Source organism: Hippopotamus amphibius, chromosome 12 (assembly GCF_030028045.1).
Source record: "Hippopotamus amphibius kiboko isolate mHipAmp2 chromosome 12, mHipAmp2.hap2, whole genome shotgun sequence".
Lineage (NCBI taxonomy): Eukaryota > Metazoa > Chordata > Mammalia > Artiodactyla > Hippopotamidae > Hippopotamus > Hippopotamus amphibius.
Window position 1 is genome coordinate 70,293,375 of NC_080197.1, and position 121,896 is coordinate 70,415,270.

At 42.4% G+C, this 121,896-nt stretch overlaps 2 protein-coding genes across 2 annotated transcripts in view; one reads left to right on the plus strand and one right to left on the minus strand.

Annotated features, from left to right (window-relative positions):
• The window catches only part of CREBL2 (cAMP responsive element binding protein like 2), a 24,456-nt gene extending 15,204 nt beyond the window's left edge, over positions 1 to 9,252 (minus strand). Inside the window, exon 1 of the mRNA XM_057703160.1 lies at positions 8,959 to 9,252. Coding sequence (XP_057559143.1) covers positions 8,959 to 8,973 — 15 coding nt within the window. The 5' untranslated portion in view covers positions 8,974 to 9,252. The remainder of the gene's footprint in view (positions 1 to 8,958) is intronic.
• A 32,648-nt stretch (positions 9,253 to 41,900) lies between these two features.
• DUSP16 (dual specificity phosphatase 16) lies at positions 41,901 to 121,494 on the plus strand. Its single transcript, XM_057701747.1, has 8 exons — positions 41,901 to 42,613; positions 49,425 to 49,539; positions 79,185 to 79,774; positions 80,733 to 80,871; positions 96,955 to 97,118; positions 111,605 to 111,764; positions 116,839 to 116,962; positions 120,179 to 121,494. Exons 3-8 carry the CDS (start codon positions 79,547 to 79,549, stop codon positions 121,344 to 121,346), a joined length of 1,983 nt encoding a protein of 660 aa, XP_057557730.1. The 5' UTR covers positions 41,901 to 42,613; positions 49,425 to 49,539; positions 79,185 to 79,546; the 3' UTR covers positions 121,347 to 121,494.
• Positions 121,495 to 121,896: the final 402 nt, after the last annotated feature.

Consider the following 121,896-nt stretch of genomic DNA (forward strand, 5'->3'; position numbering starts at 1 on the left):
TAGAAGTTGTAAAACAAAAAATATATATGTAAAGAAAGAAAACCAAACCTTCCTTATAAAGGATATAAAATCTGAAAAACCAATCAATAACATTATTCCACCACCCTTTTGGCACTTATTTACATCCTAATGCTCCAATTCTTAAGGCAACTCATAAAAGTTTCAAGTTGTTAAGTGTAAGAGAATTACTGCATTTACATGAAGTGGTAGCACCAGCCCCTGCTAAGAAGGAAAACAGCAGGAAAGCTTGTTTCACTTTTCTTTTGAAAACAAAGTGAAATGTGATCTGCCTTCGATTAAAGAAAAATAAGATAGATATGAAGGCGGCCAGCCGCTGCTCTTTACCACTTTAAAGCAGCTATACTTTCATTTGGTGTTAAGGTTCCCATAACTTCCTTCACAGCTGTTGGTTAGGCTTTTTCTCTTTTCTCATTTACCAGATCTTCAGAAAGAGAGAAAGTCTAATCACATCTTCCTGCTGCTAACCCTTCTGCCAGCTTTTTTCCTCAACAGAGGATAAACAAGATAAAGCAGGCATTTCTGACTGAGCATTAACTCCTGCCTCTCCTCTCCCAAGCCCTGATCCTCCTCCCCACCCCTCAGCTATTACTGTTTGAAGCTAAATATAATGCTACATTTATTTTAGCAATGCCCGAAGCTGTTACAAGCTGACTCAGTATGAGTGGTCTACAGACATATCTCATTTTATTCCGCTTCACTTTATTGCACTTCTTACAAATTGAAGGTTTATGGCAACCCTGTGTTGCCAGATGATGGTTAGCATTTCTTAGCAATAAAGTTATTTTTTAATTAGAGTATGTACTTTTTTTCTAGACATAATGCTATTGTATACTTAATAGCTTACAGTATAGAGTAGACATAACTTTTATATGCATTGGGAAACCAAAAAATTCGTGTGACTTGCTTTATTGCAATATTTGCTTTACTCCAGTAGTCTGGAGAGGAACCCACAATACCTCTGAGGTCTGCCTGTATACTCAACTGTCTTTGCTTTTTTCCCACCCACTCTTCCTCAACTGATACATTCTGGTTTCTGCCACATCACTCTGTTGAAATTTCTCTTGCTAAGCTCATAAACAATCTCCTGTTTTTGAAGTTCAATGGATACATTTTTTTTTTCACTACTTACTTTAGATTGAATAACAATCCTTTTTTTTCTGGTTCTCCTATATCACTAACCTCTTCTTTACAGTTTATTTTGCTGAGTCCTATTCCTTGACCTCTTCTGAACATTTTAGAGTTTTCCATTCTCTCTTTAACTCTCTCCTCTGTGCACCTTCATCCTTCAAGGATTTTGTGCTGATCAACCACAACCTACATTGTAATGGTCTCTAGCATGGTCTTCAGCTCAGGCCTTTCTTCTGAGCAATCTAACCAAGCTGGTGAGCTGGTGAGGAGTCACAGAGGACTAGCATTTATTTAAAACCCATTATGTACTAAGTTTTCTCACACTAACTCAATAAGGTTTTATTAACATCCAATTTATAGGTAAAGAAATACAGTTCTGAGGAGATTAAATAATCTGTCTGACATAAATCACAGCAATATTTTCTTAGATCAGTCTCCCAAGGCAATATAAATAAAAGCAAAAATAAACAAACAGCACCCAATGAAACTTTAAAGCTTTTGCACAGCAAAGGAAACCATCAAAAAACCCAAAAGACAACCTACAGAATGGGAGAAAATATTTGCAAACAATGCGAAGGACAAGGGGTTAATATCCAAAATATACAAACAGCTCATGTAACTCAATATTGAAAAAAACCTAATCAAAAATGGGCAGAAGACCTAAACAGACATTTCTCCAAAGAAGACATACATATGGCCAATAGGCACATGAAAAGATGTTCAACATCGCTAATTATTAGAGAAATGCAATCAAAATCACGAGGTATCACCTCACACCTGTCAGAATGGCTAACATCAAAAAGTCTACAAGTAATAAATACTGGAAGGGACTTCCCTGGTGGTCCAGTGGTTAAGAATCCGCCTTCCAATGCAGGGGATGCAGGTTTGATCCCTGCTTGGGGAACTAAGATCCCACATGCAGCGGGGCAACTAAGCCTGAGGCCCTCAACTTCTGAGCACCTGAACCACAACTAGAGAGAAGCCCACCCACCGCAAGGAAGAGCCCACATGCATCGGCGAAAGATACCAAGTGCCACAACTAAGCCTGATGCAGCAAAAAATGAAATAAATAAGAGGGTGTGGAGAAAAAGGAACCCTCCTACACTGTTGGTGGGAGTGTAAACTGATATAGTTACTATGGAAGACAATATGGTGGTGCCTTAAAAAACAAAAACAATATGATGGTTCCTTAAAAAACAAAAATAGAGCTACCATATAATCTGGCAATCCCACTCCGGGATATATATCCAGAAAAGAGGAAAACTCTAATTCAAAAAGATACATGTACCCCAGGGTTCACAGCAGCCCTATGTCAAGTCCATAGCTAAGGTATGGAAATAACCCAAGTGCCTATCAACAGACTATTGGCTAAAGAAGATGCTGCTGTATATATATAAATACACACACACACACACACACACACACACACACAGGAATATTACTCAGCTGTAAAAAAGAATGAACTATTGCCATTTGCAGCAACATGGATGGAGCTAAAGAATATTATACTTAGTGAAGTAAGTCAGAGAAAGACAAATATTATATGATATCACAATGTGGAATCTAAAAAATAATACAAATGAACCTATAAATTTAGACTATGGGATTAACAGATACACACTACTATATATAAAACAGATAAGCAACAAGGACTTACTGTGTAGCACAGGGAACCATATTCAATATCTTGTAATAAACTATAATGGAAAATACTCTGAAAAATGTACATATATACATAAATACACACATATATAAAACTGAATCACTTTGCTGTATACCTGAAATTAATATAATATTGTAAATTAACTATACTTCAATAAAAAATAATAATCTGTCCAAAATCATAATACCTTGAAAGTGGTGGAAATGAGATTTGAACTCTGGTTATACGCCAAAATCCATGTTCTTTCCTAACTGGAGTATCTGCCTCTAGTCTTGTCCCACTTCCTACATCTTTACCCTAATCCAGCCTCCATATAGCCATGAACATTTTTTCTTCAAAAACACAAATATCATCACCTTTGCTTTAAAATCCCTTAATAGCTCCCCAACATTTGTGGTGCCTTGATTTTTAAACAAAATTCAAATTCCCTGGCCCCATTCCCCAAAATTCTGATTCAGTCTTCTTTATTCCACACTTTGAAAAATACTGGCTCAAATTTCTTAGCTTAACTTGCCAAGCAAATCATGATCTGGCCCCTGGTTATCTTTCCATCCTTATCTCTGCCCATGCCTCTATTTGTGCCTTTTGTTCTAGTTCAGGGGTCAGCAAAGTCCAGCCCAGCTGGCAAACCAGAGCCAATCTGTTGCCCGTTTGGGGAAATAAAGTTTTACCTGAACACAGCCACATCCATTCATTACGTTCTGCCTACAGTGGCTTTCATGGTACACCGGCAGAGCTGAGTAATTGCAACAGAGATCCCATGGCCCACAAATATTTACTATCTGGCCCTTTAAAGACAATTCCCCAATTCCTGCTCCAGCTTGTACCAAAATACTTATTTTCCAGTGCAATATGCTTTAGTATAAGATATTCCCTCTTTCCCATTTTCTGAGGGACTCCTATTCTTCCTTACAAATTCATTCCTGCTGTGTGAACCCATGTCTGACATACCCAGTTAGGCATCCATTCTTAGTGCTCCCAAAGCACTTTGCCTCTACTGCCCTCATTTCTTACCTCACCATCCTGTAATGATTTTTCTAATGTCTATCTAGCTCGCTGAAACATAAGCTCCTGAGAAGAACTGTAAACTCTAACTCATCTTTGTATCTCTCCTGTCTAGCACAATGCCTCATACATATTAGGTGTCCAACAGATGTTTGATGATGAATGAATAAATGAACAAACTTTTATGAAAACCTTAAAGAGCAAAACATTCTGAATAAGGTCATTTAAACTTCGATTTCAACTGATATCTGTAGAGGTATCCTAGTTAAAATGTACATGAACCTAGACAGAAAAAGAAGGCACATTTAAAACATTAATATCTACTGTCTAGTTTGGTAAATGAGCTGGCTCTTCTGTCTTGGTCTCCTGGAAAGCATGGATGGAGCAGGAGCACAGAAATGGCAGAAAGTCTGAGCTTTGTGGTACTGCCCAAGAAAGGTAGTTCCAACTGTAGCAAAGGATGGCTAAGTGGCCAACAGGGAGGGACTGCAGGGGCCAAAGGAGAGCTCTGGGAATGTCAAAGAGAATGCCAAGGTAAAATTTTTGTGAGAACCAGCACTACTCAGAACCACTGAATGGAACAAAAGACCTAAGAGGTAAGGACAGTATAAGAAATCTCATTTTCTAATAATCGTGTGGAGTGCAGGTGGAAAGGAAGTATGGAGAAAGGCAGCCTGTGTTAGCATACTGTGGCTAGTGGCTGACCCACTCTCTCACCAGTCCCACTACTGGAACTTGGTGCCCTAAACTGTCAGGCTGGGCAACACAGAATGGTGGTCTTTTACCAGCTTAGTTTGTGGCAGGGGCACAGCTGGTCTAGGCTATTTCAAGTTATTCATTCATTTAATAAACATGAAAGTCAAATATAAAATAAGAAATAAGAGGGGCATTCCCTGGTGGCGCAGTGGTTAAGAAACCACCTGCCAATGCAGAGGACATGGGTTCCATCTCTGATCCGGAAAGATCCCACATGCCGAGGAGCAGCTAAGCCCGTGTGCCACAACTACTGAGCCTGTGCTCTAGAGCCCGCAAGCCACAACTACTGAGCCCACGTGCCATGCTCCTAGAGCCCATGCTCCACAAGAGAAGCCACTGCAATGAGAAGCCCAGGCACCGCAACGAAGAGTAGTCCTCGCTTGACACAACTAGAGAAAGCCTGTGTGCAGCAACAAAGTCCCAATGCAGCCAATAAATAAATGGAATATTACTCAGCCATGAAAAGGAATGAAATTGAACTATATGTAATGAGGTGGATAGACCTAGAGACTGTCATACACAGCGAAGTAAGCCAGAAAGAGAAAAACAAATACTGTATGCTAACTCATATATGTGGAATCTGAAGAAATGGTACTGATGAACCCAGTGACAGGGCAAGAGTAGAGATACAGATGTAGAGAATGGACTGGAGGACACGGGGCTGGGGTGGGGGGCAAAGAGGAAGCTGGGACGAAGTGAGAGAGTAGCACAGACATATTTACACTACCAACTGTAAAATAGATAGCCAGTGGGAAGTTGCTGTATAACAAAAGGAGATCAACTTGATGATGGGTGGTGCCTTAGAGTGCCAGGACAGGGAGGGGGGAGGGAGTCGCAGGAGGGAAGGGAAATGGTGATATGTGTATAAATACAGCTGATTCACTTTGGTGTACCTCAAAAACTGGTACAAGAGTGTAAAGCAAATATATTCCAATAAAGAGCTAAAAAAAAAAAGGTTGCTAACTGCAAAAAATAAATAAAAAATAAACAAATGAATAAGTAAATAAATAAATAAATAAAAAGAAAGAAATAAGAACCCTCTATGATAGTGTCTGAAAATAAAACATTTTGATTTTCTTTGTAATTGAATGCAGCAGGTTAGGGAGAAGAGGCTTTCATAAAAACAAGCACTTTTTTCTAGTAGTGGACACGCAGGTGGGCTCAGATAACCTTTCTCACACAATCTGACAGTTAAGGGCACAGTTTGAGGTCATTTCACACCCTATCCTATTGTCCCTGTCCCATTTGGGAGTATAGGCAGGAGCAGAGGGTAGCATGGAGAAAACACAGCTGCAAACGTCACGCAACAGCGCATACTTAAGAATTACTAAAATGAGCATCTCAGGTGCCTACTGTACTGCGCTAAAGACCAAGGAAGTCAGTAACAGGTAATATAATATGGATAACATTTTTTTTTGGGGGGTACACCAGGTTCAATCATCTGTTTTTATACACATATCCCCGTATTCCCTCCCTTCCTTGACTCCCCCCCGAGTCCCCCCCACCCTGCCTGCCCCAGTCCTCTAAGGCATCTTCCAATGGATAACATTTTTTAAGCGCATATCACGTGTTAGACTCTGTACTTGATGCTTTATATGTGTTGTCTCTAATCCTCAACAAAGCCTGGGAAAAAGGTATTGACCATTTAACAGATAAAATGGAAGCTCAAAAAGGCTAAATAACTTAGCCAAGATTTTTTTCTTTCCCAACTAGCCTAAGTAGAGATCTACTCAATCAGAATTTGAGATCTGCTACTTAGCACTTCCCCAAGCCCCGACTTTCAGATCCAGTGTGTCTCTTGCTTTATTTTTTCCCATTTGCTGTAGTCCGTATACTCTGGCTGGTTGGCTCAATAGAACACACTGATTAATAAATCCCAGGTACATCTAGGACAATCTCCTTAATGCCACTCTGTTGCAATTCAATTCAATTACTATTAACCAGTACTCTATGATGTAACGTACCAGGCACATTGCTAGACACCTGGGAGGCAAAGCTGCACCCCCATTCCAATCTGTCCTGCCCTGACTCCAGGAAACTAGATGACAGAAGGCAGAGAGCTCTTGGTAAACTCATTCATCACCACTGATGAAAACAACTCAGAATACAGAATCTTTATAAAAAGGAAGGTCATCACATCATCATGTTTCCTGACCTGCTCATTCAAATACTGCCTCTCTGTAATTGCTGCTCCTGCCCACTTTGTCCTCTTCCTGTTGCCTGGCCCCTGCTGTCAGCCAGTTTGTCATCTTTTATGCTCTCACTGGCACAATCACCATACTTCCAAGCCCCAAACCCCCCAATCCTCTGCTTCCCTTATACAGGAGAAAATGGAACCTGAGACTCCATCACCCATACATAATGTGAGGGAAAAGTGCGTTTTGTGTGTGAGTGAGTATGTATATACTAGGAGGAGAATACAATTCTGCAGGACTGTAACAACTAGAACACAGGGAAAGGCAGGAGTGGGAGCCTTTTAAAAAGGCTGTTTCATACCTCCTGGCTGCTGAAAGAGCAGTCCAGTCTTGCTGTACATGGCATTTAAATACTACTCATCCACAGCTACGACGTAATCAAAGTGAAAGTAGTGTATTCACAGAGGCACTATCCACCCAGAGACATATGAAGTGGATTTTCTTTTCCATAATCATTCAAGATTGAAGAAACTGCTGGTTTCTAAATACTGTCACAAAAACAAGGAGTTCATAAAGAATGAGAACTGAATTGCTTACCTGTGAACCTTCTAAGAAGTCAGTTATGAATAGTCTACCCCCCCAAATTTAACTTCACTCTTTAGGCAAAACCATAACATTTTCTACCTTCCACTATAGCTTGCTTGTTTTTAGAAATAAATTCTATAGGTAGGTAAAATAACTCAAAATCATATGTATTTTTCTTGAATTTATTTGAGATTACTGAAGACTTTGAGAAGTTATTAAACGTTTCAAAGGTCTGAAAAAGAAACAACTGAAAATTATGGAGAATATACCGTGCAAGTCTCAAACCAAGGACACTGGGGAATATGTTGCTTTAGCATCCTTTCCTAACCATATCTAGGAAACATAATGGATACTGCATTTGGATTTCATTTCAACATTAACACTGAAAGATCAAGCCAGCAAAAGTTGTTATGGAAAATTATCTTCTGATTTTTCTGGAAAACTTTCAGAACTCCGCCTTTCTGCTTGGGAAATACCACTTCCTATTAGGAGGGGTTTGCTACTTCACAAATAAACTGTCCCTCTAGGTGACTCCCAATTCCAGAGTGCTGCCTTGGGCTTTCCCTGCTATCACTTTTCTCAGAGCCTCCTGCAGGAACAGGAAGAGGGGGATAAGACAGAATAACACAAGCAGCACAGAGAAGATGGAAATTTTTTCAGTCCCTATGAGGATGGGTCAAACAAAAACTTGATAGCAGCAGAATGTTACTGGTTAGGTGGAGGCGGAAAGGGTACCCAAATGAAGGGAAAAGCTATCACAAGCAGCATACCCGAGATTGCGGGAATTAAGACCTCTGGAAAGCATAGAGAATGAGTGTCTACCTTGAAACTAGAGTCTGATTCCTTTAAAAAAAAAAAAAAAGAAAAGGTCCAACTTCCTAAACACTAAAATATCGATAAGCTAATGATCAATAAACTATCACTATCTTCATGACGTATAACTGGACAACATTAACGTGAACAAAGGTTACAGACAAGCTATATGAATTAACCAATAATGAATACTGTCAGTCATGTTATCATCATAGGGATAAGTGATCTGAATGGGGAAAGGGGGATGGGGCTGGAATATTAAGGTGGAATAACAAGAAGGAATTCACTGCTTTTCTTGGGAAGGCTTTCTAGAGGTTAGATTCCAGATTCTGGACTAACAGCAACAGGAGCTTAGCAGAGTGTTCCAACCAACCACAGGAAAATAGCTCAGAGGGGGAGTGAACCGATTACATGAATGGGGCATTCAGTAAGGGAGCCTGAGAGAAGAAAAGCGGACCATCAAGGGGAACAGGGCCGGTTCACGGTGTCCTAGTTAAGATCTCCAAAGTGGAGAAAGGCTGCGAGGGGGCAAGGGAAGACGAAAAGAAAAAGCACAGTAATATCTTATCTCGAGAGGACTAGGGTTTGCACTACCTGGAAAAGCTGACCAACAGGCTTGCCCTGGGTGTGATTTTCCAGAGGAGTGGGCCCTTGCTAGAAAAACAGCCCGCTGTTCCCTGAATTCCTGTCTGGGTAGCTGGGGTCATAGCTGGAGGCGCAGGGATGTCTGAGGCATTCCTAGGTGTCTCCTAGGTGTTGGGTGGACTACGGAGCTGAGGCTCAGCGGCGGGTCGGGCACTTAGCGACAAGCAGGCGGCGGCAGCAGCCGCGTGTGCAAACCCCGGGACTTACCTTACTGTCATCCATCTCGGCAGACAGGCCGGCCCGGCCGGGCGCTCCCTCCCCCGGCCCTCCCCCGGCTCAGCCGGCCTGGCCCGGCCCGGCCCCGCCCCGGGGGAAGAAGGGGATATGGTTCTGACTGCCTCCTCCTCTCGCCTAACAGTTCGCTTCCCTGATGCCACAGTCACGGGGACGAGGGACCAGTTCAGGAATGGCAGAGCGGACCCTGGAGGCGACCCAGAACGCCTCCCTTCGCCGCCGCCGCCGCCTCCTCCTCCCCCTCCATGACAGGCTCAGGCTGTGTTTACAGACGCCCTGGAGAGCAGCCCGGACCGGAGAGTGGGCGGGAGCGCAGCGCGCGGATTGGCCGCTTCGGCTGCCATAGCACCGCGGCATTCTGGGGATTGTAGTTTTTCTTACCACCGGCTCTACGCGGCGGACTGGAAAGGAAACTACAATGTCCATAGAGCCTCAGCTAGGCGTCAGTTTTCCAGCCAGCTAGCGCTGCGGGGGAGGAGCCGAAACTACGTTTCCCACGAAGCTCACCCCGGGATGTTTGGGTACCTGAGTTCCAGCGGCCTGGGCGTGGGGATGGGACTGATGGGGTCCCGCAGGGCCAGCCCTAAAGGAGGGGCTCTGGGAGCAGGCCCTCTTCACGAACACCGAGGAAACCCTGAAAGTTATGTATTTTTAATATTCAAACCTCCCCCCCCCCCAAAACAAAACAAAACCAAACCAAAAAATAAAAAAACCCTGAGAATGTAAAATGGTGCAGCTGCTTGGGGAAACCATTTGACAGTTCCTCTCAATATTAGACATAGACTTTCCATATGGCCAACAATTCCACCGGAAATGACACCGTGTGTCCCCACGGAAACTTGTGCAGCAACATTCTGTCCTAAAAGCGTTGTTCATAGTAGTCAAAAAGAGGAATCAACTCAAATGTTCAACAGTGGATGAATGGGTAGGCCAACTGTGGTATTTATATACAAAGGAGTATTATTCCTCGATGAAAAGGAATGAGGTACTGATACATGCTGCGATGTGGATAAACGTGGATAAGCCTTGAAAACACACGGAGTGAAAGAAGCCAGACACAGAAGGCCATATATCGGTGGATTCCGTTTATAATGAAATATCTAGAATAGGTACATTTAAAGAAACAATTATTTGGTGAGTGGTTGCCAGCGGCTAGGGCTAGGGAACAGCAGGGAGGGAGGCAGGGAGGGAGGGGGGCCAGGAATGGGGAGTTATTGTTAATGGGTACTGGGTTTCTTTCGAGGTGATGAAACTTCTAAAATTGATTTAGTGACGGCTGCACAACTCTGAATATACTAAAACCCACTGAATTGTATAGTTTAAATGAGTGAATATTGTAGTATGTGAGTTACACCTCAATAATATATAACGAGGAATGTCTTGGCATTCTCCTGATTTAGTAAAGTTAGTGACCTTGTTGTTTTGGCCTCTTAGGCCATTGAGAATTTGACAAAGATTCTTTGTCAAATGTTAAATTAATGTCTTCATTAATGTTATTCTGGAGAGCCCTTTGACTCACTCCTTTTCAGACTCCCACAGTGCTTTGCTAAACCCTTACAAAGTTCAATTGAGGTAGAGTTCCCAGATTTAGCAATAAATATACAGGACACTCATATTTGAATTTCAGATAAACAAGTACTTTTTTGGTATAAGTATGTCCCATACAATATATGAGACACTTTTGCTAAAAAAAAAAAGTATTTATTGTTTATCTGAAAGTCAGATTTAACTATGTGTCTTCTATTGTATCTGACAACTCCAAATTGAGGAAGGGTAATAATAGAAAAGCAGAAGTGTTTCTGTCTGATCTATCGAACGCTTCAGCGGAACTAAAGCAGGTCAGTTCCTCAAAAGTAAATGCCACCTAGCCAGGTCATGATGTGGGGTTGCGCCTGTTGGCCCAGCCAGGATGGGGGTGAGAGTGGGTACCTATAACCTCCAAACTGCATTCCAGGCAGTGTCAGAGACATCCAGCCACAGCCTCTCTGATGCTGCAGGTTCTCCTCCTCTTCCCCCACCTAATACCCCTTTTGTTTGAGCTGCTTTCACCTCCTTCTAGTCTCCTCTTCCATGCCCAGTAAGGCCTCAATCCCCTTCCCCAGCTAAGTCCTTGCCACTGCTAAGCCCTCTTCCTCCCCGGGTAGAACTGCCTTTCCCCGGGGGTTAGTCCTCTCTCACTCTCCCTGCATCCCTACTGACAAAAGTATGCCTGGCCTTCTGTAACCAGATCCAACTGCCAGCCCCTCAGGAAGGAGAACTAAGGCCTTTTGTACCAGGTAATGGAAATTTAAACACATACTGGGGAAGTAGTGTGGACACCAGCTTCAGGAGGGTGGTTTTCTCTAGGGAGGGAGAGAGAGGAATGGGATGGAGAGGATCTTGTGGGACGAGGGAGGAGGTGAGCCATAGATTTAACTTTTAAAGAGATGGAGCAAACATGTGAAATCTTGTGGTGGAGAGTATGGTATATTGTTTTCTTTGTATTTGTGTACAGTTGAAATATTACACAGTTAAAATAGGACTTTAAATTTTTAAAAAACTATAAACACGCTCACTTTAGAAAGTATGGAAATACTTTAAATTATTTACTGAAAATTTAATGTATAAAAACAAACCTTAATCACATCATAAAATAAGATTTGGTAAAGGGAAGAAAATCTTATGAAGAAGTATTGTGTAGTCACATATTAAGTATTTGCTGAGAAGTACCCAAAATTGGTAACAAAGAGTCAAGGAAGAACAAAAGAAAGTATTTGTTTCTGTGAGTATAAATCCTTAAGGAGTCTATGATCCAGGAAGGAGAAATTCACACATACAGGAGACTAGGAACAATCACTGAAGGATACAGACCAAGTTTAATATCTATGTGCCAAGTGGTTCAGAGTGGGTAAGGAAACCCAAGCATCAGACTGATTCATGGGAAAGGAAAGTGAACATAATTTTTTTTTTTTTAAGGGAGTGGGAGGAATCTTAGATGAAGAATGTAATCTCAGGGTCCTGGGCATATCTTGTATCCATGGTTTTCAATCTTTTCTTCCTGTATTGCCTTCTCAAAGGGAACCTCTGAAGCATGCAACTCCTTTTAAAAATGCATATAATTTTCTCCTCCCTCCCCCCCCCCCACACTTCCCTCCCCAACACACACAAACACATTTCATGTACTCTCACACCCCACACAGAGGCACTGTTGGCCTGTGAGGCATCGTGTCTCTGCTGTTGCTTTGGAGTTTCTTGTAGTGAATTCCTAAGCAGCGTGGCACACACCCACTCCCACTCGATCTGCATGCCTTCCATGCCCGCCTCTCTCTTTTTCTCCTGCTCCCCTTACTGCTTGGCTAAAAGAGCACAGGTGTCTAAACACAGCCAAGATGATCATGTTACTCCCTGGGCCACATGGGTCTGCTTGGCACATAACCCCTGGGGAACATCAGAGAGAAAGGAAGCTCATTAAAATAGCTTGTTAGGCTCCAGCTGGCTTTCCATTAAGTTTGACACACAAGAGTCTAAGAATTGAAAAATTATCGAGCCCTTTCCAAACGTTCACTGGAAATGAAAATTGGTTGATTCAATTCTGCCATGCAAATGTGTGCTAGATTCATCTCCATCTAGAAATAGCAGTTTTGAAAAACAAAACCTGCCAAGAAAGAAACAAAGGTGGCCATGAAGTCGACCATGGGAACTTCTGACCCACCTTAACACACACCATACATTTGGGGAAGACCGTATCCCAGTGTCACTCCAGAAGTGACCCATCATTATTTCTCTGTCCCTGGTCTGTCTTTTCAAAGATTTGATCATCTGTGGCTGAGTGATAAAGGTTTTTAAAATGCAGCGTGGTTGTACAGTGAATTTGTGGATAGCCCTGATTATGACACTGAGACCGAGACCAGGAAAGAAAAGGAGGAAAACTATTCAAAGAAAAAAACAAACCACTGATTGAAGAGAGGTAGGGGGTGGCATGAGATTAAGAGAGAAGGGTAAGGGAACACAAATTAACCTTATTTAGAAACCGCAAACAAGGGGAACATTACAATATTCTACATTCAGGAATGCCATGGCTACGTTGATATGTAAATCTGGCACTAAAACAACAGAGTATTATTGCTGCTGATATGGTAATCTTCAGAGGTACAGAGAAAAAGTGGGTGGGTCATGTGAAATTCATGAAATGCTTGAGGTGAACTCACTGTTGAAGTATTAGTCCTGTTTTGCTTTGCGTGTGGTTTTTTTCCAACATAGTTTACAGATAAGTATTCCTCTGTCCTTTTTGTTTCCGAAAAGTTTAGCTTATTGTCATGAGGCTATAAAATATTCCATCTCAAAAGTTTGGTTCTGTTCTAAAGGCATTTTGCAAAATGCCCCCCTCCGCCCCCCTTGCCTACACGGACAAATATGCCTACATTTGCATACAGCACAGTACCTATTTACTCTCTGCATTGGCTAGAAAGTTCAGAAGCAAGAGCCTAAAGGAACATTTTCAGAATGAGCTCATAATTCAGCCTCCAGCTTGTCAACAGGAGCAAAAGAAATAATGCCACAAAGGACTGAAACAGTCTGTTGATGAGGAAGGAAAAAAAGATCCGATCAGCAAAAAAATAAGGAAGAGAAAATGAAACTCAAGGAACCAAAAACTTCCACATTCAAACTTTCCCTAACCTCTTCCCCTTCACCAATGTACTGAAAGCGTCACCTCCAGCTCAGCAACAGCTTTCCTCAATAACGTCCCAAATACCATTTCTACTGAAAATACTAAGGCTTATATACCTCACGCAGTAGGAAAGAATGAAGTATGCCCATGTTTGAGGGAAAAAATGGGAAATTTACTTATTTGGCCAATAAGCAACTGTTTAAAACTAAACTACCCTTTATAAGAGATAGCTTGCTAAGCATCACTATTAGTCATTTACACTTTATTATGAATGTGCTTTTTTTCTTTCCTTGTGTTTGCTACCTGAAATTAGGTTTGAGAGAAAAGAGGAGTACGCATATGGTTTTGAAGGATAGGTGTTCTAAGAAGGGGAGAGATCTGGGTAGATCTGCTTGCTGTGCTGGAGCTTTGAGCATTTAAATAGCAGCCAGGTAGACACTGGATGCCTGTGAAAGTGAGGGCAGGGGAGATAGACAGATGAAGAACCAACAAGTGACCAGGTACCTTCTTTCACAATTTTCCTGAGGGTTTAGCCGATACACACACGTAAGACATGCACATTGTATTCTACTAACTCAGATCTGAAGAAGCTTAAAGTTACCATGGCACTTGTGATGGAGTATGTAAAATAACTCAGCCTGCATTTTTGCTTAGAAACCTTTTTTTTTTATTTTAAGCAGCTTCCTTTCATCAGATTTCACTTTTAATATTGTTGTTTCCAATGTAAGTTTTGGTAAACCCAGAGTTGTTTGCTGAATGGAAATCTGACAGGGCTTCTCTTCCAGATCTTACATTTTTAAGGAACAGAAGACTGGAATCCTGGCTTATGCAGGAGGAAGCGTGGTTTTGGTACTTGTGACTTCAGGAGAGCATTAGGGGACCTATTTCTTATTTTATGAATAGCCTCAACTCCTCCAAATTTTGCTTCAGTCTTCTCCATTTGTTTTTGTTTTTTGTTTGTTGGTTTTGGTTTGTTTTTGGTTTTGGGTTTTGGGTTTTTTTGGCCGCGCCATGTGGCTTGCAGGATTTTAGTTCCCCGACCAGGGGTTGAACCCTGGGCCACAGCAGTGAAAGCACCAAGTCCTAAGCACTGGACCGCCAGGGAAGTCCCAATCTTCTCCATTTCTAAGAAAAAAAACGCAACTTAAAATTTACTACTGGGACCCTATTCGACTTACTTATGTGTATTCAAAAAGCCGCAAACAATATTTATGAGAATTGAAGTGTTAGAATTCCCTGCCTCTAGGTGCTGTCTATTGCTAGATGTAAATACCTTTGACTCTTTCTTTCTGGTGTTACATTTAATATTATGGATATTCTGATTTTTCTATTTGGTGTCACATAGCTTCATTTATTTTTTGACTCATTTACATATTTAAGAATTTCTTGAAGCATATTTTTCATTCCTTTAAAGGCTTCCTCATCTACATAAGAAGCCTTCCATTCCAGGATATATCCTTAAACCTTTTTGCCTATGCATAGAATTGCCTCCAAAAACATTTAAGCCTGAATATGGTTAATGTCAGTCTTCTTTGGTCAATACAATGTTACTTGGATGGAATAGCACCTCATATTTTGTGAGATAAAGTGTAATATTAGTAGTAATAATACCATTTAGTTTCCAAAAACATTTGCGTGAAATGTGTCTCATAGGAATTAAAGGATTGCCACATGGAATCCGACAGATTGTGCTAATGGGTTTCTGTCACCAGTTGCAGTCCTTCGGTAGAACAGTGTGGTTGTCTTAAAAGTGAGATGGTGTCCTTCTGCTGAGTAGCCATTTCTGTCTCTGTCATTCAAAAACATGTCCAAGGCATTAAAGATTTTTTTTTTCTGCTTGCTATGTGAAATAGTTCTTTAAAAATATGTGTTGAAGTATATCTCAAATAAGTTTCAAAGGACATCTCTTTATCCTTGTAAACAAGCCATGGTGATTCTGCCCTCACTGTTTCTGGACTTTAGAGAGTCACACTATGCTATTTCTCAGCCGTCACATACACAAATGAAGCGTACTGTTAAAAACTCTTTCCCCATTCCTGAGCCCTGTCAAGTTTTGCAATGGCCTTTTCTGAGCAGTTTCCATCACCTCTCTTTCCAGGGACAGTCACAGAACTGCCTCAGTACCATCTCCCATGCATGTGGATGTGTGTGGAGCAACCACAGTTCTGCTTGTCTGTGTTTTAATCTGAGTTTAAGAATGGTTCTCTTTTCAGTTCTGTTCTGAACTTTTTGCTGCCCAACATCTTCTGGGGCCTTCTGCTAGAACTTTCGGGGGACGTAGTAACCTCAGCGATCTGTAGGAAATTTGTATAAGCATATACATATTTTCCACGCTCCTTGTGCCTTTCATTTTTTCCAAGTCAGATCTCTAGACAGTCACTCTGTCTCCCCGACAAGATAGAACGTACTATCAGAACTGAGAGTTTACACGACTAGCTGATTTTGTTACAGGACTCATTTCAGAGTGCGGTGTAGGCGTGAGAGAGTCTTCGAGAGTTTGGTGCTGCAGCCTCTCCTGACATTTCGGCTGCTCTCACAATTGTGAAATTCAAGACACGGGTAGCAACCCCCTCCTTCCACTTTTTACCAGGAGTAAGTACATACAGTGTCATTTCGAATTTTACAGATTTACTTTACATTTCAGCTCTGGCCTCTAGGTGTTTTTGTAAATGAGGAAAGAAAGTCATTTTGTCGGAGGTGACGCTGCCTCCCTCGGACAAGCCTCTCGCGTTGTACTGCGGCCAGTTCAGGATGGCCTTGCAGTGGCTGACGCACACGCCGCTAGGGGTTGTGCAAGAAATGTCACTCTTTTGCCACAGTGTCTGGCACCTCCGACATCAGCGTGGACTCCCCGACCCTCTCCTCTGTGCCTCACCCTTTCCCTTTTTCACTCAGTTCCTGCCTTGTGCTCTGTTGTTCTTGTTGTTTTGTGTTTTCAGACAGCGAGTCTTGGCAGGGGGTTATTCTTTCCCTAAACCTGTAGGATTTTCTCCAGTTTGTTTGTCTTGGAAGACTTTAGGCCTTCTGCCATGTTTCCCTTTGATATCCTCCTTTCCCACTCAGCACAGAATGTGTCTGTTGATCAGCTCTGTTCTGGCTACTGCAGGTAAGATTCAAGTACAGGCCAGCTCCCTTCCTGCCCATTCACAGCTTCCAGACAGGATCACACCTCCCTTTCATGCAGTAACCCCTAGCCTCCCAGCCCTCCCCCACATCCACTGCAGGGTCCTGGAGGTAAGAGGGGAGTGGTCCTGGCTGCACTTGCCCAGTTTCCTGCCCTACAGTAGTGTTTCCTCCCCACTTCCCATCCCTTCTCTTGTTCATGCTTCTTTTCTCCCTTGTTTCTACTTCTAAATCAAGATCCACTTCTCTCCTTGCCACTGAAACAGCGCTTGACACCCTCTCCAGCTCTGCCCTCCTTCAGGTTTGGGAAGAGCTACCTGTGCGGTTTCTCCAGGTACTGGCAGGGCAGCTCAGGCTCCAGCCAACCAAAGTGCGAAGGTACCCGCACTGCTGTTCTCTTGTTTCCACAGGTGCTATTGCCAAGCCTAGAAGAGGCAGTTTGTTGTTGGGGTGGCGGGGGGCGGCGGGGGGGAGGCTGGTGATGGAATTCCTCAAGGGGGCTGCCTCCCCAGACTTCCCTCTTTAATGTTTCCAGCAAACAGGTGGTCACTCCACTGGTAGTAAATTCCTGGGTATTTTTACCCAACACCCCATAAACAAAATGGCAATGTTATTGGACATGTCATACAACCAGGCATATTGAGTAATGTTCCCATTAATCAATTTGCCAAAGAAAGCAGGTTGCTATATACACTTGTTTGGAGAGAGGCTAGCTATGGGAAGGAAGAAAAACTCAGGCATCTGCTTACAAGTACCCTGTCAAGATTTAACTGATACATATTTGGGGACTTGGTGCGTTGTTAAGTGAATCTTTCCCTATGCAAGACTGCACTGGCAGTACAGTTGGTACTGAAGTAATTGTTATGAGAACCTCACTACAGTGCCTTGAGGAGGGCCTGTTTTACTGGGACTGAGGTAGCGAGGAGATGGAACCCAAGAGAGGTGAAAGTTTTACCAGATTTGTCACAATATTAAGAAATACTGTACTACAAAGAAATCCTTCGGCTGTAGGGTTACTGATTCACTTTTTGATCCATCCATTCTTTTATAAAACACACTGAGCAGCTCCTTCTCACCAGGCACTGTGCTGTACGCTAGACACACCAAGATTCACAAGGCAGGGTCTCTGCTCTCAAGGAGCTCACACACTGATGGGGGATTCACGGGCATAGCTCTCTAAGCAGGTGCAGGATAGTGTGTTAAGCAGGATAATAAGGGTACACATAAAATATAGAAGGGATCTGGGGGACGTCTTCCCTGGAGGACTGATTTCTGAGTCAGGTCTCAAGGGATGAGTACAAGTTTTGCAAACAGGCAAGAAAGGAAATATTTTCAAAGGCAGCCTGGCTGGTGCGAGATTACAGTGGGGAAGCGCAAATAATTTGGTTTGAGTGTAACACAGGCATCTCAGGAGGTGGGAAGAGCAGTGTCGCGAGCTAGGGCCTGGACGTCCCTGGCGGTCCAGTGGTTAAGACTCCGTGCTTCCAATATAGGAAGTTCAGGTTCTATCTTTAGTCAGGGAACGAAGATCCCACATGTCGCGTGGCGCGGCCAAAGAAAGTTAAAAATAAATTAAAGTGAAAAATCTTAAAAAAAAGAGGTAGGGCCAAAGACGTACAGGAGCTAGATGATGAAGCACGTTGAAAGTCAAGTTTAGGAGTGGGGACTTAATTTGAAGGTTCTTGGGAGCCACTGAGAGTTAAGCAGGAGAGTGACAATTAAATCTGGGGGAATTTGGCTCTTTCACGTGTAGTTGGCAGCTCCTCAATACCTCTTATTTTATTTTGTAATGTTTTGTTGTATTATGTCATGCTTATAATATATGTATGCTATAAAATGGTATGGTATTTGGTATATGGGATTTAAGATTGTAGTCTAAGGGCCTGACATATATTAAGCTCTGATGACTGGATGAAGACTCTGACATAGACTCTCACCCTTGGTCAGATGTGGGTGGTAGCAGCAGAACCACAGTCCACACCGCTGGGCTCCCTTTCCCTCCAGGCTCTTTCTGTCACACGCAAGCAACAAGTGACACAGGAACTGTTGGGATGTCTCCATCGGGGTGCATTGCAGCTTCATGACAATGCCCAATACACTTTCCAGAAATTATCTTAGTCCCCCCGTCACCCAGAATTTTCATTCAACCTATTGTAACATCTCTGGGACAGGACAGTGTTTCAAAATGTTAGTGAGACAGGCAGCTCACTCTGGAGAAGTGTGTAAGTCTTTGTTGAACTGTTTTTTCCCTTTTGCAAGGTGACAGACTAAAAATTCTCAGCACCCTTCATTTTCCCCACACCATGCCTATGACAAGCATCACCAAGAAGAGATAGATGGGCACATGGAGGGAATGCTAGACAGAGAGACTGAATTTAGAATCTTCCATTTATTCAATAGAGTTGAAAATATATTATTTAAGAGAGGTGAAAAAATAAAACTCAGTGTTGTCTACAGAAACTTTCCTTAAACAGATGGAATTTCTCTATTCATTTGTAAAAGTAAAAAAAAAAAAAAGAAAAGTAGCCTTTTATTTCAAAAGTAATATGTGCCCAGGGTAAAACATTCCAACAGCAAAGAAGGTTATAAAGTAAAAAGTAAAACCTCTGGATTCACTCTCCAAAGTTAACCACTGTGTAGCCTTCCAGAAATGCTGGACGCACTACAAGGACTATGGGTATCTCCTTCCCATTTTTGCACAGATGGTATTAAATTACAGACCTCATTGTGCTTTTTTTTTTTTTTTTTTTTTGACTGCAGCATGCGGGCTCTTATTTCTCCAACCAGGGATGGAACCCGCACCCCCTGCAGTGGAAGCACGGAGTCTTAACCACTGGACCACCAGGGAAGTCCCTGTTGTGCATTTTTTCAATTAATGATATGTACTATTGATATTATTCCATATCATTGTATATGTAACACTCTCCTTGTTTTTCTTTCCTTTTTTTCAAAATCTACTTTTTGTTTTACTTTTTATTTTTATTAGATAAACAATGCAAAAATATTTACACAATTTTGATTATGCATCTTTCTGTTCTTGTGTGACTTTATCTAGAGGACAGGTTCCTAGAAGAACCTCTAGATTAAGTATATATGCCCTTGAATTTTGGCAGACTTTGCCAAGCTTTCCTCCAAAAGAGTTACAAAACACATATTTCTGCCAGTACTGTATGTTTCCCCACTTGCCAGACAACATGGTTTGTTATCAAACTTTTAAAGCTTTGCCAATTTGTTATGTTAAAAATGGTATCTTGTTGATATTTCAATTTGCCCTTATTGAATTAGCAGTGAGATTGGGTATTCTTTGTATATGTGGTGGGGCTTTTATAGTTTTATTTTCTGAACTACCAGTTCATACTCTTTGTTCATTCTTTTATATGTGGATGGTCTTTTTCTTATAGATTTCCAAAAACTCCATATATATTAGAGGAATTAGCACTGATATCATATATGTTAACCATTTTTTGCTCAGATTGTTGTTTGTCTTTGACTTTTTTTTTTTTTTAGGTAAGAAGTGGATTTATTTAGAGAGAAACACACTCCACAGACAGAGTGTGGGCCATTTCAGAAGGTGAGAAAGGCCTAACTTGTTGATTGGTACGTTTTATTCAGAAAATTCCATTTTTCAGTAGTCATATGTAGTAATATTTTCTTTATGACTTTTGGATTTTATGTCATACTTAGGAAGAGCTTTCTCCATGACAAGATGATACAAAAATTCATTGTTTTATTCTAGTACTTTTATAATTTCATTTTTATATTTAAGTCTTTTGTCCACCTTGGATTTACTTTTGATGTGCAGAGAAAAATAGAGCTCTGCTTTTATTTTTTTTCTAAAAGATTAACCATTTATCCCAACACTGATTACTGAATATTTTTCCTACTGATTTGGAATGCTCCTTTTTATCATAAACTTATTTTGTTTGCACTTGGGACCATATGTGGACTGTCTACCTTTTTCCATTGACCTGCCTATTTCAGCACTATACTATTAATCAGTGTGGCTTTAGAATGCATTTAAAAAATCCAATGGCTTTAAGGCAGTGAAAATTCTCTATGTGATATTATAATGATGGATATATGTCATTATACATTTGTCCAAACTCATATAACGTGTAACACCAAGAGTGAACTCTCAGGTAAAGTATGGATGTTGAGTGATTATGAAGTGTCAATGTAGGTTCATCCTTGGTTTACAAAAAAAAAAAAAAAGGAACCGTTCCATTGAGCAATGTTGATAATGGGGGAGGCTGTGCATGTGTGGGGGCAGGGATATAGAGGAAATCTCTGTACCTCCCTTTCAAGTTATAAACCTAAAGCTGCGCTAGAAAAAGTCTTTTAAAAAATAAAAGAATTAATTTTTTTGGGGGTACACCAGGTTCAATCATCTGTTTTTTTTTGTTTTTTATTTATTTATTTATTTTTGGGGGGTACACCAGGTTCAATCATCTGTTTTTATACACATATCCCCGTATTCCCTCCCTTCCTTGACTCCCCCCGCCTCGAGTCCCCCCCACCCTCCCCGCCCCAGTCCTCTAAGGCATCTTCCATCCTCGAGTTGGACTCCCTTTGTTATACAACAACTTCCCACTGACTATTTTACAGTTGGTAGTATATATATGTCTGTGCTACTCTCTCGCTTCGTCTCAGTTTCCCCTTCACCCCCCGCCCCCTCCCATACCTCAAGTTCTCCAGTCCATTCTCTGTATCTGCATCCTTGTTCTTGTCACTGAGTTCATCAGTACCATTTTTAGATTCCGTATATGTGAGTTAGCATACAAAATTTGTCCTTCTCTTTCTGACTTACTTCACTCTGTATGACAGATTGTAGTTCTATCCACCTCATTACATATAGCTCCATCTCATCCCTTTTTATGCCTTAGAGGACTAGGGCGGGGAGGGTGGGGGGGGGACTCGAGGTGGGGGAGTCAAGGAAGGGAGGGAATACGGGGATATGTGTATAAAAACAGATGATTGAACCTGGTGTACCCCCCCAAAAAAAAACAAAAAAAACAAAAAAAACAACAAAAATAAATAAATAAATAAATAAATAAATAAAAGAATTTTAAAACTTACAGCACTGATTTCCCTTCATCACTCTATTCTCATTCTTTTTAAAAAAATTTTATTGAAGTATGGTTGATTTACAATGTTGTGTTAATTTCTTCTGTACGGCAAAGTGACTCAGTTATACACACACACACACATATATATACAGATATATATTCTTTTTCATGTTCTTTTCCATTACAGTTTGTCACAGGACATTGAATATAGTTCCCTGTGCTATACAGTAGGACCTTGTTGTTTACCCATCCTATATATGATAATTTGTCTCTGCTAATCCCAAATTCCCAATTCTTCCCTCCCCTCCCCACCTCCCCCTTGGCAAACACAAGTCTGTTTTCTATATCTGTGAGTCTGTTTTTGTTTCATAGATATGTTGATTTGTATCATATTTTCTTTAAGTTTTTTTTTTGATGTGGACCATTTTTAAGTCTTTTTTAATTAATTAATTAATTTTATTTTTTATTTATTGGCTGCATTGGGTCTTCATTGCTGCGTGCAGGGTTTCTGTAGTTGCTGAGAGCAGGGGCTACTCTTCATTGCAGTGCGCAGGCTTCTTATTGTGGTGGCTTCTCTTGTTGTGGAGCACGGGCTTTAGTAGTTGTGGCATGTGGGCACAGCAGTTGTGGTGCACAGGCTTAGTTGCTCTGCAGCATGTGGGATCTTCCCGGACCAGGGATTGAACCTGTGTCCCCTGCATTAGCAGGTGGATTCTCAACCACTGCACCACCAGGGAAGCCCCACTTTAAAGTCTTTATTGAACTTGTTACAACATTGCTTCTGTTCTGTGTTTTTTGGTTCTTTGGCCGTGAGGCATGTGGGATCCCAGGTCCATGACCAGGGTTAGAATCCACACCCCTTGCATTGCAAGGTGAAGTCCCAACCACTGGATCGCCAAGGAAGTCCCTGTATCGTATTTTAGATTCCAAACATAAGTGATATCATATGGTATTTGTCTTTCTCTTTCTGACTTATTTCGCTTAGTATGATAATCTCTAGATCCATCCATGTTGCTGCAAATGGCATTATTTAATTCTTTTTGATGGCTGAGTAATATTCCATTGTGTATATATACTACATCTTCTTCATCCATTCATCTGTTGATGGACATTTAGGTTGTTTCCATGTCTTGGCTATTGTAAATAGTGCTGGTATGAACACAGGGGTGCATGTATCTTTTTGAATTATAGTTTTGTCCAGATATATGCCTAGGAGTGGGATTGCTGGATCATATGGCAGCTCTAGTTTTAGTTTATTGAGCAACCTCCATACTGTTTTCCATAGTGGCTGCACCAGTTTACATTCCCACCACAGGGTAAGAGGGTTCCCTATTCTCCGCACCCTCTCCAGCATTTGTTGTTTTAAGACTTCTTAATGATGTTCATTCTGACTGGTGTGAGGTGGCACCTCATTATAGTTTTGATTTGCATTTCTCTAATAATTAGCAATGTTGAGAATCTTTTCATGCACTTTTTTGGCCATCTGTATGTCTTCTTTGGAGAAATGTCTGTCTAGGTCTTCTGCCCATTTTTCAATTGGACTGTTTTCTGTTGTTAAGTTCTATGAGCTGTTTGTGTATTTTGGAAATTAAGCCCTACTGGTTGTATCATTTGCAGATATTTTCTCCCATTCTGTAGGTTGTCATTTCATTTTGTTTGTGGTCTGCTTTGCTGTGCAAATGCTTGTAAGTTTGATTAGGTCCCATTTGTTTATTTTTGTTTTTATTTCTATTGCCTTGGGAGATTGACCTAAGAAAACATTGGTACAATTTATGTCAGAGAACATATTGCCTCTATTCTCATTCTTATATTTCCAGTTGATCTATACTCAAATAACAATAAAAAATGTAATCGTATGCTCTGTTTGTATATAGTAACAACGGCTGGTAAGATGATTTAATGACTCAATAGCCATTATAATTTTTATTGCTGTTTCCATTTCCAACATTGCAGTGTGAACAACATAGATTCATATCTATTTTTCTGATTTGTTCATATGTAGTATAATTCCCTCTTGTGTTTCCGCAAAATAAACTTTTGGTGGAGGACTATTTGACAATGTCAGTGTTTACTCACTCACTATACTAAACACTTTACAATGCACAGAAACAGGGAGTGCTTTTTGAAAGCCGAAAACACTAGGCCTAGAATGTGGGTAAAGAAAGCTCATGTTCATCTTCCCTCTCCTCCCACAATCCCAATAAGTGCAGGGTCCCGGAATCAGCCTTTACTATCTTTTCCTCCATTCCAGGTATCTCCCATCTATGTATTTAGAGATGTAGCTTTTCAGTCTTGGAAAAAGAGAGATTTGCCAAAAGCATTAAGGAAACATTTGGAATCTTAGTAACTGTAGGCACAGTGAGTGAATTCTAATCCATATGTGGTTTATCAGAGGGTACATCTTCCCTCTATCTATGCCTCCTCCTCCTTGAAGGCCACAGGTATTCTGAAGGTCTCTTGAAATCTCTGTGAGTCAAAGGTAGAGGGTTTAAAAAGGAAAAGTCAGAAAGTTTGGAAATTACAGCCAGAAGGAAATGACCAATGGCCCGTTAGCAAGCTCTGTCCTTCCCCATCATCATTTTCGTCCCACCCTCTCCCCGACAAGATCTGAAAGTTCAAAGCTGGACATCACCTCTCCAGGACCTGCTAAGAGATTTTCTCAGTTAGGCTTCCAACTTCTAACTCTCCATCTTGAAGCTGCAGGTGTACTATGTTAACAGAAAACCTGGGGAAACAAGAACTGATAAATTCCCTCATGAAACAATAAGAAGGGGCTTTGACTGGTTTATGTGACCACAAAACAGCCCAGAGCCGGTTACCTTGGGAAGACATGGGCTCTTCTTTTGATGACCTTCTACCTGGAGGCCTTAGATAGACTTCCTGCATTTTGGGCTAGCAATTAGACTAAATGATCTTTGAGTTGGGCTGTGTATGAGTCATAGAAACCTTCCCCAAGGAGGTGGCAGCTGAGCCAAATTTAAAATGAGATTCAAAGAGGCACAAAAGGGAGAGGAGAAGAAGAGAAAACAGCATTCCAGGTACAGGGAAGAGTATAACAAAGGCATGGAGATGTGATGATATAGCATAGCAGGAGATACAAATAACTTAGTACAGCATTTTCACAGTATTAAATGCCAGGTTAGGAGTGGCAGGGGTGATGTTGGGGAAGTAGGGAGTAGCCAGGTCCTGGGGGTCCTGGTGTACCATGATCAGAAGCTTGAGTTTTACCTTACAAATGTTTCAAGGGCTTTTAAGCAGATGAGTGACATATGGTAACTGGGATAGCTCCATATATAGATATCATAGTGATGACTTTACCAAAAAAGAATACAAGGCAATTTTGATATTAGCCTAATTAGTGAAAGCTGGTGAGATTCTTGCCATTTATATGCTACGGGGTCATCATACGTATTCTAAGGTTGACAAAAAGTTGTCTCCACCTAGCTTCTTAAACTGGATTATGACGTAGTTGGACTTATGCGTTGGAAAGATCATCCTGCTAGTGTTGCAGGAAGTCATTTTAAGGGTATTGAGACAGGAAGGAGGGAAATAAGTTAAAGTACTATTGGAATTGTCTAGGTGAACAATGACAGAGGCTTGAACTAGGGCTGTAGGTAGAGACAGCTATTGAAGACAAAATCAGCAGATTTGCTAAAAGAGTTGGTCTCATATAATTTGGCAGCAATGAAAACGTACCTCTCAGAAAGGGTCACAATTGACTGATAACCCCAGCTTCTCTGCTCTGAAAACCATCCCTGCTTCTTACTGAGGTCATGCTTCGGAAAGGCTGCTTCATGACTGAATGTGGCAGGGCGGTGGGGGGGGAGGGGAGGGGGGGTGTCAGGTTGCAGATACTAAGAAAGGCCCTTTCCTGGGAAATGTGGGACTTCTCTGATGGGCAGCTTTAGCTCCAGGATGTTCCATCAGCTTTGCTGGACTTTCTTAGAACTGCAGCCTAAGATTCTTCCACTCCACCATCCTTCTCCCCTTCCTTCCTCCCCTCCCCTCCCCTCCCTTCCTTCTTTCTTCCCTCCCTTCCTCCCTCCTTTCCTTTCTTCCTTCCATGATTCATAAGGCAGACCTGCATCTGACCCAGAGTCTGATGGCTCTCCCAGAGAACCTGAACTAAGTGGGTAAGCTTTTGGGCTCTGGACTCACAATAACCTGGGTGCGAATGTGACCCCACCATTCCTAGATATGTGAGTTCAAGCAAGTCATTTAATCTCTTGAAACTGTCAGTCTTCTCGTGTAAAATCATGATACTTGTTGTGAGGATTAAATTGGTCAGGCTTATATAAAGTACTTAGCATAGTATCTAACACATAAAAAGTGCCTGATAAACATATCATCCTTATTATTAGATATGGGAGATGAAGGAGGGAAAGAAATCAGAGGCGATTCTTAGGTTTCTATTTACAATATATAAAGTAATCACAAATATTTCACTCAAGTTAATTCATACAGCAGATAGCCTTTTGAGTACAAAAGAGATGAGGAAAGCCTTCCTTTCTTTCCTTCTCACTCCTACATTTCCTGACTCCTCCAGCTTTCACAGCTAATGGAGGATAAACTATAAGATGATACATCAAAACAGACATAAAAAAGACTCCTTGACTCTGGGGTTTAGACGGTGGCCTTTCACCATATTACTTCAGGCTCACCAGCTTCCAGCAGGAGACAAGCTCTGAGAGTATTCTTCTGCCCTGTGGAGGAAAGGCCCAAGCTAGCACTCCTTCTTGTAACGAGGGAGAAAAGTTATCTACTTTCCCTGAGGATCTGAAAAACTGGGTGGAAGTATTCCAAATTAAATGCTTTTTGTAGAGTTTTATTTAGAACAATTTAGCTATTAAACATGAATTAGCAAATTGTGTCCTAACACGTGATCTTCCCTCTTCCCAAACACACTTGCAGAGCTTAAGGCAGAACTAAAATCCAAATCACAGACTGGAATGTGGAGGTAAAACTAGCAAAATGGAATGGAAAGGGAAAATGTAAACGCCTGAACAAAATTTTAGGAAATTTGTGCTATAAACCTGGGATGAGGAAAATCTAGCTGAACAGTGCTTTATATGAAAAATACCATGGGTTTTAGGTAAACTGCCAGCTCTCTGGAGCCGACAGTGCAATTTTTGGCTTGTAGAGAAACAGGTGTGATCTCAGGCTGCACAGTAGAAGTACATTATCCTAGGAATAGGAAATTTCAGTGTCCTCGTCTGCACATTTAGGGCTCGGATGAGATGATTTCTGAGTCCCATACAGCTCTATGATTTTATGTGTCTGTGACTCTATGACTCTAAAGTTCTAAACTTGAATTCCTACATTTTCAGGAAATGACCGCAGAAAAGATATATAGGCTTGACCAAAGCAGATAATTCATTTCTCTGCTTAACTCTATAGCCCCAATGCTCTCCAGTGGGGGAAAATCTTTTTGTGTGCTGATGTGCCCCACAGAGACCTCCTGAAACACACGTGACAGTGGACCAAAATTGCGTACATCTGTTTCGCACCAGGTCAGGCTTTGCACAGAACTGTTTCTCTTGAGGTGGCAAGCTTGAGCAACCAGTTTTTCCTGAAGCTTGCCTGATAAATATGTTTATGATGAGCTGTACTGTCATTCTTCTATCTTGCCATAGCCTTGGCGGGCCCCTCCCAAGCTGACTGGCTGCTTATCGACGTTGGTAATCAAGGATTTTGGACGCAGAGATCGAGGTCAACGTGGGAACATGACAGAAAGGACTAGAGAGCCCTAGGACACAGGCTCCCTTCGTAGGCTCTGCGCTGCCTTTGGGCTGAGGGAGGGCATGGACCCCAGCATAACGGGCAGCCTGTGATGGTTTTGTGGGCAACCAGTGAGCTTGCCCCCTCCATCACTGTGGTTACTGTTCTCTTCTGGACCCCCTCTTCTGGCATTTTCCAGCATTTTAAACATCTTTTGAGACAAGGGCAGCAAAAGAGAACAATCATGGGGAAACCAAAGCTTTAATAAAAATAGAATTCCAAATATTTCAGCTGGGATCTCTCTGTCTAGCTAAAAGAGATTTAGAGAGTGGAACAAAAAACCTGCATCTCCTTCTCGTTCAGCAGTTACCCAGGTGTATGCCCTCGGGCGAGCCACTCAACAGTCCTTGGCCCTTGTTTCCTCACTTGTGAAATGGGGAGGAACCCCACCTGGCTACTTTCAAGAGTGGAGGAAACCTCTTAGACAGCCCTAGTTCATGGAGGACCCCCTGACTGAGGACCAGGTCACGTACTGAGAAGAGAAGGGGTTGTGTATAGGCTTGGAGGTGAACTTCATGAAGCCTCTTAGAAGGACCCTAGAACGGAAGTGTCTGAAGGGCAATAAGCAAGAACTGAAACCCCAGGACTGCTGGCTTCCTGCCTCAGGTAAGTCCCTCCCAGGTATTGGCTGAGTTGCTCCCAGCCTCACTTTCTTCATTCTGTCCGGCAGAAGGGGCCACAGAGAGTGGGGATATGGCCAATAGATCATATTCTGGAAAAAGAGAGAGGTAGCAGAAAGTCCAGAAGAGGAGTATCCCCTGCAAAGGGACCACAGTTGACCACCCTATTCTCTTCCCAGATCGGAAGGGGCCCAGGAGCTAGGTAGCTGCGGCATCCCTGGCTGCCTGAGTACTTTCCTCCCCTCAGCAGCACAGCCACTAACTTGGGCCAGGAAATCAAAACCTTGAGCAAAAAGGGTAAGTCCAGGAAGTGCTAAAATAGATGGGCTTTTGGAGATTTTTGTGGAATCCTTAGACATTTATATTTTCAAGGGAGAGACCTTCCTTTCTTATTCTCGTACAATATACAAAACTAAAATTTACCGTTGGAACCAGTTTTAAATGTATAATTCAGTGGAGAGACCTTTTTTGATGACTCCGGTTCTCTCTCTATGCTGAGGCAGTTTGTGTACTCTCTGCTACCAAAGTTCCTGATTGGCCTGCAGGATCAGACTGCAGGGTCCCACCCGTTAAGGTGGGTCTGGCTCCTGCAATAGGGAAACATCCTAAATACCACATACGCAACAGGAAATTATTCAATGGTCATTTCTCCTTGATATGGGTGAGATCTCATTTGCTACTATGACCCTATAATTTTTATCTCTATCTTGGCCCTAAGAACTTGCCCAGACCCATGGCTTGCCCTTGGGCCTGTTTTCTTTTGTTATGCTACATTTTTGTTCTCTGCAGACTCCTGGCTTATTCTGACTATGAAAAACCTATTCTGCCTGGGATCTGACTTGTCTGCCCCTTCAGGGGTCCTGCATAGCTTCTGCATCAGATGTGATGCTCAGCTGCTGGTTGCTACCTGAGCTCCAATCCCACGTCCCTGACAGCCTGCTGGGCATTTCCTCTGGAATGTGCCACTCATTGTTCTGCCAAGCAGGTTGTGACATGTCCAAAAGCAACCTTCATTTTTTGCCACAAACCAGCTGTTCCTGTAACCTCTCAGCCCATGTCAATAGGCTAAGTCATTTAGACAAGAAGCAAAGTCTTCTTTGATCTAATCTTTCATTGCCCTCAGCCATTCAGTCGCCAAGAACAATCAGATTTTTTTCAAATATTGCTCATTGTTTCTATTCTTCCCTTCCTCCCCTCCCCCCCCCCATGCCCATCTCTAGGTCATTACCACCTCTAATACCATCTACCCCTCATGTCCACTCTTTCCTGATTCAGTTCCCTGTGCCAGGTGGATGCCAGGCTGTTAAACTTCTCTTAGTCTGATCCCATTCTAGACAATCCCTCTGCCAGGCAGATATTGTAATGGAAAGTTTAATGGATTTGGGATTAGTGGACCTGCTTTCAAAATCCCAGCTCTGTGCTCAGCAGAACCACCTAGAGGAACTCACTGAGTTCCTGGAGCCTTGGATCCCCTTTGCAAAATGGGGGTAGCAGTGCTGGTGTCATAGGGAGTTTTATGAGGAATTAATGAGGTAGTGTGTGTAGAGGCAGGTTAGCGCTGTGCCTGAAACCACATTTGAGCTAATTGCCTTGGTTCAAGTCCTGGCTTTTTCACTCGGTAACTGTGTGATCTGGAGCAAGTTCCTCCACCTCTCTTGGCCTCATCTTTTTCATCTGTAAGATGGAGATACAACCAGTGCATACCTCATAGGTCTGTAGTGACGATTCAATGAGATAATGCATGCAAAGTGCTTAACACAGTGCCTGGCACTATGTGAGCTCCAATGGGTATAAGCTGTTATTGTGTGCAAGAGACCTAGCACAGTGCTTGACACCTGGTCAGCACTTCACAAGTGTCTGCTAGGTTTGTTGATGAATTCGTCTTATCCATATGATCTTGTTTCCCACTAATTCTTGCTATGCACATTCTTCTGCCACTCTTCCTCCAGGCAGGCTGACTACCTTGGCTTTTCATGAATATATTTCCCACTTTTCTTGCCTTTTGTTATGGCATGTCTCTTTTCTAGATTGTCATAATTTCTTTTCCCTGCCTATCCAAAGTCTTCCCATTCTTTAAGGTCCATCCTAAACCCTGCCTCCATGAAATTTTCCCTCATCACTTTGGTACGTATTAATTTCTCACTTTTCTGAGCCAGTTAACTTCAATTTAGCATCTGGTGCACGTAGATGCTGTTTCCTGTGTATGTGTTTTATGTCTTCAACTAGTTGGGGAAATATTCCTCAGTCTAGCATTGTTTCAAAATACACAGTAAATGTGGCGCATATTTAAACTACTAGACGACCTTTTCTATTCAGACTATCTCTTGGGATAGTATACGTTTCCAGATTGTATTAAGGGTGGAATCTGGAGAAAGGGACACATCCTTAGTTGTCTGAGGGTGAGGAAGGGTCCGGAATTCTGGAACAGCTTTTCAGACCCCGCATCAACAGAGTGGCACATGAGGGTGGGCGGATGAGTGGGGTGGGGGTCGGGGCTCCTACCTGGTGGGCCAAGGGCCTGTGGCCTCTGGGCCAAAGCATTGGAGAAATGCTTAAGCCCAGGTGAGGCAGACCATGGCTGACACAGACAAGAAAGTGTCCGCATTCAAATCTGATTCTTGCTGTGACAGGTTTTGCCTTTAACCAGTTTCTCAAGCCTCTTACGTCTTTGCACAACATTTGCCCTATTGAGAAACTGGTTTTGCATGAAACCTCCCATGGCTTGAAGCAAATATCCATGATGGTGATGGTGTTTGCATACCGTTGGGGTTTTACCCCTCCCCTATGTGCCAATAAGGATGAAGTGGCATTCAGATGACATGATACGAAGGACATCACTGAGGCCTCCAAAACCGAGAATCTTTGAACTATGTGAAAGGTTCATACCAGGATTTCACAATGACAGAGAAGGCCAGGAAGACTAGTCTAGGAGGCAAGGTTAAGAACATCGTCTTTACCCCAGTTCTCACGAAGCCTTCTCTGAGTACTGCAGCCACCTTGATCTCTCCGTCTCTGGATCTGGTAGTCTGCACTGCTAGACCGCACCCTTCAGTCCTGGTTGTATATTGACGTCTAGAAGTTGCTTTGGGTGTTAGTTGTGAGTTGCTTGAGAATACAAACTATCTCTTGTACTTCTTCGCTGGTTAGTGTGGAGCCTCTCAATACAGTTTAACTCAGTGTTGGGCACGATAAGGTTCTCAACAATAAGTGTTGATGAATTTGTGTTTGGAAATGCAAATTCATGAAACATGGCTCCACAGAGGAGAGTCAGAAGGCCTGTTTCTTGTCAAAGTGGTGGCGTTGGAGCCTCATCATCGCTGGTGCAGTTGTCAGCGGCAGTGGCGGCAGCAGCCTCTTCTCCCAGGTCAGGGAGTCACGACAGGACCGGCAGGACATGTTTCCAGTGCTTTCCCACTTAGGACAGAAGGATGTTCCACCCAGTGCCTGAGACCCCTTCCCAATTCCCCTTCACCCTCCCAACCATGAAGGCCACACACTGAGAGCATCAGAGATTGGCGGACTCAATACCTTTGTTTTGTAGATGAGGAAACTTGGGGCTCAGAGGAGAGCAGTTGAGGGTGGTGGAAAGAGGATGTATAAGCTTTGGAGTCACGTAGAATTGGACTTGAATCCCAGTGCTGTCCCTTTTTGGCTGTGTGATTGTGGGAGAGTCTCTTCACATCTTGGAGCCTCAATTTTCTCATCTTTAAAATGGGGATAACAGTGCCTACTAATGTGTGTAAATACAGTGCTTGGCAGTAGACATGCTCAATACTTGTGGGCTCTCTCTCCTTTCCTTCTCTTGAATGTCCTGCCCCAAATCATCAAATAATTTAGTGCTGGCCTCTCCTGTTATTGAAACTAAATATTCTTTCAGTTACATACTAAGGCTAGCCTCTTACTATAAAACTAAGATCAACCATTAAAATTTTTAAAAATTACTTTCACTGGCGATTAGCACCAATTTATTTTGAGCTCATTTATGTACCTCAGAGATAAAATAACTTAAAAGATAGAAATACTAAATTTCAGAGTGAAATTCAAAGGTATTGGGGTTTTATCCATTTCCGAGTACAGTGTTTGAACTCCTGGCACTCCTAAAATAGTACTGATGGCCTTTTACCCCTTTAAACACAAAATTCCAGTCTCTGATATATGTACATGCTTTGCTTTGCAACCTGATATTTTTCACCTGTCTTTCTTAAGACATACTCTGCTGTCCATTAATTATCAATTGGAACTACAATGAAAACACTGCTGTTGAAATTCTTTCAAAGAAATAAAAATGTATTGGTAATGATCATGGGGGACTTGTGGAGTGGCTTAGTCTCAGAAATTAAATGGATATTTGTATAGTTTATAAAAATTAAGGGTTGATGATAAACCTTTCTTAACACGCTGGAGAATATTCACAGGGATCATTATTTCTTTGAAAATGTTTAGTTAGAATATTTATTGTGTTTGGCTGCGAATATATCCTTCAGTATGGAGCAGAATCGGGATTAGACCAGAAGGAAAATCTTAGCGTGAAACACCTAATTGTGACCATTACAGTCTCCAATTGTTGTTGACAGGTCATCATTTGGTGAATCAGTTAGGTCCTGCAAAGCAGAGGGACAAAGCAGGGACAAACTTCCCTGAAATTTCCTTGGCAGAAGGTGTGGTAGGCAGAATAATTGTCCCTCAACATCCTTGTCCTAATGCTCAGAACCCGTGAATGTTAGGCTATGCGGCAAGGGAGGATTACCGTAGCTAATTAGCAGATTCAGCAAAGGCGGGGGTGGGGGGGTGGGGGGAGTGGGGTGTGTGCGGAGTGGGGGGGGGTGTCATTCTGGGTCATCCAGGTGGGCCCAGTGTAATCACGAGGCTCTTAATAAGGGAAGGTGGGGCAGAGAAGAACCAGGGGGAGGGTTGGTGATGTGAGCAGAACTCAACCCACTGTTGGTGGTTTTGAAGATAGAAGGGACCACCAGCCAAGGAATGCAGGCACCTCCAGAAGCTGGAACAGGCAAGGAAATGTATTTTCCTCTAGAGCCTCCAGAGGAGAACACAGCCCTGCTGACACCTGACTTTAGCCCAGTGACATCGATTTTAGAATTGCAGAACTATAAGATAATAAATTTGTGTTGTTTTCAGACATTGTGGTAACGTTGACAGCAGCAGTAGAAAACTAGCACCGTCTCTCCAAACAAAGGCTGACAGACCATCTTGCCCTAAAGATGCTGCCTGGCATTCTGGGATTTCACACAATCACAGGCAACAAAGTTCCCAAAGGGACTGAGACATAGGGAGAGACTGAAGACCAAGGTCAAGGGGGCAAAGGGCTCAGCAATTAGTAGAGATTGCTTCTCATGTTTGGCACCATAAGGGATGGAGAAGAAATATAAATACAACTCATACCCTTCAGGAGAGACAGGATTAAGAACCATACTTGGTATTTATGTCACATCTTATAATTTATAAAGCATTTCACTTAATATTTCCATTTAATCATCCCATCAATTCTGCAAGTTGGAAATTTTTATTATTCCATTTTGTAAACAAGAAAGCTGAAGTTTAAAGAGTTAATTTTTCTTTCTTTTTTTCCTCAGCCGCACCACATGGCTTGTGGGATCTTATTTCCCCCACCAGGGATCGAACCGGTGCCCCTGGCAGTGAAAGCTCAGAGTCCTAACCACTGGACCGCCAGGGAATTCCCTAGAGTTAATTTTTCTAAAATCAGATAACAGTAAGTAGAGTAGAGATACACAGATGGGGTTCCAAAATCTAGGTGCGTCACTACTTTGATATCTGTCTTGCCTGGAGAGCCATTCAACCAGGAAGTCAATACTTGCAGAGATTGCTCATCAGTTGAGGTAATTTCTCTAGTAAATGGAGGTTGTGGGGAGAGGTGCAGATAATACTTTGCAGTGGGTATCCTCTCTCCATATGTCTGCTTCTTATGAATGTGGAGTATTCCTAGAGTGTACCTGTGTCAAAAACATCACTGGCCAGTAGTGGCTGCTTGCTGAATATTTTAAATTCATTGTCTGCCATAAACCTAAATTTCACGTCTAAATTATAGCTCAACCCCACCTCCCCCACCTCAATTCGACCTCCACCCTGACTTTCCTATTTTTTTAAGAATTTCATCATTAACCTAGTCATCTAGATTCAACAGCTATAAAAACAATAACAGCTAACCCGTACTGGGAATACATTCCAGTTATTGTGCTAAGCGTTTTAGATGTCACCCATTGAATCCTCCCAACAACCCTATGAGGAAGATACAATTATTAACCCTATTTTATAGACAAGGAAATTGAAGCTTATGTAAGTTGCCGACAATGACACCTCAGCATCATCTATAATTACTCATCTCCTCCGCCCTCCAGAGCTCATGAATCACCAAGTCCTCTCCATCCTCCCTAGGCTATTTCTTGCACTTGTTGCTTTCTTTCCATGTCCATTGCCACTGTCCCAGCCTTGGCTCTTTTTGACTTATGCCTGAGTTGTTGCTATAGCCCAATATGGTCTCTCTTGTTTTATGATTCCCCTTCCTCAGATCTTTCTAATATGCTTTGGCCAGACTAAGCCACCTAAAATCCCACTTTTATCCCATCCATTTCTGAGTTCAAACCTTTAGAGAAGATGCATCCAAATATCCCCAAAGGTTATCCTTGGACAGTGTGATGGTGGCGGTATTTTTTTGAAAAATTAAATAACTTCATTGTATTAAAATGAAAAGAAAAAACGGTTACAACTATAGAGTGAAATTATAGGGCAAGATACATGATAAAGATAAGCAAACATTGTACCCTATAAATGTGCAGGTCAAACTTCATTTGTTCCAGCATTGGGGAGCTCTCATTGGTTGTCCGACAATTCCAAATATGCAATTCTATTTTTCAGAGGCAAATCTTTGCATTTAAAATGTTATGTAAATCTGCTTAGTGTTTCCGTATATTTATAAACTTTATTACTAGTGGTAAGACAATAAATATACATGGTAAAAGAAAAACTGAATCAAAATAACCAAAGGATATAGCAATAAAAAACTTTTCTCTCTCTCCCAAGGGTAACCATTGAATAAGGTGATTTGAATTTTTTTCTTTACACTTTATGTTTCTGTAATTCACAGACATTCAGCAATGGACATGTATTGCTTTATAATAGAAAGTAAGGCCAATAAAGCATAATTTTAAAAAGGGAACCAAATTATCGATCATTCCCTGCTACTTATAATAGAAAAGCTAATTTTTTTGGCTGAGGCCCTGTGTAATCTGGCCCCCAAATGCTTTCCAGGCTTATTATATACCGTTGACTACAAATGTTCTGCTTCAGTTAAACTATTTTAAACATCTTTTCCCTGCTGTGTCTCCAACTGTGTGTTTTCTCTTCCTGAAATGAGCTTCCCCTTCTCTTTTAATATCCCAATTCAATCTATTATTCACCATCTAGGTCTGTTCTACATACAGCCCTTCCTAAAAAGGAAGGAATCAGTATGTAGTGAGTATTTACCGTGTGGAATTATACACTATACCTGATGCTTTCCTTGGTATTCATTTGAAACCCACAACAGCTCTGGAGGGTTGGTGTTAATAACTTTCATGTTATAGATGGGGAAACTAAGTTTCACTCAAGTCACAAAGCCAATATGTGGCAGAGCTGGAATCTGGGGCTGGCTGCTCTGCCCCTGCTCAGACAGCTCTCATTTTTTCCAACTTCTGTAGCTTTTTTCCAACTTCATTATTTATCTAAGTTTGACCCATAATCACAGAAGTGTATTCTAAGAGAGTGGCATTGCTCATAGTACTATTTTGAAAGACTTATATTTTGTATTTTTCTTATCTTTTCCGTGAAACTTCCTGTAAGAAAACTTGGGTTGTTCTAACTTGTGATTTCCTAGTTCTGTGTCTCTGAGCCAACTCCCTAAACTTTCTCAGCCTCAGTTTCCTCCACTGTAAAATAGAAAAGATAATACCTAACTCTTCCGGTTGTTAGGAGAGTTAAAAACCCAGTATATACCTTATACAAAAGAGCTGGCTGTTTCTGTATTGGATTTAACTTGATGATATTAGTTTATTTTCAAATTCCACTTAATTTCTAGTTTCTTTATAGAAGTGGTTTGAGATAGTCTTAAAACTCAGTGATCAATACATTAAAACACTGACTTTACACAAATATTAAAAAGTGCTTTTAAATCAAAATAGTATTTTGCTGTTTGGTCAGAATATCCTATCTTGCTATTTAACCAATGTTGGACAAGAGGTTCAGTTACTAGTTTAAGACTGCTCCTAAAGGTAATGTTTACATTTATAACATGAATCATTATTGAAAATTGTTGTTTTTAGTCCAGAAAGCCACTGAGCACACTGAGAACTACACTTATTCGGAAAATGGAGAAATCATTTAGAAATCACTGGTCTTCAAAAACAGACACCTTTTTTTCATATTCTTTATATCAGAGAAAAAAAGGACATCACTGTATCCATTCCAATTATTTTCCTTTAGAGTCAGATGGAAAGAAGCGAAATTCACAAATATTTTTTTAGCCTTTATTTACTTTCCCCCCATTACCAGCATCATTAATAACTTTTCAGTCTTTTGAAAGGTGAATACATCTGTTAGAAATGAGAATTCTTTTAATCTTAATATTTTATTTCACAGTTATTAAAAGATTTGTCAGAGCAACCTTGACAAAGCCCCCAAATGTGTGTTCTACATAATACTGAAAATGAAGTTTGGCCTATAGATAGCTGAAGTCCACCTGCAACTCTCCTGAGATTGCGACTGAGAAATTCTCATTTCTCAGGGTGCTTCCCGAATACCTGTTTGTTATGAATTGTTTGATTAAAATAAAACAACCAAATAATCTGCTTATTAGGTCATTAGGATCTTTGTAGGGTTGAAATGTCCTACATTTGCCTGAAACTGGACAGGATCCCTTTTTTCTCCTCTTAACAGGCAAGCTCCTTGAAAGAATAGTTTCTATCCCACTGTTTCCACTTTTTTCCTTCCTTCTCATTCCCTGGTGAACTCACTGCAATCTTGTAAGATTGTCTTTGGTGAAACCAGCCTCTTCATGGTCACTTAAATGCTAAACCAAAGGAAGACTTCTTAGACCTTATCTTCTCTGAGTATTAACTCACTGGAAACACTCTTTCCCTGCTTTCTTCTTAGCATTCTGTAACAGCCACGTCCACCGCTTTTCTTTCTACTTCTCTGTTTCTCCACACTTTTGACTCAATCCTGGGATTACCTGTTTTAAAAATCTTTGCCAAATTGATAAATGAAAAATCATCTGGTTTTTGTTACTTATTGTGTCTGTTTACATATTTGCCACACAAAGATAAGATACACACTGGTAACAGGGTTGTTGTTATTTATTCTTTCTTGGTTGTACGTCTTAATTTGACATTGAGGTTTTTCATCTCTTTCAGAGCTGGGATTTATGTTTTTCATTTTTTTATTTTTTAACTTTTTTTTTAAGAACTTTTATTGAGATACAACTGACATATAATAACGGGATTGTATGTTTTTGAACCCCTCACCTCCCTCCTTCCTTCCATTTCCTTATGAATGAGCATGTATTTGTTTAATTGAATGAAATTGAACACTTAATTCCCATTAGACTTTCAAGCACCATATGTGGCCCAGGTTCTTTGTAAACCTTCCAGTGAAGACCACAGAGCACTGTACTGAAAGATGAGGGCCCTGTTTCTAATGCCAGTTTAGTCCCTAACTAGCTGTACATTCTTGGGCAAGCCACTTAACCGGTCTGGACCTTCGCTTTTTTATATATAAAGTGAGTGGGATGGTATCAGGTAATGTGTTAGGTATCTTCTAATTCTCACATCACATAGGTAAAAATTTCTTCCATGAACTTCCTTCAGAGGCAAACTCTTAGAATATTCCCTCCTACTCTGCCAGAAGACTGCTCTCCTCTAACACAGTGTCACTTCTTTGAGGCAGAACTTGCTTCCTTCCAGAGCTGTGATTCGTTTGTATGGGGCCACAAGCCCTAGGACAACAGCAGCAACTCCCATCCAAAAAACACAGCCAAGACTTGAAGGCAAAGTAGGTCTTATTCATTTTGTGTGTGTCTTGATAAAATGCTTTGAAAATCTGTTGAAAGTTAGGGACCCACTCACAGAGAAACACACATAAACATATATGTACAAAATTTTAGGGGGCTCCTAGACCCTCTGAAGCCCCTCCATGTCCTCCCTAGGAATCCATGAACCCTAAGCTAAGAATATTTGACTTGGGAACGTGAAGGGATTCCCTGGAGATTTACAAAATTATCAAAAATGCTTATTTCCCATTGGAAAAGGGAGCTGCTAAAATAAATATTTATAGAATATTATTAAAACTCTCTTTTCAAAACTAAACCATTATGCTTACTTATAAATATCATCTTCATAAATCAGCTCATGTGCTAACCTGCTTACCTCTTGCAGAGCAGAATGCAAATCTCTTACCCTGCATTATAAAGTCCTGAATGGTCTGGCTCCTGCTTGCCCTTGCTTTATACTTTTGAGCTCTGCTGGCCTCCCTTTTGCCCTAGGAACATACCAGCTCCCTACAAGGCACTCTGTTTCTGCTGAACAGTCTCAGAGTGACCTGCTGCCTCTGCCCTGACCACATCCCTGGGTTGCCATCCTTCAGGCTTCAGTCCAAGCGCTCCCTCCTCAGGCATGCCACCCCCAACCATCTTCACCCCACCCTCAATCACACGCTATCACAACACCCAGTTTTTCTCCAGTAGAACTGGTCAAATGCAGCCCTGGCTGTTTTTGTCTTCTCTCCCCACTAGAATGTTAGTTCCGTGAGGGAAGGGGCCTTGCCTCTCTTATTTATAACCATATTTTCAGAGCCAAAGACAGATCAAAACCTTAAGGGGGTCTAAAGATTTGGTGCTCCTCTTCCATCTTTAATTCTAGCTAAAAAATTTGGTGTGCCTCCCTCATATTAAACTCTAGCTAGAAATAATACTAAACTGTACACTTACATGTGCTGAAACAAAAGTCGCTTCTTCCTAGAGGATCTGACTGTAAGACCTTGGAGCCCCTGCTTTGCTGGTGCCCTAAGTACATGAGCCCTTTGTCTGCTTGTGGGGAATCTAGCACTCACTCAATCCTTTAAACATGCTGGAAGCAGTTTTACATTAAGCTGGCCGGTGCCTACTAAAAAAACCTTGCTGGGATTTTGATAGGAATTGTGTTAAATCTAGAAATCAATTTGGGAAGGACTCACATATTTACTGTGTTGGGTCTTCCAAGCTATGACTCTAGTAAGTCACTCCCATTATTTAGGTCTTCTTTAATTTCTTTCATCAACATTTTATAATTTTCAGCATACGGATCCTGTACATGGTTTGTTAGATTTAAACCTAAACAGTCTATATTCTGTGGAGCAATTACAAATGGTATTGTTTTACATTTGTTTCTACCTGTTTGTTGTTGGCATATACAGAAACTCTTTTAATAGAACAAGGAGGAATGTACTCTTTAATGAAATAAACTTGTTCAATGTTTATTTGCTGGACTAGTAAAAAGCTATTTATCCTAACATACATGTACCTCTGTAACGTGCCTCTAAATCCCAAATTTAGCTTAATTCTTAACTGCTACACACTGATCTCTACTACTATTAGAAGGGTCTACTCATCCCTCACCTGAATACCCCTTATGCATTCCATCTGCTGAACCCTCTTACCCCAAACTAAGGGATAGTTGGAGAGGATCTGCATCTCTAGTCTGCTTAATTAGAGGAGCTGGGATTTGGGGGAAGGAAGGAAAAGAGAGAGAATCCTTGTCCTAGAGGTGGAGAGCATGGATCTTGCCTCGGTAAAAAGCCTTCTTCTTTACATGCTGCAGTTCCAGGCGCCTTATTCTGACACATCTTGAAATCTCTCTCAACTTTCTTCATTTCTACACTTGATCTTAGCCAAAAGGCCGAGAAGCGATTCAACTTTCTTCATTTCTACAACAATTAAACTGGAGTGCCTTCCATGTATGTGGTTCTATGATAGCTATTATGGGAGTCTCCCAGTGCATATCATCTAACTAGGGAACAAGACATAGATTAAAACTAATTAAAAACTAATGATTGAGTGGTATACAATATTGGTTAAAAGAGTCCAGCCGGGAAAAGGAGTGATGTTGGCTGGGGTTGTCAATGAAGGCTTCTTCTGAAGAGTTTTGACCTCATCCTCGATGTATAGGTAAGATTTAAACAGCAGGTCTATGGGCAGTCGGTTTCTAGAAGTTTTCTTTAAGAGCGTAAGTAGTAATCCCATTGGAGTTGCAGTAACATCCCCCGGCCACCAGAGGGCAGGGCGCCGCGGGAGAGATTGCTTCCTCTCTGCGAAAGTCTTAGAGAGGTCAAAGGCAGAGGCACAAAGTCGGCTCTGCGTCTATGGCCTTCAGGCTTCTTTTACTACCTCCAGTGCTCAGCGCTCTCCCCTCTCCAGATGGGCTCCTTTTCCTCTTGTAAAAGATGGGCCGGAAGTTCCTAGAGGCTTACCCTAATACGAACCTTAAATGATTATAATAACGAATGCGCTTTAGCTGCAGGATTTAAAGGCAGAAAAGGAGTATGGCAATGTTTTATCTTTCTGACCCACCCCAAACCTGCTTCTCAGTTCTTTTACCAATCAAAACCAAAAACAAAATAACAACAGAAAGCCCCAGGCAGTGTCCAAGCGGACATTCCCCCACAAAGATGCCCTTAGGGACCATGTCCCCAATCCAGTACATTGTAAATGGCATATTTTAGGAGCTAGACTCTTCCTGCACACAAATTCTGGCTCATGGAGCGATGCACTCGCAGTGTGCTTTTCCGTCATTAATCACATCTTTGTTATGTGATATCCACGTGAGTACTTCTCAGTAGAAGCCGCTTCACGCTCAGATGCTCAAAGAACACTAGAATAAAGCTCCAATTGTCCTGTTCAGTGACTCCAAGTCCCAGTTTGTCACCACCTCAGGTCTCCAGTTTCCCAAAGTGTGTGATGTAGTTTCAAAACAGAGCTATTTTAATTAATGCAAATAAAAAATGCACGAAGCGTGTTAAGTTAAATCAACAGGGTCTTGCACGTCTCAAGAGGCGGTGACCCTCCTCTGGTCTGTGCTGCCCGATGTAGCACAGACTTTAAAAGCGCATTTTAGGCTGCCCGGGCTCATTACATGTACAAACGTAAACAGAAATAAGTACCTATGAGCACAGTAAAATAACGAACGTTAGGAGCATTCAGGTGGGGGCTTTCAATGACAAACCGGCAGAGAGCCGAGAGCTTGACCACCTGAGTGTGATTTCTCTTAAAGTACCTGTAACTTCTCTTTCCTAAGAGACGGCAGTACCCTGTATTCTGGATTCGTCACTTTTTAAAGAGCGATTGTAATTCTCTCAGATCATTGTTGGCGTTTCTTCGCGCCGGGGAGACGGCTGGAAACCGCCCGAGGAGGAGGAAAAGCTTCTGCGCCTCGCTGCGGCGGGGGATGGGGACCCTGTAATACCTGTTGGGGCGCAGCGCAGCCCCGGCCCAGGGGCCGGAGGTCGGGGGCCCCGGGGGCGGCGGGCGCGGAAGGAGGAGGCCGCGGGGCCGCCTCCCCGGGCCGCCCGGCTCCTCCCAGCGGCGCCCGCGGAACCTGTCCCGGAGCCGCCGGGCCCCGGAACGGAACGTGACCCGACCCCTCCCCGAGCGGCCGCGACCGGGCGCCGAGCCGCGCTCCGGGCTCCGGCGGGCGCACGGCCCCGCCCGGCGCCCACCGCCCTGCCCTCGCCTGTCTCCTCCTTTCCCCGGGGCTCCGCTGAGTTCATTCACTGGGATTGGTTTCAAGTGACGCCATCTCTTTATTTTTAAACCAATGACCTCACCCGCGCTTGAAGTTTCCTGACCAGCGACTCTTTCTCTTTCCCCCCACCCCCCCGCCCCACCCCCCCGCCTTTCCCCCTCTTTCTGGGTCTCCCTGTTTGGGGGTCTCCGATCAGTTCTCAAACGACTATCGCCCCCTCTCCCAACGCCCCCTGCGTGCCCCCCGCTGCCCCCCACCTCCACCTCCCCAGGTTCCTCGCCCCTTTCAACAGTGTTTTTTCAAGGCTGATCGGGGGTTGGGGGGGGAGAGAAAGAGTGAAGAAAAGTTGCAAACGTCTCCTCGCTTCCTAAGCCTCCCGCCCCCACCCGCCCCTCCGAGCAGGAGAAGATAATATAGTGAAAAGAAGAGGAGGAGGAGAGCGCGACGGGACGGACGCGAGCGGGAGCGCAGCCGCCCTCCCGGCTCCACCGCGGCGCCTCGCAGGTCCGGGAGGCGAGGGGGCCCCGCGGGGAGACGTCGTGACAACGTTCGTTTCTCCCCCCCACCCCCCCCCCCGACCCCGAGGCAGCCGGGAGGCCGGCGGCCCCGAAAGTAAGTGGCCGCGCGGACGGCGGGGCGGGAGGGCGCGGGGCCCGGCTCCCGCCGCGCCGGCAGCATGGACGCTGGTCCGCGCGCCCCGCCGGCGCGGCGCTCCCGGCGGCCAGGCGCGGGGTCGGGGGCGGAGTGGGGGCGACCGCGGCCGCGAGCGGCGCGCGCGTGGGAAGGCGGGGGCGGGAGGGGGGCCGGCCCGCGCGGGGCGGGGGCGGCGGCGCGGGGGCTCGGGCCCGGGGGCCGGGTCGCGCCGCCAGGAGCCGCCGCCGGACGCGGTCCCTTCGCGGGCGAAGCTGCTCACTTCCAGGCGCGACTGTTACACAACACGCCTGCCAAGTGGGGCCCCGGCCTGACGGTTCCCATTATCCCCAGCTCGCCTGTGGTGTAAGCAGCGGGGCCACCTGGGTGGTGACGGGGCCGCCTTCCTCCACCGGCTCGCTTTTCCTCTTGGGACCCCCGAGGCCGGGGTGTTGGGGGGCCCGGTGCGCCAGCGACTTCTTTATTTACACCAGCCGTAAAACGTGAGAAAGGAAACAGCCCAGGGAGGCAACCGAAGGTCTGTGTATCGCGTGTAGTTTCACGGAATGAAACACCGGGGAGGAAACTGTTTGTGCAAAACTGAAGTTTTCAGGTGCTGCCGGGTTTATTTCCTTAAAACTACCACAGCAACAACCCGGTAATAAACTTGAGAACAGACAAGTAGACCTGAAAATGAATGGACCCTGCAGAATCCTACGGAAGTTTAACAAACGTCAGCTGCAAAGATCCTAAGTCCAGTCCTGGGTGCCTCAAATCGTTTGGAGAAAGCACACCTCCAAGCAGCCTGTGATGGATAAAGTGGAGAGGAAAAACCTGTTACATAATCTCATTTGCCGTGGGGTTTGCAGTGCCGTCCCCTTGAATCAAGGGGAAGTGAGTTAAGATGCAGGGGTTTTAAAACTCTGAAGTTTTTATTTACCCAGTGCTCTGGCTGCCACTTCTGTTATAAAAGATTATAAGTAAATACTCTGTTCTTACAAGGGAACCAAACCTATCAGACCTGTTTAGAAAATGACCAGGTATGTTTCTTTCCTTTCTTTCTGGAGTGTGTGTGTGTGTGTGTGTGTGTGTGTGTGTGTGTGTGTGTGAAATTTACCATCCATGAAAGACCTTATGACTAGTATTTGGGGAACTTAGACTGTCAGAAAAATGCCTCTTCAAGCCACTCATCTCATGAGTGCACAAAGGTGACAACTGTTTTCTCAAAGGATTTATACTATTCCAAACTCCATCAAGAAAAGAGATTTTTGGAGTTAAGGTAAATTTTTAAATGAGGGAAAGTAGTCTTACCTATTGAATTAGTCACTTGCGAATTACTTACTTTTCCTTGAGAATCATGTATGTTGGTGGACACACAGCTTTGGGAGGCTGTAGTTAATTGAGACTTGTGGAATTTTGTGTTTGGTGAAGGCGGCAGCAGCCTGGAGAAGGGAAATTGAAAAACTGAGAATTTGGGGCTTTGTATAGGGATTTTAGTCAAAATGTGACTAGGCACTGTGAAAGGTTTTTGTTTTTTAAGTAGAGTTCTGGAATTTAACTGAGTTTGGTGGCTGTGTGAAAGCTTGTTAAATGTTAAAACTTTTTTTAACATTTAACATCTTATGTAAAAATTTGGCCTAAAAGACACCAGCCCAAAAGTTGGCTTTTAGGTAAAATAATTTGTACTTCTCAACGTTATACATGGAGGGGGAAGTAAAAATGAGTTTATTCTTAATTCTTGTGGTAATATGGTGAATAACATGAAAAAAAGTAGGTTCAAGCTCTGTAAACGTGCATTTGAATGTAAAATAATTGAATACCTGTAAAGTGAAAACAGTCATGTAAAATTGAGGATTAGGGATCTCTTTGGCCAAAAGTTTAATGGCAGTAACTGAAAAGGGGGCAAAAGAGAAGATCCTGTTAACCCAGTTCTTTTCCTTTTGCTTAAACAGTAGAAACTCATTTGTGGAAGTGAGGCTGGGATCAAGTGTGAGATTGGTGCACAGTTTAGGCTGGGGTCAGGAGAAGTGCCAGGGTTGATGTGTGAGTTTGTTTTGATGCCCTTTTCTATAAATGCCTTTATTGGGAATTTAATTCTATAGAGTTTCTGGTCTATGGGATTATATATTGACAAACCTGACTTACATAGCTGTTCAAAATTAATGTTTTTCTATTTTTCAGCCAATCACAATAGCCCACTAAATATAATTTATTAGAATCACCAGTGTAATTTATCCTAGAAACCCAACTTTTCCTGGAGTATCTAAAAAAAAAAAGGCAGAGTTTTCTATCCAGTGTTATTTGGACTGAAAATTTCACTAGTCGTTTATTGTTTTTTAAATGTTTTGCCTTCTCAAGCAAATGGTACTTTAAAGAAGTAAACTAATGTAAGGTAAGCTGATTTGGATCAGAAGCCCAAGAACAGGGAGGAAATAAATCAGGGGAAACAGAAACCAGATTTTATGACAGTTTTCAACAGATTGGAAAAACTAGTTAGACAGGCTTCATAGGAAAAACCACAGTTGATGTTTGATTCGCTTTTTTTTTAATCAACTGCATCAAAATTTAAAACCGAGATAGATATCCACCATCATAAAATGTTACTAACGGTGTCTTAAGCAAAAAAAAAATTAAGAAAGTAAATCTTGCCCAAAGCCACATATGATATATTCCACAGCCAGATGTCAGATTTTTTCAGATTTTCTTGTGTTGTGGATAATCTGATATTTTTGTACATTTCATTTAGCCCAGATGACCAAGGGTTGTTAGCTTTGTGATGGGATGGGATTCATAAAGTTTGGCCAGGTTTAAAGAGGCCAGTCTCTTACACAGACTGACTGAGAAGTTTGAAATCTAATCAAATAAATGACTTGAGGAAACAGGAGTGGCTCCAAAAGGAGGATGGAAGGCAGATTACCAAGGACAGGTACAAAGAAATAATAAAAGCTCGCCAGGGCTATGATCAGGAAAGAAGGAAATGGAATACATCTTGACGTGAAAGGAAAAAGGCATAAAAAGAAAAAATACCCTCCAATACCTCAGCAACAGGAAGACAGTAATGGAACTTCACCTCCTTCTTGATTGGGATTAGATACCTACCTCATTGTAGGTATCACCAGAAAGTCACAAGATTTTTTTTATTATGAGCAGTTATAATTATGTATATGAGAACATAAAGCTTGAAATTGCCAAAGATAAATTTAAAATAGAAAGGGGGACCCACTGCAATTTCAATTGAGTTATTGGAAAGGGAGGGATAGGTTATAAAAAGTTGAAACTATTAACTAAGTTGATTTCAGGATTAACTTCAGGGACGAATCAGTCATGGAGAGCATTTATTAGAGGTGTACTGTTAACAGGTCCTGAGGTGGATACCAAAAGTTAGGGGCACGGGTCCATGCCCTGAATGAGGATTATGAGAATTGGAAGGGTGCTATACACGTATGCAAAGATGAACAATTATCAGACACCTGGGAAGTGCCACATTCATGGTATGAAGGAGAAAGAGACTGGAGGATTGTAGAGGTAAACTTCATAGACAATAGTAGAATTCGGACCCTGGCCTCAAAGGATGGTTAACATGTGTGTAGAGGAAAGGAAGTGGGGGAGGTGAAAGGGAGAGGCCATTCAGCCATCCCTTCATTCAGCAGGTTTGTTTGGAGCCTGTGCTGTGTGCTAGACTCTGTTCTCCGAACCCGCATAGAGTAGAAAATAAGATAAGGATTTTGCCCTTATGGAATTTACATTCTAGTGGGAGTAGACAGAAGGGCGATAAACAAGTAAACACTCCATGGAAAATCTGATGTCATAGAGTGATGTCTTGTGAAGATAGCAGGGATCAGGGTCAAGGAAATGGCAGAGTGGTAGTTACAGCCCCACTGACTCTGTGAATAATCTGTTCTGCCTGTGATGTTCCTGGTGAATAATGTTAATGATTTAACTTTTTAATATTTATTTGCAGTCCAGACCAATTTGAATAGACCTTAACTGACCTCATCTTTAGCCAGTTTTTGGAAAGAAACCTACGTAATATTTTGTAGATTGAAGCATGCAAGCTCTGAGTTTTTAACTCCTTGTTAACAATTTGTATGCAATTCTTCTGCTGTCGTTTGCTAAGAACCTCATGTTTTTCCAGAGGTCAGTGTCATGCTTTACAGTTTACTTAGCATTGTGATGTATCGGGCTGTATTCTTAGGTAAGATTCTCCACTAGGATTGATGATCACAACAGGGCTATAAAGTGAAGCTAAACTCCAAGGACAGTCTGTTTTGATGGCACCTTGTATGAGAGCACACAGAACAAAAGATGTAAAGAAACTACAAGTAAGCGCTTCAGCTTAGTTTCCAGAAAATGGGGTCAAGGTGCCACCCACCCCTGGCCTCATCCACATGGTGCAGGAATCTGATGGTAAATTTGGGCTGTGGTGTGCTCCGTGTGCTTAATCAGTCTCCTTACACATTGATAGGGGAGTTAGTGGTCTCACTGGAAATATTATCTTAAACTTAGGACTTCTGTTGTTTTTCTACAAATAGTAGACCTGATACAAAAGTGTCAGTTCTGAAATGGGGAAGTCTGGACTCTGTGGCTGTATGACTGCCAGGTTTCAGTGTTGTTGACAAGATGTCCTTTATAGGGTCACGTAAAAATTTCTTAGTGACTTTCATGTTTTTGGATACATTTATGAAGTACTTCTCAAGCATTCTTAAAGAAATGTGTTCTCTCCTTCTACACTTTTTCTGTAGTTTTAAACTTAAAAAAAAAGTTATAGGTGGAACTGAGGTAAAGGATTCCAAAAAGGATTTGTATTAAGTGTGTGTGCCTATAGAGCCACATGTCTTGAAAATTTTTCTGTATGCACCTAACCAGTTTTCATCTACAGTACATTCTGACACACTTGGAATAAGCCTATGGAAAAGAATACAACTTTCATAGGAGGTGGGAGATTCTTTAGCATTTCCTCAGTTTCCTCTAAACGAGATACTTCGTTTGGAAAAGAATTAATTGTAGTGATAAAAACTAGGGGTCTGTGACGTGTGATAAAAACTAATGTGATGCATACTCTTCAGAAATATTTGGGAAGGACAGTAGAAATCAAATTCGTTTTAATGTTTGGGTGAGGGGGTGGGCCAAACTGCAGCTTACAGAAAAATATAAATTGTGATGGTATATGGTAAGGTAATTAATATTAAATATCTCCATTCTTCCCCGTAAAATTATTGGGGAAAGTCATGTGTAGAGAAGTATATGCTGCTTAAATTACACAAAAATTACACAAAAAAATACAACTTGTATCCTAGGATAGTGCCTAGTAGAGTTGACTTTTGAGAAATGCTGAATAAATTGAGTTCTCACAAATAGTTACATTTGATGGTGGTTGCATTCTGTCTCTAGCTTAGAGCACTGATTTTTGAGCTTTGAGTTGAAGCCTACAGGGAGTTGCCTTCCAGCCTTGGACACCAGGCTTATTTGAGCTGTACCCTCACTCTAGGACCTGGACCCTGACTTCACCTCCAGCCTGCTTGACCCTGGGGCTGACCTGACCTCATCTTTTCTGAAATGGCAGGTGGTGATTTCCTACAATTCCTTCCCATCCTGAGCAGCTGAGCTGTGTCCTCTTCTGGTCACTTCTCAGGATACTGAAGTGTCCCCAGTCTAGCCTGTCTTGTAGTGGGTTTCTCTTGTTATTTTTGTTTGTTGTTTTGTTGGAAGAGAAGCACATTTCTCAGGAAAATAGTTCTTGACTTTGTTTTGTAGGCTGTATACTGGCTTGTAAAGCATGGTATTATTTTTTCTTCCCTCTTAGCTTTAGCTGAAAATTTTGTATTCACTAGTAAATTAACTGGTAAGAGTGATATTTTGATGCTACAAAACAACTAAAAACTAAACAAAGACTTTTTTGGGGACAATCAGGAAATTAGGATATGGAGTGTGTATTAGATGATGTTTAAGAATTATAACTATAAAATTTTTATCTGTATTAATGGTATTGTGGTTATGTTAAAAAATTTCATCTGGTAAAGATACATATGGAAGTATTTATAGGCAAAATGAAATGATGCCTATTTTTTAAAAATTTATTTATTTATTTATTGGCTGTGTTGGGTCTTCGTTGCTGCACGCGGGCTTTCTCTAGTTGTGGAGAGCAGGGGCTACTCTTCATTGTGGTGCTCGGGCTTCTCATTGTGGGGCTTCTCTTGTGGAGCATGGCTCTAGACGTGTGGGCTTTAGTAGTTGTTGCACCTGGGCTCAGTAGTTGTGGCACACGGGCTTAGTTGCTCCAAGGCACGTGGGATCTTCCTGGAGCAGGAATCGAACCTGTGTTCCCTGCATTGGCAGCCTAGTTCCTAACCAGTGCGCCACCAGGGAAGCCCGATGCCTATTTTTTGTTTTTAAAAGCTTCAGGAGAGGCACAAACAAACCACAAATGGGAAATGAAACACTATTGGCAAATTTTTGGATAATTGTTGAGGTACACATTGGGGTTTGTGTACGTTTGTGTGTATTTGGAAATATCCATAGTAGTTATTTAAAATACACACGTTACTAATTATAACTGTAGAGGATGAAAATTAATACAGTAAAATTATGTGGTGGGACATTTGAGCTAATTGACCAATCAAGAAATCTCCCCTTTACATTTTCTGTAAGTTCTGAGTTTAGTAAAAAAATTTTAAAAGTAGGGATAATTTTGTAGAAATATGATCACAAGATTAAAATTCTTGATTTTGAGATTTAATAATATACCTGTAGTTAATACATTGTTTTCACATTTTTTCTTTTATCCTCTGAACAGGACATGAATTACCTATTTCACAGATGAGGAAACTAAGACCTTAGACTATCCAAATTCCGAAGCAAGTAAGAAGTGGCAGTGAAGCTGGATCTGAGACCTTCTGACTCATTCTCAGGTGCCCATTCTCTTACCTACACATACTTATACGTGCTCTTTTTTGTGGTGTTAAAAAAACCAGAGGTTTTCTAACATTTTGGTGTCAGAACACTTTTATATTCTTAAAAATTACTGATGCCTCAAAGATTTTTTGTTTGTGTGGGCTATATCTGTCAATGTTTAGCATATTAGAAATTAGAACTGAGAAATGTTTAAAATACTTACTCAATTAAACGTGGCAAACTCATTAAAGGTTATCATAAATTACATATTTTAATGAAAAAGGTATTCCAAAACGAAAAATGTAGTGAGGCGTGAGATGGTTTTACATCTTGCCATTCTCTCTAATGCACTGCTAAATAGAAGACAGCTGGATTTTCATAACTGCTTTTATATTCAGTCTGTTGTCGTATGTTGCTTTGTTGGAAGTATATGAAGAAAACCCCAGCTATACACAGATACGGAGTAGAAAAAGAATGGGCTATTTTAGTGTCTTTTTCAAAAATTTGTGAATATTCTTTGATATATCAAAACTCAGCAAGTAGTAGAGTTAGTTAAGGGTTAGTTGCAGTGTTGAATCTGAAACTTTATCAATGAATTTTTTGTACTCTCTAATGTAAAAATCTATTGGTTCATCTTGCACTTTGGGTGGATCTTTGACCTGTTGTGATTTTATAACATCATACAGTGGTAATTTGAAAAATAACGGTTGACTGAGTTCTGCACAGCTTTCAAATGTTGACACATTCGATTACACAGTATTTAGCAAGTCGCATTCATTAATACGACCATTGGTCTCATCCAAAAAGTCTTTAAGAAGTGGGAAGAAGTCAAGATTTTGGTATCCAGTTCAAGTTTTCCAAAATTCTGGTTTTTTCTTGAAAGCTCAAATTTTATCATCAGCAACAGATATTGTCAGTTTTTTCCTTAGAGTGTCAGGCTCACTTTATTTACTTTAGAGAAAATGCCAGCCAAGTACTTAAGTCTGAATAACTGTATATAACAGTAAGTTTTCTGCCAGTCATTCTTTGGGGAAAGTGTATATTTTAGCTCACAACTCATTGCATAAATACTTTTCCTCAAGACAGCCGTTGCATTAGGTATGTAAAAATGCTTTTTCTATATAGTAGGTATGATGAAATGCTCCTATTTCATCACATAGATTATTAAAAAGACCAAGTTCTCAAGCGTGAGATTTAATAAAATTAATAACTTTTACTGTTTTAGCAAGGATGTCGTTAGGTGAAACTGGCTTTTTAAAAGTGATTGGTAGTGGAGAATAGTACTTTAGTACAGTTTTGTACTTTAGTACAGTTTTGTACCCCTGCCCTGATTCATGCTAAAGTGCCAGCAGTTTTGCCCTCCATTGCTTTTGTACCATTAGAGGAGATAACATGGTTGTTTCAGGATAAATCACGAGATTCAAAAAGTTATTTAATACTTTGAGTAATTCAGCAGGACTTGTATTTGTTGCCAAGCATTCACATAAAAGAAGCCTTTTGATGATTAGTTGGCGTGGATACTGGAATAATAAAAACAAAACAGTAAGTCCACCCATGTCTGCAGATTTGTCCACTTATAAAGCAAAAGTACAGTCCTTAAGGAGAGGCATTAACTTGTAGTTATTAACATTTAATTTGAGCTACTGCATCATTGGTAAGTGCCATGGCTGTAATTTCTTTTACTGACTCTTCATCCAGCAGACATTCAGCAGTGTCAGCTGGGCAAAGCATTCTTAGTTTCTCAGCTGTCTTGTGCACTGATCCAACCCATGCATTCTGATAACTTACCTTTATGATACTTTTTCATTTCTAATTTGAAAATAATCTTTTGCTTCTGAAGAGCTCATCATGTCCATGTTTAAAACTTCAATTTCTTTTTCTTTAAACCATCAGTGAATTCATTGGATGGTAATGAGGTAGTGGAGATTATAGCCGATATAACCGAAGATTGCTCTTGCTAGGAACAAAGAAATACTGAGAACACACTGAAAATTTCTGAAAACATGTCTATTTATACCTTAAACTTGCTACCTTAGGACATTCTAAACACAAGAACGTACAAGCATAGGTTTCATTAGCTGTCAGAGTGATACGTTATCATCACTTACCACATGTTCTCTGGATTTGCTGTTGTGAAAAGGGCAGGTAACATCTTTGTATTACTAAAAAGAGTTTTGTTATTGTGGATCCCCTGGAAAGGTCTCGGGGACCTCCCACTGGGGATCTCTGGATCACACTTTGAAAATGCTGATGTAAACTGGTGCCCTGTCCTAACATAATTTTAGAAGAGCCTAATTTAGATATCTGTATCAATAAAGCATTGTTTCTATCTTAGCTGACTAATTTGTGAGGAAGAAGGAAACATGCTAGTGTGTGGGATGGGCCAGGTGGTCCAGAGACCATAATGGCAGAAGGTGGTGTAACCTCAGAGGGTGGTGGGTAAAGATTAGGCAGAAGGGAGGAGTCAGTAAAAGCGCTTCATGGTTTAACAGAAGATGAGCATTTGTTCTCTCTGTGTTTTTTTTTTTTAAGCTAAAAAAGCACTGAGTCTACGTATGTGTGTATATATATACATATATGTATTCATACTCATTTATATCTGTGCTCAAAATCAGGGTACTCAGCCATTTATTCCTTGCTTGACAGCAGAGGAGAGATGGTAACACACCTGAGGGGAGAACAGATGTTCACAGCCGTTGTCCGTCTCTTCCAACCAGATGGGCTGTGGGTGGAATAGACATTAGTGATCAGGGGATCCACTGTAGCCAGAACTGGGCTGTGGGCAGAGATGGAGGTGACAGATGCGGGGCAGAGGGGCCTGGGGACGTACGCAGGTGGGTGTAGCTGGAGTCATGGAGATGAACATACATTTGAAAGATTTCCATCATGCTACAGTTAAAATAACTATTGAAATAACTTTACTGGGTAGTCTGACTTCTAATGTCTTCCCAGTATTCAAATTCTATTATTATAACCCGTACAGGAGAAAACAGCAATGCCATGAATTTGATGTAGTGCTGGTAAGTCTCGAAGCTTCGGTTACAAGCATCAGTATGTGAAAATATTGACTGGGCCCGGTTTGGGGTTGCAAATTCAAGAACGAAATTTTAATATTTAATTTCTTACTAATAGGCAGTTATGATTAAAGGAGACATAAGAGTTTTGTTCAGCTAGATATCATTCATCAGTTTGTTATTTATGTGGTACTCATTTCCAGAAAGGATTTGAGATGGCAGAAGAAAGGAGCAAAGTCAGTAATTAAGAACAAACATGATTCTAAGTCATGTTTTTTTCCCTTATGTTTTGTCTACTGATGATGGTTATTTTAACAGGGTCATGTAATTGAGGTATTGTAACTAAAAAGTAATTAAACTGGTCTCTATTAACTATTCAGGAGAAACATAATCTTGTCACTTTTTAGTTGCATGTGTATGAGCAGAATATACATTTGTAATGGGAGTGATTGGGCAGGAAAATCATAGCAGGGCACAGAAATTTTTTTTTTAAATTCAGTACTGCTTTCAGCTGTAATTAGCAGAAAGCCACGAGCAGAGGCTTAAACTAGAAGTTATTATTATGCAGCTCAGAGAAGTTCAGAGGTCGGTGGTCTCAGGTGGTTCAGCTGCTCATCAGCATCCTCAGGGCCCTATGTTCTCTGCCCTCTTTTGCGTGTTCACTTACTGCCACCAGGTCACAAAATGGCTGCCTCAGCACTAGGCATCACATCCCTTTTCAAGGCAAGAAGGGGGAAGTAGACAGAGCAAGCAGTCCCTACTCCTGTGTTTGCCTGACAGAGAACAAAATCTTTCCCAGAAGCTTCCATCCAGTTTTCTCTGAAGTCTCTTTTGCTTGAACTGTTTCACAGGACATCCCCCCTTCATAGGAGATACTGGGCAAATGAGTGTCTGTCCAAGGGGAATGGGTGCCAGGGTTGGTGTAACACACATCACGTATCATTTCTTAGGCTTAGGCACATTGCTTGCTGCCCAGGAAAAACTGGGACTCTGTTAGGTAGTTAGAAGGGAGGACAGACATATCTCTTGGGTGGCTGGCTGTGTGTCTGTCACAAATATACAGAAAGGAAAGCACAGAGTATTCAGTAGCTTGCTACAGCAACTTTCCTTTAGTCCGGAGACTGTTTTACATGTTTCCTTCTTTCTTACATGTTCCCTTTTCTTTCTTATTTTAGTGGAAGGTTACACAGGCCTGAATCCCTAATAGTGGTAGAGCCAATTCAGAGACAATTAGGTCTCAACTTCAACTGTGAAATAAGAATATTGTATTAGATAATCTCTGAGATACCTTCTGGTTCAAAAATTCTTATCTCTTCTTTTGTTCCTGTCTTTTGATCATTTCACATTTATATCTTTTTTATCAAAAAAATGGACAGGGGAATTCCCTGGTGGACTGGTGGTTAGGACTCCGCACGTCCACTGCTGGGGGCCCAGGTTTGATCCCTGGTTGGGGAACTAAGATCCCACAAGCCGCACAGTGCAGCCAAAAAAAAAAAAAAAAAATAGTGGACAGGATTAGAGAGAGGATGTAAAAGTGTATGGTGTTTTACAGTCATCTTGATAGCTGGGCAGTGTCTCTAATAAAGATCTTGATGGTATAGAAGGTTAAAGCCAAATTAGGTTTTGGCTTTTTGGCAGTTAGAGTAATATGATATTATTTATACCCCAAATTTCCATTGAAAGTGGAAAACTAATTGTATTTTTATTTTGATAGGGGATCATGTATATGTATGTGTATAGTCTGTAATCAAAATGGTCTTAGTACCGTGTTCTAAGAAAACACTGTCTGACCCAGCAGAAGAAGCATTTTAAGCACTGTTAGTTAAAACCTGGTAGAACACCCCCTGTTGCTTGTGGGGCATTTGTTCTTATTTGTTAATAGTGTTTGCACTGCATATTTGCCTTAGATAAAATGAGAGGACAACTAAAGGAAAGTGATTCCCTTCATGCACTGAAGCAACTAAACTTGACTCGGATGAGGCAGAGCCTTTGATGTTTCAAATGTCTTGACATGGGATTCCATTGTGTTTCAGAGAGAGTGATCATCTACCTCTTCCTATAGAATCTCATCAAGATTATATGAATTTGGATATACAGTGAGTTGAAAATCATATTCCCAACTCTAAAAAATTACAAAGCAATTACACTGCTCATGAAAGAGGCTGTTGAAATGTTAACCTAAAAAGTATTAACCTTCTATCCAACAAAAATCTTATAGAAGGATCCAATGCAGTTTATTGTGTTTTGTCATATTGGAAGATCCTGAGATAAACATTATTAACTATGGCATTTAAAGGGGCCAAAAGGCATCTGCAGTTTGGAGTGTATTTTTAAGAATAAAATTGGAGTATGTATATGTATTTAACAGCTGCTTTAAACAGCTTAGGGGCAGCGTCTAATTTCACTACTGTAGAATATCCAAATATCAGAAACTTTTCCTTGAAACCCTTTTAGTTATGTAATTAAATCAGTTGTTTTCATTTTTCATTATGTGAATGACTAAGAGTCTTGTTAATGTAAATATTCAGGAAGCTTGATTTTATAGCATCTTGGTTTTATAACCAACAACAAAAATCATGTACAATGCAAAACCCTTTTTTCTCTTGAATACAGTCCCAACTGAAAGACAAACTCAGGCAGTTTTTGGTAAAGGAGTGACCTGTGTGACAAGCTCTTAGATGCTGCCATTATAGAATGTAATTAACATGAGGTTAATTTAAGGCAATACAGTATTTGGTGGGGGGAGGATTTCCAAGTACCAAGTGTTAGGCAGTATGGTATCCACTTGCCAGGAAAAAGTAGTTTTATCTAAGTTCTTAATAGAATTTATTGTGAACTCAGTGGAGATTTGTTACTATGCAAATGACCTTAGTTCATTTATTAAAATAAGCACTTTGAGTCTGGTAGGCTTTTTTTCTGGACAAAAGATCCGTTCTTTTTGGCAGTGGTCGCTGGCACATCACTGTCATCAGCATGAAGTATTACTGAGTGACTTCTAAGAGCGAGGTATTAGAAGGCATGCGAAGAAGTATAGCCTGCGACCTTGTTCAGCAAGGAGTTTATACTTGTTGCTGGCATCTCCTGATTATCTACTCTTATGCAACACTCGTTATTCTTTGCCCTAGGGGTTCTTCAGCCGGGGGTCCAGCACGTCAGTCTCCACTCTCCTGTGAGGGGTAAAGTCACAGTTAGAAGTGGAGGTCAGTCCACCTGAGGTCCTCTCCTGGCACTGCCCCTTCTCACCTGGCACCACGGAGCAGCCCTGCTCCCTGCAGGAGCCGTGTGCTCGCTGGCTGCTGCCATCGGCTAGTTTAGGGGGAGGAAGACATTGTCCTCAAGCAGTTCTTGGCCCTTAGAGTATGAAGGTTGGGAGGGGCACAGCGAGAAAAAGGAGATCTATTGCATTTTCTTTTTCTTTTATTGTGGTTAAAAAATTTATCATCTTAACCATTTTTAAGTGTACAGTTCAGTGGTGTTGCATATATTCACATTGTTGTGAAACAGATCTTTAGAACTTCTTACATCTGCAAATCTGAATCGCTATACCTGTTAAACAAGAAATCCCCTTGTCTTCCTCCCCCAGCCTCTGGTAACCACCATTCTACACTGTTTCTATGAATTTGACTATTTTAGATATACCTCATACAAGTGGAATCACATGACGTTTATCTTTTTGTGACTTGTTTCACTTAACATAATGTCCTCAAGGTTCATCCATGTTGTAACATGTGGCAGGATTTCCTTCCTTTTTAAAGCCGAATAGTATTATTATTGTGTGTTTAATCACATTTTGTTTATTCACCTGTTCATATTTAGGTTGCTTTTGGCTATTGTGAATAATGGGTGTGTAAATATCTCCTGGAGACCCTGCTTTTAATCTATTGGATAAATACCCAGAAGTGGAATACCTGGGTCATATGGTAGTTCGATTTTTATGTTTTTGAGGACCGGCCATGGTGTTTTATATAGCTGTGATGCCATTTCACAATCCCACCAATCGTGCATAGAGCTTCTAATTTCTCCATAGCCTTGCCAACACTTTTTTTTTTTTTAAATAATGGCCATTCTAAAGGTGCGAGGTGATCGTGGTTTTGATTTGCATGTCTCTGATGATTAGTAACGACAGGCATCTTTTCACCTACTTACTGGCCATGTGTGTATCAACTTTGGGGAAATGTCTATTTAAGTCCTTTGCCTGTTTTTTGACTGGTTATTTAATTTTTTTGTTGTTGACTTGTAAGATGCCATTTTCTCTTTAAAATATGAATTAGCAGAGTGGAACTGCTCACAGATCAAGTGAGATACAGGGCAGGATACAGAAGTGCAGTGAGCGGAGCCGAATAACTGCAGAGTAGCCTCCCCCATCTCCAGCCACTGTCACTGCAGCTTGTTTGGTTGGGAGCTTTTACTCCCAAAGAGGATTTGAGGCCTCAGATTCATCCTCCTCTTCCTCTCCCTCCTTCTCCTTGTTACCTATAAAACCAGGGGCGTGGACAAAACGATAACTGAGGTATCTTCTAGCTCTAAAATTCTGAGTTTTGAGAGTGTTGCCTTTTACTAACTGACCTCTAGCATCTAAATTTCCTTGGAACTTCAGTGAATGTGACTCGTAGACTAAGAGGTCTCTGTTGATGGCTAGTAAGAAGTGCTCCATCAAAGTCCCATTGGAGCTTTGGTTTGCTAACTTTTTTTTTTTAACAGATTTATTTATTTATTTATTGGCTGCGTTGGGTCTTCATTGCTGCATATGAGCTTTTTTTAGTTGCAGCAAGCGGGGGCTACTCTTCATTGTGGTGCAGGGCTCCTCATTGCAGTGACTTCTCTTGTTGCAGAGCATGGGCTCTAGGCTTGCGGGCTTCAGTAGTTGTGGCGCAGGGGCTTCGTTGCTCTGAGGCATGTGGGATCTTCCCGGACCAGGGCTCGAACCCGTGTTCCCTGCATTGGCAGGCGGATTCTTAACCCCTGTGCCACCTAGGAAGTCCCTGGTGCACTGACTTTTAATCTGACTCATGTGGCTCTTCATAGTCTGGTGTCACCTCCAGATCCTGGGCCTGCAGGTCAGTTCTGTAACTGCGCCTCACACAAGTCCTCCAGTGGGCACGTGGCAGAGTGCTTGGACTTGGACTTTGCGCTGGAGGTATACGGCGGTGGTTGTTTTTTAAACCTGTTCACAGTCATGAGGAAATAGAAGCCAAAGTTCATTGGACAGTGTATTTGTTGTTGTTTTGAACACAGAGAGCAAACAGAACTAGTCTAGATTCAGTGACTTCTCATTTCAGTAAATCTAGCTATATTTTTGTGGTAAATGCTAGGTTTAAAGAAATATTACCCAACTGCTTTGTTTATTCCCTGTCCGTGGCTTTCATAGTGATATTTTGGTAAATAATTTAAAAAAAAGAAGGAATGTGATTGTGGTGGTTGATGTTGAAGGTTACCGTAGACTCTAATATGATATGCTGAGAATTGCTTTTACATTTTAAGCACTTGATATTTTTAATTTTTTACATCTTATAGATGCTGTGTGACCGATAACCAGTCTTTAGGGAGCTCATCTTAGTTATATGGAGTTATGTTATCACCGTATAGCGCTGTGGCTTAAACTACTCTAATGCCAGCAGAATTCTATGAGGTAATAAGGTAAACAAGCAGAATCCAGTAAACCCCATGGGAGTAGGTGAGGCGTATACATGATGACTCAGAAAGAGCAAGTTGTTGGTAGTGCTTGCAGTAGAAACCAAGATATCTAGTCCAGCAATGTCTCTGTCCTTGGCCATCTGTGGCATCTCCATTGCCTTCTGGCCTGTTGTCAGGTCTTGATGGAATATTGCCAGTCCCTTCTTTTGCCAAAATACTAAATATAGCCAGGTGTGTGAGCAGGGGGGTTAACACAGGGACTGAGGCAACTTGAGAGAGCTCCATTGTGAGAAGCTGTGAAAATGTTCAGAACCACCCGATGTCATTCTTAATCTGGATTACATAGCGCACTCAAGGATTAAAAATGCACTTGGTAACATGACGATTTCATAGCAGAAGGTTATCTAGGCTCTGTGGGGCTCCTCATCACCGTCCCTATGATCATGGGTGAATCATTTAATCATGAAAAAAACGTAACCATCAGAACACAGGTAAAGGGAAAAGACCAAACCAGCTTGTGGGTATTAATTAGTGGACCAGAATTCATCCACGTATCATTATCAGAAGGGTGTGAGGTGTCTCCTCCAGACGGTCGCATGTTGTGAATTTTATAATCTATAAAACTGTCACATTTTCATTATTCATCCCTTTATGTTGCATGGGAAATGTAACTTATATGTACTTTGGTTTCTGGTTTCTGAAAGTATATAATGCTACTGTTATCACAACATCAATATCATTTGTAATGGAAATTCTTTTTCCTTTTGGATGATTCAGAATCCAAATATTAAACATCAGGGTGGTACCTATGGCTCTAGGAGTGTGATTTGGTCACCATGTCTCTGATCTGCTTTGTATCTGCGGGGAAAGATTTGCTAGGAAATGTGACTGAAGGGATCATACAGTTTTGGCTAGATGGTAGGACTTTAGAATATCATTAGACTTCGTTTATCTCTCATTAGAGTAACAAGGTTAGATCATTAAGTAAGCTTTTCTAATTAAATAGGGAATATATGTATAAAAATGTTTTGATAGTGTTAAAAAATCAGTTAATATAATTCACCACATTAACTGTAAAAGGTAGAAAAATCATGTGACTGTCTCAGTAGTCCAGACAAACTATTTGTTAAAATCTAGTATCTCTTCATGATAAAAAGCCTTAGCAAACAAAAATAGGGACTTCTTAAACATGAACCAAGTTCTGGTGAGGATGCAGAGCAATTGAACTTTCATATGTTGCTGGTGGGAGTGCAAAATGGTACAACTATTTTTTTGGCGCACGGGCTTAGTTGCTCCGCGGCATGTGGGATCTTCCTGGAGCAGGGACTGAACTCATGTCCTCTGCATTGGCAGGTGGATTCCCAACCACTGCGCCACCTAGGAAGCCCCAAAATGGTACAACTATTGCAGAACACAGTTCAGCAGTTTCTTATAAAGATAAACGTACACCTACCGTATGACTCATCAGTCCTGCTCCTAGGTATTTACTTGAGAAAAATGAAATATGTTCACATAAAAACCTGTACTTGAATGTTTATGCAGTTTTGTGAATAATCACCCCAAACTAGAAAGAACCCAAATATCCTACAACCTGTGAATGAATACACAAATGGTGGTACATCCTACAAACTATTGAGAAATGCAACAACAGATGTGAATCTTACAGGCAGTACGTTGAGTAAAAGAAGCCATTGTCAAATGGTGATGCAGTATATGATTCACTTTAAGTCATATTCTAGAAAGGCAAAGCCGTAGGTATGGAGAACGGGTCAGTGGTTGCCAGGGTTTAGGGTGGGGAGAAGGTGCTGATACAAAGGAGTGTAATGAGGAAGTTTTCTGGGGTGATAGAAAGTGTCCTGTCTTGGTTGTGGTGATGGTTACATTATACATGTGGTCAAAACTCAGAACTATACACCAAAAAACATGAATTTTACCTTTTATGAATTAAAAGTAATATTTTTTGAAAAGTAAGTTTAGATACCAGGTCAATATATGAAATCTATATTTCTGTATAACAGTAATAACCAGAAAATGAAATTTTAAGAAAGATGACATGTATAATAGCATCAAAAAATATCAGATACCTAGGACTAAATCTAATGAAAGATATATATATAAAATCTTTATACAAGCTGAGTCTAATATTTATATGCAAACACAAATGGCAAGAATAGTCAAGGTAATAATGTTGAAGAAAAACAAATTGCAGACTTTACGCTGTTGGATATGCAGTGTAGAATAATCAAATAGATCAGTGGAATAGAACAGAAAGCAGAAACAGACCCACAATTAATATATAAAAGTATGTGTGTATTTAGAAGTAACACATATATGTTATATATATATATATATATATATATATATATATACACACACTTAATTTATGATTAAGATGCCATTATACAGCAATGCGGAAAGAAAAATCTTTTCAATAAATGACCCTGGATCAATTGCTTATCCATATTGAAAAAAACTAATTTTGATCCCTGTCCCGCATCATACACACAAAAAAATTCCAGGTCAATTGTAGATCTAAATACAGGAAGTTAAAACAAGCTTCTAGAGGCACTCAACATAGTTATCACAGAATGCTGAATAAAACTGTGCGTTATCCCTACCAGAATAGCTAAAATTTAAAAACAAATACAGCAACAAAAAACATGACAATATCAAGTGACAGCAAGGATGTAGAACAATCAGACCTCTCAAATGCTGATGGTGAAATCGTACAGTAGCACAATGACTGAAGAATTGGTAGTACACACTCATCGTGCCTGTGACCCATCAGATCCAGTCCTACTTGTATACCCAACAGAAACATGTGCTTTGTTCACCAAAAGATACATGCAAGAATGTCCATAGCGTAATTTGTAATAACTCCAAACTGGAAACAACCCGAATGGTCCAGCAGTAGAAGCATGGGGAAATATAATATGTTGTTGTATATTCAATGACATACTGTAGAACAGCGAACAGGAAAAACTATTGCTGTTGACAACAACATGGGCTCAAATGTAATGTTTAGTAAAAGAGTTCAGACACAGAGGGTTAAAAACAAGCAAAGGGTTAAGGAGTCAGGATAGTGGTTACCTTTAGGTTAGTTGATGGAATGGTATATGAGGCCGACTTCGGGTGTCTTCTAGTACTTGATCAGCATGGTAGTTACATGAGTATCTTAACTTTGTAAAAGTTCTTTGTACGTTCATGATTTGTATGCTTTTTGGAATATATGTTATATTTGAATAAAAAAAGTTCATTCAAAGAAGTATTTTGAGTTAAATAGGAGTGAATGGCAGCCAAGATTGTATTTGTTTTCATTAGTAAAGTTCATATTGTCAGTGTTGTAAGAGAGAAAATTATTTGTATCTACAGATACAAATAACTAGCTCCATAAATAAATAGAGAGAACAGGCTTAAATTCTTTCCTGACTAAATCAAGACATTCCTAGGCTTCTTGAGTTTTTATTTATTATTTTTGTTGCTACGGATAAACCCATTCTTCCTGTATCCCTGTTTTTTTTTTTTTAATTCATGAAAGCATATATTGTTGGAAGCTGTTCTATATCAGTACATATAGATAGACATCTTTCTTTTTAGAGCCATATGGAATATAATATATTTAGCCCATTTATCATTCATTGACATTGAGATTGTTTCTAACTTTTTATAATTACAAACATTTCAGTGAACAATATTTCACATAAAATGTACTTGAGCAAGTATATTTACATAGGATAATTTATTGAAAGTAGAAGTTTTGGATCTTACAGTATGTATAAATTATTTTAAACATTCTGTTTGGAAATAATTTTACATTTGCAGAAAACAAAAGATCAGCATATACTTTTAAAAAAATTTTTATTTGTTTTTGAATTTATTTTTGACTGCATTGGGTCTTCATTGTGGTGCACGGGCTTCTCAGCATGGTGGCTTCTCTTGTTGCGCTGGAGCACAGGCTCCAGGCGCGTGAGCTTCAGTAGTTGCAGCATGTGGGCTCAATAGTTGTGGTGCATGGCTTGGTTGCTCTGTGGCATGTGGGATATTCCTGGACCAGGGATCGAACCCATGTCCCCTGCATTGGCAGGCAGATTCTTAACCACTGCGCCACCAGGGAAGTCCCTGCTATTAATAGTTTGCTCTCTTTGCTTTATCACTTGCTCTTTCTCTTCACATATATACATGAATTATTTTTCCATTTGAGAATAACTTGCATAAATCATGGCCCTCCATCCACAAGCACAGAGGAGAGAAGGACATTCTCCTCTCCTCAGTCGAGCTGTCAATCCCAGTAAACGTAGCGTGGATTTAATACCTCTGTTCAGTCCACCATTTGTATTCCCATCTTGTCAGTCAGTCCAACAAGATTCTTCATAGCCTTGTTTCTAGTACAGAATCCAGTTGAGAATCAGATACTGCCTTTACTTGTCGTGTATCTTTTTAGTTTCCTTTTATTTGGTATAGTTCCTTGGCCTTTGTCTTTTTAAAAAAATAACTTTATTGAGATATAATTCACATACCATAAAATTTATGCTTTTAAAGAAATTGAGATATAACTCACAACTATCAAGTTTTTTTAAAGTATACAAATCAGTGGTTTCAGTATATCAACAGAGCTGTGCAGCCATCACCACTGTCTAATTCTAGAACATTTTTATCATCCCCCACACAATACCTTTACACATTATCAGTCACTCCCCATCTCCCTCCTCCCCCGTTTTGTATCTGGCCTCTTTCACTTAGCTTAATGTTTTCAAAGTTTATCCATGTTGTAGCAGGTATCAAATCCATTCCTTTTAATGGCTGAGTAGTATTCCATTGTATGGATTTGGACCATATTTTGCATATCCATTCATCAGTTGAGGCACTTTGGGGCCATTATAAATAATGCTGCTGTGAACATTCTTGTATAGGTTTGTGTGTACATATTTTCAGGACTCTCATATCTAAATTCTGATCTAGGCTTCATATCGCACTATAGCACTCTGCAGAACTTTCTTGGCCATTGCTTCCTCTAGGGTTTGTAATGGATCATGAGTACATTTTCCAGGTGCAGAACCCATGGACATGGAGGGCTGACTGTATTTGTTGTACTACATCATTTTATTTAAGGGACTTGAGCCTCCTAGGATTTTGGTGTCCACAGGGGCTCCTGGACCCAATCCCTGTGGCTACCAAGGGATGACTGTAGTCAGAGACACAGTTGTTAGGGAGATGTGGCCCAGGCAGTTTTGTCATTCTCCAGTGGTCTGTAGACTGAAAAGCCTGGGGACTATGGGTCTAGACAGCTAACTTCTCCCATCTACAACTATTTAGATTGCCTGGTTCTTGAGAGCTTATGCCTTTTGCCTCCCTCTCTGGGTCTTCTAATAAAATGGACCGACTTCAATAAGAGTTCTTCTGTTTTATTCTTCCTGCTTACATTTTCCAGGAGATGCAGCTGGGCAGAAGTAAAGTCAGTGTAATCTTGTCAGATAACTGTCAGAGTTGTAAACCAGGTACCTCCTTTTTGTTCTTCTCTTCTTTGTGTTTGTATTTGTATTGGGGAAGGGGACCATACTTACTGGGGGTCTGAAGGAAGATGAACCGCCTTCCCCCTTCCCTCTTCCCCTCTGCTAGGTCAGTGCCACAGTGAGAACCAGCAGCCTGTCTGCCTCCTGAAGATGAGTCTGTGTTAAGTGTTTCCTGGCAGGAAGCAGCCAGCCTTCAGGTACCGGCTGAAAAGACTTTGCCTCCAGAATTCGTAGAAGGGTTTGATGGCTAGTGATGTCCCCACTCCCTCCAGACTTCCCTTGGCCGGAGGATGTTCGTGAAAACAGATTGTATAGCATCCTCGGAGCTTGGGTAGGAGAGCATCCACAGTAAACACGTGCTGGTGAGATTCATCACCGCCTCCTCGCTGACCTCCAGACGTCACCCCTGGAAATCCTCCCATCTCCTGCTCTTGGAGCACTCCTGTCCCACTGAGCCTGGCAGATCCCTGTGTACAAATTTTATTTCTGTGGTATTGTCTTAAATTGTGTCCTCCCAAGGTGCCTGAGCACAGAGGCTTGCCCAGACTGGATATTCAAAAACTGTGGTTCAGTGAATGAGCCAGGGGGAGATGCACTGTTCGAAAGAGACAGCTTGTGAACACTTCCTAGTCTAGTTTCTTCTCTTGTACGTTAATAAGGTCTATTCTGAATAAAAACTCCTGACTCTGGTTGAATGACACCCTTTTTTTTTTTTTTTTAAGAAATTGCTGGCACAACCTTGAGAAGGGTAGGGATATCCTTTATTTAATATACTATACATTGTTTGGCATATAATATAGATTGTTTGGCTGGAGGCCCAAATCTTGGTTTCCATCATCAGCTTATTAAATGAAGTTTTACAGGATTGGACTAGAGAGAAGAATTACAAAAGATTGTCTGCCCTTGTGGTGATTTGCCCTTAGTAATGGGAAATTCCTGGGTGGAGATATTTAACTTGCATTCGTTTGTACACAGGTGAACACTGAGTTCTACCTTGTCTCCTCCCAGCCTTTAGAAACCTTTTCTTCATACATCTACATCTAAAAAACAGTGAAAAAGATTGGAAACTGGGTTGCTGTAACCATAAGCAGTGGGGTTCTATGCCCCAGCACATCCCTGTGGCCTTTTGTTTGGTGTCATAAGTGAACTGTGCTCCTTTATTATTATTGGAATTAAAGAAACCGTGACACCGAGAACTTGATCTGTTCCCTGATAGTATATCCAGAATGCCAGGCTTCCAGCAGATGTTATAAAACACATACCTCAAGAAATAGGTCAGATGAATCACAGCACTGTGCGCGTCACCAGATTTCTCCTTTGCTGCCTTTTGAACTCTGTCTTCCAAGTGGCTGCCTTTTGTGACCCTTGGAAGGAGGTGAAGAATCCACCTTTATCTGTTTGTGTAAAAAATACTGATGCCTGGGTCCCTTTCCCCAGAGATTCTGATGTATTGGTCTGAGGTACTTCAGGATATTTAAGAGTTCCCCAGGTGACTTCATGTGCAGCCAAGGTTCAGAACTACTGTATGAGCCAAAACACTCCCTGTGTTACGTTATTAGCTTTTTAGTGAATGTTCCAATTTGCAAAGTACAGTTCTTCCACATACTTGCTGTGTTCTCACAGTGACTCAGTGAAGCAGACAAGCTTCTGCTCCCAGGGTTCCTCGTCTTCGTGCGTGTTTGAGGGCCTGCTGCCTCCTCGTTTTGTTTTCTGCTTCATACGCGGCTATTTGCACCTGCATGGCGAGCTGGTCTTTGGGTGCGGCCACTTCTCTTCACAGCCACACACATCAGTTGTTTAAAAGGGTGTGTTATTTTTCATCTTTTGAAATCTGTTGCTTGTCTACGGCCATACCACCCTGAATGCACCCGATCTCGTCTGAAATCTGTTGCTTTCTGTGCCTTTCAGGAACCTATTAAAGTCTGCAGAATGTTTGGTAAGCTCTGTAGGGTTGTGGGAAGCCCTATTCCACAGAAGCTCTAGTTTCTGTCCAACACTGATGAATTGTGTAACTTTGGGCACATACTTCGCATTTGGTAAAATGGATATTATTAACCTACCGGAAGGCATGCACTAGACTAAATGGAAGTCCTGCTCAGCTGTGAGAGTGGAATGGTCTCTGGCTGACTGCCCGTTCCTCCATTACGGGCTTGCCGTTACGTTCAGTTCACATACAGCTTTCACACCTTTATGTCCTCCAGGTGAGAGTGACTGAACATCAGTAGGTCTTGACAACTCATTGAATGTGAACATTGAGAGCCCCAAATGTGTCTTGAGGACAGTGTTTTTCAAACTTAAAAATATACTTAAAAATGATCCTAAGAACCTTCTGGAGCCTTTGTCAAAAATGCAAATTCACATTCTCCACTCCAAACCTTGAGACTCAGTCTTCGGGGGGGGCGGGGGGGCTGGGTGATTATTTTTGTCATTTTTTTTTTTTATCAAGTTCCTGAGTAATTCTTATGATTAAACAAAAACAGGAAGTTGCTTTCTAGGAAATTGAATATAGTAGGTGCTCAATAAATGAACACATGTCTGTTTCACTAACCCATTTAATTTTTCTTCCGGTAGTTTTACAGGTTAGTTAAGGTGCACAATCCTAGAATTCAGAAGAACAAACACTATTTTCGGGAGAAAAAACTAAACATTGACTGCACTGTACTTAGTGCTTTGTGATGCTTACATGTGTTGATAACAGATGTGACAGGTATCTTTTAAACCTATTTGGGAATCTAGGCAGTGGGATAAAACAGTAGAGCTGTATGAACATTATTCTTACGATCTATGCCATGGACTACATTTTAGATGAGATGATGAAATTGGATATTTTGATTAAGTCACTGAATTACTTAATAGACAATCCTGTGTTCTGCTTTATACTAAGTTCACGTGTGGCAAGTTTACGCAATTTGTAATCATTTTGTGTTTACTTTTAATTTTGGACATATGGTCTTTGATACTGAAGGTTACATTTGGAAAAGGACCATATATACTTATGTTGCTTTGTCTGGAACACATTTGAGTGCCATGTGCCTTGGAGCCTGGTTGTCGTTGGGATATGTAATTGCATTTTAGAAATCTCTTTAATTTTTCCAGACTACTAAGTCACTGTTGGGTAGATCCCATGATTTTATATTAAAACTTTTACAGAATAATTTCTACTTAGCTAATGCAGGGAATAGGCCTAGTACTGCGACTTCCAAATCTTCTTTCCTTGTCTGAACAGAATGACATGAGTTATGACTGATTAAAAGTATATATATGTATTTATATATATGTATATATATACACTTTAGTTTTCTGTTGCAAAAGTTTTACATACACAGACACATATATATAATGGAAAATTGGGAAATTACTGAAAAATAAATAGGAGAAAGTCACCCATAATGCCAACATCAGACTTTACCTCTGTTTACATTCTGTTTTACTCAGATTTTGACCTTTTACTATGCCTAATTCTTTTGGTTTATCAATAGGCTCTGACTAATGAAACTTGAACTTGTACATTTTGCCCATTCTGCTTGATATTGGTTCATCTGAAGCAGGGACAGAATGGGTATTGAGATATTTTGAGATGATGTTCTCACGGCGGAATAATTTAATAATGAAGTTTAAACAGCCCTTTTCATGGGCACTTTCAGTCAGGAAGTCCCTACTTAATAAAGGTGTGTTTTGTACCCGGCAGTGCTGCCTCCAGTTTAGATTCCCCAGCCTCTTGGATCTTTCCTCTCCTGTCAGATTTTATAGTCACCCTCCTGGGCAGAGCCCATCCTCCGATAACTAGAACTGTAAGGGTTATAACTGGTTAGTCTCCTTGCTCCTGTTTTCTCCTTTCAATCCATAGAAAGCTCCCAGAGAGACATTCCTCTGTGATGTTCCCCTGTTCTGTTCCTGAAGCTTGTGGTGGCTTAGACGGCTTTAGGCGGCTGTAGACGTCCAGGCGCGTCACCAGTGGCCACTTGTACTCCACCAGCTTATTTGTTACTCGCTGCTGCAGCCTGTGCTCTGGCCGGGAAAAGCCGCACACAGCCCATCCCTCTGCCTTTGCTCCCACGTTCCCTTCACCTGCTATTTTCTTCCCTTCTCTCTCTGGCAGTTCACGTTCCTTTTTTCCTTCAAAATCCTAGGAAGCTTTCCTCTTTGACCAGCTGTACATCTGCCAGCACATTCTTTTTGTGTTTGTCCAAATGTCATTTTTCGACTATTTACTCAACTAGTCCACATCAGGGACCTGCCATCTCTTCTGTTTTTCCCAGAGGGTCCCACATTGGTTTAGACATCTAGGTTAATCTGAGTTAAACCAATACGGACTTTGGTATTTTTCAGAGTGGGAAATGGAGACTTTGGTAGGGAGTTGTTCCCTGCTGCATGCAGCGTGCTCGAACCCCACTGACGTCACACCGGAATTAATGGAGAGAATTAAGTGTAGTACTGTCCAAAGATGACGGAACAGCCTCTTAAAAAAAAATAGCAAATAGAAATGCCATCCTCCCAAACTTTCATCATAGAGCAAGTGTTTTGTGGGAAATTTCTTTTTTTTTTTTCTTCTTTTTTTTGGGCTTATGGGTATTTATTGTATTCTGTGGGTTATAATTCATTACTATTTATTTTACTATTCAAATTGTGTGGGAAATCTCTTTTTTTTTTCCTTTAAAAATTAGCCAATAGAGTTACTGGGAGCTGAGATGATAGTCCTGTCATTGTTCAGTTTTCCTCTCTGCCTTTCCATTTTTCTCTTGGAAGGTCCTCTGGACAGGGTTTGTGCTCACGTGAGGCTGGTGGTGGAGGAAGAAGGCAGGGCGGGCGGGGACGCTGCTGACACAGGTGCCGGGCAGACTGCAGATGAAGAGAGCTCTGTCCATAGGTGCAGAGCTTGCTTCCTGCTTCAGATCCGAGCACTCGATTATGAAAAAACTCAGATCTTGTTAGTCTCTAAATAATCCAGTGGGAAAACTCTGAACGTTTGTATTGTCTTCCTCTGAGGTTTAGATAAGGGTTTAACTTTTAGTATCTAGATCATCAGGGCATTTGAGGGATGGTGAAAATGTAAGATCCCGAAGTAATCATCTCTGCTCAGTACGACCACATATGAAATACTGCACTGGAAACATTTTACCTCTCTCCTCCAAAATAAAACTTTTCATTTCACGGTAATAAATAATCAGAAGATTTTCCAAGTTGACCAAACACGTGAATCCACGGATGACTGTCTCAAGGCATGCTGGAGCAGTTATGATTATTCACTGTAATAGCGACACGTGCAGGACCTTGGCAGTTCCCCCCGAAAAAGAAAATGGATTAATGATAGGGGGTAAACCTTAGGAAGGAAAAGGCTCGGTTTTAATCACGAGGAGAGAAATTGGGTGAATATGAAGAGGAAAGGAAGAGAGGCGGAAACATCAAAGCCTCTGAGAACAAATAAGGGCACAGAAGTTGCCATTAGGTGATGTGTTTTAGACCCAAATTATAGGGAAAAGATAGACGGTGGGAAGGACAAAGCAGAAAAAGTAACTACGGGGTGAGGACAGGGCACGGTCTGACTCCCATCTCGGGAGCATCTTGCCCTGTCCTAAGGTCTCTTCCCATCTTAGGCGCTGTGATTCTTCGGCGCAGGTCCTGGCCCTGTCGCCTGCTCTGCCCTGCGGTGCAGCTCGCTGATACCAGTGACTCCCCGGGCCTCGGAAGGGGGAAGCGTGAAGACAGATGCAGTGACTTAAATTAGCCCGGGAGCCTGGAGGGAGGAGCAGTGCTGCCGCCGCCGCCCCGTCCTCGGCCCCCTCCTCGGGCCTCTCTCCCTTTCTTTCTTCCTTACCTGGTGGTGTAACAGTCCCAGAGGGGAATCCTGCCGATTCTGGGGCTGGCAGAGAAGCAGGAGTCATTGTCTCAGAGCAAACCTTGGAAATCCCCCACCACAAAGGAAATTCTCTGCTCTCCATGCTGTTCGCGGAGCCGTTGTCCAGGGGTTACCCGTTTTAACTTGTGTGCTGTAGGACGTAAACTAACTCCTCGACGTGACCGCGTAATGATCGCATCAGCCCTGCTACGCTGTCCTTGTCAGGGCACCTTGCTAAGACCTGAGATGTGCCGACAGCGATCTCATCATGTTCTTAGTGAAATAATCCTCAGATGTTACTTGATCACAGGTGAGGAAACAACAGGCTGGAGGATGTGACTCTTGCTATGATGTTTTTGCATCTTCACAGAGGAGCTGAAATTAGGAACAAGGTCTCCTGTGTCCTGGTCCACAGTTTGTTTATTTGTTTAAACAATACACCATAAAACCTCACTTGTTTCTGAGTTCCTAGGGTTAGTTTTGGCCTCAAGGAAGAAAGAAGCTGAGCCGGCCTAGGATGGAGGTGGTTGGCACAGAGGCGTAGACAGGGCCTGTGGTGGAGGATTTTGTGATTGTCAAGCTTCGTAGCTCCTGCTTTCACTGTCGGTGGAGCTGAGCGGGAGGCCGGCAGCTACCCCTGGCCTGGCTGGTGTCCCATTTTTGAGGCCCCCGGGGTTATTTTTAGCCTCAGGGCCTTGGAAGCAGGTGTGGTCCAGGCTTGAAGGCCACGCCTGGAATCTGTTCAAGTCTTGTGCGCATCTATTTAGGAGCTGAGGACAGTGACGGGGCCGCTTAGAGACTTGGTTAAAAGAATTTATGCTTTTCCAGTGAGAGGAGTAAAAGTCCCACTGTTTCATTTGCGATGCTTTAGGTCGGTTTGTTTTAGAAACTTTATAAGTTGAAGTACGTTTTAAGTGTTAGGGAATATATTAATTTTAAAAAGAAAATTAGCTATGAGTCCTTTGTATACAGAAAAAAACCTTCTGTACTAAAGGAGTTACACCTCCGCTGACCTCTTTTAAAAATCCAGGTTTATAGTCACAAGTGTGTGATTTAAAATTTAATTTTCCTCACCCCCCCAAACATTATTGTTATTAGAATAATCCTTTGTAAGTCCTTTTGTGAAGTAGAGATTCAGCTTTTTACCTTGAGAGTAAACATCAGTTTCCCTATGTTGTGTTTATCTTCTTGCTTGGCCCAAACCCGCACTTTTCTTGACAGCACTGTTGAGCAGGACTAGAGCCACCAGGACCCAGGTCTGCATGGATGTCATGCCCTTGTTCTAATTTTGGTTTTGCACTCTCCAAGATTATGGGAAAGAAAAGAATATAATAAATATTACCTTTACTTTACCCAAGCAAAGCTATTACGACATTTTTGAATATATATGTTTGTGTGTTTGTATGTATGTGGGTGTTTGAGGTTCTGTTTTACCTCCTGTTCTGTACTTAGATTTTATTCTCTTTACGTATCATGTTCATCTTTCATTGTTGGTTGTTTACTTTGGTGGTAATATCTTTAGTAGTTTAATTCTTTGTCAGGAAAATACACCTTATCTTTTATGTAGCGGAATTTTGCTGTTTGGGGATAGGGTGGTATAAATGTGGTGCATGGATAAAGATGGTAAGTTTGTATTAGTATTACCTACCCCCGAATACAGTAATCTGACTTACAAAGGCCTTGTGGTAAGGATTCGATACACCCTGACAAGGAGAGCTCTTTGAAAGCAGTTTTCTTTATTTTAATGTAAGGTCCCTTTAAATGATTTCCTTGCTATATAGCTTTATTAAAGCATGCATCTTGTTTAACATATCTTTGATGTTTTACTACATTCCATGCTATAAAGCCAAGATTCTCCTATTAGGTACTACACATTTGTGAAGTTGGAAGAATTGTATTAAATTAGCATTAATAGTCATCTTTCTTTTTTTTTAAATTTATTATTTTGGCTGCATTGGGTCTTTGTTGTGGTGCATGGGCTTCTCATTGTGGTGGCTTCTCATGTGGGCTCTAGGCAAGTGGGCTTCAGTAGTTGTGGCACAAGGGCTCGGTAGTTGCGGCTCACGGGCTTAGTTGCTCCGAAGCATGTGGGATCTTCCTGGCCCAGGGATTGAACCTGTGTCCCCTGCAGGGGCAGGTGGATTCTTAACCACTGAGCCACCAGGGAAGTCCCAATAGTAATCTTTCTTGTTACAGTGTTTCATTTCCTTGCCAAATGATGTGCTAATACAGGAACGGAAGCTCCTTCCTTTGTAGCTTTAAGGAAGAAACTATACTAAATTGTCTTGTGTGTGTGTATGTATATTTTATGCTTAAGTTGAAGGTGCAAGTACCTAAAAATGGTTCAATTCCGAAAGATATAAGCATAGTTCTGAAGGGAGACTGAACACCTGCCACATCTTTTCCTCAAATTTGCCCAGTTCAGCACTACCTTGGTCAACACATTCGTTGACCTGAAGCTCTGACATAGAGAACTAGTCTCCCAGGCGTCCACATAGCCATCACCCATCTCCCTTTACTTTAACCATGGTCTTTACTCAACCATCAGAACAAGGCCTTCTCTGACTACTCTGTTTAAAACTTTAACCCTCCACCCCCACCCTCCTTCCCTGCTTAGTTTTTCCTCCGTAGCACTGGTCACCGTCTCATACAGCATATTCTGTTGTTGCTGTTGCTGTTTATTATGCGTCTGTCATCATTAAATTAGACTCTCCAGGAGGACAACATTTTTGCCTCATTCACTTTTTTTAAAAATAAATTTATTTATTTATTTATTTTTGGATGCATTGGGTCTTTTGCTGTGTGTGGGCTTTCTCTAGTTGCAGCGAGTTGGGGCTACTCTTCTTTGCAGTGCACTGGCTTCTTATTGCAGTGGCTTCTCTTATTGCAGAGCACGGGCTCTAGGCACACAGGCTTCAGTAGTTGCAACACGCAGGCTCAGTAGTTGTGGCTTACAGGCTCAGTAGTCGTGGCGCACAGGCTTAGTTGCTCCGCAGCACATGGGATCTTCCCAGACCAGGAATTGAACCCGTGTCCCTTGCATTGGCAGGCGAATTCTTAACCACCGCACCACCAGGGAAGTCCACCTCATTCATTTTTGCAGCATTTTCACAGGCATGCTTGGCACTTACTAGGTACCCAATAACCATTTGTTAGTTGACTAAATGAGTTGCAATAGGCCTGACAGGTACTGAGGGAAACCAGGATGTACTAATTATTCCCCTTCTAACATTCTGAGCCTCTCCTCTCCTGCCTCCAGCCTACATTTATTGCAAATATCCTTCCAAAACATGTACTCCTCAGCTCTCAGATTAAACCAGCCTCTCGTCACGTCTTCTCTTGCCGATCACTCCATCCAGGGATGCTTCATTTCCACTCCCTCAAGACCACCTCTTCCAAGGGGTAGAGTCCTTCGTTGTCAGGCAGGGCGCCAGGAGGAAGCGTTCAATGCAGAGGGTAAGTGAGGGAGCCCTGGGGCAGGAGTGTGTCCGGGATAGATAGCTGGTGTGGCGGTGGGAGAGGAGGGTGGGGAGAAGAGGAGGGGAGCTGGTGGAGCAGGTGACCATAAGCAGCAGGCTCCCACTGAGCCAGTTCTAAGAGTGCAGTGCTCTTCCTCACCAGAAACTTGGGGAAGGCTTCAGGACTCACCTGGGCCGGTCTGTGTCTGAAGCAGAGGCCTCGTGTTTAGTCTTTGAAGGATGGCGACTCTTCTAGCCTTTGTCTGTGGATACTCGAGATGTGTGTAAACAGCCCGAGCCTCTGATGAAAGCGGGTTCTTCCAACAGTGCTGTGAGCTGCTGAGAGGTGGCTGGATTTTCCAGTGCTGACAGTTGTTGTCGCCATGCCTATTCTTGTCTAGACAGTGATTCAAGCAACCTCTGACCCGTTATTGCCACCACTAGTCAGGTTGCGTCCTCTGCTTTGGGGTAAGAAAATATGGTCAAGGCAGGAGTAGGTGACTGAAAAATACATTAAGCTCATATTGCCTTCTTGGCTTTGGTGAGGATGGTTTTGGGGGTTTTGTTTCTCTGTTGAATATATTTTACCAAATACCAGACCTCAGAATTTCTCTCAGGGTTAACCCACAGCACATGAGGCAGAGTAGCTTTAATCAATGCAGAATTAAAATGGTTCGAGTCCAAGATGCTCTTGCTTCCAGATATTGTGGCCTGCTTTTTTCCCTTTTGATTTGGTCAGTTTTTCTCTTTATTAAAAGTCTATGTGTAAGGCTCTGCTGAAAGCCTGTTTGGTGTATCTTGTTGCCTATTTCTTCAGTTTTATTGGAGGGAAAAAAATTTAAGACCAGCTTGTAGTTTAATAACAGTGAACTTCTCACCTGATTATATATATCCTTTCCATAAATTCTCTGAGATTCTGAACTTGAGCTCAAGCCCAACCAAACAAGGCTTGATGGCTCTCCTCACTGAACAGAGGAGGCACAGCCTTGGGGGGTCCTTTCTGCTCTCCTGAGAATTCCTTTGTAAAAGGAAGGTTTTAAAATGGAAATGTGCCTCTCTGGGGGCAGCCCCTGCCTCCTCCTGGGTCCCCCTCTTCAGACAAGCAGGGGGTTCATGGAGCCCCGTCTGTCGCTCACCTGCCTGGTCCCTCACCCACCTGCCTTGGGCCCTGATGTGGGTGTTAGGGTAGCAGTGCTGGCGACAGAGGGAAAAATCACATGTGAGAAAGAGTCTCGCCTCTTCCCTGGTAGGGTAGACTCAGTGCAGTGTGACCGGCCTAGGAGCCAGAATTGTGTCTGGGAAGTTCAAAAGAATAACACCTCATCTGAGAGCAGGAGGAAGATGCTTTAACAGAGTCATTTAAAAATTACCTCAATCTGAGACTTCCCTGGTGGCACGGTGGTTGAGAATCCACCTGCCAATGCAGGGGACACAGGTTCGAGCCCTGGTCTGGGAAGATGCCATGTGCTGTGGAGCAACTAAGCCTGTGCGCCACAACTACTGAGCCTGCTCTCCAGAGCCCACGAGCCACAACTCCTGAGCCCGTGCGTCACAACTGCTGAAGCCCATGCATCTAGAGCCCGTGTTTCACAAGAGAAGCCCATGCAACACAAGGAAGCGTAGCCCCTGCTCACCGCAACTAGAGTAAGCCTGTGTGCATCAACGAAGACCCAACACAGCCAAAAACCAAAACAAAACAAAAAATGACCTCAATCTTTAAAAAATTTTCTGGTTGGACGCCGGGTTTAAAGGCTGCAAGTAAAGTAACCGCTACAATCAAAACAAAACACTTTTCCTCTCAGCTGATTACTGTAATGGCAAATACTGGTTTTTATCCACTTGAGCTTTATATCATTCTTTTAATTAAATTGGTCAACAAAATAGTCTTAGACTTACAGTTCTCTGACATAACTAATTCAGTGGTATTCTTTACTCCAGATTCTTGCAAAGTTGCATGTAGAGTGAATTTCAATAAATAAAACTCCACTGATTTCCATAATAAAGTCATAGATTCATTTCCGTAGGTGGCCAAATGGAATCTAAAACTTAAGTTACCCCCCAATTTTTTAAAATTGTATATTAATGGGGGAAGGTTCCTGCACAACTTATGTTAATGTTAAATGTTATAAAATAGAAAATGTAAATAGTTTGCTGAAATGTGCAATATACCACAACTGGCCCTTCTTTAGGGGATCTGCCCACGTTGTTCCCTGGTCTGTGTATTTTGTTACACTAATGTATTGCCTCCACCTTTCTCCATCTCTTCATAAATAAAGTCTTTTAAGTCCTTTATTTCTGAAACTGGGATACTTTGTAAATATTTGTTTTGTGGCCCTAGTTAAGGTTACTAGTCTTTGGGTATGATAAATACTGGTTTATTGACCTTTTTTTTATATTAAATAGAAAACTCTTGTATGTATATAGAAAGATTATTTCATTGTCTTCTGAAGGGCGGCCGCCTCCCAGATTTCCTCAGTGGTGACTGGGACGCCCCATCAATCTCCTCTTGAGAAGAAAGTCTTTGCTGCCCCAGCCCCATCTCCTGGGTACCACTGTGGTCCAGGGCCCCTCAGCACGATCCCCAAACAGCTGGGAGGGTGGTCCAGCTGGGCAGCCTTGAACAGCTTCCTTGGGGTCTGCAGGGACGGGGCGGCAGCAGAGTGATGCGGCTGAAGGCCTTGACCTTCAGTGGCCCCGTGGCCTCCATACGGGGAGCTCGTGGTGCCACCCTCTCTTCGGGTGGGAACAGCCCACGTCGTCCTCTAAGAGAGAATTTCATGCGTCCATGAATGTGTGTGTCATATTTTAAATTTCTTTTGAGTCAAAGTGGCTGCAGAGGATCCTCTCCCATTAGGATGCCGTGAAGCAGCTTGCTGACCCTTAGAGCACACGGTTGTGATTTACTTCTCAGCCTTTCGGTCCTCAGGTAAACTGCTGATTAGGTGTAATGCTAGAGGACAGGGGGAGTTGTCTTTTCAAGTTAAGTATTTCTGCATGTTTTATTTAGATTTCCAAACGTGCATGTATGGAAGACCCATGGATATATAGGTTGTATCACATTCTAATTAAATGTGGAAAAATTCAAATTGGCAGTCTTAACAGCTTTATTGAAATATAACGGACAAAAATTGGATGGATAAAGTATATGTATTCTTAGTGTGTATACAGTTTTCTGTTTTTTATTTTTTTGAGGCATGTGAATATACTGCCTATTAAAAATAGGAAGAAATTACTTAAAACTTTAAAAATCGATTAAATAAATAGATACATAGCAAAGCTGGCCTGTCCTGGGCTTTGCTGTATGTACTAGGGGCCCCCATGTTCCATCTAAAAATTTTTATTCCTTTTGATTTGAAGAGATTTGGGGTAAGATGAGCTTGTTGGTGTTGCCAACAGTCAAATATTCTCTTGTCATCTTTTAAATCCTACTTGATGCAAAAGATTTTGAGAACAAAACTGTCACAGACGTGTCCCTGATCTAAGCGTATTGACATTCTTCAGAAAGAACAGTGAATGCAGAGAAATTTCTAAATTAGAGTTGCAGCCTGGGATGAGGACTTCCCCAGGATTCTGTCGCTGCAAGTGAACGAGGTTTAAGGCTGTTGTTACCCCACCTTCCACACCCCCTCGGCAGCCTCGGCCTCGCTCACAGTCACCTGGGACCACAGAATGTCAGACAGTGGGTGTTAAGGTGCCGTCGGAGGGCTCCAGCTGGCCGCAGGACAACGTGAAAGGTGTTACTTTATCCTCAGTTCACCTTCACTCTTTTGTCTCAGTCACATCTTCGTGTCAGGGTCACTTTGACCAGACCCCTTCTTGGTCGGGGAAAGGGTCTTTGTCTGTCTGGAACGACTGACTCTGGTTCTCTGGGGAGGAATGACCATTTTCTTCCCCATGGGCCTGTTGGCTGCAGCCTGCCTTCGGTTTCAGCGATTTGGGCTTTTGAGAGTCAGCTGGAGGGAAGCAGAGATGAGAAGTTTCTAACTCAGCTTCTGCATGTTTGCCGTCCTCTCCCTGCCTTTGTCCCTGGATCTGCTAACCCAGATAACTGCTTTGTCCGGTCTGGCTTGTACCATTGAGAGGAGCCAATCGGGCCCGGAGACTCGGGCCATTGTTGGCGTCCACTTGCTCCCGTTCTCGGGTTTCCACTTTCTGTGCCGCCTGGGCTCCCGCGTGGACAAGTCGCGTCCCTCTGTCTCAGTGCAACTTCATTGTGGGGTTCTTAGGAAAACAGGGTAACCCGGGAGCAGGAGACCTGGTGAGGGAGGGAGTCAGGCCATCTGAGCCCAGGACCTTGCGTGGCTGTGAACTGTGTCACCGGGCAGTCAGGACGGATTGAGAAATACCCTGGATAGGTGCTTTGCAAACGTGCATTAATTGATTGAGTAGGACAGATTCTCTCCTGTGGTTTCTTCAGTCGAGGGTAGAGATGGCTTTTGTGCTTGGTTGCCATTAAGCTGTACTAAAAATAATACATTCATATAATGAAGGTAAGAAATGGACAAACAATGTGTTAAATGGAGCTGATTTGTAAGGTGTGAGCGTGGATGGGATGGTTCCTCAGGTGCCTTCTGACCCCGTGTGTGTCTGGCTCTGTGAGAAAGGGGCACAGCCTGCCTGAAGCTGGACCGCAGGAGGATGGAACTGCTCGGTCTCTGTCTGCTGAGGGGGGCCTTTTAGATTCCAGATGCAAGGCAGCTCTGTTCACCACTGGCATCTTTACAGCATTTTTCCTCCTTTCTCTATGTGATGACTAGTTGCTTTCTGACTTCATTTAGATAGCTGAGATAATTTCGTCCTCAAAACAAGCTTTGTGAGGAGACAAGGCCAATGTTATATCTACATTTTGTAGATGAGAAAAGTGGTTCAGAGAGGTTAATGTGATTTGTCTGAAGTTACGTAACAAGTAAAGGGCAAGGCCACTTCTCTCCCCGTCCTGCCCCCTCCTACTTCTCCATGCTTCAGTTTCTAATTTGTAAGTCTGAGATTAGGAAGCAGGACCCAGTGATGTTTGAGGGTTCTACCATCCTGATCTGAAATCAGTTAATCAAATATGATTTATTCAGTATTTTAAGTCATTTTTGGAACAAAGAGGATTTTACTTACTTGTAACAGCATAAACTGAATTTCTTATGTGCAAAGCACCGTGGAGCTAAGAAATATAATACAAAATGTCTGTCATCAAGTAGTCTGTTCTCTAGAAGTTGAATGCCAACAGTGGACAGCTAATTTTAGGTAGCAAAGCGTATCTTATAAGCAGAGATGGACCGGGGAGATAGGAGCATGAGGATATTGAAGGTCAGGGTGAGGGCTAAGCTATGGGTGCAAAACTCCAGCTAGTGTTAACTAGGAAGTGGTTGGTCTTAGGAGTCTGGCAAGAGTAAGGAAGCATCAGGTCCAGTATGAAGGGCTCTGTATGCCTGGGTTGCTGACCCAGAGTCCAGAGTTAAGGTGTGAGATTTTCTGAGGCTGGGAGTCAGTGAGTCTCTTAAAAATGAGAGACAAGAAAAAGAAAACTGGGGTGGAGGACCAGCCAGGGTCTTAGCTGTGAGTCTGCCTGGGGTGGAGTGCCTACATCACAGGCCCCCCAGCAACTAGCTCAGCACTTGGCGTGACGAGCATATGTCATTCTTGTCCCTCCTCTTCCTTACAAGGCAGCTGAAATTTACAGAACCTCCCATTTTCCTGCCTCTTCTTCCTGAGGGTAGTTTAAAGGAATGCTCACAGCACACACACCCCGTTTATCAAGGTAATTCCCAAGCCATCAGAAAAGATTTTTGTCCTGATAACGTGGGATTGCTAACCTGATTTTAGGCTGTTGTTCTTTGTGCTATTTTCAAGAAATAAGCAAATAAAATGGAGGAAACCCATCTGGAATAAAAATACTTGAAGTGGCTTTTTATAGCTCTTTTAATTTCTTACTGTAAGTCAGTTAGTTCTAGGCCCCCAGGTGATTATAATTCAGGACTATGTCTTGTTTTGTCGTCTTTGAGTTTTTATATTTTGCAGTGAAACTGACTTATCCTTAGTACGTTTTCTGAAGCCATACCTACTTGTCCTTTTTGTTTGTTTGTTCAAATGAAACAGTGCATCAAGTATGGAATTAGATTAATGGAGTAAATATTATGAATCATACACCCCCTCTAATCCGATGCGCTTTCTTTTTTTGACCCCGTGTTTTGTTTTCCGTCTGTCATTCTCTCCGTGTAGGCTTTCAGCCCCGTGTAAAGCTGTTGGAGCGAGGGAACAGAGGTAAAGAATGATGTGATGCGCTGGCTGCCCCAAAGCATCTTTTGTTGGAGTGGTTATTCCAGTCATCGCTTTATGAATCAAATGTGAGGGGCTGCTTTGTGGCAGGAGGCCTTTGCAAGTGCACATCAACGGGAAAGAGAAAGAGACATTCACTTGGAGGGCTCTTGCTGAAAATGGGTTTAACTCTCCTCTTGCCAGTCGCCACCAGCCTGACCTCATACATTTCAGTACAATGCAGTGGCTGAGCCTTTGAGCACACCACCATTACATCATCGTGGCAAATTAAAGGAGGAGGTGGGAAAAGAGGACTTATTGTTGTCATGGCCCATGAGATGATTGGAACTCAAATTGTTACTGAGAGGTTGGTGGCTCTGCTGGAAAGTGGAACGGAAAAAGTGCTGCTAATTGATAGCCGGCCATTTGTGGAATACAATACGTCCCACATTTTGGAAGCCATTAATATCAACTGCTCCAAGCTTATGAAGCGAAGGTTGCAACAGGACAAAGTGTTAATTACAGAGCTCATCCAGCACTCAGCCAAACATAAGGTACATGCTTGCTTTTTTTCCTTTTTAAAATAAATGGACAGGCTGAATGGGGAATCATTTTAAACGAAGCCTCGTTTTTAAGGAGAGAAAGTAATTTGAGGAAGTCTTGGTTGCTTTTTTTAAACTTATGACACCTCAAAATAATTCACTAATTGTAGACACAGTCACATCTAAGACTTTCTAAACTATACAGAAAGGTTAACTTGCAATTTGATCAAGTGCTATGTTTTCCTATTAATGCTAAAAATTGTTTTATTAATTTAACACAAAAAGTTATGTTGAATACAATATATTATTAATACTCAATTATTAGTAATTATGTAATAATATATGATATTGTGTATTATTAAAAATTAATACATTGTTTTATGTTGTTTACAAATGTATTGAAAGGACATCATTCTTTTCAAGTGCCTTGGGAAGAAAATAGAAACTAATTATATTACAAGTGCGTTTTATTTGTGGGAAGGTAAGGTCCTGGTCAGAATTTAAGGATCTTCAAGGAGAGTTTTTCTTAGGATACCATAATGTCAGCTTTGTGGTAGGTAAGGCGATTTCTTTTGTTTAGGAATAAAAATGAGTTCATGCTTTAATTTTACTAAAAACTGATTAGTTGCTGTGTTGAAACCATTTTTAGATGTTTCTTTAGTTCAGGGATCGTTCTGTTTATTTTGCGTATTATTGTGTTGTACATGCTTTTTACCCTTTTATTAAGGGTTTAGAACTGAGGAGTTTTGAGCACATTTACACAGAAATAGCTTCAAGTTGGCCTTATAAAAGTTGATTTTTACAAGCATGTAAACCATTTGTATGCTTGGTTTATGCAGTAAATCGACCCCATCTCATTTTTATTCAGATTATTAATGAAAACAGGAAGCAGCTATTTGCTTCAGCAGCAGAGGTTTATGGGATTATTTTCCTCGCCTTCCATCCTCACAGCATCACATTTGCATTTTAGGTCGACATTGATTGCAGTCAGAAGGTTGTAGTTTACGATCAAAGCTCCCAAGATGTGGCTTCTTTGGCTTCAGACTGTTTTCTCACTGTACTCCTGGGTAAACTGGAGAAGAGCTTCAGCTCTGTTCACCTGCTTGCAGGTAAGGTTTGTGGTAGAACTGAGTGGACCCAGAATCTCCTTGAGCCCGTGAGGAAGCAGGATTCCACAATGAGCTCAAAGTACACTAGGGTGGACGCAGCTTTGAGGTCATTGTGTAAAACGACTTATATTTATAGCTTTTAATTGACATAACTATTCCACTTAACTTGAATACTGTTCTTCTTCCCCGTTGGTCAGTATGTTTTTGATTTAGCTCAAATGCCTCTTCATTTGGTATTTATTAGCCAGAAGTGCCACATAGATCTGTGTGCCTATATAGATCTACAAACACCGAATGCTCTACATCTCAGCTTCTGCTCTCAGTTCCCATAGCCAAGGCGAGAACCCCACCAGTATTAAACATTTTTGGTTAAAGCGGACTCCAGCAATAAGATCACTCATCCTGGACATTATGTACAATGAGGTAGAAAGAGAATGAGTGCGGAATATTTCTTCTAATAATTAGGGGGAATAGTTTAAAACTTACTTATGTATTTTTGTTTGTTTTGTTTTTGCAACTTAAAGTCTCAACTTGGGAAGGCTAAGCAACCAGATGACTTTATAAAGCACATGGAAAGGACTATTTTATATCTGCCCTGAAGGAGGGTGGCGTGGGAGTTCCATCTCATCAGATTCCAAAGCAGGCTGTTCATCCTTTGCTTCCCCTATTTGGCAGACGGTACTAAAGCCCTTTCACTCACACTGGCTCCCAGAGCGGGGAATACAGGTTGACAGTGTGCAGTAACCTTTACCACAAAGCTGCTGTGTCCAGCAGATTCTGCCACAGTGATCAGCAAGATCGCTTTTAAAAATCTGCTCCAGGACTTCCTAGGTGGCGCAGTGGTAAAGAATCCGCCTGCCAATGCAGGGGACATGGGTTCGAGCCCTGCCCTGGGAAGATTCCACATGCCATGGAGCAGCTAAGCCCGTGCGCCACAACTATTGAGCCTGTGCTTTAGAGCCCGTGAGCCACAACTCCTGAGCCCATGTGCTGCAACTATTGAAGCCCACGTGCCTAGGGCCCGTGCTCCACAACAAGAGAAGCCACTACAATGAGGAGCCTGTGCACCACAATGAAGAGTAGCCCCCGCTCTCAGCAACTAGAGAAAGCCTGTGTGCAGCAACGAAGACCCAGCACAGCCAATAAATTAAATAAATAAATAAATTTATAAAAATCTGCTCCAAGAAAAACAAAATATTGATACATTGTCACTTTCACACCTTTCATCTTTTGTTGCAAGTTTTGGCAATTGATTGTTAGAGGTATGGACATTTCAGTTGTAAGAGAAGAGGATGAATCAGTTGTTGGTGTGTTATCACTTTTAAACTCGCTGAAGGTTTAAATAAGATTTCAGTGTCTCCATTTCTCTCTCATCAGCTTTTGTTCCTATTCTCAAAGAGCAAGCATAGTCACCTGTCACTTTCAGATCGTCTGTTGCCACACGTTTCATCTGTGCTGTGATTCTGTCCTTAAGTGAAGCCAGCTTGTCTCAGAACATAGCTCTCACAGCTCTATAACGGAGAATTACAACATTAGGTTCTGTCTCTTGTTGTTGTGGGATCTTCCCGGACCAGGGATCGAACCCGTGTCCCCTGCATTAGCAGGCGGATTCTTAACCACTGTGCCAGCAGGGAAGCCCTAGGGTTTTTCTTGAAGAGAGTACACCCAGATGTGCTTCCCCAGAGAGGGATTATTCCACCTTGCTCTTGTTTGAGAAACTTTTCCCTGAGGGGGCTCAGACCTGACATCTTGGCCAGGCAGACGCTCCTAGAGGAATGAGCTCATGTCGAGTTTTAGTTACTCAAGTAACTTTCTCCTTCCCAAGGAGCTCCCCCCCCCCCCCCCCCCCCCCCCCCGTTACATGGAAGGTTCTTACCAGCCACGTGCAGCTTTGGGAGCTGCACTCGCTGGGCAGTAAGGAAGGAAAAGGACTGATTCTGATCATCTAGATCAGCTCTAGGAACATGTGAGGTGGTGCTGGGTCAGAACCCCCCGCACCCCCCCCCCGCCCACCCCCACTTTGCACAAGAAATGTGTCCTAGTCCTGAACGAAAGCCCATCGAGGCAGCTCCCAGAACCACATACGTGTACTGACAGCTCCATGTCATCATCCATACCCCACAGTCCTGTATTTCTTCTAGTTTAGGAGGTGGCCTCAGGGACTGAATGGCCTTGGTTGGGAGTTTCTGAGCAGCCAGATTTCTTAGGACACCTCAGAGAGGGTTCTGGATGATTAAAAGCCTCCCCAGCCATCCGAAAGCTTCTGACCAGTTGGAACCTCCCTTGGTTAGTGAGTCTGTTCCTCACAGTAGACAGGAAAGTGGAGTTAGTGGGAGAGAGTGCTTGGGAAGGCATGGCCATCAGTTCTGGGCAGTGCTTTTTTTTGTTTTGGTTTGGTTTGGTTTGGCCAAGGTCCAGCTGCTCAGAGGACATCCTAGGGGTGTGGGGTAGAAGGACATATGGACACATGTTTCTTAAATATTTTGCTTGGGGGAAAATAACTGACCTTGGAAAAGCACGCTAGCATCCCACAGGTGCTGCGGGAAATGACAGGGTCACTGAAAACGATTTTCTCTACAAAATGTCCCAGCAGTTAGAGACACTTGTCAGCCCCGTGGCAATGTGATAATAGAAAGACAGAGTGGTTTCTTGGGGTAATCTCTTCATTACTTTAGAGCTTTCAGCCACTCCAGGAAGAAAGTATCAGATGTGTGAGATGGTGTTTTTATGGTCATTATGTATGGAGTGAAGAGTTGTGGCCCGAATTCCATTCACCTTCTCAGGGCCATGTTACCCAGAGAGCAGTGACTCTGGAAAAGGCGAACAGTAGGATCTCCCCGAGGAACTGATAGAAGCATCTTTTTTTTTTTTTTTTAATTAATTTATTATTTTTTGGGGGGTACACCAAGTTCAATCATCTGTTTTTATACATATATCCCCGTTGATAGAAGCATCTTAATGAGCCGTTTCCCTCAAGCAGAAGGAGACCCAGACTCACCTATGGGACCTAATCACACGGACATGAACAATGAAGGCTCCCTGAAGGGCGGGGTTGGGTTCAGGGAAGCTGCACTGGAGCGCAGTGGGCTTCATTCTTCCATGTGGAATAGCAGGTCCTGCTCTGGGACAGGCTAGGCTGGTAAACTCTAGCTTCACCAGGGAAAGGGGTCCTAAGGCCAGAGTCCCAAGCCTTCTAATCCTGAAACTTAGAACCTGGTTCTGCAGTGAACTCTGCCTGTATTGGCCACATCTGTGGGCCTGCTCAACTAGGGACCTTGACCCCTGCCTGATCAACTTTCCCTCTTTTTAAGCCCAGCCAGTATTCTAAACCAAGTGATTAATATTTGATAGCCATTTGCCACATGCAGGTCTTTGATTATTGTCTTAAAATCTTATTTAAACCTATGTTGTCACATATCTGTTTCATTTGTTGCTTAACTCCCCAACTGGATTCTCTTTTTCAAGTTGAGGACTATGTCTTTTTCATCTTTGTGTTCCCCACAAGGCCTAGCACTTCTTCAGTTTTCAATAAATATCTGATACATAAATTAGTTTACATGTAGGTTTATACCATTTGTATTTTATATGATTTATTTTATTAGTTTAGAATAAGTGAGTGTATTAAAGAGTGATGAAACTAATCTGAAAGTGTAGCAATACCTTGAAGATATGTTGAAATCAATGATTTGCAAGTGGTCTTCATTCAGGTAGAGCAAAAACATAGCTGTTATGGGAAAAGTATCTAATACGAAAATGTTTCCATCTATTTAAGTAGATGTCAGCATGATTTTAAGATCTAATAAAAACACTAGTACCATTAAACAATGTTTAAATACTGAACTTTGATAAGAAGCTAACAGCTCTTGAAACTTAGTGTCACTCACAGAAAGTGACAAGGCCTTGAATCCGTATGAATTGAGAACAATTGAAATAATTTTTTTTTTTTAAAGTAAACTGATTATTCTGTTTAGCCATTAGTAAGTCTCCCAATAACCAAGCTAGATTAAACCATAGCATTGTTACACCCCCAAAGGATTAAAGGGTTTTACTATAAGTTGTAGCCTCATCTTAGCAAAAAATAATGAACTTGGATCCCTTTGGAAAGTTCTCCGTCATCATTGATGGATATAAACAGTTGCCAACGTTGACTTATTGATCAACTTTTTTGGTCTTGTCAACCTTCAGAAAACGGATTCTCTCTAAAAAATAATCTTGTTTCTTGGCCTTTAATAATTCATTATATTACTTTATTTTACTTGCCTTTGTCTATTATATTTCTAAGGGTGCCAGATTGAAAATAAATATATTAGAAAAAAAGAAAAACCACCTTTTTTATGCTGACATAGAGAAAAGAGAATAAGTGGGTTAATTGAGTAGAAATAAAGATCAACTCACAGATGAGAATGCTCTTCTATCATTCCCTTCTCTTTGCTCGCTTGTAACTCTGGGTAAAAAGCAAAAGGGACCTACAGCCGTTTGTTAATGCTGAAGCACTCATTTCTATCCTGTGATGAGGCACAGGGTGGCCCTGCAGCAAAAAACCCTAATTGAATCACAGACCTCAGCCCTTTCATTTACAAATGAGGAAAATAACAGAGCCCTTGCGTGACTCTCCAGCTCTCACTCTCCTCACTGTGCGCCCAGGCCCCAGTCTGCAGTAATTCCTGAGTCTTCTGGAATTCCCTCAGGAGGCTGGACTGAGAATCCGGGGTGCCCACTTCAGATCAGGCCTGTGCTTTTTGTGGTAGCTCTCTCTCAGCCTCTTTGTGGACTTCAGAGTCTTATTCTTACTTCACATTTTATGGAAGAAGCAATGTATATAAAAATATATATATATATAATTTTTATTAAATTTTTTTCAGTCGCAGAGAATCATCAAATAAAAGCCGACTCTGTTCTGAGCTGAAATACGACTCTGGGTAATGATAGAAGATACTCACCGTGGGGTGGGTGCAGTGCTGAGGCCTCTTACAAACATTCTGTCTCTGAACACAGCTAAGGTCTTAATGTCTGCTGGGGCTGAAGGCCAAATACGTATTTCTTTGTTTTCAGTTAGAGTTGCTAGCGTAGTGAGAGCTAGGAGTGAATAAAAATGGACTTGACTCTACACATTTTCAGTTTAACAGGGATCTAGATGCAGTCAGCAGTTGTGTGTAATAAACGTGCAGCTTTGGTGTCGGGGAACCAGCTCCCGTCCTCCTGGTGGCAGTCGGGCAGAACCCCATCCTCCCACTTACAGATTTGCTGTGCATGCTCTTGTCATCAGCCGTTCTTTTACCCTGTGTGGCGTGTATTCTGTCGCTGTGTCTAGAGAGGGGAAATCTTCACTCGTTCCATTTCAGGTCCTGTGGTAGCTGGTAAAAGAGACTGACGTTAATGGATTCCAGTCAGAGTACTGCAGTTATTCAGGAATTGGCTCTTCTTGTGTTTAAAAAGCTGTGGTGACCGAGAGCCACTGAAAACAGACTAAAAATAGGTGCCGTTTCGCCCACTGGTCGCCGTGTATTTGCTGGCTCTGCTTCTCAGTTTGCATGAGGTTATCCAAACTGGACCATCTTTTCTCCAGTTGCTACCTGCCAGTGTGGTAACAGGCCAGCTGTCACTCCCTAGCTACCGGCGGCTAAGACATCCTGCCTGAGGCTGTGTCTGTTAAACGAGTGGCCTGCAGACCAGGCTTGAGATAGTTCCTCATCCTGACATTTTGCATAAGCCACGCAGAAGCACCCTGAGTGACAGCGGTGACGTCAGTCTCCCCCTGCCCCCATCATGTCATTTGTGTCCTGTCCATTCAGCTGGCCTCACAGTGTTTGAGGGCTCCCTTGGGTGGGCCCCAGGCTGGGCCTGGGGGACAGGGGACTGGAAAAGCACACAGCTCTCCCCTGCCCTTGAGACCCCTCGGTTAATTTGGGCAACATGTCTGGAGTGGATGAAGCAGAGAAGCGGATGACGGTGCACCGAAGTGTGTGCCGTGGTGATAAGGGGTGACTCGGTGTCACCTGCAGGAGTTGGGGAAGGTTTGATGACGGCGGTGGAATTTTGATCAAACCTTGAAAGATGAATAAGATTTGGGTGGGAAGGGTCCTCGGCAGACTCACTGAAGTGGGGGAAACGTGATTAAAAATGTCAGGAATGGACGTAGATACTAGGGGCAGCAAGGAGACCGGAGTGGACGTTTTGTGACGCGGAGGTGGGGGAGTTGAGAGGAAGTGCAGTCAGGCTTTGCAGGCCCTTCAGCCGGAAGGACAAGTCTGTGCTTTGCTGGGGTGGCCTGGGGAGCCTTGGAGACTCGGTGACGCCTGTCACCTCTCGGCCACCAGATCTTTCTTCTGGCCTCTCTGCTCTGCACTTCTGCTGCCAGCTCAGGCCCACACCAGCCCCTCAGGCCTGCTCCAGGAGCCGCTTCCCTGCTCTCTCACCCTGTCTTGCTGGCTCCTGGTCTATTACTCACACTCTTGCCAGTATTATGTTTCTGTTTTACATGCATACATGTATAAGTTAATAATATATGACTTATTTGGCTGCTCCAGGTCTTAGTTGCAGCACACAGGATCTTTGTTGTGGCATGCGTGCAGGATCTAGTTCCCCGACCAGGGATGGAACCCAGGACCCCTGCATTGGGAATGCAGGGTCTTAACCACTGGACCACCAGGGAGGTCCCTCTATTTTATATTTTTAACGTGAACATAATTATATGACTCCCCAGTTTTATCCACATCAGTGCCCTCAGGGTAAATTCCAGAATCCTTCCCTGACTCCGAGACCCTGCATGGAGGCTCCACCTGCCTGTGTGCCTTCATCTCATGCCCTCTCTGTCCTCAGGTTGGGGGGGGGGGGGGGGTGTGTGTGTGTGTGTGTGTGTGTGTGTGTGTGTGTGTGTGTGTGTGTGTGTGTGTGTGTGTGTGTGTATTTAGCTCTTTAGCCTTGTCTCAGTTGCTTAGACCTGCAGCCCAGAGGCACCCTCCTCCCCCTTGAAGTGTCCCCCTCTCCCTATGCACCCCCGTGTCTCCTGCCGGATTCACAGCGGCCGTCAAGCCTCCCTGGCTCCCAGGCAGAGTTGGGTGTCCTCTGTTACGCACAGTCCTTTGGCCACCCACCATAATTAGCTAATTGTTCATCTAATTATTTGGTTGAAGTTTGTCCCACTGAACTGTCACTTCCAGAGAGAGCCTCTGTCATGGTCACCGCTGTGCCCTTACCCAGCGCTGTGTCCGGCTCACAGCAGGCGCTCAGGGCACGGCTCTGAACCCTCGTGCGGATGCCGCTGGTCTCCAGTGTTGTTTTGCTGACGGACAGGGACCCCTTCCTTCCCCACCACTCTTCCACGTCCACTGGGAGGCAGTGCACTTGGCCCCGGAGGAGGACGGCTGCCAGAGTGGACGCACCGAAGTGGGCACACAGGAGGACCCACTCAGGGTGGGTGTGGATTAGGAAGCCTGAGCTTCACTGGGAAAGGCCCAAGCAGCGAGTTGTCTGGTGACTCACGCCCAGTTTACGCATCAGGCAGAGTGGACTCTGAAGAGTCGTTCTCCAGTGACCAGACTCCTGTCCCCTTTTCCTCTTGACTCAGAGCATCATCTCCTGACGGACAGTCTGCTAAGGCTGTCCCGTGGGCGCTGTCCCATGGGCGCATCCAGCGGCCGCTTCATCCTCAGCTGGGGTCTGACTGTAGTTGGTCCAGTTCATCTCCTGAGGGCTGTGCCCCTGCTTCCCTGAGCCCTGGAGGTCGTACCGGACTCTGAAGTCCTGAGCCGCCGAGGGACCCCACCTCTTAGGGAAAGTTCCCTGAACCTGACAGAAGCACCCTGAGGACTCGCTGGGGCTTTTGGATGATGAAAACAGCATTTACCAAATCTCCCTTTTTATCTGTAGGAGCAGAGAAATGTTTTCCTTGCCCTGTGCCACCTCGCTAACCCTGAGGGCCCTCTGGGGCCTCGTGGTTGAGGAGTAGGAAGCAGGTCTGGGCTCACACCCAGGTCCACAGAGCTTTCAGCTTGAATGGAACCAGGAAATCCTTTTGAACACCAAAAATACACAAGAGTTATGTCCATCAACAGCTATTCATTGTAACAGGGGAAGATTCAGTAAACATTTAATCATGTGCCAAGCACTGTGCTAAATGCAGAGGTGATAGCAAAGGAGTGTGAGACACAGTTCTTATGCACAGACAGGTCATAGAGCATTATAGCCAGAGGGGTAAGAGGTCACCACACACACACACACATATGTAAAGAATTCGCAATTACGAGGTCAGTAGTAAACACTTACTGCTATTTGATAGCGCTGTGTGTGTGTGTATTTTTTTTTTCTTCTGACTGCACAGTTCGTGGCATCTTAGTTCCCAGATCAGGGATCGAACCCGTGCCCCCTGCAGTGGAAGCGCGGAGCCCTAACTACTGGAGCGCCTGGGAAATCCCATGGCTGTACGTTTTATAAAAGTTCTAAGTTGGCAAGACCATATTTAGATACACTGGTCAGGGGAGTTTTTTTTTTTTAAATACAGCAGAATTTAAAAAAAAAATGCAGCAATAGAATTGAAACTAGAGAGCAGCTCTGTGGTAAAGGAGTAGTGGTTTGGTGGTGAGTGAAGGTAGGTGTTCAGAAGGTAAGATATATTTCATTGGTCATGGTAAAAAATTGTGGAATATACTGCTAGAGAAGAGCTGTGACAGATGGCAAGTCCGAGAGTCAGCACACCAGGTGGCTGCTGCTGAGGCGACTGGGAGAACGGGGCTGACGAGAAACAGGCATAGAGAGAAAGCGAGGTATTGGCTTGGAATTTATTTAAGAGTGTCCATAAGTCTTTCAAGTGAAAATGACCCAAAGAGGACTGAAAATGTTAGAGTGGAGTGTGGGCCCTCAAGCCACTATAGGTATGCAACCCTGGAAGTCTTTGCTTTGCTGGTGAGCGTGAGCACAGGTGGTCTCCTTAGTAAGCCTTTCTCCGCGGGAAGCCCCAGGCTGCTGTTTGCTTGGCTGTGTCTTCACGTCTTAAAGTCGGTGGGGGACCAGTAGGGTGGCCCCTGCGAACCTCTCTCCTGCTTACACAGCGCTTGTTGCCTTTACTCAGCCAAGGGTGGATCATGGCCACATTCCTTTTGATTGGTTGTTCTGGTCATACTGTTCAGAACAATCTTTGTTTGAAGGCATTTATTAAGGGCATCGTTTTGTATTGCCACTTTGAAAGATCACTCGACATCTTCTGAGAACTCTACTAAACGACACTTCTGGATTTTGCCAGTTGACTAGATCTAGATAACATTATCTTGAGAAATGTAAGAGGTAGACATTATGAGTCAGAAGAACTCTTACGAGTTGCATTATTTTAGTATTTAGTGCTTTCTTTACGCTCGCAGTTTGAAAATTTTTAATTCGTTTATCATGTGTTTAATAACTGTGTTAATCAAGAAATTAGCTAGAATGTCCCATTCCCCACCTGTGCCAGGTGATAGGTTGTTTCAAACAGAGTAAGCTTTTTTGGAGGTGTCATTTATGGGGCAAGTTTTGTGAGATGGAGGCTACTTCTCAAGCTTCCTGGAGGGTCTCCACAGAAATGCGTCTCTCCACCTTCCTCTCAGGTGGAGGGGATGGAGTAAGAGTTTAAAACGAATGTTCCTTGTCATTTGGAGTTTTTCTGTGCTGCTCAGTGGAGAGTTGATTAGACAGGACATAATTGCTGCTGATGTTGCTGAGGAAAGCAGCAAAATAGTTATTCGTAAGAGCAATTAGATTACTTCCAAAATATACATTTCAACCTTGCAGTGTTTAAATATTAGGGCTGTCTCCTTTGTGCAATAGCAAAGCCCAAATTTATTTTCAGTATGGAGAGAACTGTTCTCTACAGGTGCAGGAATACTCCACTTAAATCCTTCACATACATTCTACAATAAGTAAATGAATGGGTCGTATTTATGTCACAAAAAGGGAGTCTTTGTTTTACAAAAGGATTAAACTACATGAGAACTATATTTAAAAACTGAAATTATATAAACTGAAAATGATTTAATGTACAGAAATTAAATTTGCATATGACTTTTTATTTTTTTTTTGAGGTCACAAGTGACTTTTTTTTTAAAGATTTGTTATTTATTTTATTTTTGGCTGCGTTGGGTCTTCGTTGCTGCGCATGGGCTTTCTCTAGTTGTGGTGAGCGGGGGCTTTTTCCAATGTACAACCTTCATTGCAGTATGCGGGCTTCTCATTGCCATGGCTTCTCTTGTTGCGGAGCATGGGCTTCAGTAGTTGCAGCGCATGGGCTCAGTAGTTGTGGCTCAAGGACTCTAGAGCTCAGGCTCAGTAGTAGTTGTGGCATACGGGCTTAGTTGCTCCTCGGTGTGTGGGATCTTCCTGGAGCAGGGATTGAACGCATGCCCCCTGCATTGGCAGGCAGATTCTTAACCGCTGCGCCACCAGGGAAGTCCCTGCATATGACTTTTTAGAAAAGCATCTTTCATAAAGTAGAGCTTTGTGTAAATAGATTTCTGTCCATAGCCATGGAACTCATCCCCAGTATGGGAAGGGGTTGCCTTTAATCTCCCCTCCCAGTTTGGGCAGCTCTGTCAGCTAATAAAGCTCCTATGACTTGCTCCCTGTTTGAACTGAAGCATAAGGGAGAAGCCCTCTGTTTCTCCCTGCAGGGAACGGTCTTCAAAGTCATGGAATTGACATTTGTCTCTGGTTTGACTAAAAGGATAGGGATATGTCGTTAGAATTTGCATCTTAAAATTAACATCACTAATCTGTAGTAAAGTGCTACTTTTTTTTGATTATGTAAATATTCTTTTATTTTAGGAAACAGCACTGATTTATAACTGCAAGGGTCAGAGGGAAGAGAGAAGGGACCAGTTAGAATTGTTTAGTGGCATCATTTTATGTGTTTTATTGTACCTGGCAGATTTCTTTCCTCTGAAAATGGAATGGTGGTTGACCTTGGCTTTTATAGAAAAATATATTTATGGTTGGAATTGTGAAGGAGGTGCTCTTAAGGGAAGAAGTGTTTCTTGGCTGAATGAGAAGAAAGTGATATACAAATTACAGATGCCTTTAAGCTGCACCAAATGTTTTCTCTGTCCAAAGTAATATGTATGTTTTTATTTATAAACTTGCATTCTACTGGTGAATTTGTGGAAGACTAACAGAAATATGGGTTTTTAACACTGCACTTTGTCTGCCTGTCCATCAGAATCTGTAGAGGCCAGTGGTGTCTGCATGTCTGTCCACTGGTCTCACCACCCCCATTTCTCTACAGGCCAGGGTGTCTGCATGTGTCTTCCTTCCTCTTAAGCACTCCTAGCACAGGGGCCGTCGTGGGTGTGGTGTTCCGAGATTCAGGTCTGTCTTAGGGAAGCACATGTGGGTTGTTCGACTTCTGTTTTCTCCATTCCTAGATGATAAGCAGCATAAAATCTAGCGACAGGAGAAACTTGGCAAGATTGGATGGTGAGTCAAATCCTTGAACAACTTTAAAAAATATTTAAAAAGTTTTTCAAGAAGCGTGTCAGTTTTTCAGTGCTGCTTTCACAGTAAACAAAAGGGGATCGTGAACTGACGTTGTGTCTTATAACAGAATCACACTTGGGGTCTGGGGACAGCAGAGTTAAGACGAGGGCAGAGACGACTCTCTATTCCGTGTCTGTCAGCCGTTTGTAACAGAAAGTTTATGTAGATGCATTGTACTTTTCTTCTTGTGTGGATCTAGTTTGTAGACATTTCAGACATATTTCAAAACTGAGTTGCTGATGAGGCCACAGATAGTTTCTCAAGGGTTCGGTTAAGTCAGGCAGCGTCTCATCTGTTGTTAATTAATGAAATGAAACTGGGGTCACTAGAGTCCACCGATGAATGAAAGGTCAGCGAATGGAAAAAACTGTCAATAAAGGAGGATGTCAGCAGAGTGGAACATTGTCAGAGATAGAGATCAGGGAAAATGTACTCTTTGGCTGAAGCAGTGTTTTGGGGAAGTGACCAGCAGTCCTGGTTTGGGACATTTCAAGCCAGACTGACCACTAAATGAATGCTCTGATCTCAGCGAAATCTGTTAAATATTTTAAGGCTGTTTGGGATTGTGCTGCTAGAGATTAGTTGAAAAAATTTGTGGGAAAAAAAAGAGGTTTCTGTTTGTTTTATAACGTGTTTTACAATGTGTTATTGCTGTTTTGTTTGGCTTTGGGGTTTTGTTTTGAAGCTGAATAGGAGCTGCCTTCTCTCGTTTTTTTCTGTTTTCTTAGAATTTTCTAGAGCTGCACTCACATTTTACTTTTTAGGACCACCAAAGTTAGAAGTGATTTAAGATAAAATGAATGATAGAGCTGGACTTCGAACAGCCCGGGCTGGCTGGCTTTCAGTTTACGATTGTCGGAGAACTTGTCCCCTCTGAACGTAGTTTGGTGGAGGACGGGCTGAACGCCACCGAGGCGCCACGACAGCCTCACCACCGATTCACAAACTGTGATCTTGAGCTGGCCGTGACCGTGTTTTTGTATCCCTGATAGTTCATCCTCAGTTTGGTTACTGGTCTCATGTGACTCACACTTACAGAGTTCTTGTGTCTCTGGTCAGGTCAGATCTCCTTCCTTTGTCTCTCCCTCATCGAAGCTTTTGAACCATGTGGTTTTGGGGAAGCAAGGCTCTTCCGTCAGTTTGGGAGAGGCCCGTGGCCATTTCCAGCCTGGTGAAATGAGGCTAAAATGAGGGCAGGACCCCAAAGATGTCAGCAGGCTATCCCCACCTCCTAGAGAGCGTTGCAGTTCATTCTGTGGCTTTTAGAGACGCGGTTTAGCACAGAGGGTGAGAGTGCAGTCTCAAGCCCGACTGCTGGGGCTCACATCCCAGCTCTGTTGGTTATCACCCTGTGTCTTTCTGAACCTCTGTTTCCTTATCTGTAAAATGGGAGTAATTGAAGCACCTACTTCATGGGGCAGTTGTAAAGGCTGAACAAATCCTTGTAAAGTGCTTAGAGCAATGCTTGTCACATGGTAAATGTTCGATAACTCTAGGATTACTTATGTTATTTATAAATATGACAACTTGTAAGTTTAAAATGGAATTCAAGTGGAATTTCCTTGGATTGTCTGGTTTCTGTGTTCTCTACAAACACTTACTGTACTCTCGTTTTGTTGGATTTAAATGAGAGACCATCCCATGAACTGTTTTGGAGCCAGAATAGGAAAAAATATGAAAACAGTTCTTTAGAGAAACCCCAGAACAACAAAAGTTAATAAAAGTTAAAATTTAAACTCATCCAATTAGATTATAATCAGTATAGTGGCCGTCAGTTATCGTGTTGGGTAGGTGTAAGATAGCAAAGAATGTATAGATTATTTAATACTTTTTATTATTACAAGAACTACTTTGGAGGGAAAACTCACCTTAAATAACTGCATTATGCAGTTAAGAGACTGAAAAGGGCAAAACATTAATGAAACAAAATTACATATCCTAAGCAGTGACAGGATATACATATGCCAGTATTAACTGACCCCTTTTTTGAGATTGCCCGTGGGTTGTCCTTTAGGTATAGGGATTCTAACTGACTTCATTTCAGTAGTCTCAATGGCCGTAGCATAGCCGTTCCTTAAGTGTGAGTTCCACCAGCTATTAAGAGATTTTAGGGGGAAAATGGGAGGGGAAATTCCATGGTCAAATAAGTTTGGGAACCTTGAATTAAATGAAAGTAAACCAGTTTTCTTAGAGGTTTTTTTTCAGAGCTTTTGATATGCTTTTAATGCGTATGCTGTGAGTCTCCCAGGAAGATACGATATGCAGTGTTTCTCTTTTTGGACCCATATCCCATCTGTCGGCTTCCTGCAGGTGCCAGTGCTCCGGAGTAGACTCTGGGGAACTGCAGCCTTAGAAGCACTGCTGTTTTCGCTTTGCCTCAGGTGAATCCTGCCGAGGTGTGGCTGCAGACCAGGGGCGGAGGAACGCCCACAGGCGAGGCTGGGAACTGGATGTCTCGTCGCTGTGCGGTGGAGGGCTTCCTCTGTGCAGGCACAGGCACTCAGGCGTATTAACTGGTTCAGTCATCTGACAGCTGTGTGTGTGTGTGGGGGGGGGGCGTGATCATTATTCCCACTTTATGGACAGGAAACTGATAGCCAGAGGGCGTAAGCCACTCGTCCAAACCTGACAGCTAGGACGTGGTGAAGCCGGGACACAGCTCAGGTGCAGGGGCCTGTGCTCCTCCTCCCTCTGATGTACGGTTGTGGGGCTCGTGTGTGCATGATTTGCATGGCATGCATGTGTGTGTGCCCTGGGACAGTCTGGTGGTGGTGAGAGAACCTTGAAAGTGTGAGGTGGCGTGTTTGGAAAGGGGAAGAAATGAAACCTTAATGCTGAATAGGTGCAGATCCCGAGGGCCTCGTCGGTCCCACAAAGGATGGTGGGGTGTCTGTAATGGAACCCCCTGCTCTTCCTATCAGGTTACCTTAAGAACTCTGGTAAACAAACTGCTTATGAATAAAAACGGTGCAGACGCTTGGGCTGGAGGCTGGAGGTGCACACCCGCCTTCTCCAGGTGGCGTGATTATTATCGCCGTCGCGCTGCTGTCCTCGCTTCTGCACTGCGCGCCCCATGCTGAGCACAGACGGCGGACACAGGAGTGCAGAGGGTGTGCTTGCACTGAACATAATACAGGGGATGAAAAGAGCCACACCTCCCCCGTCAACTCCCTGCACTTCTGCAGTTTTCAAGGGCATATTTTGTATGTTTCTGGAAGCAGGGGAAAGGCGAAGATGTAGCTCAAGGAGATGGAGATAAATATTTAATGAGATTTTAATGTCCTTTTTAAAATAGTTTTTATTTATTTACTTATTTATTTTTTTTATTGAGGTATAGTTGCTTTACAGCATTCTGTTCATTTCTTGCCGTACAGCAAAGTGAATCAGTCATACGTACACATATATCCCCTCTTTTTTAGATTTCCTTCCCATTTAGGTCACCATAGAGTGTTGAGTAGAGTTCCCTGTGCTATACAGTAGGTTCTCATTAGTTATCCATTTTATACATAGTAGTGTATGTGTCAGTCCCAATTAGGGTCTTTTTAAGGCTTGATTACAGAGGTAAAAATGAGGCTGCTCTGTCTTCTTAACAAGTTCATTGTTTTTTAATTTAATAGTGTTAAAAATATATACATATTCCCTATAACCCAAATCGCTTTGCTTCCACATTTGGACATAGTGAGTAGTGAGGGTCTGGATAGTGAGGGATTTATCTGAAAATGTATCAGAATGTATTCGGTTCTTGGGTTTCCAACTGGATAGCAAGGGGTATTTAGATTGGAAAACCCAGGGGAGGCCTAATTCATCTTTTCCCAAAGAAGGTGAGAGAGTCTCCTTAGCCAACAGATTTCTCTTCATTAACAGGTAGCGAGATTGTGACCTAAGTAGGTCATTGTAAGGACAGGACTAGAAAAAACTGAATTTCTCTGAGCCCAGAAATCTTGCTACAAGGTGTCCATGTGACCTGAGCAGTTAGGGTCCGTCGGCCCTTGTTTGCAGTGCTCGGCCATTGAACAGGAGACCCCGGAATCGGGGCTACTTATGCGACCCTCGATACAGAGAATATTTGTAAGAGTAAGGGGAGTGTGTGGTATCTTTGAAATAAAAAACGTATACAGTAGCAAGATTTAAAGTTCATTCTAGAAGGAACTTTTCATTTTAACTCGACCAGTTTTATTGTGAAGAAATAACATCTGGCATCAGTTCATGTTTTCTTATATCCCCATATATCCCCATTTTGCGTCTGTCTTGGCTTGGTTATTTGCTACTTACTTTCAGTCCTCTTTAAGTCACACAGAGCAGGACAGGGAGCAGGGAGAAAACATAGGACACGTGAAGGTGAAGAGAGTGAGAGCGAGAGAGAGGAGAGGAGTCACTTTAAGTGCTGTCTGGGCCTGGGATCCCTTTCGTGGGCGTGCAGAGCCAGGGCTGGTGCTGGATTGTGCCCCAGACAGCACAGCTGTGGACCGGGATCCACTTGCACCTGTGGGATTTGACTGCCCTCTTCAGACAGTTTTATCTGAGTAGTTAGCAGAAGGCTGATTTTCACCTTTGTGCGCGGCATAACTTTACCATGTCTGTCCTCAGGTGGGTTTGCCGAGTTCTCCCGCTGTTCCCCTGGCCTCTGTGAAGGAAAATCCACCCTAGTCCCCACCTGCGTTTCTCAGCCTTGCTTACCCGTTGCCAACATTGGGCCAACCCGAATTCTGCCCAGTCTCTATCTTGGCTGCCAGCGAGATGTCCTCAACAAGGTGGGTGCTTTGAAAATATCCTTCATTGCAGGGTTTCTTGACAGCAGCTGGAGAAGCACCACGTCGCAGTTGGGCTGTCCTTTCAAACACGTGTGCCCCACATCCTCAGTGTGACTCCCCTGCAGGCAGCCCAGCCGCCGAAGCATCCTCCCCCGTGCTGTCTGCTGTGGTGTTCTGATTGCCGTAGGAAACCTGAGCTCTTGTCACGTGTGCTGTTCTCACAGGTCCAAGAGACCTGCAACGGGACAGGGTTTTCCAGACGTTTAGCCCCATTGTCTTAGGATATCCGTTGTTCTCTTGTAGTAATTGGGCACACCCAGGAAGGCTGATGCCGCCTAGGTTGTTTCACGTTTATAAATGTATTGATTGACAGCAGCAACTAGAAAGGGACTCAGGCTGGCTTGGATTGAGGACACTCTCACGATGACTTCTGGCTGCAAGGGCAGGGGAGGGGATGAAAAGATGGTGAGGACCAGCGCTGAGAGGGTGCCTTGCAGCTGCTCTCCCTGAGGCCCCTTGGAGCAGTTTGGTTGGGAAAGGAGAGGGAAGAGCGTGGGGCCTGGATGAAAAGGATGTGGACCATCCAGAACAAGGTGTACCCACAGAGGGGCCGTGTTGACTGATTGGGGCTGTTGTATGTAATGGTACACGCGTAACAGCAGTAGAACTAAGACCTGTCTCCACAGCTTGTGCGCTGCTAACCAGTGGTGCTAGAAAACAGTGCTCCAGCTGCCAGGAAGGTGATTTGTCTCCAAAACCTCTCATTTACATCACCTCTATTTGAAAAAGCAAACAAAGATCTTGATTCAACTGCTGGTGATTTACACGTGCTGCCTTCCTGTACGAGGGCAGTGCCATCACATTTCTGCTTGAGTAGCTGAAAGAATTGGGCTGACCATAAAATGAGCTTGCAGGTGGGCTTGCTTTAGCACGTGGAAGGCAAAAACACCCTACTGCTGGGCAGCAACGAGGTATTCTTTTTGCTCCTTTTTTTTTTTTTTAATTTTTTGTTCTCAAAACTGCCTCTTCAAAATTTAGGCTGGACATTGTGGTTAATATGTCTGCTCTTACTGTGAGGTATTTGAAATTTGATAGCTTTTGCTCACACTGATCCTTTCTGATGGGGTCACGATGTCTTTGAGCACGTGATTTTTATGTTCTCTTTGAAGGAGGAGCAAACTATGTCACAGAAAGTAAAATTAATTTCCTAAGTCACACGCATCCCTCCAGGCAAAGCTGGAGATGCTTTATTTAATCCTCAGAAAATAAAATAAAATGAAATAAAATTCCTAGTTAAGAATCCTGTTCAGAATTACCCCCAGTAAAACTTAACCAGTCAGTTGGCAGGTAGATTTTACAAATAATTGCGCTATAGGTCATTTTTGTTACTCTTGACATTCAGTGAAATGGCACATTGATTTTGCTGCATACCTTTTTCCAGGTTCAACAGATGTGTCCAGTAACAGCTAAGTGAGCACCAGCTGGGTGAGAGCAGTTAGACTGGAACCTGAAGTTGTGGGGGGATAGTTTTCTATTTTTAGTTGGCTTCTAAATGTCTGTATGCTAAACAGGATACACACATAGATTCCTTGAGAGGAAATGGTTGTAGGGGGAGAATGAGTTTATGGAAGCTCGTGGGAAAACAGTTTGAGCAAGGAGTCATCTGGAAGACTGAGAAAGCTGCTTTAAAACCTACCTATGTGCAGACCAGAGGGTGGTGAGAAGGAAGAGTGCTTTCAAAGTGCTGAGTAGAAATTTCTATGTATGTCACCTCTAAATTCATTGTTGAGAAGAGTCCTAGTGCTGGAGGGGATCTTACAGATCGTTTAGTCAGCCTCCTTCATTCAGTAATGAGGAAATCATTATTCCAGAAACGTCCAATGAATTCCACAAGATCACCCTGCTGATGAGTTTTAGAACTGGACGTTTAAGAGTCCTTAGAAACCTCTCTTTCAAAGACAGCATCAACTCATCTTGCTGCTCTACTCTCTGGTTTCAGCTTTCCAGGAGAAGTAATATGCTCTCTTCTTCTGGAAGATCTCCAAAGACGAAGATGTTGTAATCTTCCCTAATAGTACATTCCTTTTTAGTCAAGCTTAGAAGCTGAAATCTTTGAGAACAACCACCACGAGACTACTAGTTTTATTAGTCATCGTCTTCATTTATTTATTTTTTAATAAATTGCCACCAAAATATGTTAAAAGCATGTCACAGAACTTTTCTTAGGATAATTGTGTTTATCATTTAAAATGCTAGGCTTTTTATGTTATTCCATGTAACCCTCATAATAGGATTTGGAGGTAGGTTGGCCCTGAGTTATGTCACTTACTTACCCAAGATTTTGTGGCTAGAAGGTCATTGACCTCAAAGTTGGTGAGTGGCAGACATCATCCTCGAACCCAAGCTGCTCTGGCTCTAAGTCCTGTGTTTATAGAACACCAGAAATCCTTATGGAAATGGAAATCTCTATAACAGGCTGTTGTGAAGGACTGACAAATCTTAACAGTCTATTGAATCAGACTGAGATTTGTTTCCCCCTGCTTTCTCTACAGCATATTCTATACCAGCACCATCCCATAGACGTATAATGCAAGCCACATATATAATCCAAAATGTTCCGGTAGCTTATTTTAAAAGTAAAAACAAACAAAAAACCCCAGTTGAAATTAATTTAAATAACACTTATCAACCTTATATCTAAATATTATCATTTCAACATGAAATCAATCTAAAATTATTGGCACTTTACATTTTTTGGAACTAGGTCTTTGAATCTGGTATGTATCTTATGGTCACTGCACCTCTCACTGTGGGTAAGCATGTGGCTGTGGCTTCCACACATCAGATGGTGCAGGTTGATACTTGGAGCGTGTAACTGTTTTTACCTATGTCTCAAAGACTTGGCTCTTCTGTAAAAGACTGTGAGAAGGCACTGGTAGCACAAAGAACACTCTTCCTTTCCCCTCACATCTGTGCTTTGCTTCCCAGAATCTGTCCTCCTCTGGGCTTTGTACTGGAGTTGGAACAGGAATAGCAGTTACACTAGAGCAGTTTGCTGGTGCCCAGTTCACATCTGACTGAGTGGGGCTTGAACCAGAATCTCTAGTTATAACAGGAAAGACAAAAGTTCTTGATGTTTTTTTCTCCCTTTTGTTTCACACTTACACAGAACGTATGACAGAATTACCTACTGCAAGTAGTTCCTGAGCTAGAACCTCTACAGCTTCTTCACTAAAGCCACTCTGCCCGTCTTTCCCCATTTTAAACAGGGTACTGTCAGTATTCTTTGGGTAGCTTCTTACAGTAAGTTCCCTACATACGAACGAGTTCCATTCCGAGAGTGTGTTTGTAAGTCCAACAAAGTTAGCCTTGGTACCCAACTAACACAGTCGGCTGTGTAGTACTGTACTGTAGTAGATTTATAATACATCTGTATCTTTTAAAATTTGGAACTTGAAGGTTCGTACATAGGGGACTGGCTGTATTTCAGTCTTTTAACGTGCGAAGTTGGCTTTCCTGGGCTGCCTTGCTGTTCTGCCCATCACCGGGACTACTGCCACTTTCTCTGGTGTTTTCTTACGAGAGTGAGGCTGTAGCCTAGACAGCGCATGGCCAAATACTGCCTTCAGGGTTTGCTGTGCTCTAGGAAGACAAAAGGTCATGTCATCAAAATGATCATTGAAAGTATTTATTCAGTGTCCACGGTGTGTAGAATGCCATACAGAGTGCAGGTTGGTTAGACAAGACCTGTTCCTGAGACAGTAAATCACAAGACGAGGGGACAGGGCAGGCGGGAGAGCTGGCTTTGGCCGGGGCGGATTCGCATCCCAGGTCTCCGCCTTGCCCGCCCGAGCACTTGAGCCACGTGACCGAATCTGCTGCTTCTCCTGCAGACTGAAATGATTCCTGCCTCCTGGTGTTCCTGCGAGGCCCCAGTGACGTGGCATTATGCTGGGCACCAAGCGCAGTTCCTGGTTCATGGGGACACTGTTACTGTCACCACCAGGTGGAGGATACAAGGGTCTAGGGTGTGTGGTGGACACAGAGGGTGTGGCTGGTTGAGGAAGGCTGGCTGGAGGAAGTAGGTCAATTCTGAAGGCAAGAGGAGTGGCAAATGTGAACTCACTCATGAAACTGACTTCAGAGAGAAACATTACAATTCCTTTATCTAGATTTGCAGTGCCTGCATGATTTAATGGGATCTCTGTCCTCAGCATAGATGAACATGGGAAACTTGACCAAATAGAGCAGTTTTGTTAAGGCTGTATGTTAAGCTATATTCCATATATTATTCCACAGTCTGTATCAACAGAGCATAGAGCCTATATTTAAAAATTAGTCCAACTACAGGGGAAAGTTTATTTCATGGTTTAGGAGAAAGAAACTTAAAGGGGAACAAAAGTGAATGCAAGACATAGTAGTAAAATTAAGATTTATATTTTTGACTCATAAAAATACATTTTGAACATTTTCTTAATTGTGTTTTGAAACTAGAATCTATTTTTTAAATTCTCAGGGGGTAGCCTTTTCTACTTTACAGCTGAACCCTTTTTTACACCCAGCCTGCTACATTCAGTGTCATTTCCCTACTTAAGGCCAGTTAGGAGAAAGGACAGTTTGAATTAGTGAAAAATATACATTATAGGCTTTGTCGGTGGGTGGGCAACAACTTTATTGAGATATAATCTATAACAACATATTTATAAGTTTTTTTATTGAGATATATAACTGAGGTATATCATATTAGGTTCAAGTATACAACGTAATGATTTAATATTTGTATATATTGCTGAATGACCACAATAAATCTAGTTAACAGCCACCACCATACATAGTTAGACATTTTATTCTTGTGATGAGAACTTTCAGATATACAATACAGTGTTATTGTCTATAATCAGCGTGCTCTGCATTACATCTCCATGACTTAACTTGTAAGTGGAGGTTTGTACCTTTTGACCACCTTTACTCCTCCCCTCCAGTGCCTCTGGCAGCCACTAATCTGTTCTCTATGAATTAAGGTTTTGTTTTTCAGATTCCACGTGTAAGTGAGATCATACGATATTTGTTTTTCTCTGTCTGACTTACTTCACTTAGCGTAATGCCCTCAAGGTTCATCCATGTTGCCACAAATGGCAAGATTCTCTGTTTTTTAAGGCTAATATGCCATTGTATACACAATGCCATGTCTTCTTTATCCATTCATCTATCAGTGGACACTTATGTTGTTTCCATGTCTTGACTTTTGTAAATAGTGCTGCAATGAACACAGAGGCACGTATGTCTTTTGGCGTTGGTATTTTTGTTTCCTTTGGATAAATACCCAGAAGTGGAATTGCTGGATCATACAGTAGTTCTATTTTTAGTTCTTTGAGGAACCCCCATACTGTTTTCCATAGTGGCTGTACCAGATTACATTCCCACAAACTATTTTAGAAATAAGATAAAGTAAGGGAACTAACATTTATTGAAACTCGTATATTACACACCAGTCACTTTATCCTCGTGATAGCTTTACAAAATGGACATCGTTAGTCCTATTTTACAGGCAAGGAAACAAAAGCTGAAGGAGGTTAGGTAACCCCTGCAAGGTCATTCAGGTAATAAACAGGCACGTGCTAAGCTGTGCTCTTGGTTTTCTGGAACTGGTACCCATGTGCTTGTCCTGCACACCGAGTTCACCCACAGTAACAGGAGGAAGCGGGGTTTAGAGGCACATGTGCTGGCAGAAGGGAAAGTGGTGGAGGCAGTTTATCAACATTTGCCTCTGGTTGTTTGCATTTTCCCAGTGAGTAGGAACCAAGATCTCCGTGAGCACAGAGAGAGGGTGAAGGAGGACGTACACAGCGTTTGAAGAGGGAGGGGGAGAGGTGGGATGGCATGCAGGCGAGAGGCCAGGTGAAGGCCAGGGCCATACAGTGCCCGCCGAGGAGCGTGACCAGAAGGTGCCCAGCAGCAGGCTTGCTGGGTGTTTCTCTCGGGCCACATGCAGCTGCCCGGGTGCAGATGCAGACTCGGAGGTGAACCAGGTTTAACAGGTGAGTGTTGGGGACGCGACAGGGGGACACGGCAATTGAGGGGACAGCAAGGGAGGGATTCCAGTTGACCCCCGAACGGTGCAGGGGTTAATCTTCGTATCATTTATGGTCAGCCCTCCCCATCTGCAGGGCCTCTGCGTCCTCGGATTCAACCAGCCACGGATCCTGTAATACTGTATTGTGTACTGTTGAAAAATACCGTGTAAAAGTGGACCCGCACAGTTCAAACCCGAGTTGTTCAAGGGTCAGCTGTGTAACGACTGGCCACAGAATTTAAGTTGGCCCACGAAGGAAGGACCAACGTCATGAGGATGAAGGACAGAGAAAAGGCGGTAGGAGCAAGATTGTAGGTCCTGGGGGAGCTGAGGGACTCCAGGAGAGGTGAGAGTGTGCTGGAAGGAAGGAGGTGGATCCTGCAGTGGGTTGTGTGAGGCTGCGGTTACTGGTAATGGCAGAGACCAGACCAGGCCTCCGGGGAGGGGAGTGGGCAAGGTGAGGTGTTCAGAGAACTCAGCGGCCACTGTGTCGGAAGGATATTTGAAGGCCAGAGAAGAAAGATTGTGTTATCAGTAGGAAGCACGTATTAGCCGACCGAGCACCAGGTTGAGCTAAATATTAAACAGCATGACTGCTCTCTGGAAGCCTAAGGATTACGACATTTAATTATGGGACAGAGTAATATTGCGTTATGTATGCTTTATGCAAGACACTGAAACAAAACTGAATGAATTACATAAATTTCTTATAATGTAGTAGGAAGTCACAGACCTCTATCTCTGAGTAAAAGCAATCATTATTCTATAAAACAGACCCATTCTTCATACTTGTAGCTCCATCCCAGTTCTGTCAGGAACATTGACATAAGATGCCCTCTCGGCCACTTGCATGCCTGGCCATGAACGTAATCAGGAGAGAAGTGACCAGAACAGTCACGTGACACCTCAGAAGCCTGCATCACCCCACCCCTCTGCTCTGCCGCCCTCGGCAGGTGGACACCTGTCTCCTGGCAGCAGTGGGCTCTGGGCCATCGCAGGGCTACTTCCCGCCTTTGAATAGTTTGCTCACCAGGAGGCAATTGTGTTTGTTCTCAGACCTGTTTAGGCCAGGGTACTTGTTATTGTAACAATGTACATTAATTAAAATATTGCATACACGGATGAAATATGAATGAGGAAGGACACTGTTTTTCTATGACCTAAGCTAAATATTTTCAAAAGATTCAGGAAAGACAAATCGCTCTACGTTTTTTCTGTCTTACTAGGTGGGGGACGTCAGCTGTAGGATATTTAGGGGACAGTCATAATCCAGAAGATTCTGTACTGATATTGTTTCACTAGTTCTTGCTCTTTAATGAATGGAAACTATAAGTGGTAGATGCAATTGGTTGTGATTTGCTTAAGAACTCCAATCAGCTAACCTATTTTAAAAAAACACCAAGGTCCTGCATCAGAAATTAATAAATTAATGAACATTTATGTTTTGAGTTAAAATGTTTTATGTATTTATGTAACATTTTTAGTGATTTCTTCCTTTAACTCACTTTTTCCACTGATGTAGAAACTACCATTTTTTCTCATTTTGTTTCGTGTTTATTTTCTTTTCCCTCCATTTGAACTCATGAATGTCCCCTTCCCCCTTATACCAGTTACTAAAATAAAGCTACTACTTAAATGCATCTCTCATGGTACACTGTTTTAGACTTTGAGACATATAAGCATCGTTGGACGCTTGGGTGACTGATATTTCTTACACGAGGTCAGAACCACTCCTTTTCTGCATTTCCTTTCCGTTCGGCCGTGGCCGTTGGGCGCCTGGCAGCCTCGGGTGAGGCCAGGGGATGTGCACGCAGGCCGCCCGGCCGCAGCCTGGAGCAACAGATGCCAGTGTGAACGTGGCAGCAGGGCCACGCTGTGATGCCTGTGGCTGCAACTGAGGCGACAATCAGGGGGAAAAGAAGCAAAATAGGACTGATGAGTCTCGTCCGAGAAGTCCATGCCCAGAGGGGGTGCTCCTTTACTTCCTAGCTGGTTCCAGTTAAAAAGGCGGAAATTAAAACTTTATATTCTGTTACTTCATTTGGTTAAAAAGAAAGTCTGTAGGTAGGCTAGTTACTGTATTGCTCCATCTAATTTGCTTTAAAAAGAACTTCAGTAGAGTATGGTAATGAAGAGGACAGATTCGGGAGATGAACATATCTGGATCTGAATTTTGACACTGGACCACTTGGTAACTTTGGAAACATTACATAAACTCTCTAAGCCTCAGTTTCCTCATTTTTAAAATGAGGATAATAATAGTATGCACGTCAAAGGGTGGTTGTGAGGATTAAATGAGACAGTCCATTTAAATGCTTAGCACAGCACCGGGTACAGAGTCGGCATTCAGTGATCTTAGATGTTGTTTTATTCATGTGTTCCAAGTGCCATACTAGTACACTGTTAATAGGCCTGTAGCAAAGGCGCCCAACAGATTTTTTTAATTGAATTTAGGTTAAATGGTCATTTCTACAAAATGCAGTCTCTTAGGCTCCTTGTCAGAAGTGTCCATTGTTGTGGACTTTCTGTGTGGAAATCACATTTGACGCTGTACTGACTTGTCACACCTCCGTGTTGTCCTCTGTGAGCACTGCCTGTGGTCTTGTGATTGTGCAGAGTAGGTAACTGCTCGCGTCAGCCTCTCTCCTCAAAAACTCCTGTCTTTATTATCAGACTACTTTTAAGTTAATAAATCTTTGTTGTACTGTTGATGGAAAGGAGAAGGACATGTAAAAAGTTTCCCTTCTTTAAGGAGCATTGGTGAGAAAGGCCTGAAAGTCTTTTATTGCCAGTAACGCTGCTGTTCTTGGTGGGGAACACTGTGGTAGTAGAAAACAGTGTGACCGTTGCTCACGTACAGACATCTAAAAGTTACTGTAAACACCACTGAGATCTCCCCAGCCTGACTGTTAAGCTAACGGGAGCCTACGAGACCTTCAGGAGACAAGGGGCGGTCACTCTGAGGAGCGCGCCGAGTTCCAAAAGCTGTTGACACTGTCATCTTCCAGTTGCGAGGGCTGCACTCCTGATCTAGATTTACTCAGTTTACCTTTTATGTAAAGCAGAATATATTTATTGTGCCAAATGTGGTAAATGAAGGGATGAGGGAGTTGATGGGAGGCTAAAATAGGGAGAAAGTTACCAACTGTCCTTCAGGTAGTTGGAGTTGGAACAGATTGATAGAGGAGGTAGCATTCCAGGCAAAGGAAGAAGTGACCAGAGTTGCTCAGAAGAGAATGATTTCAGGCCAAGAACATTTCCGGAGAGGCAGCAATGGATGGCTAAATGAAGCGGGTTGTATAGGCTTGCCTGGAAAATGGTAGACGGGATGTTAGTTGAACAAACACGTACTAAGTGCAATTATGTACCTGATTCTGAAGGTAGAAAAACAAGCAAGAATCAGTCCAGCATCTCACTACTTCACTACTTAATAGGAGAGACAAGAATTATCTGCTAATGATAACATAGTATGCTTGGCGCTTTACTAATAGCATGTCCAAAGTCCTCTGGATGGGCAGAGAACGGAATGGTTAATTATGCACCAGTAGAAGGGGTTCACAGTAAGGTTAACTTAAAGTAGGAAGAGCCATCAGGAAGAGGAACAGGGCCTGCTGAGCTCAGAAACTGTGTGAACGACATCGAGGAGGGGGTGCACATGTGGTGGGGATGTGGAGGTTGTATGGGGCAGGAGTGGGCAGTGAGACACAACAAAACTAAGGGTGGATAAAGCTCGTAGCTCGTGTATAATTACGAGAAAGGTTACTTTAGTCGTTGTTCAGTATAAGATTTGGAGAAGAAAACACTGCAAACTCCAAGAGCTCCCCGTTGGCTTTTTTGCTACCATGGTGCAGGCTGACCACTGAGCAGCAACTGGGAATAGAGAGAAAGGGTGGACGGGAGGGGTGATACTAGGAGGGTTTGGCAACATCTGAATGGGGGTGGTGAGGAAGAGAAACAGGATGAAATGATCCCATTTTCTAGCACAAGTGCCTGGGCGGATGTTATTACTAAAAAACAATTTTGGATTAGAGAGAGGAAACAAGAATTCAAGGCAGAGAAGGGAGAAAGAGAATGTGCTGTGTTTCTGACATTTTGGGTTTGAAAGTCTTGAAGAACATCCAAATAGAGATAGAGATATCCAGGAAGCAGTGGAAGACATATCGAAAATTGAAGAGGGTGTGTGTGTGTTTATTTATTTGAGTCATCAGCATGTAGAGCTGATAATTAAAGCTATGGAAATAGAGTCAACCTTCAGAGAGAGTATTTAGAGCCAGAAGATGGCCCAGGAGTGTATCTTAGAGAACAGCCAGCATGTTCAGTTTGGGAAGAAAATGTTCTCGTTGTGTGTGCATATATTCTGAAGTCATAGCACAAAATAAACAAAACAAACAAAAGTATTATAGCATACCCCCAAATATTGAAAATCAGTGCACTTAGACATGCATTTTGTAGATCACATCTAACACGGTCATAATAAATACATAATTGCCAAGGGGGTGGAGGAAGTCATAGTAAACTGTTGTGGTTTTATTTTCTATTGTTTGTTCCACTTCTCACTCTACTAATGAAGATAATAGAGAGTTGACTATATTAGTGATGTGTGATCTTTTAAACAGCCTTTTTTGCCCTTAAAAAAAGTCTGCTTTAAAGCCTCAATAAATTTCAGAAAACTGAAATCATATCAAGCATCTTTTCCAACTACAATGCTATGAGGCTAGAAATCAACTACAAGAAAAAAACTGCAAACAACACCAACACATGGAGGCTAAACAATATGCTACTAAACAACCTGTGGATCACTGAAGAAATCAAAGAGGAAATCAAAAAATACCTAGAGACAAATGAAAATGAAAACACCACGATCCAAAACCTATGGGATGCAACAAAAGCAGTTCTAAGAGGGAAGTTTATAGTGATACAAACTTATCTCAGCAAACAAAAATCTCAAACAACCTAAATGTTACGACTAAAACAACTAGAGAAAGAAGAACAAACAAAACCCAAAGTTAGTAGAAGGAAAGAAACCATAAAGATCAGAGCAGAAATAAATGAAGTAGAAACTAAGAAAATAATAGAAAAGATCAGTGAAACTAAAAGCTGGTTCTTCGAAAAAATAAACAAAATTGACAAACCTTTAGTCAGACTCATCAAGAAAACAAGGGAGAGGGCCCAAATAAATAAGATGAGAAGTGACAAAGAAGTTACAACTGACATCAAAAAAATACAAAGGATTATGAGACTACTGTGAGTAGCTGTATGCCAATAAGATGGACAACCAGGAAGAAATGGACATATTCTTAGAAAAGTACAATCTCCCAAGACTAAATCAGGAAGAAATAGAAAATATGAACAGACCAGTTACTAGTACTGAAATTGAATCAGTAATTTAAAAACTGTCAACAAGCAAAAGTCCAGGACCAGATAGCTTCACAGGTGAATTCTACCAAACATTTACAGAAGAGCTAACATCTGTCCTTCTCAAACTATTCCAAAAAATTGCAGAGGAATGAACACATCTGAACTCATTCTGTGAGGCCCCCATCACCCTGATACCAAAGACAAAGATGTCACAAAAAAAGAAAATTACAGGCCAATATCACTGATGAACATAGATGCAAAAATCTTCAACAAAATACTAGCAGACCGACTCCAGCAATACATTAAAAGGATCATACACCATGATCAAGTGGGATTTATCCGAGGGATGCAAGGGTTTTTTAATATCTGCAAATCTATCAGTGTGATATACACCACATTAACAAAGAATATAACAAAGAATAAAAATCATATGATTATCTCAGTAGATGCAGAAAAACTTTTGATAAAATTCAACATCCATTTACGATAGAAAAACAAAACTCTTCTGAAAGTGGGCATAGAGGGAACATACCTCAACATAATAAAGGCCATATATGACAGACCCACAGCTAACATCATACTCAGTGGTGAAAAGTTGAAAGCATTTTCTTCCTCTGAGATCAGGAACAAGACAAGGATGCCCACTCTTGCCGTTTTTATTCAACATAGATTTGGAAGTCCTGGCCACAGAAATCAGTGAAGAAAAAGAAATAAAAGGAATCCAAATTGGAAAAGAAGCAAAAACTGTCACTGTTTGCAGATGACATGATGCTATACATAGAAAACCCTAAAGATGCTACCAGAAAACTAGAACTCATCAATGAAATTGGTAAAGTTGCTGGATATGAAATTAATATACAGAAATATGTTTGCATTTCTATACACTAACAACAAAATATCACAAAAGAGAAATTAAGAAAACAATCTCTACCAAGTCATCAAAAAGAATAAAATATGTAGGAATAAGCCTACCTAAGGAGATAAAAGACTTGTATTCTGAAAACTGTAAGACATTGATGAAAGAAATTGAACACAACACAGATGGAAAGATATACCATTTTCTTGGATTGGAAGAATCAATATTGTTAAAATGACCATACTACTCAAGGCAACCTACAGATTCAGTGTAATTGCTATCAAATTACCAAAGGCATTTTTCACAGAATTAGAACAAAAAAAAATTTTAATTTGTGTGAAAACACAGAAGACCCTGAATAGCCAAGACAATCTTGACAAAGAAGAATGGAGCTGGAGGAATCACACTCTTTGACTTCAGACTATGCTACAAATCTATAGTAATCAAAACAGTATGTTATTGGCACAAAAACAGACATACAGATCAATGGAACAGGATAGAAAGCCCAGAAATAAACCCACACACGTATGGCCAATTAGTATGTGACAAAGGAGGCAAGACGATACAATGGAGAAAAGAGTCTCTTCAGTAAGTGATGCTGGGAAAACTGGACAGCTACATGTAAAAGAGTGAAATTATAACATTTTCTAACACCATATGCAAAAATAAACTCAAATGGATTAAAGACTATAGGACTGGAAACCATAAAACTCCTAGAGGAAAACATAGGCAGAACACTCTTTGACATAAATCACAGCAGTATTTTCTTGGATCTGTCTCCTAGAGTAATGGAAATAAAAACAAAAATAAACAAATGGTACCTAATTAAACTTAAAAGCTTTTGTACAGCAAAGGAAACTATAAACAAAATGAAAAGACAACCTACAGAATGGGAGAAAATATTTGCAAATGATGTGACTGACAAGGAAGTAATTTCCAGAATATACAAATAGCTCATAGAGCGTAATATAAAAAAAGAAACAACCAATCAAAAAATGGGCAGAATACCTAAATAGACATTTCTGCAAAGAAGACATACAGATGGCCAAGAGGCACATGAAAAGATGTTCAGTATTGCTAATCATTAGAGAAATACAAATCAAAACTATAATGAGGTATCACCTCACACCAGTCAAAATGGCCATCATCAAAAAGTCTACAAATAATAAATGCTGGAGAGGGTGTGGAGAAAAGGGAACCCTCCTACACTGCTGGTGGGAATGTAAATTGGTACAGCTGCTATGGAGAAACAGTGTGGAGGTTCCTTAAATAAAAATAGAGTTACCATATGATCCTGCAGTCCCACTCCGGGGCATATATCTGGAGAAAACCATAATTTGAAAAATATATGGACCCCAATGTTCATTGTAGCACTAATTACAATAGCCAAGACATGTAAGCAACCTAAATGCCCGTCAACAGATGAATGGATAATGAAGATGTGTGTGTGAGTGGGTGTGTGCGTGTGTGTGTGTATAACTGGGTTGGCCAAAAGGTTTGGGTTTTTCCATAAGATGTTATGGAAAAACCTAAATGAACTTTTTTGCTAAGCCTGTCTGTCTGTCTGTCTATCTATCTATCATCTATAGATATAGATATAAAATCAGTACTACTCACCCATAAAAAAGAATGAAATAATGCCATTTGTGGCAACATGGGTGGACCTAGAGATTATCGTACTAAGTGAAGTCAGTCAGAGAAAGACAAATATATCACTTATATGTGGAAACTAAAAAAAAAGTGATACAAATGAAGTTATTTACAAGTCAGAAGCACACTCACAGACATAGAAAACAAACTTATGATTAAAGGGGAAAGGTGGGGGGGAGGGATAAATCTGTATGTAAATAGATAAACAATAAGGACCTACTGTATAGCACAGGGAACTATACTCAATATCTTATAATAACCTGTAAATGGAAAAGAACCTGAAAAAGAATATGTATGTGTATAACTGAATCACTTTGCTGTACACTTGCAATTAATACAACATTGTAAATTAACTATACTTCAGCTAAAAAAAATTCTGCTTTCAACTTGTCTTTCCATGTCATTGTGCTAGGTCTTTGGATTTCACCAGTTGAATGCAGTTTGATTGTGTCAGGGAAATTAGTCATTTTAATGATTATGTTAAACTTTCCTCTTTAAAAATGATCATGCCAGTATATTAGTCATTTTAATTGCTCTTTACCTCCCTAGGAGCTGATGCAACAGAATGGGATTGGTTATGTGTTGAATGCCAGCAATACCTGTCCCAAGCCTGACTTCATCCCCGAATCTCATTTCCTGCGAGTGCCTGTGAACGATAGCTTTTGTGAGAAAATTTTGCCATGGTTGGACACATCAGTAGATTTCATTGGTAAGTAGCTCAAGTGAAATTACAAGCCCTTCGGGTTACAGTGTCATGTATAGGTATATCCCTCCCTCCCTCCCCTTTTTTCATTAGAGAAAAGGAACCTGTTTCATAGATTTCAAGTCTGAAAACAATACGTGATGCTGCTTACCTCATTTAGTGGCCAAGGTGCTGTGTGCGCCGTGCCGTCCCTAAGGGACTGGCCTTGTGACATCCTAGCTAACTGCAGCACTACCAGGGTTCAGCCTCATGGGATCTGTGATTGTGTATTTGCAAGTGATTGAAAATCAGTTAAACTCTCAGGATTAAACTTTTTACCTACTTGTCAAATCCTTTTGGACTTTTGGAAACTGTGGTGGCATTCCTTAAACTGCCTTTGCCTTGCTGCTGTATTTTCCCCAGAGAAAAGTCAAATCCTGTGAAAACAAATCCCGTTACACTTAAAGTCTTTACATCACAAGATTCCTAAGCTTCAGTCCGTGTGCCAGTAATTTCAAGTAGTATTGGATCTAATGAAATTCCAACACACACACACACGCTTACTTGTGTGGTCATTCCTTGGCGTTGGCTGTGACAGGGTGTGGCCTGGACCGTACTCTGTTCTGCTCGCTGGGCCCGTCAGCCCTGGAGCCTCCCCGACTCCCAGCCTCCGGTGCTGTTGTAATGTTTTGGTGCCTCAGGGTCAGGCCTGCTGATAGGAAATCGATGACATGTATTTGAAATGTGGTTTTGGTGGAAAGTGGCTAAACCAAGAGATGCGTTCATTGCTCTTGAGCAGCATAGCAAGATGTGACTAGATGTCCATGTGAGGAGTTGTCGTTGGTTTTCTCCCAGTCACATAAGTTCGAGCACCCTCATCCGAAATCAAATACTCTGAATCGGTTACTGAAAGTTTAAAAAAAAAGAACTAGTTCCTTTCAAACAGTGAAACTATGTAAATTAAGTCCCTCAGTATATCCTTTCACCTGAGGGAGGAATTTTCTAGACAGTGCTTTTGGAACTTTGGATAATTCTGAAACAGACCTCTTTTTTTTTCCCCCAAGATTTCAGATTGCCAAGACATCGCCTCTTTAATTAGCATGTGAAACACCTGCAGATAAATGGCTTAGATAATTCACATTAAAATAATCACGAACAAAACTCCCCAGATTAATCCTTCCCACCATGCTACTTCTAGGAGATATTCAGCGTATCCTTCAATGTTTGTCTTTAAAGGACAGTTATAGTTTATGCTGACATTGCATGTCCGTGGATCCAGAGATGATGGGCTCTAATATCAGCTAGAAGTGCAATTTCAGAATCTATTTAGGAGAGAACCTGATTCTGTTAAGTCATGACAATGTCTAAGCTGTAGAAGGGTTGTAGAAAAGAGAGAATATGAATAACTTTGCCCCCAAATTACTTTCTGTTTTTCATGGGAGCTATTGGCCACTCTTAATTCATACAAAAGGACGTTCACCATGTCCCAGGTTGGTGAAATGCCCACCCAAATACCTATCGTCATTTATGATAGATCTGAAAATGTTTTTACTTCCCAGCAGTTCACTTGCTTGGCCCTATTTACTGTTAGGGCCACCATCCTTTTCCCACCCAGACAATCCAGGGCAAGACCTCCAGCCCACTGTGGCATGCAGCCCGCGTTCACTAGAGGTGCTAGTCTCCTCCAGGCCGTTTTAAGCCATGGTTAGTCATGGCAGAGAACATAATTTGAAGACGTACCCTCGTACCAGGACTTAACTTACAGGCTCATACCTTTTATTATTCAGGTTTAATTTCAATAAATGTCTGGGTTTGTTGGAAGGACTCAGTTTTCATGGGGTGTTGCCTTTACTCTTAGGGGATGTAGGCAGCAGTGAGCGCGTTTGCCGTCTGTGTTCTGAGTCACCGACCAGGGCCCCTGGCCCAGCTGGCTGCTCGCACAGGCTCCTGCCGCACCCCACCCACGGCAAACTCAGGGCTTCTCTAGGCCATACAGGGAGGTAATTAAGAGTATGGACTTTGGAGCCAAACTGTATTTGATTAGCAGTTAAGTGATTCTAGGTGAGTTATTAAAACTTCTCTGTTCCTCAGTTTCCTAATCTGGAGACTGAAGATAATGTATCTACCGAACCTGGATATTGTGCGGATTAACATAGATAATGCCTGTAAAACACCTTGCAAAGTGCCTGACTCGTAATTGGTTCTTAATAAATAGTAGCTGTTTTAAAAGTTATCTAGGTCCTGGGCTTCCTAGGTGGCGCAGTGGTTAAGAATCCGCCTGCCAATGCAGAGGTCACGGGTTCGATCCCAGCTCCAGGAAGATCCCACATGCCGCGGAGCAACTAAGCCCGTGTGCCACAAAAAAAAAAAAAAAAAGTTATCTAGGTCCTTTTCTGTTTTTCTTGGAGTTGTACTCTGTCACCTCAGTTATTACTGCCTTCTCCTTAGCCTCTTTGACTTCTCCCGCTCACTGTCTCCCTCTTACCTGTTTCATGTGTTATCCGCGTTCTCTCTTTTAACTTAGAAACGGTAAAATAGAAAACACTGAAAAATAAAATTGAAAAAAATAGATACTTTTTTTACTCCTGGATGGTTGTAGTGGCTGCCTGCTTTTTTTCAGTTTCTGGTTTTTCCCATCAGCGCCGCCTTGTTGCCCCTCTTCAGGAACCTGCAGAGGCTCCTTAGTTGCCTCGAGGCCTTAGCCCGACATTGCTGGACCCTCTAACACCTGCTCCCCACCTCTGAACCCTCCTCTCCGGTCACTTCCCACCCAGCGCACCAGCCAAGGCTTTCTGAGCGGTTGTCCAGCCACACCGTGGGACTTTCTCGAATGTTTCCCTTCTCCTCTCTGCCAGGTCTACCGGTATTACTTCCTTTGCCTTAAGAGACTCAGTTTAGCACTCGATTCTGCCAAGAAATGTGTTCTAATGAACCTGATTGCAGTATAATCACTTTTTAATTCGATTTTTAAAATACAGCATCAAAACAGTTGTAACTGTAAAGACAGTATAAGTACCATGCAGAAAATCTGAAAAACAGAGAAAAGGAAACCTATAACCGCAACATCCTAACACGTTATCATTATTGCTTTATTTCCTTCCAGGCTTTTTCAAATTTTTTTTAAATAAAGATTACCTTTTAAAAAATAGGTATTGGTCAGCCAGCCAGTATTTACTGGGTTCACACTGTGTGCTCAGTGTTAAACCCTTTGGGGGAGTATTAGAAGTAAGACCCTTCTTGGTCCTTAGAGTCTAGTTTTGAGATAATTATTAAAAATAATGAGAATACTGTCAACATTAAAAAAATATTTAAAGCCAGCCTACTTCCAACAAGAATTTGAAACAGCTTACAGTAAGAGGTTGGGATCAAAAGAAAATACACATTCACACACATACCCATTAAAATGGGATAGAAGGTCAAGAACCAAGTAATATGGGACTAGGAAAGGCACAGTACAATCTCAGTTACAGTTATCTATTGAAATCGAGTGAACACCTTAGCTTTGAGCTTCTTAGCAGCCAAGGTGAAAGAGGAAGTACTAACAGCAGTACAGGTGAAATACTCTATAATTGAAAGGAGGAAGAGAGCTGTGTAGGCCCAGGAAGTCTTGGAAATTCCGTACCTGTGTTTATATACTATTAGGTTGCATAGTGTGTCCTTATTTCATTTCAACGTTGTTTTGTATTCGTTGGTTATTGTTTTATTGTGTTTGATTTCTTTGTATAAAGGGAAGCTCCTTGATTATTCATGTACTCCCTAAAAGCCCTTTGGTGTTTTGTACGTAACAGACAATAAGTCATATACACTGGAAATTTGTCATATGTTTAACAGAGGTGGCGAGATTAAAGTAGCCTTGTATCATTCAGCGGTCAGAGCAGACTCCTCGGGTACCTTGTTAATCACAAGAACTTTAACATGAGGTTTAGTAAACTTGGTAGTTATCAATGAAAACAAGAATTTAGCTCACGGCAGCAGCGCACAGGTAAAGGGTAAGCACATACATAATCGTTCAGAAATGAGGCGATCACAGTGCTGGCTAAAGTGGTAGTGGTTTCCAGGCTGTGGGATAACTGCATCCATGCCCACAAGAAAGCTTTTAAAGCTCATCTACAGTGAGAGACGGCGGTACCGTGCAATAGAATTTCCTTGGTTCTTGGTTCTAACACTGTCCACGAGTCCTGCCATGTCATGGGGAATCAGCATGACGCAGGCAGACAGTATCTCCTGGATATCAAGGGAGAGGTCAGAGTTCCCTTGGTCCTCATTAAACTGACCTACTGAACCTGATTCATGGTACACACATGGTTTCTTCTTAAATTCAGCAAGTAAAGTTGAGTGAGCCACTTGATGACACAAAAGTCTCCCAGAGAAAAATAGGGAAATTATAGGAAGGTGGGTTCTATGAGCCGGCATTTCACAAATTGCTTGACTTGCCATCTTTTTGCATCATGATGTGGTATCACAGTGATTAAGTCTCTCCCCCTCTCTACCTCCCTGCTTTTTACAAGGTAATGTGTGTCACATATATTTAAAATGAAAAAAAAATTTTTAATTTAATCTCATACATATCGTCATAATGCTGTACACCTAAAATACGTTATATGTCAATTATATCTCAAAACTGGAAAAAATGTAATATCTCTAATTCGAAAAAAGCTGAAGTGTCAGACAATATGGGTAAACAAAATATTAGCTAAATCTTAGCATTTTGGATGTTATTTTCTTTATACTATTCTGTATTTCTGAACTTTTCTACACTAAACGAGTACAATCGTGATCACAATGTATGATTTATACTCAGGGAAAGTTATTAAAATAATAAATAATGTAAAAAATACATGGTGAAAAGTACTGAATAAGCAGCTTGGGTTAGGGACAAATTGCTTATTAACACATGTGGACCTTCACTGTTCTACATGTAAATGGTGGGGAAATCATCTTCCCCTACCTCCGTAAAAGAATATTGAGAGGAAAACTAGGTAAACAGATCGGCTTTACTTGGAGTTGCCAGATGAAAGACATCATGTGAGTAAATGAAAATAAGATTTCACTGCTGAACAAAGTTGCTATTAGTGATCCTTTTTAAATTTGGCTCATACAGAGAAAGCAAAAGCCTCCAACGGATGCGTCCTAGTGCACTGCTTGGCAGGGATCTCCCGCTCGGCCACCATTGCCATCGCCTACATCATGAAGAGGATGGACATGTCCCTGGATGAAGCTTACAGGTGAGAGGAACAGGTCCTGGGTGAGCAGCTTCTCCTTTGACCTGAATCATGAGAAGACATGGTGGGGGGGGGGGGGATCCACGTTAAAGCAGATCATGATTATTTTAGTTATATGCTTTACAGGTGACTGAATTTTTAAATGGTTTTTCAAAGATTGGAGAAAAATGCAGTTTCATAATTTAGCACTAATTCTGCCCTCCCACGTATCAAATTTATCCTCAGTTACTTTTTAAGTTTAAGGAACAGCAAATTCAGAGATCTGCATCCTGTTACTTGAGTTGGGGAAATATCATTTGTTCTCATTTACACATGAGAAAAAACACTCCAGGAGAATCGTTATTATAGAATTACTACTGTGCTTCATTCAGACTTCGTGTCTCTTTCACTGAGGAAAAAGTGCAATATATGCAAGTATAAAACCAAATAATTGTCAAACTCCACTTGTTGAGTAAAACTTCCTGCAATCTATAGTTGCCAGATTTTTAAAAAAAAATTTTATTGGAGTATAGTTGATTTACAATGTTGTGTTAATTTCTGCTGTACAGCAAAGTGACTCAGTTATACGCATATATACATTCTTTTTCATATTCTTTTCCATTATGGTTTATCACACGATATTGAATATCGTTCCCTGTGCTGTACAGTAGGACCTTGTTGTTTATCTATCCTATATATAGTAGTTTGCATCTGCTAATCCCAAACTCCCAATCATCCCCTCCCCCACCCTCATCAGCAACCACAAGTCTGTTCTGTATGTCTGCAAGTCTGTTTTGTAGATATGTTCATTTGTATCATATTTTAGATTCCACATATAAGTGATATATGGTATTTGTCTTTCTCTTTCTGACTTAACAATACTTCACTTAGTATGATAATCTCTAGGTTCATCCATGTTGCTGCAAATGGCATCATTCCATTATTTTTTATGGCTGAGTAATATTCCATTGCGTGTGTCTATATATATGTGTGTGTGTGTTTATATATATATACATATATTTATACATATGTATATATACATCTTTATCCATATTTAATGGATATTTAAGTTGTTCCTGTGTCTTGGCTATTGTGAATAGCACTGCTATGAACATAGGGGTGCATGTATCTTTTTGAATTATAATTTTGTCTGTATATGCCCAAGAGTGAGATTGCTGGATCATATGGCAACTCTATTTTTAGTGTTTTGAGGAACTTCTATACTGTTTTCCATAGTGGCTGCACCAATTTACCTTCCCACCAACAGTGTACGAGGGTTCCCTTTTCTCCACAACCTCTCCAGCATTTGTCACTTGTAGACTTTTTGATGATGGTCATTCTGACTGGTGTGAGGCGGTACCTCGTAGTTTTGATTTGCATTTTTCCAGTAATTAGCGATGATGAGCATCTCTTCATGGGCTTGTTGGCCATCTGTATGTCTTCTTTGATGAAATGTCTATTCACATCTTCTGCCCGTTTTTTCATTAGGTTGTTTGTTTTTATTAAGCTATGTGAACTATTTGTATATTTTGGAAATTAAGCTCTCGTCAGTCACATCATTTGCAAATATTTTCTCCCAGTCCGTAGGTTGTCTTTTGGTTTTGTTTATGGTTTCCTTTGCTGTGCAAAAGCTTACAAGCTTGATTAGGTCCCATGTGTTCATTTTTGCTTTTATTTCTGTTGCCTTGGGAGACTGACCTAAGGAAACATTGGTACAATTTATTTCAGAGAATGTTTTGCCTATATTCTTGTCTAGGAGTTTCATGGTATCATGTCTTACGTCTTTAAGCCATTTTGAGTTTATTTTTGTGTATGGTGCTAGGGTGTGTTCTAACCCCATTGATTTGCAAGCGGCTGTCCATAGAGTTGCCCAGATTTTGCAGTGTATAATTTTGACTGGGTTGCCCCTACCCCCTTTTCTCCAGACAGAAGGCAGCCAGTGACACCACCAAGGACTGGGGTTTCATTCAGTGACTCATGAATTGGAGTACTCTGTGTGTCTTGTTGGATAGAGGCAGTTAGTTTGCATGTGATAAAGGATCAATAAATATAGGCAGTGTAAATCAATTATACTGCAATAAAGAGCTTATTTTAAAAAAATTTAACAAAAATAAATAAAGGCACATGGAGCCTGGCCTGTTGTAACAATTGGATGTTTTTCTCAAATTGGAAAACTTGGAAAAAAGAAACGAGCTACCTGAACAGCTTCTCACTTGAGGAAGGAACTGAGGAGGCGGTCCTCTGTGTCTGCATCACTCCTCGTCCTCCAGTCCTCCACTCCTTGATTTTTCTCTTTCCTTCCTTATTCAGATATAAATTTTCACTGTAGTTTCACTCCTGCATCTTCTGAGGAGTGTCCAGGAGGGTCAGGGGCCACTAAAGAATGTATCTACTATTTCCTAAGAGGCTTTGTTCCTACAATGAAACGTAAAAGCTGTTTATTACTAGTTTTGATCCCTTGATGACTCTTCTTTAACAAGGTGGTTACAGACGTGAACCCAGGCATTTAGACCTGGTTTTGAATCCCAGCACCATCCTTTAGCAGCTGTGTGATTCGGGGCAAGTCACATAAGGACTTTGTGTACCTCTGTGATGGGGATAGTACACCCACCTGACGGAGGGTAGTTCTGAGGGCTGAATGAGATAATGCTCTCTTTAATGCATTAGCATGCTTAGCAGATGGCGACCACTGCGGAGCTAGTGATTCCATCACACTGACATGAAGAGAAGGAACTAGGAAGTGTGTGCTTTGATGCTCTGACCATCTGATACCCTCTCTTTTGGTCATTAATTTAAAATGTGAAATGTCTTGAAGTGACTTATGGGGACTTTGACATTGGGAAGCTGAAGGTGGCACATGGCTGTTAAGCTGTACTTCTGATGGGAGCGCCGGCGAGGGGGGGTGAGGGTGTCCCAGGTGGTGAGGGAAGAATCATCTCTTACCAGTTGCATTGGAAGCCTTGGGTCCTTGAAAATGAGGCTGAACCTAGAACTTTTGGGGCCTGCCCCCCCCCCCCCCCCCTTCTAGCATCTCCTGGGTCAGGCTGTAAAGCTCCCTGATGCAGACGCCATTATCTCTTCCTCTCTGAACTTTTAAACCAATCATCTTCCAAAGGTCTGGGGAGGGTCTGTCTGGTAATTCCCTATCTCAACTCTTCACTTACTATAGCTTAGTAACATTCTTAAGATAACAGGTGGCTGTCAAACTTAAACCTTTTTGGTTTTTTCCTCTGCTCATAGATTTGTGAAAGAAAAAAGACCTACAATATCTCCGAACTTCAATTTTCTGGGCCAGCTCCTGGACTACGAGAAGAGGATTAAAAGCCAGACCGGAGCGGCGGGGCCCAAGAGCAAACTGAAGCTGCTGCACCTGGACAAGCCGAGCGAGCCCGTCCCCGTGGCCGCAGAGGGCGCCCAGGGAGGCCAGCAGCCCCTCGGGCCACCCCGAGCCCGCCCCGCTCCCGCTCCCTCGGAGGCGGTGGGGCCCCGGTCTGCGCCCCCCGCCGGGGGGCCTGGCGCCCAGCCCTCGCCGCCGCCCGACGACAGCCCCCTGGTCCAGGCGCTCAACGGGCTCCACCTGCCCTCGGACAGGCTGGAGGACAGCGGCCGCCTCAAGCGCTCCTTCTCCCTGGACATCAAGTCGGTGTCGCCGCCGTCCGGCGCGGCCGCGCCCCTGCCCCTGCACGGCCTCTCCTCCCCGGAGGCGGCCCTGGAGCTCTACAAGGCCTCCTCCGCCCTGGACGGCGCCGGCAAGCCGTGCCAGTTCTCCCCGGTGCGGGAGGTGTCGGAGCAGACGCCCGAGGCCAGCCCGGACCGGGAGGAGGCCGGCCTCCCGCCGGAGCCCCAGCCTCCCAGGCCCGCCGACGGCCAGGGCGCGCGGCCCCGCCCGGGGAGGCCGCTGCTGTCGCCCCTGCACCGCAGCGGGAGCGTGGAGGACCACTGCCAGCCCCGCTTCCTCTTCGGCCTCTCCGCCAGCCAGCAGCACCTGGCCACGTCCGCCGCCGGCCTGGGCCTCGAGGGCTGGCACTCGGACATCCTGGCCCCGCAGACCTCCGCCCCCTGCTTGACCAAGAGCTGGTATTTCGCCCCGGAGCCCCCTCACTTCTACTCCGCCTCGGCCGTCTACGGGGGCCACGCCGGCCACCCCGCCTTCAGCTGCAGCCAGCTGCCCACGTGCGGCGGCGACCCGGGCCACTCCGTGCGCCGGCGGCACAAGCCCAGCGACAGGGCCGACTCCCGGCGCAGCTGGCACGAGGAGAGCCCCTTCGAGAAGCAGTTCAAACGCAGAAGCTGCCAGATGGAGTTCGGCGAGAGCATCATGTCAGATAACCGGTCGCGGGAGGAACTGGGGAAGGTGGGCAGCCAGTCGAGCTTTTCAGGCAGCATGGAAATCATCGAGGTCTCCTGAGAAGAAAGACCCTTGTGACTTCTATGGACAACTTTTTTCTTGTTCACAAAAAAATATTCCCTGTAAATCTGAAATATATATATGTATATACATATATATTTTTGGAAAATGGAGCTATGGTGTAAAAGCAAAACGTGGATCGACACCTTTCTCTTTTAACATCTGCGTTTGAGAGAGCAGCTAATATTTCTCTCAACAGACGTGGAAGGGCAGAGGCTAGCTTTTCCCCCAGACCCATGAAACAGTTCTATGCAATGGATTGCACATCCTCTTCTTCTTATTAAATCCATTTCTATTTGGTGTGAGAGGACAGACGCCCCCACCATTTTCTTGTGCTACAAAGAGATCTCCAATTCTAGTCCTGTCCGGTCCCTTCCGTAGTGCACCTTAGTGCTGAGACTGAGCCAGCCTGTGGGTCGGGCGGGGAGACCTTATTAGGAACAGAACCTAATGGTAAATCCAAGAGAAATGATCACATCCAAAGCTGATTCACAAATCCAAGCGCACCTGGCAGCCAAGCGATGCGCTCATCGTTCTGCTGACCGACCGT

Bases quoted from the DNA above. Each gene is read 5' to 3' on its own strand.
- DUSP16 (XM_057701747.1), top strand. From the start codon at position 79,547: ATGGCCCATGAGATGATTGGAACTCAAATTGTTACTGAGAGGTTGGTG. The intron at 97,119-111,604 runs GTGGGTGCTTTG...TTACCTCCCTAG, and splicing joins AGCGAGATGTCCTCAACAAG to GAGCTGATGCAACAGAATGG. The intron at 111,765-116,838 runs GTAAGTAGCTCA...TGGCTCATACAG, and splicing joins CACATCAGTAGATTTCATTG to AGAAAGCAAAAGCCTCCAAC.